At 36.9% G+C, this 121,441-nt stretch overlaps 1 protein-coding gene across 3 annotated transcripts; it reads left to right on the top strand.

Moving 5' to 3' along the window:
• The first annotated feature begins 55,075 nt into the window (after window positions 1–55,075).
• DYNC1I2 (dynein cytoplasmic 1 intermediate chain 2) lies at window positions 55,076–112,603 on the top strand. 3 transcript variants are annotated; one of them, XM_049887428.1, is made up of 18 exons: window positions 55,076–55,236; window positions 55,329–55,481; window positions 57,443–57,559; window positions 60,117–60,234; window positions 73,871–73,961; window positions 78,078–78,137; window positions 80,292–80,407; window positions 90,727–90,822; window positions 91,031–91,193; window positions 91,304–91,403; window positions 91,909–92,034; window positions 92,934–93,080; window positions 93,447–93,560; window positions 93,871–94,004; window positions 94,837–94,981; window positions 107,880–108,020; window positions 109,818–109,943; window positions 111,668–112,603. In XM_049887428.1, the coding sequence occupies exons 3-18, from the start codon at window positions 57,452–57,454 to the stop codon at window positions 111,779–111,781; spliced, it is 1,899 nt and encodes a 632-aa protein (XP_049743385.1). In that variant the 5' UTR covers window positions 55,076–55,236; window positions 55,329–55,481; window positions 57,443–57,451; the 3' UTR covers window positions 111,782–112,603. The 3 variants fall into 3 exon arrangements, with proteins under 3 accessions (XP_049743385.1, XP_049743386.1, XP_049743387.1); XM_049887429.1 differs by lacking the exon at window positions 55,329–55,481; XM_049887430.1 differs by lacking the exon at window positions 78,078–78,137 and having other exon boundaries at window positions 55,078–55,236.
• Window positions 112,604–121,441: the final 8,838 nt, after the last annotated feature.

Genomic DNA, 121,441 nt, shown 5'->3' on the forward strand with positions numbered 1-121,441 from the left:
ATCAAGTCAGTCTCTCACATATAAACTTATATACAACTTACTACATACTCCCATTTACTCTCCCCCTAATGAGTCAGCCCGCTCCCTCCTTCCAGTCTCTCCTTTCGTGACAATTTTGCCAGTTTCTAACCCTCTCTACCCTACCATCTCCCCTCCAGACAGGAGATGCCAACACAGTCTCAAGTGTCCACTGATACAAGCAGCTCACTCTTCGTCAGCATCTCTCTCCAACCCATTGACCAGTCCATTCCATGTTCTTTAAGAACTCTTGATACTGCTCTTTGCTCCCCACCTCTTGTCCCTGTTCCTCAGGTGACAGGTTAAACCTTTCTTCTAACTGTGACTCTAGGTCTTACTCATTTATGATTTTGATCTCTACCCATCCCCATGTCATATGGAGTGTGACATAGAGACTGAAATAAAATCTGAAAACAAGAACTGAAAGCTATATCTCATCCTTACAGAGGCAATAATGTCTTTAAGAACTACTCACTTTAAAAGTAAGGTCTGAGATAAATCTTTCTTTCCCCCAAAGCTGATACTGCTAAAACGAACTGGGGCTCAACTATCCCTTCCAAAAATTGTGGAATGAAGAATCAGGATGGCATCCACAGAGAATTTCAATTTAGATGTTTTTTCTAACACTTACTGGCTCTCTTGGCAAAGAGAAAAACATTATCCATGTTCTTCTAAAAATTGTTTTTGAAATTACATCTTTTTGTACTTGCTCTTGGTTGCCATTACCGACTAGGATGACCTATTTGCCAATCCCAACACATAGCAGCAGTTTCCTGGCCTGAGACTATTCTATAAGCTTATGAGGAGGAAGAAAAAAAAAAAAAAGCTAAAAGCAATTACATAGAGGAGCGCTTGTGAAATAACGAATTAAAAATCAGAAGGGAGCAGAGGATATAATAATTTCTCTGTCATGGCAGTTTCTCTTTGTTATAAATGTCCTTATTTTTAACATGAGTTTCCAGGGTGCTAAACCAATTAAACTGAGGCTGTGTTTAAATATTCTCTCTGAAGACCTAGTTTAAAATATAAAGTGAAACTTGACTTGAAATTAACCTTTCTGAAATAAATAGTTCTGACTTTTGCTGTGGAGTAGAAGAGTTAGCTACTGTCAAACAAACGTATTTTCTTACAGAATGTACAATTACCATTCTTTAAAAGCTGAACAGAAAGGCAACTTGGTTTTAAAATAATAAAAACTTGAGGTTTAAAGTGGTTTCAGGTTGATTTTTAAGGGGAATATAATATTTTCATCATCAGTCCCTTGAATGTATTTATTTATTTGATCTCAAATCTTTGTTGATTTGCTGTCATTAAATCTAGAATTCAACTACATGAGTCCAGGGGTAACCAGTCTGTGTCATGAGGGGCTTGTCTAATCTTAAATATACATTTTTTAAAAAATTTTTTGACACTGTGAATGAAAATATCCTTTGAAAGGCTTTAAAGACATTACAAGGCAGAGGCATATGAGGACACTGTATCTAATCCCAGCAATCCAAAAAGGTATTTTTATAGCAAATTTTATTTTGGAGGTGGGGAGGGCAGAAAGGAGAATGTGCAAGATGGGGCTTTATCAATGATATTGATACATTCTGACTTCTAACTTCAACCCAACCTTGCATTAATATTTTTATGCCAATTTAATGTGTGCGTGTGTGTGTATGCGCACGTACACTCACTTAAATATTGTCTTAATTGTAGTTGCTCTCTTTAAGTGTAGCAGTGCTGTTTGGAAAAAAAGAAAAGAAACAATGGTGACTGTTTACAATACAGAGCAGATAACAGTGACTGTGAATGGTCAGCAACTCCGTGTAACTTCTGGATTGGGTGTACAGGTCAGTTTAGAAAAGTGACCTGGAGTCAAGAGTGAGTCCTATGAGACATATCAGGAAGGAACTGGAGAACCCGCTAAGAAACTTCCTCTCCCTATCTCTTCTGTCCCCTATCCCCCACAAACTGCAGTTCTGCGAGGTACTTGAGTTGGTGCTTGTAAGAATTGCTAGGGTAGAAATATAAAGCAGTGCACACTGGCCAAAGTGATTCTGGCTCTTGGTGGTTCTTCGTGTTGGTTTGTTGGATTGTATTTGTACTGAACTTTTGCCTCAGCGGCCTTCATAATATACACATCTGGATTATAGTCTATGGTGTTTGAGAGTCTCAAAGCTGCCCAGGGCCTATGGTTTGTTCCCCTCATGTTCACTCCTGCTATTGTGAGTTAAGATCAGACCACATTGTGTGCCAGGCACCACAGGAAATGAGTACTGGGTACCACAGCTGAGGGCCCAGGTCACTGGCCCTTACTTTATAATTCCAGAATTACTCATCAACTGTTCAAAAGCGGCCCAAGTTTTTGCTAATGAAACATTTTCTGCCTTCAGGGTAAATCCGTGATACACATTACCAAAACAACAGTACCTCACAGGATTCTACATAGGTTTTGGGGTAGATGTTTATACTTGCCAAAATGCATTTAAGCATTAGATAATTTTATTGGGGACCCATGGTTAAAAAAGAAAAAAAGGGAAGACTTGTTTTGGCTTCTAATTATCTTCTATAATTAAAGTTGGGCTCATTTTTTTGTATTAATCACTTACCTACATTTCCAGATTTTATTTTCACCTAGTCTGAGGGCCCGAGTTTCTGAAAAATCAGAAAAGCACCCAAAAGTCACTTTGTAAAATTTATTCTAACATTAACAAACATTTAGACAAAAGCAAAGATGGGAAGACAAGGAGGTACAGGAAAACTGGATGGATAGAAATGGGGAAGGCAGGGTAGAAATGGTGAGAGTGCTGATACATTATGGGAATTGTAACCAACGTCGCAGAACAATTTGTGTATGAGTTATTGAATGGGAATCTAATATGCTACGTAAACTTTCACCTAAAACACTATAAAATATATTTTTAAAAAAGAACTCCTTAACAAATATTTTTTCTTGCAGCCTTCAAAATTATGTGTAAGACTGAATTAACTGAGAGCAGTCAAGTGGAAACCCAGATGCCCATTTTCCCCAAGTTCAAGTAGATTAAGTGGCTTGCCTAATCTTATATACATATCTTTTAAATTTTAGCTCAGGTAAAATAAGAATATTTCCTCTGTTATGGGTTTGTTAGTGGGTCAGTTGCTGGTCATTTACTAAAGTGCTTCAGAGGCAAAATGTACAGACCACTTTAGGATTGGCCCCCATATTATACAGTTTTCAGTGGTAGTCAGAAGGAGTTGGCTTCATGAATGAATCTTGAAAACATTACGTTGTGTTGCTACTGTTCAGTCAAGTCGATTCCAACTCATAGCAACCCTATGTACAACAGAACAAAACACTGCTTGGTCCTGCAACACCCTCATAATCATTGTTATGTTTGAGTCTGCTGTTGCAGCCATTGTGTCAATCCATCTTGTTGAGGCTCTTCTTTTTTGCTGACCCTCTATTTTACCAAGCATGATGTTCTTCTCCAGGGACTGGTCCCTCCTGATAACATGTCCAAAGTATGTGAGACGAAGTCTCTCCATCCTTGCTTCCAAGGAGCACTCTAGCTATTCTCCTAAGACAGATTTGTTCATTCTTTCAGCAGTTCATGGTATATTTAATATTCTTTGCCAACGCCATAATTCAAATTTATCAATCATTCTTCAGTCTTACCTATTCATTGTCCAGCGTTTGCATGCACATGAGGCGATTCAAAACACCACGGCTTGGGTCAGGTGTACCTTAGTCCTCAAAGTGTTATCTTTGCTCTTCAACACTTCAAAGAGGACTTTTGCAGCAGATTTGCCCAGTGCAACGTGTTGTTTGATTTCCTGACTGCTGTTTCCATTGGCATTGATTGTGGATAAAAGTAAAGTGAAAACCTTGGCACCTTCACTATGTTCTCCATTTATCACGATGCTGCTTCTTGGCCCAGTCGTGAGGATTTTTGTCTTCTTTATGTTGTTATGTCGAGGTGTAATCCATGCTTTGATCTTAGCTGGTGAAAACAGTGAAGCACTCGACTACCAACCAAAAGTCGATGCTTAGGTCCCCCCAGAGGCACTTCAGAGGAAAGTTCTGGTGATATACTTCCGGAAAATCAGCCACTGAAAACCCTGTGACGCGGAGGAAATAGGACTGTGGTTGGGGCGTGGAAGAGCTCTACTCCGACACACACAGGACCACCACGAGTCAGAATCAACTTGATGACAACTGGTTAGTATATGGACTGTGGAGATACTCAAAGCCAAGATTTGGGACCATCCACAAATTCCCAAAGTCATACCACGTATCAGCGTCCTATATGGGACTCATGTAACCCACCTTGAGTCAATAGTAGATTTCCGTAGTTTTCTATCACCATTTTATAACCAAATCCATAAATGGAAGATCACACTCAGTTAGTGGACTATTTATTGACAAAGTGATGATCTGTTCTCCCTTTACTTCATTTTTCAGCCTCAGGTTTTGTCTTGGACAAAACTATCCCCTCCCTAGGCTAGATGTTTTTTTTTTTTTTCCCCTAGGCTAGATTCCCAGGCACCCTCACCTCTGTTCTCTTATCCTACCTGTTACTTCCCCAGCCTAGAGTTTTAGTACCTTAGCATCCTGGGTCCCCTTCCTTCCCTGTTGTATCACGCCCCCAGTTTGAAACCAAACCAAACCGGTTGCCATCGAGTCAATTCTGACTTACAGAGACACTATAGGACAGAGTAGAACTTCCCCCTAGGGATTCCAAGGAGTGGCTGGTGGATTCAACTACTGACCTTTTGGTTAGCAACCCCAGTTTAGCTGACCCTAAATTTCATCCTCACCAGGTCTAAGGCCTCAACTAATGAATCCGGCCAACTAATCAGTGTTAAAATACACCAGTGGAAGAAGACTAAGGGCTCTTCCAGGTAACCGGTATTTTCTATCTAGAGCCCTCCAGAGACAAGATACCAGGCAGGCATTTACTGTCTGTAATAGAGACTGTGGATTGGTAATGTTTTTGAGTCAATTAATTTTTGGCACATAGGGTAAAGATGTGGTGACAAGAAAAACATGAAAAAAGATACCTAAACTAGTCCTACTTGGACATCTCTTTTTTCCTCTTGTCTTTCTGCCTGTTATACTACTTTCTAACTTCCTCTTTCTTCTGGTTTATTTCTTTTTCCTTAGACTATTTTTTTAATTAACACTTTACATCACATATTTAGGTTAATTTCATAAGCGCAACCAAGGGCCTCAATTGTTCCATATGTAAAATCAGAATTATTTTAGTTCTAGGATTATAGCTGAGGCAATGTTGGCTTCCTCTGTCTGAAATATTTTACAACTAAAAATATATGTATATATCGTCTAATTAAAGAATGAAATAAACTCCCATGCCCCTATAATCAATACAGACAAAATTTCTTGTTTGCTCCTCCCTAACCCCACATTCCATTCATAGATTACTATCCTGAATTTGTGTTTATTCTTCCCTTGTTTTTATTTACTATTTTATCACATACAGTTATATCCCTAAACAATAAATGGCTCAGTTGTACATTTTTGGGATTTTATATGATATACTTTATCTGTGCTTCTACAACTTGCTTTATCTCTCAATATCATGTTTGTTAAGATTCACCTCTTGATCTAGGTAGCTATAGTTCATTTATATTGTTCCACTGGAGTCAACAGTATGAACATATCACCATTTTGTCCCCCACAGGTCTGTCAGTTTGTCATATTGTGGGGACTTGCATGTTGCAGTGATGCTGGAAGCTATGCCAACAGTATTCAAACACCAGCAGGGTCACCCATGGTGGACAGGTTTCAGCTGAGTTTCCAGACTGAGACAGACTAGAAAGAAGCATCCATAAGTCTACTGAAAAGAATTAGCCAGTGAAAACCTTATCAATAGCAGTAGAACATTGTCTGATACAGGCTGGAAGATGAGGCCCTCAGGTTGGAAGGCACTCAAAATATGACTGGGGAAGAGCTGCCTCTTCAAAGTAGAGTCAACCTTGATGATATGGATGAAGTCAAGCTTCCAGGACCTTCATCTGCTGATGTGGCACAACTCAAAATGAGAAGAAACAGCTGCAAAAGTCCATTAATAATAGGAACGTGGAATGTACGAAGCATGAATCCAGGAAAATTGAAAATCATCAAAATGAAATGAAACACATAAACATTGATATCCTAGGCATTAGGGAGCTGAAATGGACTAGTACCTGCCATTTTGAATCGGACAATCATATTGTCTACTGTGCCAAGGAATGACGACTTGAAGAGGAATGGCATTGCATTCATCATCAAAAAGAACATTTCAAGATCTGTCCTAAAGCACGACGCTGTCAGTGATAGTATAATATCCATACGCCTACAAGGAAGACCAGTAAATGTGACTATTATTCAAATTTATGCATCAACCACTAAGGCCAAAGATGAAGAAATTGAAGATTTTTACCAACTTCTGCCATCTGAAATAGATGGACCATGCAATCAGGATACATCGATAATTACTGCTGATTGGAATGTGAAAGCTGGAAACGAAGAAGGATCAGTAGTTGGAAAATATGGCCTTGGTGACAGAAACGATGCCAGAGATATCATGATAGAATTTTGTAAGATGAAGAGCATCTTCATCGCAAATCCCTTTTTCACCAGCATAAACAGTGACTATACACATGGAACTCACCAGATGGAATGCGGAATGCATAGGAATCAAATCAACTACATCTGTGGAAAGATTCTAGAAATGTGTTGACTTTGGGAGTCTAGATTTCTAATAATTTATCTGTATTTCTCTTACATTTTGTATGTTGACGGTCACATCATCTTAAAAATATTGACAGCTTTATTTCTTTCTCTCCCCTCTTGCCCTTCTCCCCCCTTGTATCTCCAGTACAATGCTGAACTAGAAGTGGTTATAATAGTGGACATCTTGTCTTGTTCATGATTTTAAAGAGAATTATTTTAACATTTAACTTTTAATGTTTATGTAACTGGTAGACAGTTTTATCAGATTGAGAAGTTCCTATCTGTTCCTGGTTTGCTAAGCATTGTTCAAAATCATTAATTGATCTCTTCCTCTTCTCTGTCCTAATTTGTTCCCTCCTCCTATATTCCCTTTCTTTTTCCTTTTTATACCATCAATAAGAACACCTTTGACTTAAAAGAACCAGTGAAATTTGGCTGGAGCCTAGGTATCAGGGTATTTATTTTAACACGTTTTTAACATTTTGAAATACAACATTTGTGTTCAATATGGCCAATTAGTACTGTGTACCCAGAACCAAAACTATGTAGATATGGGGAAAAAAAAAAAATCTTGCAGTCATTTAAAGTAATATTGTTCAATGAGAATTTCAATCCTCTGTTCAGAACTACCTATTTTGAAATATTTTTGAAAGCAATTCAGTCACATTCATAACATGGTAATTCTAGACATCTCTGTCTTGTGACACTCAACAATGAAGGGAAAACAATTCGACTATGTAAGGAACACATCAAAATTTCATGGGGACAAGAGCCTTTTCACAATAAGCTATGATGATTTTCCAAATTTCCAATAAGCCTTCAGTTCTATTCTTTATATTTCATAGATATCCTCATCTCTCCTTTCAAATAGCACAAATGCAATTTTCTTGATGGAGCATTCCCCTACTTCTTCCTGTCTCTCTCACTGCCTGCTGTTCCCCTTCCTCCTGACCCATCTCCTGAGTCTGCTTCAGGGGGAACAAAACCAGAAACACTTAGATGGAAACCATTCATTCATTCACTGAATTAATTCATAACCATTCAGTGAACACCTACTGTGTGCCGGGTACTTTCTTTCATAATGTTGGCACAGTAAACATATTTTAGTCTTTCTTTGGTAAATGAAGATCTCTCAGTGCCTGAAGCTGACCATTCGGGCCTCATTCCTTAGTTGTAGATACTCAAAGGCTTAGTACAGGATTTCACAAATTGGCCTGGAAGTTTTCTTTTATCTTGAAAAAAATCCCAACCTGATATAAGTTTCTTTGTGATTTACAGTTTTCCCCTAAACAAAGGCATCCACAAAATTTATTGAGTGTTCTGATATATCAAGGTTGGCCTGGATTCTGGACTCTGCTCCAGACTTTCCGTGTCACATTAGGTCCACTCTTTGTTAAAATTCAGTATGGAGATAAGTAAAGAGGAAATAATGACAAAGTCATGGGGTTAGAAACATCATCAGATTACAGAAGGTTAGAGCACTGCTGGAACCAATTACTCAGCAGCCCAACCTACAGGTGGGAAAACAGAGAGACCATGCCACAATTACCTGCCGCATACAGTACATGTACATTTTACCTCATTGTTTTATGTAGGGGGATTTTGTCTCTCCATTTAATTTGTAAACTCATTTTGGGCAGACTCTCAATTTCCTACTTCCTCAATGCCTAGAAAAATAAGAGTTGAGGTTTTGAATAAATAACTGACTAAGCCATCTTCAGTCAGCAAACTACTTAAATCACATGGAGTTGGTCTTAGTATGTAACCACATTCAGAGAAAATTCAAAAACCTCCCTCACGACTTGAATTCTAGGCTTAACAATGACCACTGTGTAGGACTTCCTCCTAAAAAATAACATCATCTTGAAGAAAAGCCCCAAAATGTCATAAATACGCATAAAATTTACACACCTTGTTCTTTCATAAGAAGTTCACAGATAAGAAAGCAGGTTATAAATAAAATTAGCATTATTTTTAATGTAAGTATAAGTAGCTTCTCAGTAACTAGTATTTTTACTCCACTTCATTCCAGGAAGGATTTGAAGTTACTTATAATGAAACATACATTATAATAAATTTAAAAAATAAGGACATTAATTAGTGGTTACAAAGGGTGGGAGAAAGGGGGAAGGGGAGCTTTTGCTTAGGGGGCACCGAGTTTATGTTAATAGTGGTGGAACAATTGGGAAAAGGACAGCGATAATGGTTGCACAACATGAAAAATGCAATCAATGCACTGAATTACACATGCAGAAATTGTTGATTTGGCAAATGTTTTTTGTGTGTATATTTTCACCACAATTAAAAAAATGTATTAAAAAAACGAGGATAAGAAAAACCTGAGGTAAAATATAAGATGAAGCTCAGGATAATGTCAGTATCCAAAGTTTTTGACACTGTTAGCAGTAGGCCTGATATTTAGCTCTGAGTATTCCAAATAATTAGTTACTTTTGCAGAAGGCAAGTTCTTTACTCATCAGCATCTATTTCACTCCAGATAATTAATCTAAGCTAATATAAAAAAAAAAAATTTTTTTTTTTAAATCATGGTAATGCTATTTGTCTTGTCAGTAAGTACTTTAAGAATGTATATGACCAAATTCTGACAAAATGGACATGCAAGGAAGTCTTCAGGGTGGGTGCTTCCAAGAAAGCTCTCATTCTTAAAAGAGAGACAAAAGAGTACAAACCCCTTTCTTCCCCTGGTTGCTTTGTGTCTGGATATGATACCTGGAACTGACGAGCCATCTTACTACAGAGGATGACACTTCCAGAGGAAAAGGGAGTTGGGAAGACTGATTGAGAATTGTTCTGTGTATGGTGGGCACCTACATTGTCTAAAGAGACCTTGGGTGAGGGTGCAAGTTGGTGCCTGGAGACTGAACACTAAACCCCAGTGAAGGTCCCTGTGGCCATACTGAGCACAAGGTAAGTAGCCACCAGCAGAGCCAGCCACCTTCAGACAGACCATGCTACCTTGGCAAAGAAGATCAGATGCTTTAAGCAATTAACTCAAGACCAGAGGCCCTTCTCCAATTTCCTGGAAGTTCTTTTACAATCTTAAGAGAGAGGAGGGGGTTGGAAAATTACTGAGATTGGATTCCCTCAACTTAAGAGGATAATGGCAGAGTCAGATTTACTTCTAGTTACAATAATACATAGTATTTCTGGCACCATGGAACAATTCACTCCTGTTGTATTTTTAATTTTTAAATCACACAAATCAAAAGCAAACATAGAATAGAAATGAAAATAAAAATCACACATACCCTACAACTCAGAGATCACCATTGTTAATATTTTGGTGACTACTTTTCCTGATTGTTGTTAGGTGCTGTTTAGTGGATTCCAACTCATAGTGACCCTATATACAACAGAAAGAAACACTCCCTGGTCCTGCACCATCCTCACAATCGTTGTTATGTTTGAGCCCACAGTTGCAGCCACTGTGTCAATCCAACTCACTGAGGGTCTTTCTCTTTTTTCATGACCCTCTAATTTACCAGGCATGATGTCCTTCTTCAGGGACTTATCCCTCCTGATAACATGTCCAAAGTATGTGAGATGAGTCTCGCCATTCTTGCTTCTAACGAGCATTCTGGCACTTTTCCTGATGACACACATATTCATATAGGCGCAATCTTATGCAACATACTGTTATATAAGCTGGGCTTTCTTTTCTCAGCACAGCATTGCAAATATATTTCCATATCTCTAAATAGCACTTTTGCAATTATATTTGTGCAACATTGGTTTTAATAGCTACAGAATATTTCATTATATAGAATCTTTGTGTTCTATGTTATAAATAATATGTTCAACCAAACAGTTAAATGCTTAGTCTTTTGATATCAGCACAGCATGAAAAGCAACAGTTTTTATATTTTGGAAGCATACATTTACTACACACACACACACACACACACTCTCCCTGTATCATGGATATACTTTGGTGTTTACAGTTAAGGAATAAATTATTCAACTACCAGGCCAAGTATTTTTTTTTCTTCTCTAAATTTTATTTAGTTTGTTATTGTTGAGAATATACACAGCAAAACATACATCAATTCAACAGTTTCTACATGTACAATTTAGTGACATGGATTACATTCTTTGAGTTGTGCAACCATTCTTATCCTCCTTTTCTGAGTTGTTCCTCCCTTATTAACATAAACTCACTGCCCCCTAAGAGTCCCATCTAATCTTTCCATTTGCTGTTGTTAATTTGATCCCACATAGATAGTTCTTTAAGAGAGCACAGTGCGCAAAGCAGACATCCTTTACTAAATAAGGTATTGTTCGGTGTAAGGAAGACTTCAGGGGGATATTTTTGGTTTAAGGTTTAAAGATTATCTCAGGGAAATAGTTTCAGGGGTTCATGCAGCCTTCGTGGCTCTAGAAAGTCTAGGGTCCATGAGAATTTGAAATTCTGTTCTGCATTTTCCCTCTTTTGATCAGGGTTCTCCTATGGAATCTTTGATCAAAATGTTCAGTAATGGTAGCCGGGCACCATCTAGTTCTTCTGGTCATGGCAAAGGAGGCAGTTGTTCATGGAGGCAATTGGCCACACATTCCACATCCTCCTCCTATTCCTGACTCTCCCTCCTTTGTTGCTCCAGGTGAACAGAGATCAGTTGTTGAGATTCGGATGGCTGCTTGCAAGCTTTTAAGACCCCAAGCACTATGCACTGAACTGGGAAGTAGAACAGAAGCACTAAACATGTTTTCAGGTCAATTAACTGAGCTGTTCCATGAAACCATGACCCTAAACCTCCAAACCAAGGAACTAAATTCCATGAGGTGTTTGGTTATACATAAGGAGCCTCACCAGGCTACAAAACCCAAACCAAACCCATTGCCGTCAAGTCAATTCTGACTTATAGCGACCCTATAGGACAGAGTAGAACTGCCCCATAGAATTTCCAAGGAGTGTCTGGTGGATATGAACTGCTGACCTCTTGGGTAGCCGATCCAGCTCTTAACCACTACGCCAACAGGGTTTCCCTCACCAGGCTAAGTATTTGCAAATGGTGTTGCAAGTACCAGCCAGATGCTCCACTGCTATCTAACTGTAACAAACAAGAGTACAATTTAGCACCTTGCTTGATGATTAACTTTGGTCAAAGACTCAGAAAATGCTGATGGTTAGACAAGGGATTAAGTATTTTAGCTTAGAATTTTAGCCTAAATTCACAGCATGGACTACTCCTTCATTCACACAAAACTAAGAAAAATATAGGAAAATATGGCCCTGTTAGGGACAATGGTTAGGACATGCATGAGTTTCCCTAGGTAAATGTAACGGGAGTATAAAAGGTGCATCAAGAGACAGTATACTACTTCAATACACCTGGGAAACAGTTTGGACATAAGAACTGGCAAGTTGTTTTCTTTGGAAAATCTGATTTTTAAAAAACACAAATTCATCAGTGGTATTAATACTTTAATCATTTGAATGAAACGATGAGCTAATTATATATAACGACTCACTGCTGTATTTTCAACACCTTCCAGGATCAATTTCAGCCAGAAGTGAACCGAGCCAGTAGCACATGGTCTGCTCTAAAGCAATCACCTCTCTGACGCGAATGCGAAGTGCTATGGCAGACGAAATTCGCCGGGACAAAACGCTCAATAGAAAGATTGCATTTCCAGTGGGGCAGAAAGATATTTGCCAGTATCTCATTAAGGCTTTGATACAAATTCTTGGATTTCAATCAGCACCGAGATAGAATGGCAATAATCCAGTAGCAAGAATGTAGCTAGTGCTTTGTTTCCCATAGCATTATGCATTTTTTTCATCTGTAATAAAGTCTTGAAAAAATTTCCAAGAGAATAGATATGGAAAGAAATAACCTTGTAGTCCTTTTAATGTCAGCCACACAATGCGTTCTGTGAAGCCTCTGCAGTCTGATAACTTTGCCTCTCACTGGGGAGGAGAAGGTCACATCATTTACATTTAGCCCAACACAAGAAAAAGGCTAAAATTCTCTGCACCATAAATGTAGCATCAATTCTTCCACCTTTGCAGCCCCACCTCCCATCGTTAATACAGTCCAGTCATTCTATTGCCAGCATTTTCCTTCTTCACTTAGAAGTAATTTACCAACTTAATGGAAATGTGAGAGATTTGCTTTAACAGATTTTATGAATTTAAGCAAAAGGTCCCACTGAACATTTCCCTCTGGAGACGGGTTACTCTTTGACCAGGTGGCATTTGTAATAGTTCAGTAATCAAAAAAGATTTGCCTCGGACTTCCTAATTTGCTCAGTCTCTTAAATAACAAAGAGGTCTAAACTCTGCCTCTCATTTTAAAGTGAGCCCCATAAAAGCTTCCAGCTTAGCAAGAAATCTGAGAATCCACAATCCGAGCTTTTAACCCCATTTCAATTTGTGCAAGTGTAATATCATTAGGGACTGATTTCCATTACAGGGTAGCTGTGGCTTTTCACGGAATTTAGGTCTTTATCTGAGAGGTGATGGGATGGAGGGAACACTTGGAAGAGGGCAAACTACTGCAGAAATAAAGCTTCCTTCCCCTGAAGAATCAGAAGCTGGGAACACTGCAAATTTCATTAGAAAGCCTCTTTCCTATGAAATTTTGGTCAAATGCTGCCAGGTATGAACTCTAGACTGGATTTTGATTAAGAGATGGGATGTTCCACCGTACCCTTCTTAATTCGCACGGTTGGCTCTGAAGAGGAAACAATCAGGCAGAATTACGTCACTGTAAATCGCAGCTGTATCCCCAGCATCTAGAACAGTGCCAGGCACCAGGATGCTCAATAAATACTGGCTGAATGAATGAAATACAATAGAACAGAGTATTGTCATTGTTTGGTCAATGAGAGATACTGTTGTTTTGCCTCAGGTGGTGTCAACAGCCTGCCATTCTTTTGCTGGCTTCTTTTGGCTGGTTTTTCCAGCTCTTCATGCTTCCAAACACCTGTTCCTGGAACCAACTAATCAAACTGAACAACTTAATGGGAAAGTGTGTCATGAAGATCAAAAAATCAAAACCAAACCTGCTGCCGTCGACTCAATTCCAACTCACAGCGACCCTGCAGGGCAAAGGAGAATTGCTCCATAGAGTTTCCAAGACTGGCTGACGGATTCAAACTGAAAACCTTTCAGTTAGCAGCCATAGCTCTTAATCACTGAGCCACCAGGGCTCCATCATGAAAATTAGGGCCTCTTACTCCATAAAACAAATAGAAGAAAAGTTACCTGTGAATCTTTAATCTTGCCCCAAAACAATGGCACTTTAAAATTGTCCTGTGTTATCTTCATTGTTTCCTGGAGCCATTCTTTGAGAACCTTTACATTACTAGCTCGAGAATCAAACAACAAAAAAAAAAACAAGTGTAGTTAGCCCTGTTCTCATTGCTGTGAGAAATACAGAGAAAAGTGTAAGACATCCAAGGAGTTTTCAGTCTGGTTGTGCTGTGTGGTAGGCAGAAAAATGGCCTCCCAAAGAAGCCCACGTCCTAATCCCTAGAACCTGTGAGTATTCTATGCTATATGGCAAAGGGGAATTTAGGTTGCAGATAGAATTAAAATTGCTAATCAATTTCCTTTAAAATAGGGAGATTATCCTGACTTATTCAGTTGTTGACCCCATGTGTTTCAGAGTAGAACTGTGCTCCACAGGGTTTTCAATGGCTAATTTTTTTGGAAGTAGATCATCAGGCCTTTCTTCCCAGGCACCTCTGGGTGGACTCAAACTTCCAACCTTTTGGTTAGCAGCTGAGCGTGTTAACCATTTGCACCATGCAGGGACTCCAATGTAATCATAAAAAAAAGAAAAAAATTAAAAAAAAAATCATAAGCATCCTTAAATTTGGGAGAGGGTGGCAGAAGATCAGAGTGTCAGAGTGATGTTATGTGGAAAAAACTCAACTTGCTATTATTGCTGGCTTTGAAGATGGAAGGGGGCTAGGAGCCTGGGAATGTGGGCAGCTTCTAGAATCTGGAAAATGCAAGAAAATGGATTCTCCCCTAGAGCTTCCAAAAAGGAACACATCCCTGTTGACACCTTGATTTTGGTTCAGTGAGACTTATTTCAGGTATGTAAGATAATAAATTTGTGTTGTCTTAAACTGTGTGTGGCAACTTGTTCCGCAATAATACCAAACTAACGCAAAGAGATTCCGCCACGTGTCTGTCAGTTTGTCATACTGTGGGGGCTTGTGTGTTGCTGTGATGCTGGAAGCTATGCTACTGGTATTCAGATACCAGCAGGGTCACCCATGGTGGACAGGTTTCAGCTGAGCAAACAAAGAAGAATCGGTAGTTGGAAAATATGGCCTTGGTGATAGAAATGATGCCAGAAATCATATGATAGAATTTTGCAAGACCAATGACATCTTCATTGCAAAAACCTTTTTTCACCAACATAAACAGCGACTATACACATGGACCTCACCAGATAGAATACACAGGAATCAAATCGACTACATCTGTAGAAAGAGATGATGGAAAAGCTCAACATCATCACTCAGAACAAGGCCAGGGGCTGACTGTGAAACAGACCATCAATTGCTAATAAGCAAATTCAAGTTGAAACTGAAGAAAATTAGAACAAGGCCACAGGAGCCAAAGTACGATCTTCAGTATATCCCACCAGAGTTTAGAGACCATCTCAAAAATAGATTTGCTGTGTTGAACACTAATGATCAAAGACCAGATGAGTTGTAGAATGACATCAAGGACAACATACCTGAAGAAAGCAAGAGGTCATTAAAAAGACAGGAAAGAAAGAAAAGACCTAAATGGATGTCAGAAGAGACTCTGAAACTTGCTCCTGAACGATGAGCAGCTAAAGCAAAAGAAAGAAATGATGAAATAAAAGAGCTGAACAGATGATTTCAAAGGGGTGCTAGAGAAGACAAAGTAAAGTATTATAATGACATATGCAAAGAGCTGGAGATAGAAAACTAAAGGGCAAGAACATGCTCGGCATTTCTCAAGCTGAAAGAAGAAAAAATTCAAGCCTTGAGTTGCAATAATGAAGGGTTCTATGGGGAAAACATTAAACAACACAGGAAGCATCAAAAGAAAACAGAAGAAATACACAGAGTCATTATACCAAAAAGAATCAGTCGATCTTCAACCCTTTCAAGAGGTAGCATATGATCAGGAACTGATGGTACTGAAGGAAGAAATCCAAGCCGCACTGAATGCACTGGCGCAAAACAAGGCTTCAGGAATTAAAGGAACACCAACTCAGATGTTTCAACAAACAGATGCAGCGTTGGAAGTGCTCACTCGTCTATGCCAAGAAATTTGGAAGACAGCTACCTGGCCAATAGACTGGAAGAAATCCATATTTATGCCTATTCCCAAGAAAGGTGATCCAAACAAATGAGGAAATTATTGAACAATATCATTAACATAACACATAAGCAAAATTTTGCTGAAGATCATTCAAAAGTGACTGCAGCAGTTTATCGACAGGGAACTGCCAGAAATTCAGGCTGGATTAGAAGAGGATGTGGAACCAGGGATATCACTGTTGATGTCAGGTGGATCCTGGGTCAAAGCAGAGAATACCAGAAGGATGTTTACCTGTGTTTTATTGACTATGCAAAGGCATTTGACTGCGTGGATCATAACAAATTACAGATAGAACTGCAAAGAATGGGAATTCCAGAACACTTAATTGTGCTCATGAGGAATCTGTATATAGATCAAGAGGTAGTTGTTCAGACAGAACAAGGGTATAGTACATGATTTAAAGTCAGGAAAAGTGTGCGTCAGCATTGTATCCTTTCGCCATACTTATTCAATCTGTATGCTGAGCAAATAATCTGAGAAGCTGCAATATATGCAGAAGAAAAGGGCTTCAAGATTGGAGGAAGACTCATTAACAACCTGCAATATGCAGATGATACAACCTTGCTTGCTGAAAGTGAAAAGGACTTGAAGCACTTATTAATGAAGATCAAAGATCACAGCCTTTAGTATGGATTACATCTCAACATAAAGAAAACAAAGATCCTCACAACTGGACCAATGAGCAACATCATGATAAACAGAGAAAAGGTTGAAGTTGTCAAGGATTTCATTTTAGTTGGATCCACAATCAACACCCATGGAAGCAGCACTCATAAAATCAAGAGACATTGCACTGGACAAATCTGCTGCAAAGAAGCTCTTTAAAATGTTGAAAAGCAAAGATGTCACCTTGAAGACTAAGGTGTGCCTGACCCAAACCATGGTATTTTCAATCACGTTACATGCATGCAAAGGCTGGACAATGAATAAGGAAGGCCGAAGAAGAACTGACGCCTTTGAATTGTGGTGTTGGAGAAGAATGTTGAATATACCATGGACTGCCAAAAGAACGAACAAATCTGTCTTGGAAAAAGTACAACCAGAATGCTCCTTAGAAGCAAGGATGACGAGAGTGCATCTTACACACTTTGGACATGTCATCAGGAGGGATCAGTCCCTGGAGAAGGACATCATGCTTGGTAAGTACAAGGTCAGCAGAAAACAGGAAGCCTCTCAATGAGATGGACTGAGCAGTGGCTGCCACGATGGGCTCAAGCATAATAAGGATTGTGAGCACGGCACAGGACTGGGCAGTGTTTTGTTTTGTTCTGTGGCACACAGGGTTACTATGAGCTGGAACCGACTCAGCGGCACCTAACAACAATACAAAGAGATAAGATGAACAAACAAACACACAATTAACAGTTTCATCCAATAAGATTATATAATAATTACAAGCTTAAATTGTGTAGTTTGGATCAAAATTTTTAAAAGGCTAAATCCAGAGAAAGGCAAGGGTGGTAAACTAACATTTGCTGAACTCATACCTTTCCAGGCACTATGCAAGATTTGTCATCTCACTGGGTTGTTCCAGTGCTTTGATAATTGACTAGGAAAGATGGAAGATAAAGACATTTGCCTCTTCACAAGAGGCCTATCTACTCATCAGATGTGAATTTAAATGGAATTCAGGTCTCGATGTTCTATGTTTCAATTACTGTGCAGAATATTCCATTTATAATAGAAATCATTTTTTAAAGGATGGGCTAAGCAATGCACTTCAAATTTTTGAACTGAAGCCAAATTACTTAACCCCACCCATTCCCATTAAATACACACATACCTGCACTGAAATGACCAACCTACTGAATGCTAGAAGAATTTTGTGTACTGAGAGAATCTGCACAATATACATTAGCCTGGTTGAGTTTCAAGTATGTGAACAAATATGTTTAAATCTCTTGATGCTGGTAAGGTCTCTCTAAGCTGTTGATATATGCTTTCTAAAACCTATAGGTAACGAAGGACAGAATAATTGTTCTAGCCCCTTTCATTAGTCTGTTGAGTCAGCAATTGTATTTCTTCTCATCAACTAGAGTTTGGCCTTGAAGATTCGGAAATCAGTTTTTTATTTGATTTCCTCTTGGGTACAAAACCTGTAACAAAGAGCAGGATTATACATTCATTTCTCCGTATTTGCCAAGATTAACCCTCCACGAGGAGCAGATGCTTTCGAAGTCAAGTTGGTTAAATCGGCCTAAAACAATTACACTTCAAAACCAATACACAAAGAACACCCCAGTTGCTCACCTATGTATTCCTTTCACATGCTATGAATATATCTTGTAGTAGTTTTACTTTTCTTTGCAATAAGCACTTCCAGTTGTTGGGCCTGTGATCTTTGCAAGCATATAATCTTTTCCCTGAGAATCGGAACTGTTGTTACTGAGTAGAATTCCAAGCAAACATACCAGGAAATGACTACAAGGGTCTGATTATCCTGTAAGAATATTCCTTAGTAGTTAACTACTTGTCCCATTTGTGCTTTGAAACAACAGATGCTTCTCCCCTTCCTGCCAGGGGAAGTTGCAACGTTTTACTAGAGGCTCCAGTCACCAGGGCTACGTAGGAATTCTCAGTGCTACAAGTTTGCACTAGAGTGCCAAGAATACGTGAATTTTTTTAAAAAAGGATTGCAGGTTTTCAAAAATGCCATTAAAACCACCCTCTTATAAAGCAAGTCATCCTTTTTCTAGCCCCCTCACTGGCTGCAAGTCTTTGTGGTTTGCAGTAAGTAGTTACGGGAAGAAAAAAAGAATGCTTTGTGTCCTTTGCTGTTTGAAGGGAGACATCACACATTTACGGTGCAGCCTTTTTTTCTCTAAGCAGCCCCATCCATGAAAAAACTGGATCAAAATCTAAGGAAAGAGAAGGAAGAAATTAGAGGAAAATGGAGGTCAGGAAATGTACATTAAAAGATTGGTGGATCAAGGAAGAAAGAAAAGGTACTCAAAGACTCTCAGTTCATCAGATCAGATTAAGTTGCTTCAGTAAGTCAGTAAGCAAGGGGCTTGGGAAGCTCTAGCGTTTTTGTTTGTAATGTTTCTAAGTTTTAACTTAATAACTGAGTTACATATTTGGTCAGTTAATGACAATCATATAGGGTACGTATGATTTCAAGTTCTTAAAACGAAAAAGACTCAAGCCCAGGGAATACTGTATAAGGGGACATTTTGGTTAAGACAAGTACAACTTGAGTAATGTCTTCCTTTGCATTCTCAAGGTAATAAAATCTACCCTCTGTCTTGGACGCAACGTTTTGATTATACCACAGATCATTTCTCTAGGGAACGTCTGAAGGCAAACAATATTGACTTTCTTTTATTAACAATTTTGCAGGAGTGAACTGGTGCCTTACTGGTACTTTTACTGACTGCAGTATCTCAGCAAACAGATTTCTAATTCACCATCAATGATAGAGTAAAGCACCTAGCCAGTCTCTACTTCCAGCGAGTCTGGTTCTCTGCCCTGCGTCTATGGATTTTCAATGTAACTTAGTCTAGAACTTCTCTACCACAGGACTCTGAGACCCTAACAGCAATGGGTTTGTCTTATACAGATCTTTGCATTCTCCTAGTATTCAACAATGACCTGGGCACAGAGTATTACTCAGTGAAGGTTGGCTGCATGCAGCTAACGGCTATTTTAAAGTCTCTTTTCAATGTTTGTATGTCCTATCTCTGTTTAGCCTAGTGTTCTATGTTACTGATTATACAGTACCTGCGGCTGACTGACAGTGTCACTCACCGACTCCAGTCAACATAACCCTGTCCGACCACCCTGGGAAGTCTAGAGCTTACACTAAAAGGGTTTCAAAGAATCCTTACCTCACCCCCAAAACTGCATGCACTATTTTGGGTATAGGTGCATTTTTCTGAGGCGAAGTCATGTTTTTCATCAGCTTCTCTACTGAGTTAGAAAAGTTTAGGAATTTGCCACAGAGATTTTTAATCTCAAATTGTCTGGCATAAAGTATAGGTAAAGAAAGATTCTATCTACATGCACTTTCTCCCTCCCTGTATACCCTAGAAAAGTAGTAATAAAAATAAACAACATTTATTGAACACTTATTATGTGTTAGTCACTGTTCTAAACACCTTTTGTCTTAGTTATTTAGTGCTGCTATAACAGAAATGGAGCCTTGGTGGTGCAATGGTTAACAGCTATGGCTGCTAACCAAAAGGTCAGCAATTCGAGTCTACCAGCTGCTCCTTGGAAATCCTGTGGGGCGGTTCTACTCTGTCCTACAGGGTCGCTATGAGTTGGAATCAACTCGACAGCAATGGGTTTGTTTTGTTTTAAATAACAGAAATACCAGAAGTGGATGGCTTTAAGAAACAGAAATTTATTCTCTCATAGTCTTTTTTTAAAAGTCCAAATTCAGGGCACCAGCTCCAAGGGAAGGCTTTCTCTCTCTGTCAGCTCTGGGGGAAGGTCCTTGTCGTCAACCTTCCCTTGGTCTAGAAACTTCTCAGAGCAGAGACCCTGGGTTCAAAGGATGTACTCCACTCCTGGCATTTCTCCCTTGGTGGTAGGAGGTATCTCTCCTCTCTGCTTACTTCTCTCCTTTATATCTCAAAAGAGATTGACTCAAGACAACTTGTTAAAGATTGAATTGTGTCCCCCCAAAATGTGTGTCAACATGGCTAGGCCATGATTCCCAGTATTGTGTGGTTGTCCACCATTTTATAATCTGATGGATTTATTTTATGTGTTGTAAATCCTGACCTCTATGATGTTATTGAGGCAGGATTAGAGGCAGCTGTGTTAATGAGGCAGGATGCAAGCTACAGGATTAGGTTATATCTTGAATCAATCCTTTTTGAGATATAAAAGAGAGAAGCGAGCTCAGAGGAGAGGGATCTCTTACCATCGAGAAAGAAGAGCTGAGAGCGAAGCACACCGTTTTGGACCTGGAGTTCCTGCACTGAGAAGCTCCTAGACCAGGGGAAGGTTGATGACAAGGACCTTCCACCAGAGCCAACATAGAAAGCCTTCCCTTGGAGCTGGCACCCTGAATTGAGATGTCTACCCTCCTAAACTGTGAAAGAATAAATCTCTCTTTATTAAAGCCATCATGTGTGGTATTTTTGTAATAGCAGCACTAGATAACTAAGACACAACCTAACCTGTACATTAAGTACTGCCTCATTAACATAACTACCTCTAATCCTGCCTCAATAACATCACAGATGTTAGGATTTACAGCACATAGGAAAATTACATCAGATCACAAAATGGAGGACAACCACACAATACTGTGAATCATGTCCTAGCCAAGTTCACATAATTTTGGGGGGACACAATTTAATCCATAACACCTTTCATGTATATTCTCATTTAAACCTTGTATTTTCTTACTTAAATTCTGTGACTTAGGTAAGTCAATCAGAGAAAAACTGTGTGTGTACATACACATATATACTCACTCACACACACACACCAATGCAGACATAGATATGTTTGGGCATGGGCCTTGTTATTCTTTTAGGTCTGCCAATAGTCTCCAGAGTTTGAGCAGAGGCTAGGAAATTAAAGCATCCATCAAATTTTGAACAAATCCCCATCTTCCTAATTTCTATATTCCTTCCTCTACCACCACACTTTATAAACATACATAATAGAAATCCATGGACTTGAATTGAGCTCAGAAGCTCTTCTACCTGAATACCTTTACCTGTGTAAACTCATCTCAAACGAGTCATTGGTTCCCTCTTAAAACTAGTTCACTAAAGGTAAACTTGTCCAAGTTAAATGCAAACAGTATAGCCTAAAATGGTCTACAACTTTGAGTAGCCTCACTGAGCAGATAGTGGCTTCCTTCTCCTGGAATCTGTAGCTTACGTAACACCACTCTCTTGGCTTTTCTCTTATCTCTTTCTTCACTACCTTTTAAAAATCATCTTCCACCTGCTCCACAAATGCTGGTGTTCTCCAGGGTTCCATATAGAGTCCTCTTTCCTCTTTTTTGTGTATATTATCCCAGAGCAATTCTATACATATTCATCTTTGACTATCATTTATCCATATACATGACTCTCAAATCTACATTTCTAGTCCAACATCTCTCTTAAACACCAGATTCAGCAACTGCCTATTGTACATCCCCCATCTTGATGTTCACCGGCTCCTCAAATCAAACATCCCAAATTAAATCACTATTTTTCCTCTCCTCCCATATTCTCTAATAGCATCCGATTAGCCAAGATACTGGCTTCTACTGGAGAAGAGCCACCTTTCTCCTCACCTTATGTTTCCTTGTGGTGAGATCTCTTCCAGAGTTATACCCCTGCCTCTCTCCACCTCTCCCTCACTCTTCCTGCAGAAACAGTGAGTTATCTGATTGGTGAGTTTGGGAGAAAATAACTGGCCACGTGCAGCTTGTTCCTTCTTCTCCAGTTGCTCCTTTGGCGTCTGTGTGGCTGAAGAAAGCACACATGCATTCCTCTCTGTTTTTCTCTGCTCTGAGTTTTATAGAAGCAAGCCCCCAAGGAGATCTGCTGCTGTTCATGGCTAACAATGGCTGAATGGGTAAGGCTGCTTAACTCAGAAGTGAAATATCAGCACACCTCTTTATTCAACAGCTTTACCAATAATGTGATGTTTTGATCTCTATCTGTCTGACTTCTCTCTCTTTCTCTCAAGTGATCCTAAACTTAGGTGGAGAAAAAGGAGTATTATGTATTTACCCATCAAATACAATGCCTTTAAAGAATTCCAAAGTCCTCCACCTCCCTCACTCCCCTAGTCCAGTCAGTTTGACCATTTCTCAGGGTGCCCAATAAGGGGTCCTAATTATTATTTGGATTATAGAAATATGGTGCTAGTTAATTCAGCTTTCCACATGCAACTTCTTATGTAAGTGGCAAAATATACATCGGTCTCATTCCTGGAAAATATTATCCTTGGATAGTAAACACACAGGCATTATTCTAATCTCTGTTGAGTGCTTCTGTGAGATGTACCTAATCTGAGATGAAAGTCATTTAACTGAAGCCAGATGTTATTGTTAGCTGAAATCCAAAACATAATAATGCATGGGTGTCTATCAGACACAGGTGCTTTACTCTATTTTCTCAGTTAAAATCCCTTTAATATGACATCTGTTCAGATATCTTCCATTTGCCCCTCTAGATCCACTTTCTACCCTCCTTCACTCTGGTTTCTGCCTCAGGAGGCTGACCTATATAAACAGCCTCCTGTGCCCTCCGGCTTCCTCTTGGGTTTGGCCAATGGGAAGCCACAGCAGGAGATAACAGAAAGTGCTATCAGGGTACTTATTCCTCTGGTTCCCTCCTTGTGAGATTACTTTCAGCTGCCTAGGTTCCTAGGCAGAAGGTCATTGCTCCTCTCAAGACAGCTCACACTATAGGATTTTCTCTTTCTGGAGTTTCAATAACTCTTTCCCCTCTCCTTTAGGACTTGGGGTAAATGGTGACAGCTCCGAAGCTCTGAGCTCTGAGTTGGTTCTTGCAATAACACTATGGCTCTTCATACCCCTCCCACACCTGCGGAAGTTACAGTCCCTTTGGTAAATAAACCCCTCTGGAATTATCCTAATTGGAGTATGCCATCTCTTTTTAGCCTGCGGCTTTCAGTGCTTTAGTCAGTGAAAGTAAATTAGTATGTGGATTTCTATATTCAGTTTTTCTATATTCAAATTTTATTCATAGACTATTACTTTGTTCTAAACTCATTAAATAAATTTTGAACTGAATTACTATACTGCTCAGAACTCTCATGTGTCCTGTGCCCTAAATTAGTCACAGAATCCTATACTACCTTATAAATAGCTCTGAAATCTATTCTCAACTCTCCCACTGTCATCTTTCATTTCCTCATCATTTCTCACTTAAATTACTAACTGATCTCCCTCCCTTGCTCTTGCTTCCACACTCATCCATCTTCCATACAACTACTAGGGATATTTTTAAAAATATAAATTAGGTCATGTAACCCCTTTGCTTAAAAATGCATCAGTGGTTCTCTATTGCCACCGAGATAAAACCCAAACTCAGTGTTTGTAATGTGTACCCTGATTCAACTTCCACACTCTTGGCCCAATCCTGCTCTGGACCAGGAACACTCTCTCCCCTCTTGTTCACCTAATTCTTATATATCCTTTAGGATACAGCCCAAATGTCACTTACTTTTAGAAATCATTCCTGGCTACTCAACTCTCATAGCACTTAAAAAAACAAAAACCAAGCCCACTGCCATCGAGTTGATCCTGACTCATAGCAACTCCATAGGATTTCCAAGGCTGTAAATCACTATGGAAGCAGACTGCCACATCTTTCTCTCGCAGAGTCGCTGGTGGTTTCGAACCGCCGACCTTTCTTACCACCCTAAATTTTCAATGCCGTTCTGTTTAACACCTCTACTAGATTCTAAGCTCTTTGCTACATAGTACTGTGCCTAATATCTACCAAATGCTCAGTAGATGTTTTTGAAAAGCCCTTGGGTGGTGCAAACAATGTGCTCAGCTGTTAAGTGAAAGGTTGGAGTTTCAAGTCCACCCAGAGGCACCTCTGAAGAAAGGTGTGGCAATCTACTTCCAAAAAACCAGCAGTAACAACTCTATGGATCACAACAGTCCAATCTTCTTGTGCATGAGATCACCATTAGTCAGGGACTGGCTTGACGTGATGTAAGTAAGACTGTGACTCAAGATACACCCCACACTCATTCTGCCTTATTAACATATGGAGGTTAGGATTTACAACACATCACAAAATGGAGGATAATTACATCAGATCACAAAATGGAAGAAAAGCACACACTACTGGGTATCACAGCCTAGATAAGTTGACACATATTTTTGGGGGACACAACTCAATCCATGACAAATGGTAATCGCAATCTTAACAGCAATTTAAACACTGAAGAAATTTGAAACAGAGGCTTCCCAACTTTCTAAATTACTTACATAGAATTTTGGAGTTCTATCGAATATAGTTTAACAAACTAGCAAGCTCTTCCCACAAAGGCAGGTCTTTCTTAGCCTTAATGGCCAAAGGCTGCTAAATGTGCCAAATTTTCTGTGGCTACATTCTCTGTTTAGGTTATATAGGTGATATCACACTTTTTGAAAAGGCTTGGATCTTCCCTGAGGGGCATTTATGTTCCCACCTACATAATGAAAATTTTTCCCAGCAGTTCTCCTTTGTTAACTTCTCCTCTTCTGGGTTCTGGCTTCTCACCGCCCAGAGGTACTCTCTTTGTCAATTTGGTGAATTTGACTTTGGTTTTTTCTCTGTATAACTGTTTACTTACATTGTTATTTTTTTCACTTACCATTATAACAGAGAATTTTCTCACATCATCAAAACTCTTCAGAAACATAATATTTTTGTAGTGGTAAAAGTTTTCACCATATTGCCTGTACATAACTGACTTGGTTATCGTCTATAGCTAGACATTGTTCCTAACTGTTTACCAATGTCACAATAAATCTTTGTAAATACTGCTTTAATAATATTTTCATAGGGGAGACCATAGATGTTGAACAAATTAATGATGTGAATATCTTTTAAGCACTGCAAATTATTTTCCTAAAGATGGCAACAATGTACACACTACTAACAGTATCTAAGAGTACCTGTTTCTCTCTACCTACTGAGGCTTAGAAGTCTCAAATTGTTTCTAACTTGATACTTAGGAAAGTATATTTCCTTGCTCAAATTTGCACATTTTTATTACTAGGAGATTGAACATTTTTTCACAGGTAAGTAATCTGTAGTGGTTCTATTGTACATTTTTTCTTTGTCTATTTATTTCCTAGTATATTAGTATTGTTCTATGATTTCTATGCTTTTTTTCTGAGTTCTCTGAATGTAAATAGCACATCCATGTATTTTAATCCAAATGTTTTGCCAAAGAGCTACTTGAAAACAATATGTTGCGGGGGGGAGGCGCCTACTCTTCCTTGTTTACTTTGTTACAATGTGAAAAGCAAGATTACAGTCTGCAATGTCTGAACTATTAGAATTCTAAATCTGTATGGTCCAAATTAATGAGTACCACAATAATTACACAGTCATTCATCCAAAATTCAGTGACTATTTCTTGAGCGCCCATCATGGGCTGGGCCCTGTTGTCAGGGATGGGGATGCAGTGGCAGCCAAGCCAGATGGAGCCCTGCCTCTTGCAATTCACTGTCTTTACCCAGGTACCTTGACAGTCCAGAATACAGCTGAGAACAGCCAAGTAGATGGCACAAATACCATTCTTTTGAGTCTGTATAGTTATTCAGAGAAAAACATGTCAGGTGGTAAATTAAAATGATGAGTGGGCTGTTAGTGACAGATTTGCTGATGACATCCAGTACTAGCCAATGTGTTGACTTCTCCACCCAAAGCACAAAAAGCTGACAGTTGGAAACATCTAACTTCCATCCACTCCTGTTCTAATCTCTGAGGTTAATTTGGCCCTAAGGCCAATGAAATTTAAAGACTATAGGATCCACCTCTCTATGGCTCTGCACAGAGTCACACTCACTACTGGCCTAGTTCTAAGCTTAAAATTTACTTCCAGAAACTGACTTTTTCTTTAGTTTGTGTGTGACCAAGCCCCTATCTGCCAGCTCAGTTCCACGTATCCCCCATCTTATGTCTCCATCTCTGACTTCCCGTTACTGATACCTAATTTTCCACCTAAAATCTGTTCTCTGAGCCTGAAGCTATCTTGGTTGAAGCTCAACACCCCTAGTCCCTGTACCTGGATTCTCACTTCCTGTTACCACACTTCTCTCGTGAAGACCATTTGCTTAGATCTGATGTTAGATTCATGCTTGCTGCAAACATCTGCACAGATGTCTTCCTGTTGCATCCAGAAAATATTTAGGAAATAGAATCAACAGTGATAGATGTGGAGGACATGAAACCCAAAATAGGATGATTTTGCAGGACTGAGGCTTGGATGACTGAAGAAATGAGGGTTTCACTCTGAGAATGGGAACAGGGAAAGAACAGGCTCACTGGGAAAGATGACAAGTTCAGTTTTGAACATGTTGAGTTTGAGATACCTGTAGCACTTCCAGGAGGTATCCAGTAGAGAGCTGGATGTATGGTTTAGGAGCTCAGGAGAGAGTGTTATATTTGTATAAATAGTTCTCTCTCTCTATACATACACACACAGACAACATTTTAAAAGTTTAGCATCTGCTAGAGATCAAGATTTCTATATTCATCTATAGCTAGAAAGAGCACTGAGTAAACTACAGTTCTTTTTCCATTATGCAAATCTGTATATGTTGTTAATCAACAAATCAAAAAACCAAACCCACTGCCGTCAAGTCGATTCCGACTCATAGAACCCTATAGAACAGAGTAGAGCTGCCCCATAGAGTTTCCAAGGAGCACCTGGTGGATTTGAACTGCCAACCTCTTGGTTAGCAGCTGCAGCACTTAACCACTACGCCACCAGGGTTTCTGTTAATCAACAGTTCTGTATAATTAGGAGCTCATTTCTATGTTAATATAGAAAGTCTTAACCACCCTGAAATCTGCCTAAAGTCAGTAAGGTCAAATGTTGAATAAATATTTGTTCAAAGGGGAACAATACAGGTCAATGCTTCTAACTTGAAAAACTGAATCAATCTGGGTCTGATTCAGGCTTTACGTAGGGTTTGCTGTTGTTATTGTTTACCTGCCAATTTTTTACCAGTCAATTAGTCATTGTTGTTTTATACCATTATATCTGAAAAACTATGCACTGAATACCCAAGAGTAACTTTCGAAAACAAGACAAAATTTTATTCTACCACAAGAAACTAAGTCAATAGTGGAAATTCTGGGGGAGAAAGACTATATCCCTACCACATTTGGGCCGTAGATACTCCATTAATGGGGCACTCATAATTCCCATTACAGTTAATGGAAATTGTGTGTGTGTGTGTGTGTGTGTATCAGGAGGAGCACAAGCCTCACTGTCTCTATCAGAAAATGATTCCTTTTGTGTTGATCTCCTAGCTGTGTTTTCATTCTACCTTTTAAAACCATTACGCCTAACAGAGTTTTGAGTGCATTACAGATAACTTTAAGAAGCTGTCATTATCTCCTCTCTCTTAACCACATAATAGGGGGTAGAAAAGTGAGAGTACAGTATATACACCATGCTGAGTAGAAGGAACTTGCCTTGAATTTTTGAAACCGTCAGCCTATTTTCTGTAATGCTGAGTGGTGAATCACTCTTAAGTGCTCCATCATTCACTAGGATATGTGCTTCATGCCAAAGGTTACTAGATTACAAAAGTACTCTCAGCTCAGAAGGGACTCATAATTCACCATCACCTTATTTTGACACTAAGAGAGAAAATATGTGCATCAAGACAAGTACAGGAAATAATGAAAAAGAAAAAAAAAAACCCACCTATATTAAGTTAACAATGCATCAAACACTCCAAAGGGAAAAATACAGACTAGAACAATAATAAGGATAATAGAAAAGTAATGCTGTTAAATTATGAGGAGAGACTTGCTGGTCATTCATGAACACTCCCAAGTGAAGATAGTTCCTTAAAGGCTTGTTCTTCGGTATGAGAGAAAATGGGCAAAGTTCAGGTAGTTCCCAAAGTTGGAAGGAAATATTTAGTTGTTCCAATGTTTATAAAAGACAGGGGCAAACTCATTTCCTGAAGGTGAAATGAAAATACCTGAGAAAAAAATTAAAACCACAAATGGCTTGTAAGGAGTTGTTAGCACACAAAAGATGAGTAAACGGAGATCCCAGAGGAATTGTGGCAGAAACCTCAAGACGAAGGAAAACTTAAGTGAAATCTCAGAGGACCTCTGATAAATACATGGAAAGGATAATACAGATACAAATAGTAGGTAAGAAAATGTCTTGGGAAATATGTTCTATATCTGGTAAGATGGTCAGAGGATCTTAAATTTTCGCACCATACATTTCATTTTAGCAAAGTTATAACTATCCAAGTGACATCAACAAAAGAATCTAAAAGTATAGTTACCAGAAAGCTTCATACATCACTAATGGGGCTACAATTTTCTTTTTTACAAACAACATAATTTAATTATAAATTTATACAAATTATAAATTGTATATGATGAAGGTGCGTTTGTCAACAAATAATTACAAACACTATAGCTGACTACTTGAAAAACTCACTGGAGTCCCTTTAACATTTTGAGGTGACTGGATCACTGGGGGAGCCCTGGTGGCGCACTGCCTAAGAGCTTGGCTGCTAACCAGCAGGTCGACAGTTCAAAGCTACCAGGTACTCCTTGGAAACCCTAACTTGGCTATGAGTTGGGATTGGCTTGATGGCAATGGACTTGGTTTTGGAAACCCTGGTGGCATAGTGGTTAAGGGCTACAGCTGCTAACCCAAGGGTAGGCAGTTTGAATCCGCCAGGTGCTCCTTGGAAACTCTACGGGGCAGTTCTTCTTTGTCCTATTGGGTCGCTATGAGTCGGAATCGACTTGACGGCACTGGGTTTGGTTTTTGGTTTTGGTTTGGATCACTGGGTACACTGAATGCACTTCTAACCCTTTCCAATTCCTTCCTCCTTGGATTTGGGAGTGTGCTACATCTTTTGATGGTTTGAATTTTTGTTTGTTTGTTTAAGTGCTACTGTTTAATTATGCTACTTTTTTCTTAACATTTTTATTGAATATATCATATATGGACCTATCTTAGGGGTAGTTCAATGACTTTTTTACAGACATATAAACCTGTATAATCACCACCCAGATCAAGATACAGAACGTTACCAGGAACCCAGAAACATCCCCTATACACCTCCCAGTCAATACCCCTAGACCTCAATAACTACTATTCTGACTTCAATCATTAGTTTTGCCTGCTAGTGAAATCATGCAATATGTTCAACATGCTACTTTTATAAAACTTTTCATAAATTGGCATATTGAATTTGAGTGTAATTCTACATATGAATTTGCTCAATTAGTACAACTGTATCTATTTCTAACCTCTCCTACAAACCATTCTCAGAAGTTTTAGAATGCAAAAACAAAAATAAACAAAACCCTTTCAGCACTAATACTATGACTCTTCCTCAGCCCTGCCAGTTTAAGAAGTAGGAAAGACACAATAGTCTGAACATGTTAAAATCTGAGGTACTGACATTTTCTCAGCCATTACAGCCTTCCTAACCAATGTTTATAAGTGGTTTGTTTTTAAATGCTAAAAATGAAATAAGGGTATCTATGCAAAACCAACAACCAACATCATTCTTAACGGAGAGATGCTGAAAACATTCCCCTTGAGAACAGGAACAAGGATGTCCTTTATCGTTACTTCTATACAACACTGTGCTGGAAGTTATAGCTAGAGCAATAAGGCAAGAAAAAGAAATAAAGGGCATCCAAATTGGTACTGAAAAAGTTAAACGGTCCCTATTTGCAGATGATATACTATACATAGAAAACCCAAAATATCCCATAAGAAAACTACTGGAACGAATAGAAAGATTCAGTAGAGTAGCAGGATACACATAAACATTTAAAAATCGGTTGGATTCTTATACACCAATAAAGAGAACGATGAAAAGGAAATCACAAAAACAATACCATTTATAACAGCCCCTAAAAACATAAAATACTTAGGAATAAATCTAACCAGTGACATAAAGGACCTATACAAAGAAAACTATAAAACACTACTGCAAGAAACCAAAAGAGATCTACATAAATGGAAAAACATACCACGCTCATGGATAGGTAGACTCAACATTGTGAAAATGACAATTCTACCCAAAGCGATTTACAAATACAATGCAATACCGATCCAAATACCAACAACATTCTTTAAAGGATGGAAAAACTTATTAACTTTACATGGAAAGCAAAGAAGCCCCAGATAAGTAAAGCACTATTGAAGAAGAAGAATGAAGTAAGAGGACTCACACTGCCCGACCTCAGAACCTACTATACAGGTATGGTAGTCAGAACAGCCTGGTACTGGTACAACAACATATACATTGAGCAATGGAACAGAATTGAGAACCCAGATGTAAATTCATCTACCTATGGTCACCTGATCTTCGACAAGGGCCCAAGTCCATCAAATGGGGAAAGGACAGTCTTTTTAACAAATGGCACTGGCAAAACTGGATGTCCATCTGCAAAAAAATGAAACAGGACCCATGCCTCACACTATATACAAAAACTGACTCAAAATGGATCAGAGGTCTAAATATAAAGGCGAAAACTATGAAGTTCATAGAAGAAAATGTAGGATCAATGCTAGAGGCCCTAACACACAGCATTAACAAGATACAAACCACAATCAACAACACACAAACTCCAGAAGATAAGCAAGATAACTGGGATTGTCTAAAAATTATACACTTATGCTCACCAAAAGACTTCACCAAAACAGTAAAAAGGGAACCGACAGATTAGGAAAAAATATTTGGCTATTACAATAAGACAAAGGTCTAATCTCTAAAATCTGTAAGAAAATCCAACACCTCTACAACAAAAAGACAAATAATCCAATTAAAAAATGGGCAAAGGAAATGAACAGACACTTCACCAAAGAAGACATTCAAGCAGCCAACAGACACGTGATGAAATGCTCTATCACTAGCCATTAGAGAAATGCAAATCAAAACCACAATGAGATACCATCTCACCCCGGCATTACTGGCAAGAATTAAAAAAAAAAACAGGAAATAACAAATGTTGGAGAGGCTGCAGGGAGATTGGAACTCTTATCCATTGCTGGTGGGAATGCAAAATGACACAACCATTTTGGAAAACAATATGGTACTTCCTTAAAAAGCTAGAAATAGAAATACCACATGATCCAGCAATCCTACTCCTAGGAATATATCCTAGAGAAAGAAGGGTCATCCCACAAATAGACATATGTAAACCCATGTTCATTGCAGCATTGTTTACAATAGCAAAAAGTTGGAAACAACCTAGATTTCCATCAACAGATGAAAGGATAATCAAACTGTGGTATATACACACAATGGAGTATTACACAATGTGAAAGAACAATGATGAATCTGTGAAGCATCTATAACATGGATGAATCTGGAGGACATCATGCTGAGTGAAATAAATCATTACTGTAAAAACTCATGAGAAGGTTTACACACAAAAAGAAACAATCTCTGATGGTTATGAGGGAAGGGAGGACTGGGGATAAAAAACAAAAACAAAAAAAACCCCACTAAATAGACAATAGATAAGTGGTACTTTGGTGAAGGGTAAGACAGTACACAACACTGGGGAAGCCAGTACAACTTGTACAAGACAAGGTTGTGGAAGCTCCACAGACATATCCAAACTCCTTGAGGGACCAAACTGCTGGGCTGAGGGCTGTGGGGACCATGGTCTCAGGGAACATCTAGCTCAACTGGCATAACACAGTTTATAAAGAAAATGTTCTACATTCTACTTTGGTGAGTAGCATCTGGGGTCTTAAAAGCCTGTGAGTGGCCATCTAGGATACTTCACTGGTCTCACCCCTTCGGGAGCAATGAAGAATGAAGAAAACTAAAGACACAAGGGAAAGATTAGCCCAAAAGGACTAATGGACCACATCTACCAACTGAGTCCAGTACAACTAGATAGTGCTTGGCTACCACCACTGACTGCTCTGACATGGATCACAACAGAGGGTCTGAGACAGAGCTGGAGAAAAATGTAGAACAGAATTCTACCTCAAAAAGAAAGACCAGACTTGCTGGCCTGACAGAGAGACTAGAGAATCCCTGAAAGGATGGCCCCCGAACACCCCTTTCAGCTCAGTAATGAAGTCAGTCCTGAGGTTCAGCCTTCAGCCAAAGATTGGACAGGCCCATAAAACAAAATTACTAAAGGGGCACACCAGCCCAAAGGCAGGGACTAGGAGGCAGGAGGGAACAGGAAAGCTGGTAATGGGGACCCCAAGGTTGAGGAGGGAGAGTTTTGACATATCGTGGGGTTGTTCTCCAAAGTCACAGAACAGTGTGTGTACTATTTAATGAGAAACTAGTTTGTTCTGTAAACCTTCATCTAAAGTACAATAAAAAAATTTTTTTTTTAATGAAATAAAACAAATATATGGTTCTTTATGACTGCCCTGACAGGGAACACAACAAAGAATCCCTCAAGGAGCAGGAGAGGAGTGGGATGAGGACCTCAAATTCTTGTAAAAAGACCAGACGGAATGGTCTGACTGAGATCAGAGGGACCCCAGGGGTCATGGTCCCCAGACCTTTTGTTAGCCCAAGACAGAAACCATTCCCAAAGCCAACTGTTCAGAAAGGGATTGGACTGGACTATAAGATAGAAAATGATGCTAGTTAGGAGAGAGCTTCTTGGATCAAGTAGACACATGAGAATATGTGGGCAGCTTCCATCTGGAAGGGAGATGAGAAGGCAGACAGGGACAGAAGCTGGCTGAATAGACCCGGAAATACAGGGTGGAGACAAGGAGTGTGCTACCTCATCACGGGGACAGCACCTACAAGTATATAGCAAGATGTATATAAATTTTTGTATGAGACACATGAGACTATGTGGGCAGCTCCTGTCTGAAGCGGAGATGAGAAGGCAGATGGGGACAGAAGCTGGCTCAATAGACAAGGAAATACAGGCTGGAGAGAAGGAGTGTGCTATCTCATTGGGGGAGAGCAACTAGGAGTATATAGCAAAGTGTATATAAATTTTTGTAGGAGAGACTGCCTTGATTTGTAAACTTTCACTTAAAGCACAATAAAAATTTCAAAAAAAAATGGTTTTTCTTTTTAGGGTTACACATATACAGATTTTAAAAGAAGTTCAAACAGGGCACAGAAGAAAGTGTTCCTCTTGCCCTAGATCCCAAGACATCTAACCCTCATCTCCAGAGACACTCGTTATTACTGACTTCTTATATATCCTTGCAAAAATATTATACACTAATATATATTTCTTCTTTTTTTTTACTCAAAGGACTCATCTATACAAATTGTTCTTCACCTTACTTTTTTCAACGATCAATAAAGTCATCTGCGATCAGCACACAGGAACTACCTCGCTAATTTTAATGCCTTCATCACAGTACCTTGTATGGCTGCACCTCAATTTATTTAATCAAATTTTAGACTTTGAAAAACAAGTGACCCCTCCCCTGTCTGGCAAGTGATTTTTTTTTTTAATGATTTTTATTGTGCTTTAAGTGAAAGTTTACAGACCAAGTCAGTCTCTCACACAAAAACCCATATAGACCTTGCTACACATTTCCAATTACTCTCCCCCTAATGAGACAGCCCGCTCTCTCCCTCCACTCTCTCTTTTCGTGTCCATTTCACCAGCTTCTAAATCCCTCCACCCTCTCGTCTCCCTCCAGGCAGGAGATGCCAACATAGTCTCAGGTGTCCCCCTGATCCAAGAAGCTCACTCCTCACCAGCATCCCTCTCCAACCCATTGTCCAGTCCAATCCATGTCTGAAGAGTTGGCTTCGGGAATGGTTCCTGTCCTGAGCCAACAGAAGGTCTGGGGACCATGATCACCAGGATCCTTCCAGTCTCAGTCATACGATCAAGTCTAGTCTTATGAGAATTTGGGGTCTGCATCCCACTGCTCTCCTGCTCCCTCAGGGGTTCTCTGTTGTGTTACCTGTCAGGGCAGTCATCCGTTGTAGCTGGGCACCATCTAGTTCCTCTGGTCTCAGGATGATGTAGTCTCTGGTTCATGTGGCTCTTTCTGTCTCTTGGGCTTGTAATTGCCTTGTGCCCTTGGTGTTCTTCATACTCCTTTGATCCAGGTGGGTTGAGACCAATTGATGCATCTTAAATGACTGCTTGCTAGCATTTAAGACCCCAGATGCCACTCTTCAAAGTGGAATGCAGAATGTTTTGTTAATAGATTTTATTATGCCAATTGACTTAGATGTCCCCTGAAACCATGGTCCCCAGACCCCTGCCTCTGCTACACTGGCCTTCAAAGCATTCAGTTTATTCAGGAAACTTCTTTGCTTTTGGTTTAGTCCAATTGTGCTGACCTCCCCTGTACTGTGTGCTGTCTTTCCCTTCACCTAAAGTAGTTCTTATCTACTATCTAATTATTGAATACTCCTCTCCCACCCTCCCTCCCCCCTCCTCTTCCCTCCCCCCCCCCATAACCACAAAAGAATGTTTTCTTCTCAGTTTAAACAATTTCTCAAGTTCTTATAATCGTGGTCTTATACAATATTTGTCCTTTTCCAAATGACTAATTTCACTCAGCATAATGCCTTCCAGGTTCCTCCATGTCATGAAATGTTTCACAGATTCCTCCCTGTTCTTTATCAATGCGTAGTATTCCACTGTGTGAATATACCATAATTTATTTATCCATTCATCCGCTGATGGGCACCTTGGTTGTTACCATCTTTTTGCTATTGTAAAGCGTGCTACAATAAACATGGGTGTGAATATATCTGTTCATGTAAAGGCTCTTATTTCTCTAGGATATATTCCAAGGAGTGGGATTGCTGGATCGTATGGTAGTTCTATTTCTAGCTTTTTAAGGAAGTGCCAAATCGATTTCCAAAGTGGTTGTACCATTTGACATTCCCACCAGCGGTGTATAAGTGTTCAACTCTCTCCACAGCCTCTCCAACATTTATTATTTTGCATTTTTTGGATTAATGCCAGCCCTGTTGGAGTGAGATGAAATCTCATTGTAGTTTTCATCTGCATTTCTCTACTGGCTAATGATTGTGAACATTTCCTCATATATCTGTTAGCTACCTGAATGTCTTCTTTAGTGAAGTGTCTATTCATATCTTTTGCCCATTTTTTAATTGGGTTATTTGTCTTTTTGTATTTGAGTTTTTGCAGTATCATGTAGATTTTAGAGTTCAGGCGCTGATCAGGAATGTCATAGCTAAAAACTTTTTCCCAGTCTGTAGGTAGTCTTTTTACTCTTTTGGCGAAGTCTTTGGATGAGCATAGGTGTTTGATTTTTAGGAGCTCCCAGTTATCTAGTTTTTCTTCTGCATTCTTAATAATGTTTTGTATACTGTTTATGCCATGTATTAGGACTCCTAATGTTGTCCCTATTTTTTCTTCCATGATCTTTATCATTTTAGATTTTGTATTTAGGTCTTTGATCCATTTTGAGTTAGTTTTTGTGCATGGAGTGAGGTATGGGTCTTGTTTCATTTTTTTGCAGATGGATATCCACAGTTATGCCAGCAACATTTGTTAACAAGGCTGTCTTTTCCCTATTTAACTGTTTTGGGGCCTTTGTCAAATATCATCTGCTCATATGTGGATGGATTTATGTCTGGATTCTCAGTTCTATTCCATTGGTCCATGTATCTGTTGTTGTACCAGCACCAGGCTGTTTTGGCTACTGTGGCGGTATAGTAAGTTCTAAAATCAGGTAAAGTAAGGCCTCTGACTTAGTTCTTCTTTTTCAGTAATGCCTTATTTATCCAGGGCCTCTTTCCCTTCCGTATGAAGTTGGTGATTTGTTTCTCCAACTCATTAAAGAATGTCATTGGGATTTGAATCAGAATTGCATTAAATGTATAGGTCGCTTTTGGTAGAATAGACATTTTTATAATGTTAAGTCTTCCTATCCACGAGCAAGGTATGTTTTTCCATTTATGTAAGTCTCTCTTGGTTTCTTGCAGAAGTGTACTGTAGTTTTCTTTGTATAAGTCTTCTACATCTCTGGTAAGACTTATTCCTAAGTATTTTATCTTCTTGGGGGCTACTGTTAATGGGATTGATTTGGTGATTTCCTCTTCAATGTTCTTTTTGTTGGTGTAGAGGAATCCAACTGATTTTTTGTATGTTTATCTTGTATCCCGATACTCTGCTGAACTATTAGTTTCAGTAGTTTCCTTGAGGATTCCTTAGGGTTTTCTGTGTATAAGATCCTGTCATCTGCAAATAGAGATACTTTTACTTCTTCCTTGTCAAATGGATGCCCTTTCTTTCTTTATCTAGTCTAATTGCTCTGGCTAGGACCTCCAGCACAATGTTGAATAAGAGTGGTGATAAAGGGCATCCTTGTCTGATTCCCGATCTCAGTGGGAATGCTTTCAGGCTCTCTCCATTTGGGGTTACGTCGGCTGTTGGCTGTGTATAAATGCCCTTTATTATGCTGAGGAATTTTCCTTCTATTCCTATTTTGCTGAGAGTTTTTATCATGAATGAGTGTTGAACTTTGTCAAATGCCTTTTCTACATCAATGGATAAAATCATGTGATTCTTGTCTTTTGTTATATTTATGTGGTTGATTACATTAATTGTTTTTCTAATGTTGAACCATCCCCGCAAAAAAATACCAGGTATGAATTCCACTTAGTCATGGTGAATTATTTTTTTGATATGTTGTTGAATTCTACTGGCCAGAATTTTGTTGAGGATTTTTGCATCTACGTTCATGACGGATATAGGTCTATAATTTTCTTTTCTTGTGGTGTCTTTACCTCGTTTTGGTATCATGGATATGGTGGCTTCATAGAATGAGTTTTGTTGTATTCCGTCCTTTCCTATGCTCTGAAATACCTTTAGTAGTAGTGGTGTTAACTCTTCTCTGAAAGTTTGGTAGAACTCTGCAGTGAAGCCATCCGGACAAACGGTTTTTTTTTTTTGTTGGGAGTTTCTGATTACCTTTTCAATCTCTAGTTATGGGTCTATTTAGTTGTTCTACCTCTGTTTGTGTTAATTTAGGTAGGCAGTGTGTTTCTAAGAATTCATCCATTTCTCCTAGGTTTTCAAATTTGTTGGAGTACAGTTTTTCATTGTAATCTGATATGATTCTTTTTAATTTCAGTTGGGTCTGTTGTAATATCACCCATCTCATTTCTTATTGGGGTTATTTGCTTCCTCTCCTGTTTTTCTTTTGTCAGTTTGGCCAGTGGTTTATCGATTTTGTTGATTTTTTCAAAAAAACCAGCTTTTGGTCTCGTTAATTCTTTCAATTGTTTTTCTGTTTTCTATTTCATTTAGTTCAGCTCTAATTTTTATTATTTGTTTTCTTCTGGTGCCTGTGGGTTTCTTTTGTTGCTCTCTTTCTATCTGTTCAAGTTGTAGGGATAATTCTTTGATTTTGGCCCTTTCTTCTTTTTGGATGTGTGCATTTATTGATAGAAATTGGCCTCTGAGCACCGCTTTTGCTGTGTCCCAAAGATTCTGATAGGAAGTGTTTTCATTCTCATTGTATTCTCTGAATTTTATTCCACCCTTAATGTCTTCTATAATCCAGTCTTTTCTGAGCAGGGTATTGTTCAGTTTCCAAGTGTTTGATTTCTTTTCCCTGTTTTTCCTGTTATTGATTTCCACTTTTATGGCCTTATGGTCAGAGAAGATGCTTTGTAATATTTCAGTGTTTTGGATTCTGCTAAGGCTTGCTTTATGACCTAATATGTGGTCTATTCTAGAGAATGTTCCATGTGCACTAGAAAAGAAAGTATACTTGGTTGCTGTTGGGTGGAGTGTACTGTATATGTCTACAAGGTCAAGTTGGTTGATTGTGGCATTAAGGTCTTCCATGCCTTTATTGAGCTTCTTTCTGGATGTCCTGTCCTTCATCCAAAGTGGTGTGCTGAAGTCTCCTACTATTATTGTGGAGCTGTCTATCTCACTTTTCAACGCTGATAAAGTTTGTTTTATGTATCTTGCAGCCCTGTCATTGGGTGCATAAATATTTAATATGGTTATATCTTCTTGGTGTTTTGTCCCTTTAATCATTATATAGTGTCCTTCCTTATCCTTTCTGATGGATTTAACTTAAAAGTCTATTTTGTCAGAAATTAATATTGCCACTCCTGCTTTTTTTTGATTGTTGTTTGCTTGATATATTTTTTCCATCCTTTGAGTTTTAGTTTGTTTGTGTCTCTACGTCTAAGGTGTCTCTTGTAGGCAGCGTATAGATGGATCTTGTTTTTTAATCCATTCTGCCACTCTCTTGTCTCTTTATTGGTGCATTTAGTCCATTTACATTCAGGGTAATTATGGACAGGTATGAATTTAGTGCTACCATTTTGACGTCTTTGTGTGTTGTTGACAGTTTCTTTTTCCCACTTAATTTTATGTGCTGAGTAGATTTTTCTTTATATATTGTCCTTTCCTCATATTTGTTGTTGTTGATATTGTTTCTGCTGAGTCTCTATTTTTCCCTTGTATTTTATTTTGATGAATAGGATAGTTAGTCTCCTTTGTGGTTACCTTATTATTTACCCCTATTTTTCTAAATTTAAACCTAACTTTTATTTCTTCATATCACCATATCTTCCTCTCCATACGGAAGGTATATGATTACATTACTTAGTCTCTCTTTATTATTTTAGTATTGTCTTATATAATAACATCACTGTTACCCTGTTTGGAGCTTTTTTTTTTTTTTTTTAAATATTCTTGCTTTGTTTTTTTGGATTTCCTTGTCTGGGTTGACTTCTGGTTGTTCTGCCCAGTGTTCTAGTCTTGGGTTGATACCTGATATTATTGATTTTCTAACCAAGGAACTCCCTTTAGTATTTCTCGTAGTTTTGGTTTGGTTTTTACAAATCCCCTAAACTTGTGTTTATCTGGAAATGTCTTAATTTCACCTTCATATTTAAGAGACAGTTTTGCTGGATATATGATTCTTGGTAGGCAATTTTTTTCCTTCAATTTTTTAAACATGTCATCCCATTGTCTTCTTGCCTGCATGGTTTCTGCCGAGTAGTCTGAGCTTATTCTTATTGGCTCTCCTTTGTAGGTGACTTTTCTTTTATCCCTCGCTGCTCTTATAATTCTCCCTTTATCTTTGGTTTTGGCAAGTTTGATTATAATATGTCTTGGTGACTTTCTTTTCAGATCTACCTAATGTGGAGCTCAATGAGCACCTTGGATAGATATCTTCTCATCTTTCACAGTATCAGGGAAGTTTTCTGCCAACAAATCTTCAACAATTCTCTCTGTATTTTCTGTTATTCCTCCCTGTTCTGGTACTCCAGTCACTCGTAGGTTAGTTCTCTTGATAGAGTCCCATGTGGTTCTTAAGGTTTCTTCATTTTTTTAAATTCTTTTATCTGATTTTTCTTCAAATATATTAGTGCCAAGTGATTTATCTTCGAGTTCAGAAATTCTAGCTTCTATCTGCTCAATTCTGCTCCTCTGACTTTCTATTGAGTTGTCTAATTCTGTAACTTTATTGTTAATCTTCTGAATTTCTGATTGCTGTCTATCTATGGATTTTTCCAGCTTATTAAACTTTTCATTATGTTCCTGAATAATCTAATTTCTTCAATTGCTTTATCTTTGTGTTCCTTGGCTTGTTCTGTGTATTGCCCCATTTCCTTCCTGATGTCTTGAAGGGTTCTGTATATTAAGCTTTTGTATTCTGCATCTGGTAATTCCAGGAATGCACTTTCACCTAGGAGATCCCTGGATTCTTTGTTTTGAAAGCCTGTTGAGGAGATCATGGTCTGTTTCTTTATGTGACTTGATATTGACTGTTGTCTCCGAGCCATCTATAAGTTATTGTGTTGGTTTATGCTTGCTTACTGTATAATAGCTGCTTGCTTTGTTTTGTTTTAGTACACCCCATGGGTTGCTTGAGTGAGCTAGCTTGATTATTTTCACCTTTGGAGCTCTGGTGTCCTGTCCCCAGCTGGCTAGAGCTGTTATCAGGTGTATCAGTCTAGTAGTCCATTCAGTTTTCTTGTATGAATTCAGCTTGGGTTTCCAGGCAGCTGATCATCAAGTGTGTGGTACAGGGTCTGTCCTACAGTCTTAGAGGGGCAGGGTTGATTGGCGTATATACCGGTATCTGATTGCCGCACGGCATCACGCTCTGGATAAGGCGGGGTCTGAGAGCAGACCCCCGAGTGTGTCTGAGGGAAACTTATCCCTGTTCCCTACAGCGTGCTGGTGGATGGGTTCTCCAGATGGACCATGGGCACCCAAAGTATTTGGTTGTAAGGACTGGGAGGTACCAGTTATCTTTAGACCCCTGTCGCAGGTGGCTGGGTGACCTGAGGGGAGCTACCGGTCCTTAGGTCCCTGATGTGGGTAGGTTAGGACCTTGTTTAATAGGCAATGTCAAACATCGAACACCCACCTCGCCCTCACACAGCTGAAACGGTTGGAGTTTGCCAACGAGGGCCTATTCTGCCGAAATAGGCCCACACAGGTCCGTGCAGAAGGGAAACGTGCTCAAGGTCCGTGGACAGTTTATGCCTGGACAGGAGCCGCTTCTGTCCTGAGCTCCCCCGGTTAATGGAGCTAGCAAATTATCTTTTCCCCCAATTACAAGTTTTTCTTTTTCCGAGGCCGGGAGGATGGCTCTAGGTGCTCAACAGGGCCTATTTCAGGCCCAGGGATTCAGCCACTGAAGGTGGCTTGGGGATTGCGGGGTGCGGTAAAATATACGCAAGTACTTAGCTTTTGCCAAGAGCGCCATTTTTCTCAGGTTCCGGAGGTGGGAGTAGGCTGTGTGGCTGGCTGCATCTCCCTGAGGAAACTGCGGCTGAACGCTAGTACCAGTCTGCTGCCGCCTCCGCCGCTCCAGAAATGATACCTGAGGGCTCCCCACAATTCAGGTCCCGTAACTCCTCTCCACTACTGAACGGTCTCTTCCTCCCGAGGCCCCTCAGTTCGCTGTCTAAGTTTGCCTTTAATGCTCATGGCTCTCAGCTTGTCAAAAATATACTCATTTCACTTGTTTTTTTGGGTGTTTGTTGTAAAGAGGGCTCGCTGGACATGTCTGTTTATTCAGCCATCTTGGCTCCACCTCACAGTTTTTTCTGGCAAGTGATTTTTTAATCACAATGAGATACGAATTTCAGGACACTGAAGGAACAGGTCCAAGCTGCACTGAAGACATTGGGGAAGAACATGGCTCCAGGAATTGACGGAATACTGACTGAGATGTTTCAACAAACAGACGCAGCACTGGAAGTGTTCACTCGTCTATGCCAAGAAATTTGTAAGACAGCTACTTGACTGACTGGAAGAGATTCATATTTATGCCTATTCCAAAGGAAGGGAATCAAATGCAGAAATTATTGAACAACATCATTAATATCACAACCAAGTAAAATTTTGCTGAAGGTCATTCAAAAATGATTGCAGCAGTAATCGACAGAGAACTGCCAGAAATTCAAGCCAGATTCAGAAGAGGATGTGGAATGAGGGATATCATTGCTGATGTCAGATGGATCCCGCCTGAAAGCGCAGAATACCAGAAAGATGCTTACCTGTGTTTTATTGAGTATACAAAGGCATTTGACTGTGTGGATCATAACAAATTACGGATAACGTTTTGAAGAACGGGAATTCCAGAACACTTAATTGTGCTCATGAGGAATCTGTACTTAGATCAAGAGGTAGCCGTTCGAACAGAACAGGAGGACACTGTGTGGTTTAAAATGAGGAAAGGCAAGCATCAGGGTTGTATCTTTCACCATACCTATCCAATCTGTACGCTGAGAAAACAATCCGAGAAGTTGGACTATATGAAGAAGGGGGCATCAGGGCTGGAGGAAGACTCATTAACAACCTGTGTTATGCAGATGACACAACCTTGACTGCTGAAAGTGAAGAGGGCTTGAAACACTTACTGTGATGAAGATCAAAGACCACAGCCTTCAGTATGGGTTACATGTCAACATGATGAAAACAAAAATCCTCACAACTGGACTGATAAGCAACATCATGATAAATGGAGAAAATATGGACATTGTCAAGGATTTCATTTTACCTAGATCTACAATTAACACCACGGAAGTAGTAGTCAAGACATCAAAAGACACGTTGCATTGGGTAAATCTGCTGCAAAAAAACCTCTTTTTTTTTTTTATTGTACTTTAGATGAAGGTTTACAGAACTAGTTTCTCATTAACCAGTTAGTACACACACTGTTTTATGAGAGTGGTTAACAACCCCATGACATGTCGGTGCTCTCCTTTCTCAACCTTCGATTCCCAATGACCAGCTTTCCTGTCTCCTCCTGCATTCCAGTCCTTGTTCCTCGGTTGGTGTGCCCCTTTAGTCTCGTTTTGTTTTATGGGCCTGAAAAGACCTCTTTAAAGTGCTCAAAAGCAAATATGTCACCTTGAAGGCTACAGTGTGCCTGACCCAAGCCATGGTGTTTTCAATCGCCTCAAATGCATGAGAAAGCTGGGCAATGAATAAGGAAGACCAAAGAAGTGACACCTTTGAATTATGGTGTTGGTGAAGCATGTTGAATACGCCACGGACTGTCGAAAGAACGAACAATCTGTCTTGGAAGAAGTACAGCCAGAATGCTCCTTGGAAGCAAGGCTGGCAAAACTATGTCTCACATACTTTGGACATGTTATCAGGAGGGACCAGTCCCTGGAGAAGGACATCATGCTTGGTGAAGTAGAGGGTCATCGAAAAAGAGGAAGACCCTCAAGGATATGGATGGATACAGTGGCTGGAACAATGGGCTCAAGTATAAGGATTGTGAGGATGGTGCAGGACTGGGCAGTGTTTCATTCTACTGTACACAGGGTCACTATGAGTTGGAACCGGCTCGATGGCACCTAACAACAACAACAACACAAGACAGAGACAAGTCAAAGAGTTTTATATGCCCTTTATTCCCTAACGAGTGGACGTAAAGTCCAAACAATATGCAGATTTTGCCTACACCATTTTCAGCTCCCTGCCTGAAAGTGGTGGTCTTTAGTCCCTGGAACTCAGAGCTCCCACTGATCCCTGGGTGACTAAAAAAAAAAAAAAATTTTTTTTTTTTTTTTTTTTAGGGTCACATAATGGCAAAGGAATTGCCCATGGCCTTAGAGAGCCTAGACTATATAAAACAAACGAGGCTATTCTCCCAATGAAAGGAGGAAATATCCCGGAAAGGCAGAAATTAAAAGTTCAGTTTCAAATCTACAGAAAATTTACAAGAATACAAAAACTTTTGCATCCACCTCACCCAGGTTCCTCAGTTAACATTTTACCACATTTCCTCCATCACCCTCTCAGTCTCTCTCTCTTTTTCTTTCTATAAATGTATGATAACTCATCACTGTAAATACTCTAGTAGGTAACTCCCCAATAGGCTACCCTCCTACACTACTAGTATACAACCCTTCTCAATCACGAAATCAACATTGATACAATACAACCATAAAATCTACATCTCCCATTCAAATTTTGCCCTATCCCAACAGTGTCTTTTTCTTTTTCAGATCCCAGATCCAACCCAAGATTATGCATTGCACTTCTCTGTCATGTCTCTTCACTCTCCTCTGATCTCGAGCAGTTCCTCAGTCTCATCCTATCCTGTATGACTTTGACAGTTTTAGGGTACAAGTCTTTCATATTGTCAGATGACCCTCAACCTGAATCCATCTAATGTTTCTTCATAGCCAGACTCAGACCATGCATTTTTGGTAAAATACCATGGAAATGGTGCTGTGTTCTTCTCAAGTGCATCATATCAGAAGGCACAAGATGTCAACCCATCTCATTGCTGATGATGTTACTCTTGATCACCAGATCAAGTTGGTGTCTGCCAGGTTTCCCAACATAAAGTCACCAATTTTCCCCACTGTATCTGATTGGTATTTTGTGGGGAGATATACTAATACTACACCTTCTTGGAAGCAGCCACTACATAAAGAACTTCTAGCTAGACTACCAAATGATGAAAGACAATAAGGAGGAAAACCAAGGTGCACACCCAACAGCCAGTACTAGAGCTCTCTAGATACATGAATGAGGCTATCTTGAATCCTCTAGTGCCAGTCAAGCCACTCTATCTGACACCATGTGCAGAACTACTCAGCTGAGCCCTACTCAAATACCTACCCACAAAATTTTAAGCAATAAAATGGTTGTTGTTTTAAGCCACTGAGTTTGGGGTAGTTTATTTGCAGCAACAAATAACTGATACATTATCAGTATAATTTCTTCTTTCACCCTTTAGTGATTTAGAAGTATGTTTCTTATTTGTCCTAAATATGGAGAGTTTTCTAGTTAATATTTTTTGGGTTCATATTTTGTCATTGTTTTTTCAACTTAATTGCCCTATGATCAGAGAACACAGTCTACAAGGTACTGATCTCAGAAACCTGTTCAGCTTTTCTTTAAGCCCCCGTTAAGTGATCAATTTTTTAAAATGTTCTGTTTGTGTTTGAAAAGAATATGTATTCTGAGGTTTAGGGATAGGAGTAAGAATCCCTGGTGGCTCAACAATTAAGTCCTCAGCTGCTAATCGAACAGTTGGCGGTCCAAACCCACCCAGCTGCTCTGCTCCCGTAAAGATTACAGCCTAGAAAACCCGGGAGTGTTCTACAGAGGCCCATTAAGACAAGCTTACCAATCTTGTGTCATTTACCTCTCTTTTTTGTTTTTTTTTCTTTTTGTCTGTTTAGTTATTTACTGACAGGTGTCTTAGCATTTCTCACTGATTGTGGATTTGGCTATTTCTCTTTGTAGTCTGCCAATTAAATTTTTTTTGTTTTAAATCTTTTGTGGTTATTTTATTAGGACCTACAAGTTTAGAAATGGTGCAACTTCTAACTGAATTGAAGCTTCTGTAGTGATCCTCTTTGGATTTAGAAATGCTGTATTTTTTCTTACATTAATATAATACATAAGCTTTTTTTAGTATTTGCTTGGTGTATCTTTTTTCATCCTTTAACACTCAGGCTTTTTTTATACTTATGTTTATGAATAGCCTCTCGTAATACCAATAGTTCTTTTTTTTAATCTGATTTGATAATGTCCTTTAACTAGAGCATTTAGTCCATTTATTTATTTGTTTGTTTTTGTAATTTCTGACATATTCTGCTTTATCTATATAATTTTGTTGCGGGCTATCATACTTTTTGTCCATATCTTTCTCTTTCCTTTCTTGACTATTTCTGTATTAATATGAAATTTGTTCTCATTCCATTTTTCCTTCTACTGGTTTGGAAGTCCACATGCTTTTCAGTGGTTACCCTGAAAATTTTAACATGCAAACTTTACTTATCAAAGTCTAATTTCTACCTTCCTCCCCGCCCCCGCAAAAAAAAAAATCAAATTACCCTATTCAGACTTACACTGCATTGTTGCCATGCATTTATTTTCATTTTATCCCCTAAATGCTGTTGTTAGGTGCCATCGAGTCAGTTTCAACTCATAGCGACCCTACGTACAACAGAATGAAACACTGCCCACTCCTACACCATCCTCACAATCATTGTTACACTTGAGCTCACAGTTACAGCCACTGCGTCTACCTATATCCTTGTGGGTCTTCCTCTTTTTCGATAACCCTCTACTTCAGCAAGCATGATGTCCTTCTCCAGGGACCGGTCCCTCCTGATAACATGTCCAAAGTAGGTGAGACATAGTCTTGCCATCCTTGCTTCTAAGAGCATTCTGGCTGTACTTCTTCCAAGGATAGGTTTGTTCGTTCTTTTGGCAGTTCATGGTATATTCAATATTCTTTGCCAATGCCATTAATTCAAAGGCATCAATTCTTCTTTGGTCTTCCTTATTCATTGCCCAGCTTTCACACACATATGAGGCGATTGAAAACACCATGGCTTGGGTCAGGCATACCTTAGTCTTCAAGGTGACATCTTTGCTTTTCAACACTTTAAGAGTAAAGGGTCTTTTGCTGCAGAATTGCCCAAAGCAATGAGTCTTCTGATTTCTTGACTGCTGCTTCCTTAGGTGTTGATTGTAGATCCAAGTAAAATTAAATCCTTGACAACTTCGATCTTTTTTCCCATTTATCATGATATTGCTTATTATTACGTATGGCCAAAAAAAATTTATCCACATATTTGCCACCTTCTTTGTTCACCATTCCTTCTTGCATCTCAGAACTTCACCTAGGATTTTTTGCCTAAAGTTTATTCTTTTGAATTTTCTTTATTTCATGTTTGTTGGTGGTAAACTCTCTCAGTTCTTATAAAGTTGTCTTTATTTTAATATATTGAAGCATAATTTATACATAATAATATGTAGTCATTTTAAGTGTTTAGTTAGGTTTTGGCAAACATATAGAGTTATACAACTACCATCACACTCCAGATACAGAACATGTCCATCACTCCAAAAAGTTCCTTCCCTCTATTCCTAACACCAAGCAGCCATGACCTGCTTTTTGTCACTACAGTTGTGTCTTATGCAGGATTTCACGGAAATGCAAACAGACAGTATATAATCCTTTATGTCTGTCTTCTTTCACTTAACATGTTTTTGACACTTATCATGTTGTTGCATATATGAATAGTTCCTCTCTGTTGTTGAATAGTATTCCATTGTAATATCCATTATATGAATGTATTACAACTCTTGTATAGATACATTACGAATGTCTAGTTGATGGACAGTTATTTATTTCTAGGGTTTGTTTATTTGTTTTTGGCACTTGTGAAATACATTTTCACAGGGCATAATATCCTAGGTCGGCAATTAAATTATTTTCTTGGCACACTGAAGATATAATTTCACTATTTTTTGGTTTCTGTTTTTACTATTAAGTAAACTGTCAGTGTAAATGTTACCTCTTTGAAGATGTCTTTCTATTCTAGTTGTTTTTAAGATTTCTTGTTCTTTGATGATCTACAGTTTTATTCTGTGCTATCGAGGTGACTGCTTGTGACTGACTGGAAGTCTCGATTCTGTGGATTGGTGATTTTCATCAGTTGTGGAAAACTGTCTTTTCAGATACTGCCTATCTTCCATTCTCTCTCCCTTTCTCTTCCAGAACTTCATTAGACCTTGTTAGACCTTCATCTTCCAACCTCCATGTGTCTAAATTTTTCTTTCTTATTATCTTTTTGGAAACCCTGGTGGTGTAGTGGTTAAGTGCGACAGCTACTAACCAGGAGTCAGGCAGTGTGAATCCACTAGGTGCTCCTTGGAAACTCTATGAGGCAGTTCTACTCTGTCCTATAGGGTTGCTATGAGTCGGAATCAACTCGAAGGCAGCGGGTTTGTTTTTTTTTTGTTGTTGTTTTTATTATCTTTTTATCTCTCTGTACTTCCAGTAGGGCCTGGAGGTGCAGTAATTAAGCACTTGGCTGTTAACCAAAAGGTTGGCAGCTCAAATATACTAGCCACTCTTTGGAAACCCTACGGGGCAATTCTACATTGACCTATAGGGTCGCTATGAGTTGGAATCGACTCAACAGCAATGGGTTTGGCTGGTTTTTTATCTTCCAATACACTAATTTTCTTTTCCAGGCCTGCTCCTAATATTTCTAGGGCCCTAGGCAAGAGTATAAATGGAAACTCACATCGTACAATCATACAGCTATATATTGTACAGATATATTTAAAAGTTAAAAACTAGTCTAACGATTAATTAAATAAAATACATTTGAATTTAAAGTTCTTGGATACCTAGAGTTCTTGCCTATAATAGAGTGGCACAGAGAGAGCTCACTTCTAACCACTTGCCAACACCTCTCTCTTTTCACCTTCATCACTGTATCACACTGTAAGGGACATCAGGTAAACACATGTAGACACCTCAACTTACAAATCTAAATACTATGCACAGCACTCTGAGGTGCCATTTCTTGGCCATACCCTCAGGGTGCTGTCTAGTCTCAGGATGATGGATCTGGGGAAGAGATCTGCATAAGGCCCTGGAAACAGACTTCAGATAATCTGAGCTGGAAATTTCAGGGTCCCTGGTACCAGGAAAATGGAGCCCTGGTGGTACAGTGGTTAAGCACTCGGCTGTTAACAGAAAGGTCGGCAGTTTGAACCCACCAGCAGGACAAAGATGTGGCAGTATACCTCCATAAAGATTACACCCTTGGAAACACTATGGGGCAGTTCTACTCTGTGCTATGGGGTCGGACTGATTCTGTGGCAACAGAAGGGCTCCCAACAGTGGGGTATAGAAGGGAGGGGATAAAGATTCCAAGTGACTGACCATACCCTTAGCCATGCAGACTCCTGTGACTAGATGAAGGCCACAGCAGACTCCAAACTATAGAGCCCAAGTCAGGGGACCCTCTTGCCTGGGTATAAAGATGATATTACACTCATAACTGCTATGCTAAACGTATCCATCGAGTTTTTAATTTCAACTATTATAATACTAATTTCTAGAAGTTCTGTTTTGTTCTTTTCACATCTGCTGGAATATTTTCATTCATATTTTTAGTTCCTTTTATTTTTTCAACATGTTAATCATTTATTTTATATTCTGTGTCTAATGATTCTAATATCTAAAGTCTTTGTGGTCCTTATTATGCTGTTATTTTGGTTTGGCTCTTGTTTTTGATGCCTTCTTTCCTTGTGTATTCTTTGATTTTTAAGCTTAAATTTCTTGTAATTTATCTATGAGAATTCTTCAAAGACTGGAATAAGGATTGGTTCCTTCAGAAAAGATACATGTTTTCTTCTCCCAGGCACCTAAGGGGATTATAAGTCTGGGACAACTTTAAACCAAATATTCAGTCTGTGTTTCTTTGAACCACTCAGGTACTGAAATTTCAGGTTGGAGACCCACGTAAGGGCCCATTTGTGATTGCAAATCCTCAGAGGATATTTGCCTTCCCATCCCTATCCCACTCAGAGCCAAAGCGTTTGGGTAATTTGCCCAAGAAGTGGATGGGTTAATTTGATCTCCAATTAGATTGTAATGTCAGGTACTAGTTTACTTGATCTGTGTTCCCCATGTGTTCCAACATAATTCTGTCCCTTCTTTGATAGAAGAAATACTTACTATTTATTGATTAATTGATTGTCAATTCAACAAAAAATTAGTGACCCTGTGCCAATAAATTGGACCTAAAAGAACTGAAGCATCTTTACTCCTCCCAGGCCTGAGTGGCGCAAAACTTTGTACTCAAGTACTAACCTAAAGGTTGGTGGTTCAAATTCACCCAGTGGTGCCATGAAAGAAAGGCCTGGCAATCTGCTTCCATAAAATTATTGATGTTGTTGTTAGGTGCTGTCGAGTCAGTTCCAACATATAGCAACCCTGTGTACAACAGAATGAAACAATGCTCAATTCTGCACCATCCTCAACGAGCCCATTGTTGTAGCCACTGTGTCAATCCACCTAGCTGAGGGGCTTCCTCTTTTTTGCTGACCCTCTACTTTACCAAGCATGATGTCCTTCTCCTGGGACTGGACTTCCAGGTAACATGCCCAAAGTATGTGAAATGAAATCTCGCTATTCTCACTTCTAAGGAGCTTTCTGGCTGTACTTGTTCCAAGACAGATTTGGCCATTCTTCTAGCAGTCCGTGGTATATTTAGTATTCTTCACCCATCACCATAATTCAAAGGCATCAATTCTTCTTTGGTCTTCCTCATTCATTGTCCAGCTTTCACATGCATACAAGGCAACTGAAAATACCGTGACTCAGGTCAGGTGCACCTTAGTCCTCAAGGTGACATCTTTGCTTTTTAACACTTTAAAGAGGTCTTCTGCAGATCTGCTCAATGTAATACGTCCTTTGATCTCTTGACTGCTACTTTAATGGGCACTGACTGTAGATTCAAGTAAAACGAAGTCCTTGACAGCTTCAATATTTTCTCCATTTATCATGATGTTGCTAGATGTGAGGATTTTTGTTTTCTTTATGTTGAGGTGTAATCCATACTGAAGGCCGTGGTCTTTGATTTTCATCAGTAAGTGCTTCAAGCCTTCTTTTCTTTCAGCAAGGTTATGTCATCTGCATATCGCAGGTTGTTAATGAGTCTTCCTCCAGTCCTGATGCCGCATTCTTCTTCAGATAGTGCAGCTTCTCGGATTATTTGCTTAGCATACAGATTGAATAAGCACTCCTTTCCTGATTTTAAACCATACAATATCCCTTTGTTCTGTTTGAGTGACCATCTCTTGGCCTATGTACAGGTTCCACATGAGTACAATTAAGTGTTCTGGAATTCCCATTCTTTGAACTGTTATTCATAATTTGTTATGATCCACACAGTTGAATGCCTCTGCATAGTCAAAAAAACACAGGTAAACATTTTTCCGGCATTCTCTACTTTCAACCAGGATCCATCTGACATCAGCAATGACATCCCTCATTCTACATCCTCTTCTGAATCTGGCTTGAATTTCTGGCAGTTCTCTGTCAATGTGCTGCTCCAACCATTTTTGAATGATCTTCAGCAAAATTTTACTTGCATGTGATATTAATGATATTGTTTGATAATTTCTGCATTCTGTTGGATCACCTTTTTGAAGAATGGGCACAAATATGGATCTTTCCCAGTCAGTTGGCCAGGTAGCTGCCTTCCAAATTTCTCTGCATAGACAAGTAAGTGCTTCCAGCATTGCATCCATTTGTTGTAACATCTCAGCTGGTATTCCATCAATTCCTGGAGCCTTGTTTTTTACCAGTGCCTTGATGGCAGTGGGTTTGGTTTTTTGGTTTAGTGCAGCTTGGACTTCTTCCTTCAACACCATTGGTTCTTAATCATATGCTACCTCCTGAAATGGATGAATGTTGACCAATTCTTTTTGGTACAGTGACTCTGTGTATTACTTCCATCTTCTTCTGATGCTTCCTTCGTCTTTCAGTATTTTACCAATAGAATCCTCCAATATTGCAACTTGGGGCTCGAATTTTTTCTTCAGTTCTTTCAGCTTCAGAAATGCTGAGAATGTTTTTTGCTTTTCTAACTCTAAGTCTTTGCACATTTCATTATAATACTTTACTTTGTCTTCCTGAGTCATTCCTTTGAAATGTTCTGTTCAGCTCTTTTACTTCAACATTTCTTCCATGCGTTTTAGCTACTGAATGTTCAAGCGTAAGTTTCAAGGTTTCTTCTGACATCCATTTTGGTGTTTTCTTTTTTTCCTGTCTTTTTAGTGACCTTTTGTTTTCTTTATGTATGATATCCTTTATGTCATCCCACAACTCCTCTGGTCTTCAGGTATTAGTGCTCAATGCACCAAATCTATTCTTGAGATGGTCTCTAAATTCAGGTGGGATATACTCAAGGTCATACTTTGGGTCTTGTGGACTTGTTTTAATTTTCTTCAGCTTCAGTTTGAACTTGCACATGAGCAATTGATGGTCTGTTCCGCAGTTGGTCACTGGCCTTGCTCTGACTGATGATATTGAGCTTCTCTATCATCTCTTTCCACAGATGTGGTCGATCTGATCCCTGTGCATTCCATCTGGTGAGGTCTACTTACATAGTTGAACCAAAATGAGAAGAAACTGCTGCAAACATCCACTAATATGGGAACATGGAGTGTACGAAGTATGAACCCCAGGAGAATTGGAAGTTGTCAAAAAAGAAATGGAATGCTTGAAGATAGATATCCTACACAGATGAAAACACTCCTTGATGGTTCCAAGGGTGGGAAGGGAAGGAGGGGGTATTCACTAACTAGAGTATAGATAAGAATTATCTTAGGCAAAGGGAAAGACAACACACTATACAGGGGAAGTCAGCACAACTGGACTAAATCAAAAACTAAGAAGTTTCCTGAATACAGCCGAACACTTCAAGGTACAGAGTAGCAGGGGCGGGGGGCCTGGGAGCCATGGTTTCAGGGGACATCTACGTCAATTGGCATAACAAAGTTTATCAAGAAAATGTTCTGCACTCCACTTTGGTGGGTGGCATCTGGGGTCCTAAAAGCTAGCAAGGGGCATCTAAAATGCATCAATTGGTCTCAACCCACCTGGACCAAAGGAGAATGAAGAACACCAAAGATACAAGGAAAAATATGAGCCCAAGAGACAAAAAGGGCCATATAGACCAGAGACTCCATGACCTTGAGACCAGAAGAAATAGATGGTGCCTGGCTACCACCAATGACTGCCCTGACAGGGAACACAACAGAGAGACCCTGACGGAGCCAGGTGAAAAGCGGGGTGCAGAACTCAAATTCTAGTAAAAAGACCAGACTTAATGGCCTGACTGAGACTGTAGGGACCCCAGAGGACATGGCCCCTGGACTCTCTGTTAGCCCAAAACTAAAACCATTCCTGAAGCCAACTCTTCAGACAAAGATTAGACTGGACTATAAGGCACAAAATGATACTCATGAGAGTGTGCTTCTTAGCTCAGGTAGATACATGAGACTAAATGGGCAACTCCTGTCTGGAGGCGAGATGGGAAGGCCCAAAAGGACAGGAGCTGGTTGAATGGACATGGGAAATCCGGGGTGGAAAGGAGGAGTGCGCTGTCACATTACAGGGAGAGCAACTAGGGTCACATAACAATGTGTGTATAAATCTTTGTATGAGAAACTAACTTGAACTGTAAACTTTCACTTAAAGCACAATAAAAGAAAAAAAAAGAAATTAAAAGATGTATTGCATTGGCAAATCAGCTACAAAATATCTCTTTAAAAAATTTTTTAAAAAGATTATATCATCATCCACTGAAAGCTTATTAAATCTAATCTATATACAAGATATGTAGATTATATAAGTTAACTCTTTAAAATGTTAATCTACATAAAACAAAGAAAATTTGTAGGTGCATTTTAAGTGCCTTGGAACATTTTTAAAAAAGGTAGATATCCTAGACATTAGTGATCAGAAACGGACTGGTATCGGTCATTTTGAATTGGACAAACATATGGTCTACTATGCTGGGAATAACAAATTGAAGAGGAACAGCATCACACGCATTGTTAACAAGAACATTTCAATATCTATCCTGAAATACAATGCTGTCAGTAATAGGATAATGTCCATACATCTACAAGGAAGACCAGTTAATACAACTATTATTTAAGTTTATGCACCAATCACTAATGCCAAAGATGAAGAAACTGAAGATTTTTACCAACTTCTGCAGTCTGAAACTGGTCAAACATGCAATCAAGTTGTATTGATAACTGCTGGTGATTGGAATGCAAAAGCTGGAAACAAATAAGCATCAGTAGTTGGATAATATGAACTTGGTGATAGAAACGACACTGGAGAGCACGTGATAAAAGACTTTTGCAAGACCAGCAATCTATTTACTGGAAATATCTTTTTTCAATGACATTCATTCAACAATCAATAACAAATTTTCAAATTAATAAATAAAAACTAATTATGAAAGCATGAAAATATTACAGTTAAAAAGCTCTCTGGAATTTTAGGTTATGCGATAAAGTCTCGGAATTTAAGAGGTTTTCTTTCTCTTAAATTCGAGATAGTTATTTTATATGTAAGCGGAGCAAGACAAGGAAAAGATGGAACACGGACTTAGAATTTGAATCGTTAAGGCTAATCCCAGACTTGGGCTATATGCTTTCTCTCAGTTTTCTAGAACATAGAAAAGATGTTGCTGTGGTGTTAGTTTTAAATCGTGAGAAATAATACATTAAATTATTCAAATAAACTTTAAAAAAAAATGTGTATTGACCCAAATATTTCTGGTAAATTCATATTCCAATAACTTTTACTTTGTATACTAAAAAATCTAGCTGTGGAACTCATTTCTTGCTTTGGTTAGATTTTAACAGTATAAATGCTTTCTTTCTAAAAATTGAGAGAAAACCAAAATGATGCCCCACTGCAAGAAAATACTAGAGGAGCATTCCTTACACATACTTTCATTTATATTTTGCCTAAGATGCCGCGTGAAATCTCTTACCAGTTGCTCACCAGTGATTCCGACTTCTAAAACTCCTATGTTGTTTTAGTTACTGTCTGGCTGATTCCAACTCACGGTGACGCCATGTGTTTCAGAGTAGAACTGTGTGCCACAGGGTTTTCATGGCTGTGACCTTTCAGAAGCTGATATCCAGACAGAGGGGCCTCGGGATGGGTTCCAACAGCCAACCTTGTGGCCATTACTATGCGCCAAAAATTCCTTCGTAAAAAAAATAAATAAATAAAATAAAAATAAAATTTTTTTATTTTTTTAATGTGTAGTGTAATACAGAGGTTCATCATTGGAAAATTACTCTTTTTAAAATTCTGCCAACATTCGGTCAAAGATCTTAAGACAACTCCTACTAACGGACTTGACCGCATATAAGAGACGTACTTTAAAGTTTCTCAATAGAATCTTGAAGGAGGAAGGTCTCGAAGTTGGACAAGGCATGCGTAACACACACTGCATGTTCCAGCATACCTTGCGACTACCGGAGACCACGACTCCCAGAACGCATTGCCCCTTGCAGGCTGATTTCCCTTTTAGCTGGGGCTTGTAGTTCTCCTGGGTCGTGTTAATCTTTACGGTGAGGGCGGTGGTTGCTTATTCAGTCCGAGGTGTTAGACATAGTCTTCCAGCTTTGTAAAAGCTGAAATACCTAGTCCCCTGGTCCGGCTCTATTCGTTGTTTCATTTATCGGCTTCTGCTTTACAACAGGTAAGTTACAGAGGGGCTACAATTCTCCGCAGCAGACCCTACCTTTTTCGTCCGAGAGCGACCTCATTCTGGTGAATCCATTTGTCCCTAAGCTCTCGCCGTAGCAGCCGCCGCCCATCCTTCTTTGTGTGGATCGGGAAGCCACCGAGCTGGTAGCGGCGACAGTTGGCGTTAGGGGCGAAGGCGAACGACGTTACCGGGAAGTTGCAAGCGGACGAACTCTTCCCCATCCCGCCACCTGACAGGTGGGTTGGCTGTTCTTCCCTGAAGACCTCCTGCCTGCTGTGTCCCACGTCGGGACTGAAAGGGCGGGTTGGCCGTTCCTGCTGACAGCGCTGCTTGGCCGGGTTTCGAAGAAGAGAGGCAGGGAGAGCCGGGTGCGGTGACTCAGGGCGGCCGGGGGAGGGGAGCCCACTCCCTTTCTTGCCTGACCCTCAAGAGACGGCCTGGGGAGCCTCGAGGCTTATTTGGCGCCACTGGCACCCTCCCCTAGGTGCCCTAGCCTGGACCGCGCCTTCTTGTCCTGGACCCCAGGGGAGAAAGTGCAGCTCCTCTTCGTCTTGCTCTGTTTTACAAATAAAGTCATTATAATCAGCGTTGGCAGCGTTTTTCTTCACCTTGTTTGTGTTGGAAAGCCCTGTAACGCGGAGATTGTTGCACAAAACTCCAGAGACTTTTTCCTGGAGTTTTAAGAAAGTGGACATGTCAATCATGGAGGCTTCTGTGTCTCGGATGATGATAAGGCCAGTCGGCTATACTTCAGCAGGTTAAATTTTGTTCTTGGGTTTTGACAAAAAAATACTTTAAAATCAGTTGGTATTGGTATATCTGTTTTGCAGTGGACACTGAAACAAAAAATGTTCTTAAGCCAGCATATGGATTTAGATACGGAAGTTTCTCTTTGAGAGCCGTTAATGTAAAGCTGCTTGCTTTAGGGATGTAGAAAAGGCAGAGTATAAACACGTTCTCTTGTTTTCTTTTTTGGTTTGTTCTACCAGATAAATCTTGGTAGATATTATGCATATATGTAAAGAGCCTGCATGTCAGCTTTTCACATTTTTTGTTTATTTGAAAATTATCAACTTGTACATCAGTCTGTATGGAGTATTGCAACTGAAATTTCTTGTAAGCATTTATTAGTACATGGATTTTTCCCTCTTGACTAACTTAATTTTATTCACATTTTGTAATTGTGATTGTTAAGAGATTCCCCTCTAGCTACAATTTTCCAGAAGTTATTTTCCTATTTTTCTTGGTAAAAGGGATTAATACTTCAGTTTTATGGAGCAGACGTTAAGAGAGTTTAATTATTCTGTAATAAATCAGTAATGTGGAGAAGGTAACAGTTTCCAGGCTTCTTACTTATGCTCAGCCCCTGGACTATTTTTAATTGATTGTGTCTTCTTAAAACTGAGGATGAAGTAGTGTTTATGTTAATTGTTTTTTGAAGGTCTGTTTGTGATTGTCTTTCTTAACCATTCATTGTTCACTTAGTTATTTTCACTGACTTAGGGCGCTGGGTGCTATGAAGGCAACCAGAATAACTAAAACATGGTTCCTGCTTTCAACTAGATTACTGCCGTGTAGGACATTTCATGTGTGTTCACAAATAGTTTGTACTACAAGTGCCATAAAAGGTGTAGGTGTGATGTCATTGCGGAAAAAGAAAAAGTCATTTGATTTCAGTTATTAATAGTGCATTTTGTGTTTTGCTTGTCCTTAATATTATTACTTACTTGTCAGTTTACAGGAATTTTTTGTTCGACTTCGTTGTTCTTTTCAAAATTTTTAGGAATGAGCACAAAACTCTGGCAATAGCTTTGATCTGTGTCATATAGCTTAAGTTCTTAATGTCAACCCAAGTCTTCTGTTTTAAAGAGCTAGTTTTGACCTTTACCTCCAGTGTCCTCATATACTGTCATAAAAAAAAACGTGGAGGCATTGTATTAAATTTGGGCATATGAACACTAAAGAGCTTAATATGTGGTAGGCTGTGCTCAGTTCTGGGTATTGTTTATTTCTTATATACATTTGTTTATAATTTTTTTCAAGTTCATTATTTTAAAAACAGTTCATATGCTCTCTTTAAATAGGCCTCTTAAGCTTAAATGTCCCTTGAGACAGTTTTGTTTTTGAAGCATTACTTTTTGTGTGTGCTGCTTTTACCATTGTAAAGATTATTGTAAATGATTGTGTGTTTCTTAAGGTTCCAAAAATGTCTGACAAAAGTGAATTAAAAGCTGAGTTGGAGCGTAAGAAGCAGCGTTTGGCCCAAATCAGAGAGGAAAAGAAGAGAAAAGAAGAAGAAAGGAAAAAAAAGGAAGTATGTTTGATTAAAAAAAAAAAAAAGAATAGTTGGGTTTTATTTCAAGTACTTATACCTTTATGCGATGATTTCAGAATAATAAAAAATCCAGCAGTTATGACTGTAAATATAGCACTGTAGTTGTATCTTGAAAAAAACCAGATGTGTGGAAATTATAAAACTGCTAAATTAGAAGGTATTTTTTTTAACTGAATAAAATGATCTTATATAGGTAGATGTGTGTCTAGGATTTCATTTATAAAAATTCAATTTACATATTTAGTCTCCTAGGAATATACTTATTGTATAAGTATGGGGCATCTGCATTGTAATAGCTCTTAAGACATGGTATATAAATCATAACTTAGTTTGGACTTTGAACTTTTGTCTCAATATTTTACTAGTCTAAACGGCTAGTAATTTGTCAGAATAGATAATGGCAATTAGAAATATATATAATAAACCAAACTAAACCTGTTACCATCAAGCCATTTGCAACTCATAGCAACCCTATGGGACAGAGTAGAACTGCCCCTTAGGTTTTCCATTGAGCAGCTGGTGAATTTGAACTGCCGATATTTTGGTTCACAGCCATAGCTCTTAACCACTGCACCACCAGGGCTCAAACATATAATCCAAAACCAAACCCATTGCCATCAAGTTGATTCCCACTCAAAGCGACCCAAGAGGACAGAGTAGAACTGCCCCATGGTTTTTTCAAGGAGCACCTGGTAGATTCGATTTGCTGACCTTTTGGTTAGCAGCCGAAGTTCTTAACCACTACGCCACCAGGGTTTCCCCAATATATGATAGGTGATTTAATTGATTAGGGGGTTTGTTCTTGTCTCTGTTATCATGAATTAGTCACCGAAATATTTTTAACTAAGTAGTAGGTTTGATAGTACTATGAAGGTGGACCAGGTATGCCTATCTTCTAATTTTTAGCATCACCATTTCTTCATATACAGCAAGTATTTGTTGAGCCTGAGCTGAGGTTGGAGATATTTTACTTGCTTCTGTGTTGAAGTGAACATTTATTTCTATGGAGACTTTTTAGATAGATTTGTATACTTTTATCACAAATATGTTTAAATGGCCATTGTAAAATAGTTTGTGCTAAGATAGTATGTCCTAACTGACTTTAGTACTGAGCTTTTGTATGTGATAGCCTGAACAACAGCCAACAATTCTAGAAATCTGTTAGAGAAGAGAAAAATAAGTAGCAGAAAAATCAAATGTATGATATATGTGCAACATTGCTATGATACCATAAAGCCCTAAAATTGAAGAATTTTCTTGTTTCTTCTGAACTCTTTGTGTTATATTATTATAAGAGGGTTGGAGCTTTAAACTAGCTATGTAATTAAAAGCTAACTGATTAAAGTATGATTCAGACTGGCATAGCGATTCCAAAACAGCGTCTATAGCCTTAAACCGTTCAATGCTGAGAACAAATTTGATTTTTATTTTTTAAAGATGGTCTCGGTATAAATAGCCTCTAAGGGATATCTGTTACGTGATTACATAATTTAAAGTGTATAAAAACATTTTTAGAGATAATTTAATAATATTGAACAGTGAGTCTATTAGCATACTGTTACATACAAGTCAACTTGATAATGTAGCCTGTTTGGCTATTCTGATGAATGTTTTTCTGATGACTTCTTTTAAATTAAAATGGTGTCATAAAATATTATGATTTACAAGTTTATCCCAGACAATTGTGTGAGTAATAATTGTCTAGTGGAAATAAGCATTTGAGGTGTGTGTGTATATAAAACTTGTCCTTTGAAGCCTAAATTTTATTTGAGATGTTTTGGATGATCTGAGAGCATTGAGATTTTTCTAGTTTAACTGGAAAATTTTGCTAAAACTGTAAATGACTGGGATAAAAATTTTGATAAAATGTTTTGTGCTATGCAAAAGCAAATTTTAATTTTATTCAACCTAACCATGCGTTTTTATTACCATAAAAATAAGACCTGTAGTTTAAAAAATAAAAACCTTTCTCCAGATGAATTTTTGACAAACATCCTCTACATTAAAGTCACATAAATGCAGTTACATCTTCAAACTGAAGTTTAAGGTTCCCATACTGTTTCAGCAAATCAAAGTTTCCGTTTAAAATTTATTACCGCTTAGGTAATTCCACCTAATTTTTTCATATGTTGTGATATTTCTATCTCAGTTTTTTTGCCATTTAGAGGAGATTTCCACAATTCTTGAACAACAAATAGCAATTCCGTACCATAAATAATTAGAACTTGACTATACTTTTTCAATTTATCTTTCAGGAAAAGCTTTGTGGAAACTCCTTGATTACATATAAAAATGGTGAATTTAGTACATATCATTTAGAAATTATTTACTGGAACTCTTGAGAATGATTTTCATTGCACAACTGTAGATCACTAGTACCCAAACTAAGGTCACCCTATAGAAGTATACAATGTTAGTACGTTGTTTAAAATAAGTTTTATTGAAGAGAGTGTAAGCATATTATTTAAAGTAATTTTTTGTAAATAAAATGTTTCATATCATATGTAAATTTAAGTTTTTAACTTAAAAATTTTAGACTGATCAGAAGAAGGAAGCAGTTGCTCCTGTGCAAGAAGAATCAGATCTTGAAAAAAAAAGAAGAGAAGCTGAAGCATTGCTTCAAAGCATGGGGCTAACTCCAGAATCCCCCATTGGTGAGGATAACAATATATCCACTTATAAGAGGAGAACTTAGATTTTACTCAGTTCATCAGTAGCTGAGATGAGTGAGCTGACTTGATATATTTTGCATCGTTATTTGTGTCTCTTAAACTCATTAATCTTATAATTTATTTGGAATTTTTTTTTTCCAGATGTGCTAATACATCATTATTTGACTTGTTGAAAAGAGCTGCAGGATTAAATTTGTTAACATATACCAAACCACTATCTGACTTTTCTTGTTAAGTCAGTAAATTATTTCAGCAAACATTTGTTGAGTAAGTTCTGTGTGCCATACTCTGTTAAGTTCAAAGATGACTATGATTCCTGAATTTAACTCTCTTCCTTTCTGTAGGTTAGAAAGAGGTAAAATTGGTAGAAGTTCTTAAAGTATATTAGTAATCAAAGGTATAGGAATGAAAAGTGAAGCTTATAGCTTTCTGCTATGGCAGTGTATTTTGGCAGTGATTTTACTTAATCTTGTTCTATTTCTGGGTTATTTCTTGTGGTAGCTACTAAACCATAAAGCTAGAATACAGGTAGCGGTACTGAGGACAATGTAGTTGGCTATCAGAAAGCATTAGGTGTTTAATTAAAATAATTCTGTGCTGGGTGCCGTTAGGTAATAGTTTGACATGGCCTTTCCCTTAAGGGGCCTAAAATTTCAGGTCTAGTTTGTGAGCTAATTTCATCTAGTCCATTGGACAAATACCAGAGTTGGTAACTGCTGATACCTGTTTTGAAACTACAATATCACTGTCCTTAGAGCTGGTATTTTTTAGAGCTGATATTTCCAAAAGGTTCAACATGAAAAAGCTGTTCCTCTCATGGTCAGCTTCATCGTTATTTCTTTCAGCTTGTTTTCATTTTCTTTATTGGTAGAATTTGAAAACTTAAATACATTAATTTTTATATCTTTAGTTAATCTTGTGTTGCATATTGTAATTTAAAAAGTAAATAAACCAGAACACTTTTTTCTCATTAAAAAAAAAAAAATACCCTAGTAACAACTAAACCAGGTTCCCTGTTGTATATAGCCTTTGCGTGATTAGTTTTTCTGGGCCTTTGGCTTTTTTCTATTGTAGGATTTTTTTTTTTTTTTTTTTTAGGACTTCGGTTTCGCTGAATTCACTTGCCCTTATTAGCCATTCACTTACTAACCATTCAGGTTTTCTCTTCCGTGAATTGCATATTCGTGTTCTCTGCCCATTTACTATTGGGATTCTTTATCTTTATCTTTTTGATTTGTCTGAGTTCCATTTATATGTTAGGGAGAACTTCTTTGTTTTAGTCTTCAAAATACTTCTCTTAGTCTGCTACCTGTTAACCTCTGTCTGCCATATTCTTTTTTTTTTTTTTTTTTAATATTGAAGAATTCTTTTTCTTTGCCTGTCATATTCTTTGAACAGAACGAAGATTTTGATGTGGTCAGATCTACTAATTATAACCCTTTTCTTGTGCTTTTTGGTCTTAAGTTTTTTTAAAAAAAAAAAAAAGAAATCTGTTTCTACCTTGAAAACAAATATATCCTCCTAAATTTTATTCTATTTTATAGTTTTACCCTTCACATTTAGGTGTTTAGGGTATATTTTTTTAATATAGTGTGAGGTAGGGATCCAGCTTTATTTGGCCAAACCCAGCTGGTCTGTAGACCACCTCCTGGATTTGACTGATGATGGGTTCTTCACGTTTAGCTTGTGTCTTTATCCCTTGCATTTCTTCTTCACTGAAAATTAGCTTTAACTTGAATAGCTTCAGATTGAACATCTTTGGCAAGAATATCTCATAGTTGATACTGTGTATCACATCAGTAGGCATATTGTTTGGTTGTCAAGCTGTTAGTGATGCTGGGTTATGATTATAAAAGATCTCTCCATCGTAGTCACGTTTTTTTTTATCCTTGTGTCTAACAAGTAATTCTTTGGCACCATGTGACTATCCATTTCTTCACTAAGTATCATCTAAGAGTTTACTATACATTGATGATTCTTATCTAAACAGTTTGTCAAATTAGGAATAGCAAAATTGTTTTTATAATTCCATCATTCTTTCTACATTTATTGTTGAAATTCCCTTGTACAGAGAAGCTTTCCCTCAATAACTGAGGCTATTCGGTTACTCTAAATGCATTTCCTATTAGAAAAGCAGGAAAAATGCTTAATGTTTTTTACTTTAATTACAAATATCACCTCCAGTGGTGGCATAAGTGAAATTTGCATGTAATTTTCTTGTACTGTCTATGTTCAGTTTGGCCATCATGGTTATGGTCTTAAAATAAATTGGAGAGCTCTCCCTTTTCCTATTTTTTTAGGACAACCTGTAAAAGATAGGTGTTGCCTCATCCTTAAAAATTTGGTAGAATTCAACTGTAAAACTGCCTAGGGTTAGGACTTTTTTCCCTAGGGAGTATCAGAGAGGAGGAAATGGTCACCATTTTAATTTTTTAAAGATTTCAGTCTATTCAATTTTGCTGTTTCTTCTTGTATCACTTTTTAAAACAACAGCAGCAAAATAAACATTCTCTCTCACAGTTTTTGCAGGTCAAGACTTTGGGAGCAGATTACCTGAGTGGTTCTGGCTCAGGGTCTGCCATGGGATTGAATTTAAAATGTCAGCGCTGTAGCCATTTACAGGCTTGACTGGCTAAAGGATTTGCATTCAAGGAGGCTCACGCACGCTGGTGCCAAGTTGGTGTTAGTTAGTGGGAGGGCTGAGTTCCTATTTAAGTGGGCCACTCTACAGATCTAGTTCAGAATCCTTGCAGCATATCAGCTGGGATCTTCAAGAGTGAACAATCCAAGAAAGAGCCAGAAGGAAGCTATACTTTTTAAGCATCGCTTTGCCATATTCCATCCATTGGAAGGGAGTCACTAACTCCAGCCTGTATTCACAAAAAATTCTCAAACTTTTTTAAAACCACCAAAATATTTTGCAGCAAACTTACAGTTCTCTTCATATTTTGAGATGAGTACATTTTTTAATATATTTTTTTTTTATATGATGACTTACACTGATAGGTTTTCCCATGTAAAAAGCAAGCTTACATTCTGGGATAATCCCAGCTTGGTTATGAGATACTATATTTCTTATACGGTGCTGGATTCGTTTGCTATTATTTAGGAATTTTTCATCTATGCTCATAATAGATGTAGAGCTGTAATTTTTTTTATTTTACTGTATCTTGTCTGGTTTTGTAAAATGAGTTGTAGAGTTCTCTGCCTTCTGTTCTTTGGAAAGGTATAATTTTGGAGGTATTTATTTCTTGAACATTTGTTAGAATTTTCATTTAAAATCATTTGGGCTCTGGTATCATTTTTGGCATTTTATTTCTTCTAGAAATATATCCATCTCAACTCTTTTCAATTTATTGGCATATACAAGAAAACTCAACCCATTGCCATTGAGTTGATTCCAACTCCTGGCGACCCTATAGGACACAGTAGAACTGCCCCATACCGTTTCCAAAGAGCCGCTGGTGGATTCGAACTGCTGACCTTTTGGTTAGCAGCCAAACACTTAACCACTGTGCCACCAGGGCTCTAAAGGAAGTATAATTGGTCCTTTGCCTATTCTCTTATCTGTCTGCATTTCTTTAATTTTTATCAGAATAAAATATGTACTTCCTATACCTGAGAGTGTGTTGTTCAGACATATGAAGAATTGTGGATTAAAAAACTACAGTAAAACAAAACCAAAATGATATTGAAATTTAGTTAAAACATTTCCTCAAAACTATGATTTACTGGTAAATGCTACTTGTGATATTTACGAAAGTGCTTTTTTGGTGCCCCATGATGTGTAGGATTTTGATGTACATAGATGGAAAAGGAAAGAACTTTTGAGGCAGAAGAAAAGTGAACAAACATGTGATAGTTGAAAAGATTAAGGTGTGCTCAAAGTAATAGCAAGTGATCCACTTTGACTGGAGCACACAAGGTGTAGCCGACAGAATGAGAGGAGAGAGGAGAGGCCGGATCTTGGAATAACTACTAGGAGCTCACTTAAAGGTTTTTCACCCAAGAAAGTGATATGATCAGAGCTGTTCTTATCAGTCATAACCTTTTTTTCTATGAGCTTTAAAATTTTTTTTTTCTCTTGACCATAATCTGATTATAAAACTAATATAGAATAAATATGTAATCTAGATTCAAGTAAATTGAAATATGCCATAAATTTGACTCTCCTTTGAGCCATTTAGAACAGTCCGATGTGTCTGCTTTCTGAAACTCAGGTCTCTAATATTTAGTTATTCTAAATGTCTTTAGTTTATCCATTCATTGATTTAACAAATATTCATTGAACACCTTGTATAAGCCAAGCTTGGGGTTGGATTACTGAATAATGCAAGGGTCTTGCTCTTTTGGTACCTACATTCTAGTAGGGAAGATAGATATTTGTGATAACATGATAGAGTGACTACTAGGGACAACATTAGTCAGGGTGTTTCTGGAAGACTTCTTTGAGAAGGAGGCTTGTGAAGTGAGACCAGAATGGCCAGAAGGAGCTAGCAGTGCAGAGTTGAGGGAAAGAGCATTTCAGGTAGAGGGAACGGTGAATACAAAGTCCCTGAGAAGTAAATCTTGGCGTTTTAGTTAGGCCAGTTTGGCTATATCATAACAAGCAAGGGAGAGGAGAAGAGCAGAAATGTGAGATGTAGGCAGAGGCCAGGTTATGTAGGTCATTGTATGTAAGGAACCCTGGTAGCACAGTGGTTAAGTGCTCGGCTACTAACCAAAAGGTCAGGAGTTCGAACCCACCAGCCACTCCACGGGAGAAAGATGTGGCACTCTGCTTCTGTAAAGATTTACAGCCTTGGAAACTCTGTGGGGCAGTTTTGCTCTGTCCTGTGGGTCACGATGAGTCGAAATCAACTCAATGGCAGTGGGTTGGGTTTTTTTGGTTTGGTTTGTATGTGATGGAGGGAGTTTTAATAGGAGCATTTTAAGCAGGAGAGTGTCTTAGATAGGTCATTAAACCAATTTTCCATAGAAACTAAAGACTGACATTGTTTAATCAAAGGAAGCAGCATCTCCTATTTATAACTGTAACCAGCTTTCAATTATCACAGTTTTATAGTCTATCTTAGGTATCTCTGATTTTTGAGAGTTGCCTCTGGGAAGAGTTGAATTAAGGTAAAAATATCTCCGATAAACCATTCCTATTCCTAGCCAATGACAAACTGGTATTATTTTAATGTAGTAGAACTAGGAAATAAAAGTGTTTTTATCTAAAATAAATATTGTAGTGTCAGTATTGTGTTTCTGTATTTATGTAGCATGTTTAGACTCTAAGCTTTAGAGAGACATACAGAGATATTCCCTTTTCTTTATACAAGTTTTTGTTGTTTTGTCTGTAAGTGTAGATGTGAGAGAGAAAGGGAGAAAGAAGGAAGAGATTTCTAAACTTCAAAGTATTAGTTTAATCATATTTCTAAATTAAACTGTGCAGAGATAATTTAAGAAATTAAGTAGCTACTTTTTAAAAATAAAAATGTCTTTAGTAATTTTTGATTGGCTAATTAAAGATTTTAAAGAACATTTTATAAGTGTTTAAATTTTTTTATAAATCTGGATTAATAACTAAAGAGAGAGGGAAAGCGTATTTTATCTTATCATCCTAAAAATAGAATAGATTATCAATAATGAAATAGACTTTTACAGAATACATTGTTTGACATTATTTGCAGCAAAGGTTTTTTGGTCAAATATCAATTTATACATTGTCAACTATTTTACTTGAGAGTTTTTAGTTGTCAGTAATTAAAGAGTAGAGGGTTCAATTCTGGTGAGGCTAGAAATAGGGGGCAATAAAAAAGTATGCTTTGAAAAAGAAGCCAGATGTCCTTGCTTTAATTTATTTTAATTCATGATATTTAATTGAAAATATAAATTGTTTAAAGGCATGTGAGATTTATTATATGTTTATCAATGCCGCCTGATCTGAGTTAACGTTGAGTTAAGAATCTCTTCAAATAGCTAGGGAAATGAACAGTGCCTTCTTCGGTGAGGTTTACATTGTGCTTAAGATTTTAGCGTGTAAGTTTCCAAGTCAGATCTAGACACCTTTTCTTTCTTTGAGGTTCTTATTTCTAAACCACTTTCCATCTATTATTGGCAGATTTACCATTATAATGGAACCTGTGAAGGGTTAAAGGCTTTATGAAGATCTCACTACCTTTAGAGAATTAGGCTAAGTGCATTTCATAATCCTTAAAATGTATGCCTAAAGATCCAGTACTCATGCTGGGCATTTATCTAAAATTAGGACTGAAGTATGTATTATTCAGATTGAAGATAGTGGCTGTCAAACTTTTTTGACAGTAGCCAACAGTAAAATAATACATGATGATTCAGGATGGATGCTTCCCCCCCCCCCCGCCCACTATGGAATATATTGTTTGGGTATTTTTTAAATATTTTTATATTATAGAAGTATGAAAATACTGCTAGAATACTCAACAGGATTCTTTTAATCCATCTTTTTTTTTTCTTTTTTATAAAATGGACTTTTCTTCCTTTTTTTTTAATTCTTCGTAAGATAATATGTTTAATAAAAAAAGATACCGCTGATAAGATTCTCTTAATTTATCTTTGCTAGTAGCATTGGTGGCGGAGTAGTTAAGAGTTTAGCTGCTAACCAAAAGGTCAGCAGTTTGAGTCCACCAGGTGCTCCTTGAAAACCTTATGGGACAGTTCTACTCTGTCCTGTCGGGTCACTATGAGTTGGAATCTACTCAACAGCAGTGTGTTTGGTTTTGGTTTTTAGTAGCATCTTATTTATTTGGTCATTTGGCTGCTTTTTGTCAGAGCTTCCTGAGTTCAAGGATAATATATTACTTCCGTTTGTATCCCTAGTGTCCAGCACAGGCTACACACTTAAATGTTTGTTCAGTTATTATTAGGCCATACATCTTTTTACCTGGTAAAGCCAAATAAAAGCTGTCTTGCTTTAATAAAACAACAACAAAATCTTCTTGTTTAAACTTTAGAAAAATGCATGGCTGAAACTGAAATTTGAATGTTTCATTAAAGGTATGGCTGAATTTTTTTGTTTACTAAGTTTAACTGGCCGATTTTAAGGAAGTTTATTTTAGGCACAACTTTCAAAAGAAGTTTCTAGTCAAAATGTGTATTTTTTTTTTCCTTTCCTAGCAATTTGCAACTTTTTAGATATTTTTAAATCTGTTTTTAGATAGAATGCATTCCGTATGGCCAAGTTAGAAAACCCTATGGGGCAGTTCTGTTCTGTCCTGTAGGTTCACTACGAGTTGGAATCAACTCAACGGTAGTGGGTTTGGTTTGGTGGGTAGCATAATATTAATGAGTTGTTCCATGAAAGGGAATATTGGTTCTTTATAGTACTTTAATACCATAAAATTATTTACATATAAGTTTAATTTCTGTTTTTTCAAATGTTTAAAGCCAGTTTTTTTTTTTTTTACTTATTCTGCTAGGCTAATTTTATGAATTGTTTTATGTACTTGTTCTGTCAGGTTATAAGTAGGGTAGATCATAATTATATTCCTTTTTTGTCAAAACAAGCAGATCACTACAAAATATATCTCTACTAATTCAGAAAACTTACACTTGTAATTTACATTAATATCTTAAAAATGAAATAAGGAAAATCATAAATTCTATTTGCTGTCAAACTCAGAAATTTGCAAATACTTGCTAAAATAACTTATTTTGAAAAATTGTGACCCATCAATAGGATAATATTTCTTTGACATCAGTTGCTAATTTGGAGCATTTATTTCAAGGGAATGAGATTTTGTCTCTGCCTATAAGAAATAAAAGTCTAATGGAAAAACATACCTATGTACATGTAAATTTAGGTAGTAGGAATGTAATAAATGTTAAATAACTTCTTCCAGCTATAGAGAAAGGTATATAAATACTTCATGGGAAAGAGCAAGGATGTGAATTTATGAATACCAGTATCTGATACAGCTAATCTAGTGTGGTTTCATGATGTTAGGTGCTAGAGAATTATTTTGAAGAAAAATCATGGTTTAGTGGAATGGTGATCTAATTGGGAGGGACTAATACATAAAGGCTTGAAGAAAGGAAAATAAGCATTTCAGGGGATGGCAAAGAAAATAGTTCCTCATCTATCTTATGCTCTGAATTACATTGAAAAAGAATGAAAGAAAGGAAACACTAAAGGAACATTAGTGGAGACCGTTTAAGCTTCATTATTAGGAGAAGAGTCTATATGAGAGGGACAAAATGTTTCAGAGAGTTAAAGTTTAAAGGAACATCTTTCAAAAGGCCAAAATAATAAGGTATGAAAAAGTTATTTAAACATTAATATTCCAGGCTAGGAGCACTTACATCCACAAGGGGGCATTATTGTACCATGGGCTGTGTTTGAGTACTTAAGTATCAAATTGAGCTGCTAGAAGAGAGATCACAACTTTGGGTTATTGCTGAAACTCATTCCTTCCATTTCATTGTGTTCTACCAGCACGTCCATTCCGAACATTAATTTTCCTTGACCGTCCACTTTTTCTAAGTCCTTCTTCCTGGCAGAAACCGCTGACATTCTTGCTAGAACCTTCTTCTACTTAAAAAATGATTGGGCTGTTCCCCATCCCTCGTCCCTGAAACGTCCGTGTAGGTTCTGAGTGGTTAATTAGACTCAATTCTACTTGTAAATCCCAGTACATTCTCAGGTTTAAAAATATTGTAGTTGTTTCTCCAAAAGGCAGCAATGTTCATTTTATATCCTTGGAAACCTAAGGTCTAAGCAGGCAGGAAAGACCGTTTTGGTTGACTTTTTGTCCTAGAGAATTAGTGAGCCACGATCCTTCAGTATTTCTTACATGATCTGTGAATGCCATTGTGTCGATTTGTTTTTCAGTTTACTTCACATTTCCCCCTTAGTTCTCGTAGAAAATAGGTATCTTCGCTCTAAACTTTTAAGAAGCTTAGGTTCATTAATATGTTCACATATGCTAATTTTAATTCCTTTATCTTGTACCATTTAAAGCCTGGTTTTGGGCAATTTTATATACAGAACTGTGGAATGATGGTGATTCTGATGAAATCACTATTCCTTCTAACCAAATCACATCTCAAATACTTGGCGAAAGCTAATTTTTAGTTAGCTTTGAAGGATTCTTTGGGGAAAATGTTAACGCAGGAAGCATCAAAAGAAGATAAAAGGAATACACAGAGTCATTGTACCACAAAGAATTGACATTCAGCCATTTCAGGAGGTAATACATGACCAAGAATCGATAATACTGAAGGGAGAGGTCCAAGCTGCGCTAAAGGCGTTGGTGAGAAACATTGCTCCAGGGATTGATGGAATACCAATTGAGATGTTTCAGCCAACAGATGCAGCGCTGGAAGTACTCACTCATCTATGCCAAGAAATTTGGAAGACAGCTACCTGGCCAGCTGACTGGAAGAGATTTGTATTTGTACCCATCCCAAAGAAAGGAGAGCCGACAGAATGTGGAAATTATAGAACAATATCATTAATAGCACACACAGGTGACATTTTGATGAAGATCATTCAAAAATGGTTACAACAGTACTTGACAGGGAACTGCCAGAAATTCAAGCTGGATTCAGAATAGGGTGTGGAACAAGGGATACCATTGCTAATATCAGATGGATCATGGATGGATCCTGGCTGAAAGCAGAGAATACCAGAAGGATATTTACCTGTGTTTTATTGACTATGCAAAGACATTTGACTATGTGGATTGTAACAAATTATGGATAACATTGGGAAGGAATAGGAATTCCAGAACACTTAATTGTGCTTATGAAGAACCTGTGCTTAGACCAAGAGGCAGTCGTTTGAACAGAACAAGGGGATACTGTGTGGCTTAAAGTCAGGAAAGGTATGTGTCAGGGTTGTATCTTTTCACTGTACTCATTCAGCCTGTATGGTGAACAGATAATCTGAGAAGCTGGACTATATGAAGAATGCAGCATCAAGATTGGAGGAAGACTCATTAACAACCTGTGGTAGGCAGATGACACAACCTTGCTTGCTGAAAGCAAGGAGGACTTGAAACACTGATGAACATCAAAGATCACAACCTTCAGTATGGATTGTACCTCAACATAATGAAAACAAAAATACTCACAATTGGACCAATAAGCAATATCAAGATAAATGGATAAAAGATTGAAGTTGTAAAGGATTTCATACTGCTTGGATCCACAATCAATGCCCATGGAAGCAGCATTCAGGAAATCAGATGTTGCATTGCATTGGGCAAATCTGCTGCAAAAGACCTCTTCAAAGTGTCAAAAAGCAAAGATGTCACTTTGAGGACAAAGGTGCACCTGACCCAAGCCATGGTGTTTTCAGTCAGCTCATATGTATGTGAAAGCTGGACAATGAATAAGGAAGACTGAAGAAGAATTGATGCCTTTGGATAATGGTGTTGATGAAGAATATTCAATATACCATGGACTTCTAGAAGAATGACCAAATCTGTCTTGGAAGAAGTACAACCAGAATGCTCCTTGAAGCAAGGATGGGAAGACTTTTGTCGTGTTATCAGGTGGGATCAGTCGCTGGAGAAGAACATCATGGTTTGTAAAATGGAGGATCAGTGAAAAAGAGGAAGACCCTTAACAAGATGGATTGACGTGGCAGTTGTAACAATGGACTCAAACACAGCAACGAATTTAAGGATGGTGCAGGACCAGGCAGTGTTTTGTTTTGTTGTACATAGGGTTGCTGTGAGTCAGAATGAAATTGACGGAACCTAACAACAACAATGGATTATGCTGTTTTCATAGCCAACTGATTGTATTCTTAAGCCATCCTTAAACATGAATTCCACAATTGAGTCTTCTCTGAGATTTGAGAGGCTATTAATTGGCCAGGTTTTTTACCTCCCTGAATGCATGTTTTCATTTTTTTTTCCAGAGGTCATTTATTGAAGTCTGGGACTATAGTGATACTGCCTTATTGTGCAATTACTGTATTCTTTGATTTTTCTAGACTAATTGGGTTAATGTGGTAGTCACCAAATAACAACTACCATTCCTTTTTTTTTAAGTTAACATTCCCCCTTTTTCAGTGACAGTAATTTTCTTTGTCCAGGTTTGTCCCTTCTGTGGTACACATTACTTATTATTGCAAGGTGAAGTTGGTGGGCCAGATGATAACTAAGTGTCCTTGATGAGTTCTCTCTATCAGCTAGCTTGAGAACTATGTTTTGGCAGAAAGAATAGAGTTCTGAGATGGAGACTTTTATCTAACTACAATCTATTTCTGAAATTTTTATTTCAGAGCTGGCTATTGTGTGCAGTGGAGTTGATTCTAACTCATAGTGGCCCTATACGCCAGAATAGAACTGACCTAGGATTTCCTAAGCTGTAATTTCTGCGGGATCAGATTGCCAGGTTTTTTCTCCCATGGAATAGCCGTTAGTTTTGAAGCACCAACCTTTTGGTTAGCAGCCGAGTGCTTAGCCATTGTGCCACGAGGGCTCTTTTCAGAACTGGCTAGGGTAGTGTATTTATGCATGCATTATTACTGTTGAGCCTGTTTCCTTAAGGAATTTGAGATGACATGTATTTAAAAAAAAATACAGCCTTAACCAAGTAATATACTATTGAACTTGTTGAGTACAGTCATTGGTACTTGAAGTCTCCAGAAAGAGGGAAAAAAAGATAATGAACTGGAAAAGAGTTGCATAGTTCATCACAAATAATTAGAGTCGTAGGAATATTCTGTTGTTTCCCTGCAATCTTTGTGGTATATATACTTAGAAAAGTTATTTTTCTAAACATGAAGTTAAAGAGGTAATTAAAAGAATACAAAATTTCTTCTTTGAAAATCTTTAGTATGAAAAGATGGTGCCTCATAATAAACACATAATCATGGTTACAGTACAGTAGGCAAACAAGTGTTAGATGTTACTGTTTTATTCCTCTATCAGTCAGAACTTAGACTAGGGGAAGCCTCACTGAGAGGTGGACAAAAAGCTTAGGAAATGCACCCTAAGAGAAGGTAGGGAACATTATTTTTTTATTTTAAATCCAAGTCATTTTTAGCGACTTTGAGTTATATGTACAGTATATGAAGTGATCTGGTCTTCTAATTGTTTTTGAGGGATTTAACCACAAAATTAGAAACAGTTGATTATGTTTTTATAGTCCATTGAAATTTAAGCAAAAATTAACCACTGTATCTCAGAAAACAAACATTCTAGCTATGATTTTTTCCCTGATTTTATTACTGATTACCAGTAGAATTTATCATTGAAAAAACAAGGAAAATCAGTTTTGTACTTCTGTTCAAGATGTAATTCATCATATTATATTTGTACATTTGATTAGATTATCAAACCCACTGTTTCTTGCAGCATGTGTAAACGTTTAAACATAATTTTAAGGGTTTAGTGACTGAGTCTTCCAAAAACACAGACTTTATTTAAATGCATATTTCCTTAGATTAGTTCTTATATAACTAGAACTTACCATCTTTTGGGTAGACTATGAAAAGAGGATTTGCCGCTCAACACAAAATACATTAGTGGCTTAGTATTGTACGTTGAAAAATTATTTTAAAAAGATACATGGGATTGGGGACATTTATGGTAAAATTTAACCAGAAGATGGCAGTGATGATCCTCCTATACTTCCTGCAATGGTAGTCAGAAAGTTTTACAAATGTAAAAGCATGAAATATGCATGTTCAACTGTTGTATAATGTTTAAAAGTTGACAATTTAGGGGAAAACATTTGCTCTGTTTGTTTTATATACTGTGAAAAATACATATTTTTCTATAAGAAAGGATTAAGAATATTTTGGGTGTCTGTATCTTTGTCTGTACACTCCAGTTTTTTCTGAATACTGGGGTAAGGAAGTTACCATAAGTCTTGCCTTGTTTAAGTTGCATGCATCACTTCATGTTATGCATCGTGTCGAGAAGGCATGTTGTTTTATGGCCTGTTTGCATTTTTCACCCAAATTGCTGGAAACTAATGAATATTTAGAGGAGCCATTCCTTTAGCCGTGGTCATTTCTCTAAATTGGCTTTTTTTTTTTTTTTTTTTTTGGTGGAGGAGGAGGGAATAAAATCACTTTAAACATTAATTTTTTTGGTTAACAGCTGAGCTCTTAACCACCAGTGCCCCTTAATTTTTGAAAGAAGAATTATTAGGTAAAAATTAATATTTTACAATCTCAGAAAACCAGCGATTAAATGACTTAATGCAGCATATTTCAGAGTTTTAATTTTGGCAGCGGTTATACATATTCCTTATCATCTGGTGATCTTAAAAATGAGAAGTTAGGAAGAGGAGAAGGAATGCCCTCCTTTGAAAATTAGGGCCCAATTTGGTGATGGCTGAGATAAAGACGTATCCTTCCATAATCCTGCCTTGTTTTGTTTTTGTTTTTTGTTTTAAACGTAAAGCCCAAATGCATTTTGCCAGAGAAACTGCATGAATCTTCAGCATGCATTGTTAACTTTGTCTTTTTCCTCTTCTTTCTACTGTTCATTTTCATTCATGTATTTTTGTTTTTTGGTTTGCCATTATTTTTTTCCTTTTGTTAATTCATGTCAAATTACTTTTGAAACGTCATAAGCTGAGCAACCTCTCCGTGTAGTAACAGCGGATACCTGTCTATTTCACTATTTAGTCCCTCCTCCTATGTCTCCATCCTCCAAATCTGTGAGCACACCAAGCGAAGCTGGAAGCCAGGACTCTGGAGATGGTGCCGTGGGATCTAGGTACAGTAGTTTTCTTTTAATATTTTGATGATGGAATGCATTTAGTGCCCATGCTGTTGATGCTTTAGAGGGACTCTTAAGAAGTTGTGTCGGGTTAGCCCCAGCATTTTAAAATCTAATTGACACAGAAATTATCTGTTGTAAGTTGGGAAAAAAATATTTTTACAATAATTTAACCATCACACTTGAGTAACTTAGTACTGAATAGTTAACAGATTTATGCTGATTATTTTACAATAAAAATAGAGGTGTTAATGTATTTGAAATTTTTTGTTTAAATAAATTCCATATTGGTTAGTGAATGTTTAGCTGTAAATAGTGTAAAGCCTCTCTGCTGTGCTTAATTCCCCATTCAGTAATTGAAATTCTAAACAATTCAGTTAAGCAAAGTCTGTTCTGTTAAATCACTAGTTCTGCTAATTAAGACAAAATAATAATGCATAAAATACCAAGAATAAGGCATAATTGCTAAAGAAACACCGACTGTTTACTGCCAGGTTTTCCTGAACTTGCATCTTCCTTGTAAAACTGTATTTCAGGGTTGTTTTAGGAGCCTGCACACACGCAGACACTTGCTTTTCAAAAGTTCTGCAAGATTTCCACTTCCGTCTGAAGATTGTATTAGGGAAAGTGTTATTACTTTTTGTTGTACATATTTGCATGATAATAGTGTTTCTTTAATAGCATCATACTTTTTGAATTCTTGTGACAGTTGAAATGAGATTAAACGTAGCTAGTCAAAACCCACAGCTGATTCAGAGTTCTTATTTTGGGCCAGTAAGTTAAATGTTCTCCTCAACAAAATCTCCAAACACACCTTTTAAAAACTTATAAACCAAACTGATAGAAGTTTTCTCTTTTTTGTGCTGAGACCTCTGATTAAAGTTAAAAACAATGAAAAAAAAAGTAACAAGTGTGCAGAGGAAAAGGCAAGAAAAAAGAAACAACGGGAGAGGCTAGATGGATACTTCATAAGCTCAGTACTTTAATCAGTCTCTGAATAATCAGGTTATGATTAACAATTGGAAGGCACACAAAGCTCACCAGTTTGAATTTGATCTGTGCTTTCCAGAATTGTTCTGTATACGGAACCAGAATTGCACATATTGTAAATCTAAAGAAATACAGTTGTTGAAGGTAAACAATGTAACTCTTTTGTTTAAAAAACTCAAAACTTTTCTTTTTAGAAATAATGTTATCACTTTATAAAATAATATGTATTATGGACTAAAGACTCTTTAGTCTAAATTTACTTTTAGGGCTGAATTTATTTGTGTCATGCTTTTGTGTTTTTATATAAACATGTTAGTGTTTCTTTTCCAATAATAAGTGGTATTTTCAAGTGAAGAATTTTTTTTTCCTTTTGCAACATTATAATAAAAATATTTCCCAAAATAAAAAACTATTAAATTTCTTGATTTGCTTTGTATATAATTTTTATGTGGATACTATACTTTGTTCATTTCTGAACTCATTGTTTCTGATTTTTAATAAGTGTAGGGAGATTATTTTAAGTTATTGCCAGCAGGCTTACTTTCAAAAAAGTGCTATGTCACATATACCTGATTTGCAAAATTAATGTGTTCTCCTGAATTTCAGGGACAGCACAGAAAGTAGTAGAGAACCTTTGAATATTGTAAATTGGAACAGGGAGTAAATATTGTTAAGAAAAGTATTTATTCATGTATAGAACAAAAGCTCATCGAATTGCCAACTTTGTGTTAGATACTGTAGGTTACCACAAAACAATAAGATGTTCATGGCCCTTGCCTTTGTAGAAATTAATTCTAATGATTATATCATTAAAGATATTATACATTTTGTTGAAAAATTATAAGTGTAGTATGTCGGTTTAATGATAAATTGTGAAACAATGAAACAGGTGGTTTAATATCTTTTGGAGTAACTATTCTTATTAGAGAATGAATACAAAATTAAAGTTTCTTCTACATTTAACAGAAGAGAAAAAAATCCTCATCTTGAAAGAGGTGACCTTGTATCTTTTCAGTTGTAATACATGCATGGTTTGTCTCCTTTGAGAGCAGAGACTCATTTGAAACACTAATTTTCAAGAGGGCTGAGTGTATTCATTGTGTGTGCACGTCTGTGTGTAGAAGACTATGAATTGCACTAAATCATTTCCAGATTCCATAGTGGAGAGAGAATTAATATTGTTGATGGTGATAAGGCAGTAAAATAATAGTATTTCAAAATATGTGGCATTGTAAAAGACTGCTAAGAGTGTGAGAGTGAAGAAGAATGAACTTGAATTGAGCAGGCATGACAACAGTGAAAGAATAAAGAGAAGAAGTATTACCACAGGAAAATGCACGTGAAATGTATGAACCCGTACGCTTAACTTCGTTAGTTGGCCAAGACGGTCTAGGATTAGTACACTCAGTAAGAAAAGATAGATTAGACATTACCAAATACGTTATCTAAATATGTCTGAATCATTATTTCTGAGTGCCAAGAGTTTCTTTTGGGCCTGGTGATAATGTATGAGTAAATATAAAAGACCATGAAATGTGGTATTTCTCTAACTTAACAAATTAGAAAGCTGCATTTCATTAAGTTTCCAGTTCATTTTCTGAATCACCTCTGTCATCTCTAAAGTTTGGGTGACGGTTATTCAATTGGCTATTCCATGCCCCCTGTTCCTTTTTTGTAGATCAGCTTATTTCTCAGGCTTTAGGATTACATTGGAATTTTATATTATATGTCTGCAGATGCCTGTAATACCTATAATCACGTATGTTCTTCAGTGTATTGCCAGTATTTTGAGGTCTTACCTGCTTTTAAATTAAAATAACATCTTCAACAAGGAGCCTTAAGTCATTGATAACAGCAATGGCTGTCATATGATGTAAAGGCTGTGGACAGAACATTCCTTGAAGAGCATCTCATAGAATCCCTTCTGGTTTAACAAAGCCTAAGTTTGTTGCTGTTCATTACTTAGTGCAAAGTAGATTTAAGTTTGTTGCTGTTCATTACTTTGGCTTCTTTCATTGCATGCACACAATCCTATAGAAATTCTAAGGTCTTTATATTTTTAAATGAAGGGTTTATCTAGTTTAATTCATCCAATTGTTTATTGATAAATTGTATACACAGGTAAAATAGAGAAATCACTTGTTTGTATTAAAATATTGTGGAAGTTTTAGTTGTGTATTAAAATTTATATCTTATATAAGTGAGAAATATATTTGACAGAAATAGTAGCACTAAATGTGTTGTGCTTAACTTTCTTATAGGGCTATAAGCATCATGTAGTACTGTATGTAGTTATTTTTCATGTTTCTAGCTTATAAGAATGCCAGTGTAAAAAAGTGCGTTTTATTCTACTAATTATTAGATTTGGCTTAAGTGGAGAAGACCCCATGTAAGTTGTTTACCCAGTAGGCAAGGCTAAAACACAACTGATCATTTATTTAAGATAGATATTCTCTAAAAGACTTAAAGTAAATCCTTTAAACATAAAATATTTTTCCAGGAAAAAATCTGTTTTATCCTAGAGACAGAAATCTTTAGTTGCTATCTAAAGCAGATGACATGTAAGCCCAAGGCAGTGCTTAACCCATAAATTACAGAAGGGTCACATTTTGGAAACTTTAGCCATTTTGTATCCCAGTGGAATAGTCTTTGGTTTTCTTACCGAAAGGCTTATGTGTTGACTCATTTCCTTTACCAATATGACAATTTCCTGCACATATTTAATGCTTTGGGCAAGATTACAATATGTTAACCAAGATTTTTTACTAATGCTTTTTTCATTAGAAAACTTAAATAAAATTGTAATTATTTTATATTGTAGCTTGTTATGGTCTATAAATAATGTATTATTTGGGTTGTTAGCTAATTTAGTTTCCTATAATCTGAAAATTCTAAGTCTTTTTACTATTCTGGGTTGTATGCTTGTGTCTTTAACCATATTATACCTAGTGCATGCACTAAACCATTGAGTGATACCTGTTTTGTTTTGTTGTCTTACTAACCAGAACATGTGGTTTTTAATTGTGAACAGTACTTTAGCTTTAGCTATTTATAGAATGTATTTGCTTGACTAACCTATGGCCTTTTTTGCTAATACTTCATGGTTGTCCTACAACCATTTAGGACGCTGCATTGGGATACAGACCCGTCAGTTCTTCAGCTTCACTCAGATTCCGATTTGGGGTATCGAATAGATTTATTACTTCCCTCTTTTATAGTTAATTTGATTCTTTGTGAAACTGTCCTAATTTTATTTTGCATAAGTTTCTAATATTGCTGTATATAGTTAGGAAAAAAGCTATATTTTACTGTGACACCTCATTTATCGTGTGTCATTAGTGGAAGAAGTATTCTGTATGTGTGATTTTCTAGGTGTCCTAAGTCGACTCATTTAAATGCCCAAATTCCTTTTCTTATTTCTGTATTTTCAATGGAAGTTTTTCTAAAAAGTATTACAAACTTCCCAGATTATTTCTAATGTATATTCTACATATAATTGAACCTTTTCTTGGTTATTCATATGAATATGAATTTATTTTCAATGTTAAAATTCACCAATGGGCTTACAAGGTTTTGAAAGTACAGAGCTATTGAGCTCTACACTATGGCCCGTGATTACTATTTATTCATTCATTAATTCATTCTTTCATATATGCAATGCAAATGATAAATTCTTGTTGCTGCCATTGTGCCTGACTCAGCTCATTTCCCCTGGTAATTTGCAGCTCCTGAAGTATATGGCCACGCCTATTGGAATTATCTCTAAATCTAGAGTAATAAGTCGAATTAGGACATATAAGAAAAGTATATGAGCTCCTAATATATTACCTGGAAGGCCTGTCTTGGCTGCCCTGATTCTTTTCTCCCCCGTTGCTTCTTTATTCTTAGTAAAGATGGCTTTTGAATAAAGAAGATATTTTCTCCCTACTCTCCCACTCCTAAATCTTGGAATATTTTGTTTGATTATTTGTTTTAATATTGTGATTTTTGTCTGTTAGACCCTAAATGCAGTCAAGTTAGTGACTGGGCCTAATGTTGTTGGCTTGACCATTTTTTTCCAGATATGTGAGTGATCCGCTTTTCCTATAGTTTACATCTTAAGAATCAGAATATAAAGCTTTATTTAAATTTCATTCTTAGATTACTAGATTATTTCAGATGTGCTTAAATTGTCCCGTTTAATTCTTTGATTATGCTTTTCATTTTTCTTTAAGGCTAATATATTTCTAAAGTAGAAAACACATTGGAAATTTTTTATGGCCCACATTTAGGACTTTAATTTTAAAATGTGCTGATTTTATTATATTTTTTGGTTCAGGATTTTGGAATTAGTTACAAACAGAATTGAAAAGGATTCTTATATACAAAAAAAGATACTATATTACCACTGATACATTTATTTCAGATATCCTACTTGGTATTTTAGAATTTAAAGAGCAGTATCTTTATTGTATATCCTTTACAACAGCTATTTATTTGAGAACTTCTGTGGGAGTTTGAAAGAGTATTTGGTTTAGAATTTAGACATCTAATATAATCACCCAGATATCTCATAATTTTTTTTGTTTGTTTTGGTCCGTTTTCCTCAGCTATAATCCTCCTCTTCCTACTATTTGTCAAAAAAGAATTTATTCCCTCTCTTTAACTAAAACAGAAATGACTTTAGTAGCTTTATGGTATTCAAAGCATCTGTTGCTTTAGTCTAGCTGTAAATATATCTGCACCTTAGTTTTTCCTTATGTGAATCAAGGACAATATTGACCATGCAGAGATTAGAGATTTAGATATTTCACTGTAAAGTCTAAATTGACAGTACAGCTCTCAATTTCTGCCAGATATAAGTAGTAGAAGGAAAGATTTTCAACAGAAATCTGCTTTTTAATCTTAAAGCTGAAGTCTGCTAATGGTGAAGAGAATAAAACTTGGTCATAATGAGATCCATATTTCTGACTCTTCAAAAGAGTCCAGAGTCATATTCCTCCTAAAAATAGTTATCGTGACCAACCATAGTCAACAATCTACTCTGAAATTCCTCTTGCTCTAGTATCACCCACACATTTACTCTAAGAAACTAAATTATTTGCCTTTTTAAAGTGTGAAGTAAGCACCCTGAATGATTCAGAAATGCCTTTTGTTTTTTTCTGTCTTCTAATTCTTGTGTTAAAATAAAGTCAATTCATTGTTCATTAAAAAATTTCTTGAATAAAACAAGAATTTAAATTACAATGTTGGATGCACATGAATGTTTAATTCTTAATTTTCCAAAATAACATGGTTTGACGTAGTTAAAACGTATCATTTGTTATATTTAAAAACATTTGTATTCCCTTTATTTAGACGAGGACCTATTAAACTCGGAATGGCTAAAATTACACAAGTTGACTTTCCTCCTCGAGAAATCGTCACGTATACAAAGGAAACTCAGACTCCAGTTATGGCTCAGCCCAAAGAAGGTGAATATCTGTCTTTAATGTGATTGTCATTATGCCCTCATGTTAAATGAGTAGATTCATTCATTCTTTCCTTCTTTCTTCTTGCCGTTGTTTTATTTTTATTTTTGCCATATTTTCTTAGGGAAACGTTATAAAACTAATGCTTTGGGATTTCTGTATGTCTTTATTTTTTGGAGTTTTTAAACTTTTTTTAAGAAGTTAATAGTATAAACTATATTATGGTTTTCAATTTTGTTGACATAAATTTAAGTCATTGATTCTTCATGTCATTTACAGGGGCTGCTTTTAGAAGCTGGAAAGCTTAACGGTGTTCTTTTTCTGTGTCATTGACCATAATTCCTCCCCCAAAAAGCTGAATCACTCAGTAAAATTATGTAAATTACTATTCTTTAGAGCATACTGTATTCTGATATGCTGTCATTGTTATCCATACTAATGAACAAATCTAGACTGAATTCTTAAACCTTCTTTTATGCTCTTAGGGCTGTACTGTGTAGATTCTGTAGTAGTCTGTAATCCGTGTATAATGGTGAGAAGTATGCACAGACATTATATTGAATGTGGAGTCCTTTCATTCTTAAATAAACCAGAAAGACTTACCATTTTTAAATTGGGGATTAATTTTTTAAATCTCATCAGATAGCTAATGATTCAGCACAAAATAATATAGTTTTTGTTTTACCTGTAAGGCTAATGTGTTTATGTTATACATAGAAGAAATTTACATGAGACCCTAATATAAGTCTGCAGTCTCTTCACCTGAAACATCTGGGGCTATATATATATAAAACTTAGAATTTTTCAGATTTTAGAAAAATAATAAAGTATAAATACCATACGTAAGCACACCAACAGGGTCTTGGGCCTTAATATTTTGGCAGCAAAAAATATGAGTATTCACGCTAATTAAGATAAATAATGATTATAGCTTTACCTCCTGTTATGTCAGGGTTTACCTCCAGATGAGCTTCATCGTGTAAACCAAACCAGTACTTAATTTTAGAGTCATTGATATTTTGGAATCGTGGCTAAAATATTGTGGGCCCATAATAAATGATTCGTTACCCTTTTAGCAGTTTGTACATAAGGAACATTTTTTTCTCTTTAGCCAGGAAAAATGTATTCCTAATTAATTACAGAAAATCAAGCATAAAACCTTTCTTTATCAGATGTTTAAATTAATTTATTTTTAAAATTTTGGTTATATTACCATATTTCACCACTAAGGAGAAACAAAGGTAATATTTATTGCAAAAAGCCCAGAAAACACAGGTAAGCGAAAGGGGGCACAAATCCTTGAAATCCATATTACCAAAAAGAATTTACATTATTATGTTTGTTTATACCTCAAGATAAAATCAGAATTGTAACTATTTACAACTTTGTTTGACTTAGTAGATCATCACATGCACTTTCAACAACTCTCCCGTTTCTGCTCACTAAGGATGGAAATGAAATAAATACCTTGAACTTTTCCTTTCACTTTCATCTTGTTTTCAAAAGGAGTTGACATTATCATAGATACAGTTATACTTTGATAATTTTGAGGAAATTGAGGTAACACTTTGATCCAAGTATTTTTTTACTTGACTATGTTCATTTCATTCCTACTGCTTCATTAGTTGGTAAGATAGCTTTCATAGGTGTGAAATCCTTATCCTACCAGAAAAAAAAAGCCATCAATGGTAAAATCTTTAAGAAAGGGAGGAAGTAAAAAAAGTGTTGAACTGGCAGTATGAAGAGTATTAAAACTGCAGGATTCCATAATTTCTAAAAAAATATTGTTACTAATATATTAATTTGATAAGTATTAGTGTCTTTTTGGAACTACATTATTAGATGTGTTAACTCAGAAAGTGAGCAAAATATCCAAAATGAGAGCATAGTGATTCATTTAAAAAATACTTTAGCTTTTATTTTTCATCTGCTAATTTAGACATTGTATTTTTAGTTACACTATCATACTTTTGAAATGCATTTTGGACTATTTGAAATGAAAAGTGTTCTGAAGCTATTTTGGGTAATACCTATTATAATATACCTATAATTATGTGCAGTGTAAGTGAAAACTTTCATTTTTGTAAAACAATTTTTCATAATTATTATAGCAGCACATCATAGAAATTTAGAAAATACAGAAAGGATATAAAGAGGAAATGTCTGTGATAGCACTGTGCAATAGCCATTGTTAACATTTTGTTTCCAGTCAGTTTTCTATGAGTATTTTTTTTTTCAAAAATTATACGCACACATATGATTTCATATCCTGCTTGAAATCTGCATTTTTAATTGCTAATTTTTGACATGCATATAAATTTTAAAACATGAACATGTAACTTAATATCTTTGGACTAGTTTGGATATATAGCTGGCATAATCTAAGACTGGCATTTTCCATAAAAAAGTTCCCATTTTTATTTTGCAAGTAATTAAAAAAATTAAAAGATCACAATTTTAATGACCAGAAGTAGAAGATAATCTGTGTGCTTTTCAGCTTGAAGCTATTCAGGGCAAGGCATTTAATCTCATCATACTTCAGCTTCTTTGCCAAATTTTTCATGAGCACAGAGAAAATTCTCGAGCCCTGTTTCTTCTTACTGTATGTAATACCAGGCCTGAACAGTGCCTGGAATGTGGTAAGTATTCAGTACATATTTGGTGAAGGAATTGCTTTTACCTACTCAGGAGAATGATTTTGCCTACCTGGGATGTTATTTTCACGCTCTCACTCTGAAAGAACTACTGGGAAAGTAGGTTATTTTTCAAGTGTTAATATTTCAGTGCAGTTGATGAAATTGGGTTAAAAAATGGGATTAGCCTTAGTTCCTCGTTTTAATACAATTGTAACATGTTCTAAACATTATTTGCCCTAGTTCCAGAAATGAAACCATTATAGATTTTTTATAGTCATTCCAGGAGGACGTACTGTGTAGATATAAACACGTTCTGTTATTTTGTGTTCTTTATATCTCTCTGAATGCTATTAGCAAAATTGAACCTGTCAACATTTTTAAATATATTATTTTAACTATTTGTGTCAGTTGTTTTCCAAACTTCACGTTTTAAATTGATGACTGAAAATTATAACAGCAAAGAGTGCCTACTATGTATCAGGCATAGTGTGAGGCACTTTACGTTTTCTCTAATTCTCTCACCAAAATGCTGAAATTTAAGTATTAGTTCCATTTACACATGATGAAGCTGAATTTGAAAAAGATAGTTTATCAAAGACCACGTAACTAGTAGCAATGATTCTAAAACAAGTCTTAGTGATTCCAAGGTGTGCTTTCTCTCTCACATTGCCTCTAAAGTAGTGACTTTTACGTTTTTTATAATAGCAACTTATAATAAGAAATCCGGTTTATATTACAATCCGGTACAAACATAGATATATATGTATAACTGAAAAGTTTTATTGAACAGTACCTTCCCTTCCTTGTTATATGCAGGGCCCTCTGATGTTTTCTATCTAGTTCTATTTCATTTTCTTTAAAATGCTGACCATGACACACTAAATTTATGGGTTTAAACCCATAGTTTGAAAAACTCTTCATTAGAGGGTAAGATGGTTGGCTTATTTATAAATGGGTGTATCTGCATCAGAACAATATTTTATAGTGATTGTCCCAGAGTGTATGAGTAAGTGGCTTTTACCTTCTGTGACGTTAAGTAGACTTTTTCTTATCTTCACTGATAGGTGAAAGTGATAAGATGAGCCTAGTTTCTAATGGGTTTATCCTCATCAGCGCCAATAATTACTAACCTTTCCTGTGTAAGCTAGACTTAGATGTTAATTTTATAAAGGCCCATGCTTATCCATTCGCAAGTTAGCAACATGTTCATTGATTCTATAAGTTTATTGAGTATATGCTATTTATGAAGGCACTGTATTATCCTTTTCTTCAGTTTTGTGGTCCTTTTAGTTACAGGTTGAGATATGTAAGCGAAAGAAAATGAAAAATGTATCCTGATACCATGGGGCCATACTTAGCCTTTGGAGCTGTTTTTTTTTTTTTTTAAGGAGATAATTTCCTTTCTATATCATTAAAATTATTTTCATGTCTGAGGTTCTTACATTGTTTCATTTCCCAATTTGTGAAAGTTTTAGAAAGAAGAAAGAAAAATACTGAAATGAAGGCTTTGTAATGAAAACACTTTGTGCTTGACTATACTTATGCTCATCCATTGCTTTAATACAACAGTTTTTAAACTTAGCCTGGTTGGTTTCCACTGAAGAATTATGTAACAAATTGCAAAACTCACCATGAGACAAAATTTCTGAAATCACAATTTGAGTGTAACAGATAGTAAATTAAAGTTGGGTAGGCTGTATAATCAGTGCAGAAGTAATGTGAGTTCCTGAATTGAACATAGAAATTGGTTTTATCTTTGTTCTTTTTTTTTTTTAATGGCTTTGTTTTTTGGTTTTTTTTTAAGCAATAGTTTTTGTTCTGTCTTAATTTTCTTTTTCTGCTTTCTAGCTATCTTCTTGCTTTCAAGTTTACTCTGTAAGTTGGTAGTACTATTTCCAAACTCAGCTCCTTTGCTGTATTAAAACACCTACCGTGAATGACATTGACTAGGACCACGTGACCTCAGTCAGTTTCACTCTCGGCAGGTAAAAAGCTTCTCGTGGCAGGAGCATGGTGCCCATAAGCCACGCTACTGGAAAAGTTACTTTTTTCCAAGTTTTTAACTCTTTTGAAAGTGGCATTATTTTTTCTTATGCAGCTGTTCAGTATGATTTTTTTTTTGAAAATTTTATTCTTTTTGGAAACAAGGGATTTTTAAAGGAGTAAGAAATCCTTACCCGTTGCCATCGAGTCGATTCCGACTCATAGCGACCCTATAGGACAGAGTAGAACTGCCCCGTTGGGTTTCCAAGGAGCACCTGATGAATTTGGACTGCTGACCTTCTGGTTAGCAGCCATAGCTCTTATTCAGTTATGTAATCTAATTAGCTCCTTACACCTGAGGAAATGGAGACCCACCCAGGAAGTTAATGATCCTAAGCATGAATGTGAGTAAACGTCAGGGCTACAACTAGAACTTGGCTCTTGATTTCCAGAGAAGAGCTGTTTTCATACCATTCTACTTTCTTACCTGTATAGAGTTTTATAATTATTGCTGGTATTGGTTTAGTAGCCAGATATTTTCATCAGATACACACTGATTAGTATTTCTAATGTTGATTAGCATTTATAATGTATAGAAAATTCTTAGGCATGAACAACCCTTAATCCTTTTTTGTATGATCTTAACATCTGGAATCCACACTTTCCAAATAGAGTAAATTTGTGGGCCTTCTGGTTAGTATTACCCTTGTCTAAAATGGATTTTTTTAAATTCTCGAATAAATTAGTAACATATTTACTAAATTAGTTTTAATCCTTAGAGAGTCCATGAGAATATAAATATAATTGAAAATTGAAGCATTCGTTCTTACTCTTGACTGAAAGTCTTTAGTCCGCATATCTGAAACTGTGGCCTCAGAAAAATACAATATTTGGTAAGAGATCACAGGTAACAGATTCTAAGTGATACTAATACTGCCAAAATAAAATTTGAATTATGTCTTAAAAAAATACTGTATGAACAAACAAATTCTGGTTTAAAATCAAGTAAATGTTATAATTTATTGTGCTTTTCAAATTCCCTCCCCCCCCAAATTAGCAATAGATCTGTATTCAGAATATTTCTAATTTAAAAGTCAGCTTTTTCCTTGTTGAAGATTCAAATTATTAAGGAAATCCAAGTGGCTTTGCATCTTTTTCTAATTGTTTAAAAGAAGGAAAGGAATGGATTTCACTGATACATTCATGAAGCTTTGTCCCAATGTAACTCTCAATACGTGTTTGATTTTAAAGGATAAGGTATAAGAGGATTAAATTATGGACAAAGAGATTGAATGGAGTGATTCAAAATGATACTGATACAGAAAAGAATTATTTTGAGAATATTAAGGGAAAATCATTCATATCCAACCTGTATCTTTAAGCTAATGATGGAAGCATTTCCCTCTAATATTCTCATTTTATGCAAGATGTTTGTGAGATTATTCATAAATTGAATTTTTATAAATCAAATCATTCTCATATGTAACAGCAGACAGATAACCAGATTTTTAGAACTCATTGGCAGCTTTCTTTGTGCTGTGAATAATCAAACTACTTTGTAAGTTAGGAATTCTTCATAGGATATTAAATTATCTTAGAGTATACCAGTATAATGAAGCTACATAATGAATTGATAAGACAGTAAATGTATTTCCTAAACAACATTAATGCACTAATAATGGAATTTGTTATTGAGAATTGGCTTAATCATGATGTGATAGATACCTAAGGATCAGTTTGTTTTTTAAAGATAAAATTATTGTTTAGGTGAAAGTTTATAGACCAAATTAGTTTTCCATTTAACAGTTTATACACAGCTTGTTTCATGACATTGGTTGCAAACCCCTGAATGTGTCAGCACTCTCCCCACTTCCTCCCTGGGTTCCCCATGTCCATTTGCCCAGCTTTTCTGCCTCTACCATCCTTCTAAATTTTGCTTTTGGGAAAATGCTGCCTGTTAGGTCTTGTATAGTTGATTGTTCTGAGGTGTACATTCCTCACTGGTGTTATTGTTCATTTTATAGGCCTATTATATGGTTATAATGTGATCTCCAGGAGTGATTTCAATTCCAAGTTTGAAGGGTGTCTAGGGCCATGTTTGTTTAGTAAGGATTTTCTAGGATCTTGCATGTTACCTTTCAAATGTATTGTAATATCTTAAAATAATTCAAAGTGTACTTTTGTGGTTTATTCTTAATTTTAATGTATCTTATGTGTCTGAAATGTAATATGACATACAGATGAGAAAACTTGGTTTGAAGACTCCTTCCTTTAGCTTAACAAAAGCCACCCATTTCACAGATGATTTAACTTTGATTAACCGACTCCCATTGTAACAGATTATTCCGACAACTGGAATTTCATTCTTTGATGTTATTTCTAGGTGCAGCTTAATTTACAGCACAACTTTTCTTTCCAACTCCCCAAAATACATCACAATTTTGATGTTAACTCAAAGTAAAAATTCAGTGGTTCGTTAAACCTAGTTTTAGAATTCATTGACAAGAGACTTGTCATTTTAAAAATGTAACTGCTACGTTTATGCATTCTTCACTGCTCAGTTTATAACCTTAGATTCCCTGTCAGAGAAAGCATAGAGTTAACCACTTAGCATATTGTAATGAATATTCATCAATAAATTGATGTGACATGGCAGTCCCATTTTTCAGTCTTCCTGCTCTGTTGCACTCTTTCCAGCTTTAAATATATTATAGTTTATCATGTAATAAGGACTATCTTTTAAAATCTTTAGAATTATAATACCGTATTTTTGGTCATGCTAATTATACTTTAATAGCTATCATGTTAGTTTATAATAAGAGAAGTCTACTTGTTTCTGAGGAACATTTTCTAATCTGCTGTTACTGATATTTGGCATTTTTGCCAAATATTTAGTGACATAGAATTGTTTAAGAAATGAATTTTGTTTTTATGTCCCTTGAAATTTATTTAACTTAATTGCTTTTATAAAATTTTGGTTTAAATACCTATTATAGTTTTAAATCCATGTAGAAATGGAGGTATGTATAATTGTTTTAAAATAAAATCCTGAGAACATGTATTTAAATAGTTGATATCAACTACAACAGATAATTTATGTGGACAAATAGGCATGGAAAATGCCATATAGTAGATGAATAAAGATCATGTCTAACATACTTCATCTGCATTTTAAATTTTAAAAGGAAAAGAGAATTTATAAACAAGATCTTTTCTGTTAAATATGTAGATTGTGAGGTCATTTAGCACTAAAGTACTGACCATATGCATTATGACAGGAATTTGACACCTGTCATTGGAAATGGCACTTAGAAGCCATATAATGCAACAAAGTTGAGAGAGGAGAATAATATGTGGATAGTAGGCTGTAATTTATAATTCACATTGCTTAAGAATGACCTCTCCGGGGTGACTGAAAATCCCTATCTTTGATTTTAGAATTTGCATACAGTGAACCCTACTAGTAAAGAGAATTGATTAGAATAACTAATAGTATTAGCAAAAAAATGGAAAAATGCATATATATTTGCATAGTGAATTTTTAATTGAAGTAAATATCCTATTAATCCACAAGTCAACTTTAAGTTAAGTATAATTAAATTATTTTATTACATTACACCCATAGGTCACTTTGTGGCAGAATTTTATCCTAATGTTTGAGCAGTACAGTATAGAATTGCTACCAGTTATACTGTTTTCAGATTAATAATCCATTGTATATGAGAATTCATCTATAAAGGAGTGCTGTCTTTCTGTTTCTGTCTGTGATTATTTTGCCCAAAAAAGCTTTCATTTTTTTAAGTAGTACAAAAGCTGTAATTGGCATGCTTTGTAAGGAAGTGTCAATGTGCAAGAGAGTGGCGAGCACTAAGAATTCTTTTACGTGTTCTTTCCCCTTTGCACTACCGCCTCCTCAGCAGGGTCACTGAGATCACTAGCTTTTCTTGAAATGGCCATTTTCACTGGCAGGTGCATTATACCCTGTATTTTCAGATTGTTTTTCCATTCCGAATGTTTGGCAGGTTGATTGCTCTGGCTGCATTGACAGAGAAAGGGCTGACAAATGCAGTTGGGCTGGCTGAAAAGACAGTGATTACTGTTTTCCTTTGTGGCTGATTGAGGCCCTTGAAAGGAAAAATTTTAACCTTCACCATTTGGTTCAAAAGTATGAGCATATATTGAAATCATTTGTGCCATTTATCCTAGTTCTGTAAACTTGTCAGTACGTAAAAATCGCTCAATTTCAAGTAATGTAGGATTGGCATACGTCATTATCATTTTGATTAAGTTGGAGGTTGTATCATTGTGTGCATTATACAGTGTCATTTAAAGCTTTCTTTCCTACAGGTACAGTTATATTTGTATTGCGTATACTGTAGAGTTAGAAAGATTTTCATCACTCTCTAAACCTAACACTGTGTGTGGTTTGGCAGCTGGTGTGGCCTACAAGCAGCATTTTGTTTGCAGGGTAAAGGCTTGTCTGTAGGCCTCCTGGAGTGCTGGTAATTGCACAGACTCACCATTGGGGAGAGACAGGATTGGAAGCAGTCAAGCGGAAGAATGTTATGCCATCCCATTGCCACCTTGTACAGAAAGACACAGTCCCAGCAGTGCCATCTGGTTGTTGCTATCTAGTCAGCTGGCCTGGCTGCTGGGACCATGACTTGGCAGCTGGTTCCCATCCTTGACCATTCTTTTGTGAACGTTGTATATGTGTGTTTTAGATAATTTTGGACATGGATCGAGGAAATGACTATAACTGTGTAACAAGTAAAGTTCCCTTATTGAATAGACTGTCATTACTTGAGATGTACTCCGCTGCACGCGCCTGCTGCCATTCCCTTATAGACAAATGACACATCTGTTTAGGCAATAAAAATAAACATTTCCTTCATAAAAGTCTATTTCAGGGTGTAGAGAAAGAGAAGGTAGGCAAGATTGTATGTTTTATAACATTTTAAAATAAATGGTTTTAAGTTACTTCCTGGTTGGGGATATAAGGGAAGATTTTGTAATGAAAATAAAGTCTTATAAACATTGTATGTTATATCAATACATACTTTTATTCAAATTAAGAAAACATTAAGTGCTTATTGTCACATCATATAACGTAGATAATGAGACTTGCATTTAAAATGACAGAATAGAAAATGTGGTCTCACAGCTATTATCTTTAAAATCTGCCTCTCAAATAGCAACCTGAGAGTTAATGTAAGCCATCTTTATGCCATATGAAGACCCATTAGACACTGATGGTTTCAGATCACAAGTAAGCAGCCAGCTCTGTAGGCTATTTTAGGCATTTGATTTTCTTCATTCTACCGCATTAATGTGTCAGCATGCTACATAAAACTATGCTGGAGTTGCAATGTTGTTCTGTCCTGAGTGATAAATGCTTGCAAGCTTTCAGAGATTTCCATGAGAAATTCATCCCAGTTGCTTATATATCTTATTTCAGTTTATGTAGCTACAGAATTTGGTATGACTGTTGATGAAGGTATACAGATACATAGGTACGTATAAAAATTTAACCAAGAGGCTCTGCTTAATTCTTTTTTTTTTAATTCATATTTTTTGTACTTTTTCTGTCTTATTGATGGCTTCCTTTTGCACTTATCTAGGACGTTGTGATACATTCTGAAATATTACCTCAAAAATTATCAGCTATTTTCATAAAAATAATTTGTCTTATTGTTTTTTCAGATGAAGAGGAAGAAGATGATGTTGTGACTCCTAAGCCTCCTGTTGAACCTGAAGAAGAGAAAACTTTAAAGAAAGATGAAGAAAATGATATTAAAGGTATCTTAAAGAATTTAACTTCAAAAAATTCTGGTGATTCTTGTTGATATTTATTTTATTATGTACGTATTAAGATAAAATACTGTAAGTCAAAGAGGTGAATCTGATTGAGAAAGAATGTGTGGCATTCGTTGATCCAAACTGTGATAGTAAGTTGACATGATTTGTCTGACATAACTCAGACTTCAGAAAAATATTTGTTTTCCAGCTCCCCCTCATGAGCTCACTGAAGAAGAAAAGCAACAAATTTTGCACTCTGAGGAATTTTTAAGTTTCTTTGACCATTCTACAAGAATTGTAGAAAGAGCTCTTTCTGAACAGATTAACATCTTCTTTGACTACAGTGGGAGAGATTTGGAAGACAAAGAAGGGTAATGTGTAATTGCTAAGATTATGGCTTCCGCTGTGTTAAATTGCTTTAAGATTAAGAGTGATATAAGTTATAACATCATGTTTGTTTTGGATTTGGTCTTTTCTGTAGAGAGATTCAAGCAGGTGCTAAACTGTCACTAAATCGACAATTTTTTGACGAACGTTGGTCAAAGCATCGTGTTGTTAGTTGTTTGGATTGGTCATCTCAGGTAAAGGATAGCAAGAGTGGTTGCTATTAGCTCATTTTTTAATTATAATTAACCTGTAGTTTTAATTATGGGAACTGTTTGTAGCTAAACCAATATGTATAATTAAAGTAACAGTGGGTGATGGTTCCAGTGTTACCGTGTTCGTTTTATCTTCTATATTGTGGAAGATAGAATTGGAAACATTATTTGTATTTAAAATTCAAGATTTCAGTTAAGCCACAGCCCAGTTTTACTAATTTCAATTGCTCACCAAATTCTTTGGACAAAATTTAAGTACACATTTTAATAAAATATTTTAATGTAAAAACATTTTAGGTAATTAACTGTACTAATTTAAAATTGTACTAAGTTCCCAATGAGTGAAACTCTAGAGATGTCTTTCAAGATAAAGTATCAGGTATTTGTATTTTCAGAATAATTTGATGAAAACATTTGAGTAACTAGGAACATACAATAGTTCTTATCTGCGTATGGAATTTCTTTTCTATTTGACCCTTGTGAACAGTACCCAGAGTTGCTTGTGGCTTCCTATAACAACAATGAAGATGCTCCTCATGAGCCTGATGGTGTGGCCCTCGTGTGGAATATGAAGTACAAAAAAACTACGCCAGAGTATGTGTTTCACTGCCAGGTGAGATGGTTTTAACAGTCTTCCCCAAGTTTAAAAATTCATTAATGAATTTGGACAAATGCCTTTTTTTTGTCAACATAATGATTTCATTGGATTGGCATTTGCTAAACCACTCCATATTTGCAAACAGATGTTAACAGAAACTGAGGGCTTCTCAGTTCAACATAATGATCTGCCTTTTGTAGCTTTTCTGGCATCTCTTATAATGTTTAATCACACCTAAAGTCCTTTACAGTTGTGATTTTCTGTTATTGTGATTGATTGTACAAAACGAATCTTTTATAAAATGTCTTTTCTACAGGGAGTTTCTCAGGAACTTATTTGCTGAATATACAATTAGACCGTTGGCCCACTGAGTTACTTATACATGGCCTGAGGAGTTGGAACTAGATAGTTTTAAGTAGAAACATATGCTTGAAGTAGAAAACAGATGCAGATTTTTAAAGTGGATTTAGCGGAAGGTTAGACTTTGCAAGACTTTTCTGTTGGCAAAGTTATAATCTTTTAATAATGTCATAATTCTGGGGGGAAAAACACTTAACTGGATCAAAACTAGCTTACATTTTGCTGTCAAATTACTGTCAGAGGCTGACACAAGGCCAGTTATGTTTTGATTTAATACTGTCATCAAACAGAATAATATTTGCTTTCTTTGAAACATTGCTTAAACATATTTATGTAAAAAGTCGTTATGGATCATTTTTAGCCAAAAAATTCGAAAGGTACATTTTTATACTCCTGAAAAAAATTAAAATTGTTAATGAATTAATTTCATTATTTTTATAACCTCTAATACCTTACAATAAAGAAAGAAATGTTTTGGGTAGTAGATTTAATTTTATAACTTTTCAGACTTCTTGCTTGTGAACCTTAAGTGTAATAATCTTACTTACTTGCAGTCAGCTGTGATGTCTGCTACATTTGCAAAGTTTCATCCAAATCTGGTTGTTGGTGGTACATATTCAGGCCAAATTGTGCTTTGGGATAACCGTAGCAATAAAAGAACTCCAGTGCAAAGAACTCCGTTGTCAGCTGCTGCACACACAGTAAGTAAATAAGGGTATTTCCATTACACTTCTGTGCCCTGTCTCCATTAACTACTTAGTAGTATCCGTTCAGAGTACCGTAGCCTCAGATGGTGCTTCCTTTGATGTATGAATTTCTCATCATTTAGCAACCAAGAATGAAAGACTTTTTCTGTATTTTTGGAGTTCTGTTTTATCAGAAACTTATCTCTCTTCAGAGACTGAATCTTTTGCTAATCTAAAGACTCACAGTAAAAGTGATATTAAAAATACCATCAAGTTATTTGAGACTTATTTTCATATGAAACATAATACCTGTGAAAAGACAGTAAAAAAATCTTTTTTGTAAAATAATTACTGAAATTTTCTTAATTTTCATCTTTTTAGCACCCTGTATATTGTGTAAATGTAGTTGGAACACAAAATGCTCACAATCTGATTAGCATCTCTACTGATGGAAAAATTTGTTCATGGAGTTTGGACATGCTTTCCCATCCACAGGTAGGTTAAACTTGGAAAACTGAAATTTTGAGGCAAATATTATTATTGTTTATATACCCCAGCTTATGTTTTTTATAAACTGTTTTGTAATAGTATTATTATAACAGTTTATAAACCTAAACATGTCTGGTGTGTTTGTTGTGTATGCATTTTATTTTTCAAACCTACTTCATTTAATCATCAAAGTAGATTTATGTAAATAGTATAATAAAAGAGTTATTTACAGGTCAACTAAAACTAGACAATGTTTTTGTAAAAATTAAAAGTTGCAAGTTTACAAAATGATTTCCTCAATTTTTTTTCTATGTAGGATAGCATGGAGTTGGTTCATAAACAGTCAAAGGCAGTGGCTGTGACATCTATGTCCTTCCCTGTTGGAGATGTCAACAACTTTGTTGTTGGGAGTGAAGAGGGCTCTGTGTACACAGCATGCCGCCATGGCAGGTAAACCTAAACTGGAATTTGCCATTATTTAATATTCTCCCTTGAATAATCCGTTGAAACAAATTGCCCCTCATTTACATAGAAATCTGCCCTAGAGCCACTCATTATATGTGACAGGTTATTTGTGTTCAGGCATATAAAATTAAAACTTAACTTTAAAAAAAAAAAGTCATTTTGGATTCATGATGTGTCTTGGATTTTGTGGGTTGTGGTATATTGTGTTTATGTGTGTGCATGCACACGTAGATGTTAGTGGTAGAGAGCAAGATTCAGCAATTCTACTAAATATGATATATCACATTTAAAGTTGTAAATAAGATTATCAGCTGTCTTCTCATTGTGATTTATTTGGACTCTAGCGTTAGTTCAGTCCTCCTAATAGTTGTACAGTAATGTCATATACACATGTTATATTGACTGGTGTTTCTCCTGTTTCATCTGTTTTGAAACTGTCTGTCTGTACCTTATCAGTTGCTTCCTTAAGTAAAATTGAGCGTCCAGATTTCATCGCAAATACAGATTTCACTTCAAAGCTTTTGATTTAAAGGTAACCCAGATTATGTCTCTTATGTTAGGATCACTTTGTCTCTATTCCACCACCTCAGATATTGGACTTTTAAGTTCTTTTGTCAACAGCATGATGTTTACAGTTGTGAAACGTACTTACTGCTTTAGTAGTATTGCCAAATTTTAATAGAATAACAATAAATTTATAAGAGTTGAAGTTTGGCGAAATTATGTCAAGGTATGAAATTTAAACCCATAATAAAATGTATTTGTAAGTGGTCTACTTATAAGAGATTTCCTAAACATTTTCACTTTTATGAAATAGCAAAGCTGGAATCAGTGAGATGTTTGAGGGGCATCAAGGACCAATCACTGGCATCCATTGTCATGCAGCTGTTGGAGCAGTAGACTTCTCACATCTTTTCGTCACTTCATCGTTTGACTGGACAGTAAAACTTTGGACAACTAAGGTATCTAAAATGCAGACATCTGCTCATTTGCTCAAGTTTCTGACACAAGGTGGTGCTCTAATACTATATAGGAAAGATGAAAAGCTTTCAAATAGCTTAGAATTATTTATTAATGGATCAAACCTGATAAAAAGTTACACAGGACATGAGTGAGCTATTGGATGTTATAGTTTTCATAAAAGTGTCCTGGCAGATATGGAAACCGCACACATACCAGCCTCCCCACCACTTCAGGCTTTTCAAGCACAGAGCTCCTTACCCTAAACTGAGTTGGGGAGATAGCTCCTGAGTATCTCACATAGCACCTCCCATAACTGTGATACAGCCTATCACAAAAGCCATGCATTGCTCCATGGAGAGCTTTAGAGGGTTATGCAGAACCATAGTGACTCACAGAACTGATGGAGAAATGGAGAAAAGACACATAAAAACTGACTTACATTAAGGTCGTATACAATAAGGTCATACGTAAAAAACTTGAATCATTAGGAAAGATTTGTGTAAAGGCATGGTACTTTTTTTTTTTTTTTTTTTTTTTTCCTTATTTTGTATAATAAATGAATAGTTTTGGTTTTAATAAGTTTTAGTTATTTGAAAAGCCCACTTATGTGATAAAGTGCTTCCTGATCCTCCAGCGATTTCAGATAAATGCGACATGGCAAGAAAATGGTTGTATGGATTTCAGTTGAGTTTTTCTGCGTATCATCGTTTGGGCTAAAGACTGGCAGGAACTTGGCCAGTTGAAAGTCTCAAGGCAAATCCAAGTAGGGAGGGAACATTTACCTGCTATGACTGACCTCCTGGTCTTATTCCATCTGTTTTAAAATTAAAGTGCTTTGACTTTGCTGTTTTGTTGCGGTGTTACATTGTTGCTGGTGAAACTGCATACTGTATATCAGATTCTATTTAAATTAAATTTCGAGCTTTTTTTTTTTTCTCTTTCCTCGTGCCTTACACTGAATGAGACAAAGTTTAGAGAGCTTATTTGGTTCTTCCATTTCTTTGAGAAAACCTGGTGGTCTTAGGAGATGTTCCCCACTATTCCAGTGAACTTACATTTATTTATTGAGTGCTGGCCTTAGAAATCTGGGATAAACTCACCGTTCACTCTTATCCTTCCTTGATATTTCAGTGTAATTGAAGTGAGTTAAACTACTCCAAAAACTTGCCTTTTAAAATTGAATGTTTTCAGGTTTGGCATTAGAGAAATAAAAATAGCTCTTACCTTACGTCTAATGAAGGGAACATATTAAAAAGTGCGTAAAACAGAATCCAGCATGTAATAGGCACTTACCAGTTGTTTAGTACCTCATTTTCCTCTAAATGAGGATCAGACAGAGCCTGAATGCATTTAATAAATCATCTGGTTTCTTTCTTGGATTGTTCTTGAATATTATGTTCTTTTAATGAGACTTATGCACAGGAAAAGGTAAAGGGAGAAGGAGATTCTCACAACTGCAGGCAAAGAAATGCATAATGTAGTTAGTATAACCAAACCAAGATGGAGCATTTTGGAAAGATGAACGAAACCAGCTACTTCTCAATAGGCTGCAGGCAGCCTGTAGGTTGCTAGATTTCTGGATGTGCTTTTCCTTTAGTAGTCCTTTATATAGACACAGGACTCATTGCGTATTTGTTAGGTTGTTAGCAAGCTCGCTTTTTTAGTAATTAAAAAGAATCTTAGATCTGTATGTAGACTTTTTTTTTTTTTTGGTATAGCAGGGCTTCAGTTTGCCAGCCTTCTTTTGGCTCTAAATTAACAGGATCGGGAAATGAAGAGTTCATCTTACCTAAACAAGAGCAGAACTAACCTGTGATAGCAGACTGATTGATGCTTGCCTTTGTGGTACTACATAGCTGGTTGATTGGTGGTTGATATTTTTTTGTTCTTGTGTTTTGCTGTTTCCACATAGAACTGTTCCAAATAAGAATGACAGGCAAGCATATCTCTTTTCTTGCTAATTAAGCTAGACATGACTTCCTTCCTTGAGCTTCATATAGAAGACTCATTTGTTCATTCATCCATGATGCATGCCTCTCCCCTCCTCCACACACAGTCATACCTCCCTCCAATGTTAATGGCCAAAGGATGGGCCAGCATAGAGTAGGGTACTTTCATACATGCTCAAGTTCCCTCTAAAACTTTATTAGAAGAATTACCCTTTATTCTAACCTTTCTGTACACAAATAGCTCTACTCTATAAAGAGTAGAGCAGCAACAGTCAACTGAATAAATATTTTTATATTTGGCCATACCATGACTTCCAATATCATTGTTTTACTTAGGTTCACAATTTTTTTTTTTTTTATGTTGCTGGTATTTATTTCTGCCCTGCTTAAAGACTTGTTAGAACCTCTGTGCTCTCCAGTACAAGGCTAGTGAATAAAGGCAGTGTTTTAAAATAATCTGTTTTTAAACAATTCCATTTTAAGCTTTTTAAACCAGTGTCTTCACATTCATGGATTTAACAGACTTTAAATGTTGTGCTTGTTTGCCTCCATATGCCTTCTGACTTTGGGAATTGATTGATCCCTTATAAACTGGAAGCATGAATTGTTAGATATTGCTATATCTTGTGTCATTTAAAATCTGGCACTGCCCCAATAGCAAAACAAGATTCATTCTATATTTTCCTTTCTTGAAGTCCTTTAAAAATCCCTGGAAAGCTCAGTTCAGCACTGCCTCTAATTTAAAGTTATCTGTTTCTGTAGCCAGCCTCTAATCATTGCCAACTCAGAAATTCATAACACAGTCACAGACAGAATTCTAGTTCATCAAACTGTTTTCATTAAGTTTTTTAACTGAGGCATTTTTAATACAGAACATAAACAAAATAATTTTCTACATATTGGTGAAGTTTAAATCAGTCAAGACATTTTGTCTAATGTATGTGGAGGACATTGTTACCTTCTCAGAATGTTAAATTTGAAAAATCTTAACAGAAGCACTTTGGCAGGCCTAAATGTTAAGGAAAATATGTGAGTGAAAGCTTCATCAGAGTAACCTGCGGATTCTATAAAAGCTTGATTTGGAGTAGACCTGGTTAACTTCCTTAATGTACCACTACATTTAACCATGCTTATAAATTACTCCTTTTTTAAATTATTCTAAGTATATATGAGACACAACATTTGCTAGTTCAACATATAAATTACTCTTAAAATGTAAGTATTTATATGGGGGACAAAATATTTTAATGTATGCACAATATATTCTAGTTTCCAAACAAAAGCTTATCAGAACCATATTTTACCATAAAGTGACAAACTTAAGGTTGTTAATATGGTAATTCCTTAGAACAGGTAGTTTTTAGGCTTTTGTAGCCCGTAAACACTTTAAAATTTTTCACAGTCTCTGATGTCTCAAATCCCCGCCTTATTTTAACAGCTTACCTGTCTAATTCTCAGGGAGTTACCAGCATTAAAGTAAGGCTAAAGAGATCCTACCAGTGCTTGGGATAACAACTATGTACAGATTATACATGTTAAAATGAAACAATGCTTTAAAGTTGAAATGTTTCTTGGGGAAGGCGAACTTGCTACTAACCGGTGTCCAGCTTCTCCTTTGCATTTTCAGAAACTGAATTTTGTCAATCTACTAGAGTGATTAGAGTAGGGAATGCTGACTGGAACTAACAAGCTCCTGAGGCACTGATACATTGGAGAATGTCAGTTCGTTAACTTACAATGAGAAACATAGCTGCCAGAAGGCCCAGATACTCATATTAGCATGACCAGCTCATTGTTTTCATATAGACAACCTACATGGGAAGCCAAATTATAATCAGAAGGTTGCTTGCTGAGCAAGGATTTGGAACAAAAGAAGTTTTATAATTTGAATGTTTAAATGGCATCAAGCTAAGATAGCCTGATTCATTCATCTTCTAATAGAGTTCGCCTTGCCATGGGGTAGCAATTCTCAAATTCCATCGACAGAGACTCCCTCTCTCTTGGACAGTGCTTGAATGGTTACTGTCTTCATTTTCCTTGTAAGACTGCTGCTTAATATTTCTGTTTACTTCTAATTGACACAGTCTTCCTCAAGAAATTAATGTCTTCAGTCAGGTTATATGAGAAGGTAAAGGGAGCCCTGGTGGTACAGTGGTGAGGTTGGTGCTTCGAACTCATCTAGCAGCTCCTGAGGAGGAAGAGCTGGTGATCTGCTTCCATAAAGATCACAGCCCAGGAAACCCTGTGGGTCAGCTCTACTCTGTCACATGGCATTGCTGTGAGTGGAAAATGACTCAGTGGTACCTAACAACATTTCTGACCTTGGGATTATTTTTGTAAGGACATCTGTTTGTCTCTGTTCTGATCCAGTTTGAGGATATACTTATTTCCAGTGAGAGAGCATCTCACTGTTATCCTCATGTATTTACTGCGGGGACTCTCTTTATTATTAATCCAGAACTCCCCAGTTACTCCAGCTTTGAGAAATAACCTTAAAGAACTTAGAGAAAATATGGTTTCTCTCTTGACCATACAGTGTTGATGCTCACCATGTAACAGGATGAGGTACCTTTGCTTATTCAAATGCTATTGACGTTCAAAGAAACCTTTCTTTTTTTTATTCTTTTAGCTAATATGTTTTGAAAACCTCTTATGTATAAGTATTTTAGAGCTGCAGAGACCTTCAGAAATGATCTATTTCAGTGGTCTCAGTCGTGGCTGCACATTAGAATCACCTGGACAATTTTTAAAACTCTCAAAGCTCACCTGATGCCTCAGACCGATTAAATCAGAATCTCTAACAGGGAGACCCAGGTAACAACATAGTTCTTAAAATTCCCCAGGTGATTACAAAAAACAGTCAAGGTTCAAAACCACTGATACAAACTCTTTGTTTTATAAGTAAGGAAATAGGGGCCTAGAAAGGTGAAGTGACTTTTCTAAAGCCTTAGTCATTGTCCATAATCACATTGTGAAAATTTGGGGAAATGTTGCTGTTTTGTTGTATTTTTCTTTTTAGTGTAATCTTTTACCCAGCTATGTATCTTGCTTCTTTGGTTGCATGGAGTAGGTGAAACATTTTATCTAACCATTTCCTGAGACATTCATTTTTTATTATAAATAAGTTTAATTTATATATAGCTTTTTCATATTATATACTTTATAAAAATGGAGTCATACAGTATGTACTCTTTTGTGTCTGCCTTCTTTTGCTCAATATCATGTTTTTGAGATTTTGTATTGTTTTATGTAGTTGTGTGTAGATTGTTCATTCTCTCTGTTGTATATTATTCCATTCTTTGAATGTACCATAATCTATCCATTCCACCTCCGATGGTATTTGGATTGATTCTGGTTTGGGCCTGTTACAAATAATGCTGTTATGAACATACTTGTAGATACCCTTTGATCTACATAAGCACTCATTTCTCTTGGGCATATACGTAGAAGTAGAATTACTTGGTCTTTGGATGTGCATGTGTTCAGCTTTAGCAGATACAGCCAAGCGTTTTTACTGAAGTGGTTTTGCCAGTTTACAGTCCACCTGTAGCGTATCAGAGCTCTTGTTGCTCTACATCCTGGCCAGCACTTTTTTCTGTCTTTTTCATTTTAACCAGTCTGATGGATGTAGTTGCATTGTATTGTGGTTGTAATTTGTACTAATCTGAGGCTAATGACTTTAAACACTTTTCCATGTGTTTACTGGCTATTTTGTGAAGTGACTGTTATTTTGCCCATTTTTTGTTGGCAAACCCTTTTTTAAAAGATTATGCAGACTATTATGTATTAGAGAGTTGAGCATGTGAACAAGAATGTGAAGAACTTTTGTTTTAAGATAAGACTACAAAAATTACCTGAAAATGAGGTGTTCTTGAAGAAGTATACCTCAAGAGTCATAGACCTTAACACAATGGTGCTTAGCCCCAAGTGTGCCTCAGAATCACTCAGTGGGGCAACACCGGAAATACTAATGAAGTGCAACTCCTGCATCTGTATTTTAAAAAGCTTTGCGGATGATGGCGATACCCCTCCTAAACTGAAAACCACTGGCAAAGAACCAGACTTCATTTAGCATTGTTGCCAGGGAGAAAACCAACTCAGAGCAACCCCATATGTTACAGAGTAGGACTATTCCCTAGAGTTTTCTTGGCCATAAGCTTTAGGGAAACAGTTTGCCAGGCCTTTCTTTCATAGTGCTGCTGGGTGGATTCGAACCACCAGCCTCTAAGGTTAGTAGCTGAGGGCAAACCGTTTGTGCCACCCAGGACCTACTTGCCAGGGAGAGTTACAATGATCTTAGTAGAGGAAAAAGAAATCTCTTCATTTCTGTTTTCAGTTTAAGTTTTGTTTTATAAATTTTTTTTAATTAAAACAAACTGTTTTTGCTATAAAGATTGTCATGCCATTGACCTTTACTGTTATCTGAAAAATTCAAAAACATGTTTTAAAATTTTTTGTTATGGAAAATTACAGATATATACAAAAGCAGAGCGAACAGTATAGTGAAACTAATATACCCGTCACCCAGCTTCTACAATTCTCAACACGTGACCAGTCGTGTGTGTGTGTGTGTGTGTATGTGCGTGCGTGCGCTTTAGGTAAAAGTTTACAGTACAAATTCGTTGTCATTCAAAAATGTATACACAAATTGTTTTGTGACATTGGCTGCAATCCCTACAATGTGTCAACACTATCCTGCTTTCCATCTTAGGCTCCCCATGTCCATTCATCCAGGTTTCCTGTCCCTTCCTGCCTTCTCCTCTTTGCTTTTCAGCAGGTGTTGCCCATTGGGCTCTTATACTTGATGGAATTAAGAAGCACATTCCTCACGTGTGTTAGTGTTTCTTTTATAGGCCTGTCCAATCTTTGGCTGAAAGATGGACTTCGGGAGGGGTGGCTTCAGTTCTGAGTAAGCAGGGTGTCCAGAGGTCATAGTCTCAGGGATTACTCCAGTTTCTGTCAGACTAATAACTCTGTTTTTTTTTTAATTTGAATTTTGCTCTGGATTTTTCTCCTGCTCTGTCCCGGCATTGGTGGTGGTAGCCGGGCACCATTTAGTTCTGGGCTCAGGCTGCTGGAGGCTGGACACGTGACTAGTCTTGTTTTATGTATACCCACGCATACTCCTTCTGTCCCTCTTTACCCCTGGATTATTTTAAAGCAAACCTAAGACATTATTATTTCATCTATAATAACATTCAGTATATATTTCTAAAATATAAAGCCTTTAAACAGAAAAAAACATAACCACAGTACCACCGTGTTATTATTACACCTAAAAAAATAAACATTGATACCTTAATTTCATCAAATAGCCAATCAGTGTTCATAGTTTTTTTTTTTACGATTGATTTCTTTGAAGCAGAATCCAAATGAGGTCCATGCATTTGTGATTCATTGACATCTTTTAAAGTCCCTGTCATGATAGGGTTTTCCTCTTTTTTTTCTAGCTTTGTCATCGTTGAAGATGAAGAAAAAATGTTGGTTGTCCTGTAGGGTTTCTCACAGTCTGGATTTTGTATTCCTTGGTATCATTTATTATGTTCCTCTGCCCCTGTGTTTCCGGTAAATTCATACTTAGATCTAAAAGCATGACTAGATTCAGGTTCAGTCAGCTGCTTCCTAGGTGGTGGTCTTTACTTCCACTGGGATATGTATAATGACTGGTTGCTGTATTTTTGTGATACTAACAGCCATTGATGATGCTGCCTGGATCCGTTAGGGGTTGCAAAATAGTTATATTCTAATACTTTACCTGCTAGCTAAAATACTTCTAAAAGGGACATTTACCCTTATGAATCATTTGATTACCCATACCAGTCCTTGCGATGATGTCTCATGATCCTTTTTGGTCATCTGAAGCACATTCTGTAGTATATTCCTCAGGAGGTGCCCCTGGGCACGTTATTCCCATATTCACAACAGTATACCTGGATGTGAAGGTTAGTTTGGTCTTGTATAAAATCCATGACTTACATTTTCTTCCTTTGAGTGCATATTACCCTATTGTCTTCTAACCAAGAGCATTGTTGTCAAAAAAAAAGTCTGATGGCAGCCTGAGTTTCTTTTCCTAGTGTATGACTTGGTCTTTTTACCTCGGTGTCTGCAGGATTTTTTTCTTTTTCTTTGTTGTTGTTATGTGCCGTCGAGCCAGTTACAAAACATAGTGACCCTATGTACAACAGGGTCTTTTAAGGGGTCAGTTTTCCTAGATACACAGGACAGCTTTTCAATATGTAATTTCAAGCTGCCTTTTAATTTTAGGAGCATTCTCTTGAATTATTATTTTTAGTATTCGTTCTGTATCATTGCTTTGGTTTTCTTCTTCAGGGCTGCTGATCAGTTTATCTTTGCTAGTTTTCTTTGTGTATTTCTCTTTTTTTAAATTCTCTTTATTTCCTTTGTCCTTTTTTTAATAACAGCTTTAAAAAAAACTGAGATATAATTCATATACCATAAAATTCACTCCTTTAAAGTATACAATTTAGTGGTTTTTTGTATGTTCACAGAATTGTACAGCTATCACCACTATCTAACTTTTGAACATTTTCAAACCTCAAAAAGAAACACCATACCCATCATCATTTCTAACCTCCGCAGCACCTGGAAACCACTTCTCTAGTTTGTATCTCTATGGATTTGCCTACTCTGAACAGTACATGGAATCATACAGTATGTGACTGGCTTCTTTCACTTCGTGTGTTTTCAAGGTTCACCTGTGTTGTGTCTGTGTCAGTATTTCATTCCTTTTTATCGTTGAATAATATTTCAATATACGGTATACCACTTTTTGTTTATACATGTATCACTCAATGGACGTTTGAGTTTCCACTTTTTGACTGTTGTGAATAATGCTGCGAACATTCACGTACAAGTTTTGTGTGAACCTTTGTTTTCATTTTTCTTAGGTATATATGTTTTCATTTCTCTTAGGTATATACCTAAGAGTCACTTTTGAGGAACTGCCAAACTTTTCCAAAGCAGCTGTACCATTTTACATTCCCACCAGGTTCCAGTTTCACACATTTCCACCAACACTTGTTATTATCTTTTAGATGGGTATGAAGGAGCCCTCGTGGTGCAGTCGCTAAGCAATCGGCTGCTAACTGAAAGGTTGGCATGCCAAACACATCTAGTGGCTCTGTGGGAGAAGAGACCTGGTAATCTATTCCTGTAAGGATTACAGCCTAGGAAACCCTATGGGGCAGTTCTACTCTGTCATGTTGTGGTCGCTATGAGTCGGAATAGACTTGAGGGCACACAACAACAATGGGTGTGAAGTGATATCTCATGGTTTTAATTTGCATTTCTCTGATGACTGATGATGTTGAGAACATTTCATGTGCTTATTGGTCATTCGTATATCTTCTCTGGAGAAATGTTTACATTCAGATCCTTTGCCTGTCTTTTAATTGGGTTATTTGTCTTTTTATTATTGAGTTGTAAGAGTGTTTAAGGGTCACTATGTATTGGAATCGACTAGATGGCAAAGGGTTTTGTTTTGGTTTTGTATCCTGGATACAAGCCACTTATCCGATACATGATTTGCAGATATTTTCATCCATTGTATAGGCGTGTTTTCACTTTCTTGATGGTATTGTTTGAAGCACAAAAGTTTTTCATTAAACTTACATGTGACAGACTGATTGGAATGGTAAATGTTCACTTGAAGCTTAATAAAAATTAATTAAAAAAAAAAAAGTTCTTCATTTTGGTATAGTCCAATTTATGTTTTTTTCTTTTGTGGCTTGTGTTTTTGGTTTTGTATCTAAAAGGCCATTGCCTAATCCAAGGTCACGAAGATTTCTTTACTCCTGTGTTTTCCTAAGAGTTTTGTGGTTTTAGCATTTACATTAGGTCTATGATACATTTTGATTTAGTTTTTGTATATGTTGTGAGGTAAGCGGGGTATTGGGGGGGTCCAACTTTGTTCTTTGCCTGTGGAGGTAGCTATCTCAGCACCAATTTTTGAAAACTACCCTTTCCCCCATTGAGTTGTCTTGATACCTTTATTGAAGCTTAGATGACTATAAATTTGAAGGTTTATTTTTGTACTCTCATTACTATCTCATTGATCTGTATGTCTTTCCTTATGCCATTATCACATTGTCTTGATTACTGTAGCTTTGTAACAAGTTTTGAAATAAGGAAGTGTGAGTCCTCCAATTTCGTTCTTTTTGTTGTTTGTTTTTTAAATTTTCCTCATTTCCATCTTCTCTTTCTCTTAAGGCTTTTGTGTTTCTTCTAGTTGTAATATTTCATTTTTTATTTTTTTCTTTTAATTCTGAGTCTTTCCTGACTTCTTTTACCTCTTCTTAGGATTCCTTTTATCTGATCACCTCATTTTAGAATTTTTTAATATGATTCATGTTATTTCATAGTTTTTATCATTTTCTTATTTCTTTTAATTTGTTTTGAAATATTAAGTTACAGTTTTCACCATTTTGTGGGCGTTTCCGGTGTCTTTTCATTTTCAGAAGGTATTTTGTTCTCATTTTCTTTTTTTCTTATAATAACTGTTGTAATACTATGGCTATGTAGTAGACATTCCAAAACTTAGTGACTTAACGCAGTAACAGCATTTGTTCTGTTCATGAATATATTGTCTGGGTAGGGCTCAGGAGGGACATCTCACTTCTGCATCACTCGGTGTTAGCTAGAGGCTAGAATCATCTGAAAGCTCTCATATGTCTGGTGCCCAAGCTGGGAAGACTCAAATAACTGGGGCTTCTCAGGCATCTTTCTTAGCATGATGTGGTCTCTTCGCATGGTCTCCTCAGCATGGCAGCTTCAGGATACCCAGACATCTAACATGGCACCAAAGGTGTATGTCCCAAAAGAAAGCAGCCAGGCAGAAGCCCTAGCACCTTTTGTAACCCAGCCTCAGGAGTCACACTGCATCACTTCCACTGCATTCTGTTGGTTGAGGCAGATTATAAAACTCTGTTCAGATTTGGAGGAGGACACAGAGACCATTTTCTCTAAATGGAGAAGTGTCAGTATCATATAAGAAGAGCATGTCAATGGGATATATATTGGTGTGTCCCTCTTTGAAAAATACAGTCTGCCACAGTAACTTTGTATGGGTTTTGACTGAGATCCTTTTCTGTTGTTCATTGTCTATAAGTGACATGAGTTTTTCCTGTACTTCCAGGAGGGAGGGATAGGTAAAGGATACCTTTTCTAGTTTCATAGCCTAGCCTAGAGCACCCTCTCCTGTGGATTTTGCAAAGTGACTTTATTTATATGTGTGTGTGTACGTGTGGAACCCTGGTGGCATGTGGTTAAAAGCAGTGGACTACTAACCAAAAGGTCGGTGATTTGAAACCACCAGTGGCTCCTTGGGGGAAAGATGTGGCAGTCTGCTTCTGTAGATATTTACAGCCTTGGAAACCCTGTGGGGTTGCTATGAGTTGGAATCAACCCAACAGCGGTAGGCTTTTATATATATGTGGAAGGCCTGGCAACCTACTCCAAAAAATCAGCCCTTGAAAACACTTTGGAGCTCCGTTCTGCCCTTCCACACAGGGCTGCCATGAGTTGACTCAACGGCAACAGATATATGTATGCATGTGTTAGTAGAGATATGTATATAGATAGAGATAGATACCTTATAGTTTCTGAGTTGTGCTTTTCCTCTTCCTTTCTACCACTTTGATCTGAATCTTTTCTTTCCCTTGTCCCTGATGTCTCTGTCTTCCACATTTTGGATTCTAGTCCCAGCAGTTTCTTTTCAGCAAGACTTTACATTTGTAGAAGAATTCTGATCAAAAGGGGGAAAATGTAGAACAGAATTCCAAATTCTTGTGGACTCCAGACTTCCTGAAGCCATGAAAGCTGGATGAACCTCTGTAACTATTGCCCTGAGATAATCTTTAACCTTAAACCAAAAATATCCACTGAAATCTTCTTAAAACCAAAGTGTAGATTAGCTTAGCTAGTAAACAGTGTCCGCTTTGAGCATTATGCTCTTTTAAGATCTATCTGTATGGGATCAGATTGACAGCAGCAACTCTGAAGATTAGATAGGAACCTTAGGGTGCAGTGAGTTTATTTAATGGGGGAGGAACAACTCAGAAAAGGAGGGTGAGAATGGCTGCACAACTTGAAGAATGTAATCAGTAATCAGTGTCGCTGAATTGTACATGTAGAAATTGATGAATGTTCTATGTTCTGCTGTGTATATTCTCAACAACAACAACTAAAATAAATTTAAAATAAAAACAGAAGACTGTACCTTGGAAAGGAGCTTTGGTTTGTTAAGTTTGAGAGTTTATAGGGCCCAGACTGCACCATCAGACTTCACTTATATGGCATTGCCGTCTGCTTGCACAGATTTGTAAATGGAATTCTGCAAAATGCCATCCCAGTTTCCGCTCCTGTTCTCACACTGCCCCACTATACTGTCCAGTGAGTATCCACTGGCGACTGCGAAGTGCTTCTGTTCTCAGGGTGTCAGAATCCTTCGTGCCTTTCTTCCACATCTTCCCGCACGGATCTTGCCAGTCTTGTAGTTTTCAAAGGTTTGTTTCCACCCACTTCTATTTGGAAGTTCGTGAGAATACCTTGTCTCCTGATTTTGTTGTACATGTTGCCTGCGAGTCTTTGGTTTTGCTGTCCTCATTGCTGTGTCTGGTTTTATGGGAAGATTCAGAGAAAATTCAGAAAGCACACTGCCACTGCTGTTATCTTCCCAGAATCCTCTCACTGGGGAATGTTTTTAAAGCACATTCTGTTCCTTTTTTTAAACAGTATGGCAGTATGGCATCTACAAGTTTTTTTAAAAAATGCAGCCCAATAGCTTATTCTTAATTCGAAACTCCAGGTAATACTGTAGTGAAGCAAATTATAGGAACTTTTTCTAGGCTGGGTTAAATATAATGAAATGTTTTCATACCTGTTGAATGTCAGATTTTGACTGTGCTAAGAATCAACTTTTCCCTTTCAGAATAACAAGCCTTTGTACTCATTCGAAGATAATTCAGACTACGTTTATGATGTTATGTGGTCGCCCACCCACCCAGCCCTATTTGCCTGTGTGGATGGCATGGGGAGACTGGATTTGTGGAATCTCAATAATGACACAGAGGTGAGCAGGGAAATAACAAAAATTGCACTGAAAAATAGAAAATTGGAGATTTATTGAATAATTTGTGAAATTCCTTTTATCCTAAGGAATGTAAAAGGGCTCAGTGACTGTAGTAGCTTCATCACAAAGGAGCTAAATAAGCTTTGTACCCTAAATAATAAACAGCTTGCTGTGCAGAACTGAAGGAAGAAATAATGTTGCTAAGAGCACTGGGGCATTTCCTTTTACTTCTGAAAAGCACTATCGTGTCTCTAATGTCCTGGCAAACTCTCATGCATAAGGCAACTGGGATATTTTCATTTATAAGAAAGCAGGTAGTTTCAGACTGTTGAAGTATGTTAACCGTAATCTTGAATTTCTAAATTATCTCTTAGCCTTGATAGAATTGTGTATCATCCATAAACATTAGTCTAAGCCTGACTTCTTTGATTGAAGTAAAAAAGGTATTTTGATGACTTGTTTCCATGGAGGACTGAATACAGAGTGTTACTGTTACTATAAAATGAATATAGAAACCAACAGATTTCATAATTGCTATACTAAAATCACTTATTAGCAATAAAATTTAACTGTAATTATAATTTATATTTAGCCGTGTGTATTTTTACCAGCTTAGAGAGGCTCAAAATGTTCTTAGAATTCTATATTGCTGTGTGGTATCAGACATAATGTTAATAGTTCTGTCAATAAGGAGAAAGTTGTCTGGTGCCTTCTCCCACATCCCGCTCTTCCATGTCTTTTCATATTCTGGTGGCTTCTCTCTCTAGAGCTGTTAAAGAAGTTGGTTGTAGAGGGCAAAGAAGTTATATATTGGAAATGTAAGAATTTTAACACTGTATTAACTATTGGTCCCATAGTTTGGGGAGAAACGTTCAAGTACTGCTAACAAAGGGTGTTGAACCCTAGCTTAGTAATTGGATTTGATTGTATGTTTTCTGGTTACTGAGAATGGTACTAGCTTTATTTTCTTAGTTTGGATTTTGGTGTCAGAGATTTGTGGCCACAATTAAATGTGAATCTTTCCTATAATAGTTAAAGAATATATTTAAATATAATTTTAATGTGTAAAAATTTTAGGGTTTTGGGGGTTAAATCAATCATTTGGGGATGGCTGGTTTCAATTAGGATTATTTTTAATCAGATTTCAAAATTTAAGGGTTTTTATTGTGCTGCTTAGTCAGAATCAAGCAAATCTCTTTTTCTTCAGCAAAGGAGAGGCAGAGTCAGATTAGAAGGGCCTGGTGCCATCATCCTGCCTCCTTCTAGTCAGTTTATGGGAACAAGAGGAATGCCCATATTGCATCTTCAGTATGAACTGTTTCTGGGAACTGGGAACTCTGAATCAAATCACAGGCTTCAGCTGACAAAAATGCAAGCTACCGTAGTGATACCTGTCCTCTAAAATTGAACTGTAATTTGTTTATGAGGGCTTTTGAATTTTTTTTTTTTTAAATGGGGTTTTGGCCATATGTTTTCAAATAGCTTGACTTCTTAAAGGAGTTAAAACAGCAACAAAGAATACTTTATTAAAGAGGAGCTCTTCAAGATGATGTGCCTAGTCTGGTGAGAATTTTCTATATAAGGACTTAAATCATTTTCCCAAACCATTTTCAAGGATTGGCTATAATGTCATTCATAATATATCGCTGAATAGGAAGAAAGTTGGGAAAATTCTTTATTTTTATCTTTGTTTTAAAAAATGTAGCCAGATTGGAAGAAAGAAGAATTACTGTTTTACATGTTTATAGAAATCTTGATGAAACTTTTAACACTGCACTCTATTTTAAATGACTTTAGGTGCCAACTGCCAGCATTTCCGTGGAGGGTAATCCTGCTCTTAATCGTGTAAGATGGACCCATTCTGGAAGAGAGATTGCCGTGGGTGATTCTGAAGGACAGATTGTTATATATGATGTGGGAGAGGTATGGGACTTGCTGCCTATTGTCTTGACACATCTATTTAGCTTTCACAGCATCGCGGTGAAAGTATCTTTGTGACTAAACCTAGTCTTGAGGTTCATGCATTGTATAAACCACATGGTTGTAAAAACTTCCTACCACAGAAGGCAATCTTGAGATTAATTTTCCCTCTAAACTGGTTGTCACGTATTGCCATGTAACAGATTTTGAGAGTAACATGATATGTTGAAAGTACCCTGTTTTTTGAAGCATGTTTGCTAAAAAATTAGAAATTTTTCAGATAGGAGAAGATATTTAGAGTTATAATTGGACTTTGGGATTTTATGAAATGCTGAGGTTAAATTTTATTTTTGTGTGTTCATAGATTTGTTGGGCAAGGCAGTAGAAACCATAAGTAATATCTTCTGAGACTGATGACTATATCAAATGTGAATCTTGAATCTTGAGCCTTGTTGCAGACCCATTATAATCCAGTCCGACATGCTGAGCTGCAGCTTTCTCTCCTTCAGCACTCTTGGCTTGACACAATGTCTGGGATTGATTTCCTCCTTCTTAGGCTGGCTAGTGCCTTAGTACTTTTATTTTTGCTGGGCCTCATGATTCCTCGCTTTCTCTGGACACCCCATGGTGTCTAGCAATTGGATCTGGAGGGAGGTGGATTGAATTGCTTAGAATGGCACTGTCCAATTGAACTATCTGTGCTGATGGAAATGTTCTGTGTCCATATTCTCCGGTATGGTAGCCACTAACCGCATATGGCTGTTGAGCACTTAAAATGCGGCCAGTACAACTAAGGAACTGAATTTTTAGTTTTATTTAGTTTAATTAATTTCAATTTAAAAAGTCACATGTGGCTAGTAGCTACTGTATTAGACACTGTAGGCTTAGAAGTAGGTACATCCTTTTGCCCCACTGATTGGTTTGTGCTCTAATACAGCATTGTCAAACTCCTGCAATATTATAATGGCAATTATCAAACAATTTTGGTCAATGAACTGCTTTAGTGAGGCAAAAACATCACACACCTCTTACTTCTCCCCTTTTACTATTGGTACAAAACTTAAAGTGTTAAGGAGTGGCATAGCATCTGATGAAGTGATTGAGATACTAGAAAAGGTTATCTTAGGCCCCAAACAAAAATAATACTTACAAAAAACCAGCTCGTAAAAAACCAGCTCTCACAAATCATGCTTCAAAAACTACTTAGTAGGAAATGGACACAAAAAGAGAGAGTGGAGGGAGAAAGCGGGCTGTCTCATTAGGGGGAGAGTAATTGGGAGCAAGGTGTACATAAGTTTTTATGTGAGAGACTGACTTGATTTGTAAACTTTCACTTAAAGTACAATAAAAATTATTTTTAAAAACCTACTTAGTAGGGATAGTACAAGAATAAAGTAAAAAATTTTTAAGAAATTCCTCTCCACCAGCAAAATCCATGAGCTGGTGCACAAGAGTTATATTTACAAAGCATCATTATTATTCTTTCTTGCACGTATGGTAATAATAGCGAAGTCATTTCTGAGGCTGTCACAACACACTTCACAGACACCGACTTTTGTTTCAAAATGTTGTAAGCCATTGTTTAGTAGTCCCTCTAATTATGGAAAGGTCATTCAGGCCAATTACTACTTTTTAATGGGAAAACTATTCGAAAACAAACTGAATAAATAGTGGGTAAGATGATCTTTTATTTCTGTGTACATAAAACGTTGTCTTTCTTTTAACAGCAGATTGCTGTTCCCCGCAATGATGAATGGGCACGGTTTGGCCGAACTCTCGCGGAAATCAATGCAAACCGAGCTGATGCAGAGGAGGAAGCAGCTACTCGGATACCTGCTTAGTTCTTGAAATGGGATGGGTAGCCTTAGTGGATTTGGGGAAGACTCTAAGTAGATCCTAAGACTCTTTGCATGCTTCTACCTAAGTTATAATCAAAAGGAAATTTCATGGATTAAACTGTGGATTTAATGCCACAAGCAAGTCTTACAATGTCCTTTTTTATATAACATGCACCTTGTTTTGGATTTGTGTCATTTTTAATACAGCTGACTAACATTACAAAATGCAGCCTTTTCTGAATTCTTATATACAGTTGTCTATTTCACATTAGTTACTCTTTGGAATTCTTTTCAATTTATAACATTATATGCAGTAGTTTCTAAAGCAAGGTTATGTAAGTTCTGCGTATTTTTAAATAATCACAATTCCTTGTTATACTGATAATGTTCTCACTAACCATAAAGTATAGGAACATTGTTTATTCTTTGCTGTAGCATGCGTATGTCTATCCAAGTTCCATTCTGCTCTCCTTTATCTTGTTTATAATTCATGTGGTAGCTATCTAAATAAAAACAAATCTGCATAAACTTTTCATTTTGATTTACTCCCTGCAATTTGAATTTTTCCGTCTCTTTTCTAAAGTGGCTCTTTTTTTGATATCATTTAAGCTCTTGTTGTGAGCAGCCACCTCAGGTCCTGTAAATTTCTGTGCCTTAAATACACTATACAGAGTATACTGTCGATTCCCTGATAGGGTATGAACTGATTCTTAGATAATCTGTCAGTGAAAAAACATTCCGTAGGTTAACTTCTGCTTTGCTATCTTATTTTCTTTCCATCTAACATGTATTTATTTTAAAGAATAAATGGAAAGCTGCCTGTTATTTTCACTGATTGAGATTACTATGTATGTGAGCCCTCTGAGAGTAAAACCTCCCCTGAGAGAAATTGATTTCATGGTTGCAGTAGCCATGATGGGAAAGTGCTCAAATGAACCCACACTTTACCATTGAATCAGCTCCACATCTTGAGATCTGAACCTTGCTACCACAACTTTGTCTACAAGTCTGAAAGGTAGGTGACAAGAACCTAAGAATTAGTATTGAAATCAACCGATTTTAGCATCAGAGGAAAGAACTATGATCAGATCTTGATTTTATCCACTGAAAGTTGTCCATTTCCTTTACCCCAACCTTTATCCTTCTAAAGTTTAACTTCCTCTTTATTAAACAAAACATCAATTAGCAAAGAAGATTAGAAATCAGAATTTGAACATTTTTGTTTTGTTTTTGTTATTAATCCTAACAGATTTGATGGGAAAGAAGTCTCTAAGTAATATCCACACTTCTTAACTATGATTGTTATATAGCATAAAGAATAATTGACCTGGAATACTAGACCCAAGCTCTAATTCCAGCTCTGGCCATCCTGAGATGTGTGATTCTAGCCACATCTTTATGCCTCGTTCTCCTTACCCAGGAATTAAGTTTGGATTAGATGATTTCTAAATTTTCTTATAGGTCTAAAATAATTCATTCTAATTACTTCAGGCAGCTCTCCACTTTTGTATATTTTTCATAAATTGACACCCCATAATTGTCTATTATCTACCAAAGATGAACTTTTAATGTTAGCTGGTAAACATATGAATTTATCTCATGTTAGCAGTGTCTGTGAATCAAAAGTTCAATTTTGCAGGGTCACACTGTATAGAAAAATTCATGTAATCATTGTAATGTTTTTTTGTATTTTCCCTTAGTTTGTAAAAATCACTAGAAAAAGGAAAACTGTGTTAAAACATAGTTGTGACTAAGGTTGGAAATCAAGAGAGATGGCTCCCTGGATGCTCATTGACTCAAGCCGATCAGTTTAGCTGTGAAAGAAAATAATAAAATTGATAAGTATTTACAAAATACTTACTACCAAAGGAGTTTTTGCTTTTTGCAAATCACTCCAATCCCTCCTCCCCTCAAAAAATAGTGATTTGGACCCTTGCCCATTCACCATTAGTCTGCATTTTTAGGAACAGATGAATATAATTGCCTTTAAAGGTTGACTGAAATAGCAAAAGACGAGAAGTATTGAGACTGTTGTTACAGGTATAAAATCTCCTGACAAGATTAAGCTGAGTAGAAGAGTGTATCACAGTTCTTTACACTTTTAGAAATGAAAACCTTATAATTCTGGAAAATATTCAACTACAGAAACTGTACCTTATTTGTTATTATCAGTTACACGTCTTTTCTGAGTGGAAAACAAGCTGTAGCTTTCTGGCTAATTCTTCATTTTTTGTTGTTTGGTTTTTCTCTTTTTGAATGAGAGGTGAAAGGTTATTTGTTACCCTGTTAGTGTTGAGGAAGAATACTCAGTTTTGCAGGTAATAGTTAACTTGTAATAAGTCTTTGAAATAATCATTTTGACATAATTATGGACTCTTGCCTATTAAGATTGTGGTATCTATACCATTTAGACCAAAAATTCATTGGTAGAAGCTGTGTTCCTGTTTACAGATTGAGTTCCCTAGAAGGTTTAGAAACTCATATAAAATGCTGTTGCAATAATACTGAGATTCCGCATCTTGGAGGAAAAGGATGACTTAGAACTTTGGGGGAGGAACTAAATGAAAGTAGCGTCGGAGATGGTCCTGGTCTTGCAGTGTTGTGAGCATATTGATTCATTCTGCTTTACGCTAGTACTAATACGCTGTAACCTCTACCACTTTAACCACGTGGAGGAGGACAGACTTGAATGAAAATCTGTTATGAAGCATAAGATTTTTCCTCTTTCTATTGGATAATGCATTTTGGTATATACCTTTTCCACTGTTGAACCCCAGTATTTCAACCTATTGGCATTGCGATTTTTCTAAATGTAAAAAGCTGTAATAATTAGGCGTGTGCTGCTGAACAGAATGAAACACTAAAATACAGCTTTAAAATGTATTTTTAAAATGGCTTTGAAAGGTGACATGGCATCCAGTTGGTGCGTGTGCCTGAATTTTACATCTGTTGATGATTTAGTGATAGAGTTCTGTTTTTTTTTTTCTTTCATCCAAGAGGAAAGAAGTTTTTGCTTTCCTGCTACCATCTTGCTAATTGCTAGGCATTCAGGATGTTACAGGTTTGGGAAAAATATACCCAAGCAGAACCTTATTTTTGACTCATTAAAAAGTGCCAGGAAATTATTAGAGACCTGGGTTACAGATTTTGGGGGCTTCCTACCAAAGTATTGGAAAGTTAGTTTCACAGGGCAAGACTAAAACAATATCTATGTTCAATATTTTCTTTTGAAGTGGCGGGTTATGATAAAAAACAGTGTTTTAACCAATTTCTTCAGTCTTACACTGCTCCAGAAAGGTAATAACTTTCTTGTACTGAGTGTATTATATTTTTCAAGTCCTTTTCACATATAAGAAACACCTTATGGAGTCCATTTTGGAAAAAGATCCTACAATCCTAACCAGAGTGCCAACTGGAAGGCTTTGGATAATTGTCACATTATAATGATTTCCACAGTAGGCCAATCCTCTCAGGCTTCTTGTTGGGCTTCAGTCGTATAGACTCTCTGTCTGCCATGTTCACAATCCCCCAACTTCTGAAAGTTTGAATGGATTTCAGGTATTTAAGTTTTCAGTATGTAGCTTCTAGTGACTGATAATTTCAACATAGCCAATCAGCAACCTTTTACAAACTTTTATAAAATTACAGTATTTTGTGTTGTTAGTTTCATAGCAGGAATCTCCGTTTTGGCTTCTTAATATTCCATTACCAGTTTCCAGTCAGAGGATGGAACAGCTTGCACTCCGGTAGGCTTTTGGAAAGGTCTGTTTCACTTTGTGAGGTCACTTATTCAGGTCTCTGGTAATGTATTATCCTGCTTCTCTTATAATGTACTTGATTTGGTCAGAAGGCTGTGGGGCAGTGATTGTATGGGGTGTAGAACACACCTATGTTGCATTGAACATGCAGAGTCCTGACACTGTGACTCCAGAAATCAGGTATACCACCAGTAAGTCTTTGATGGCAAGTAATTTTATCTTTCGTGGATTTTTTGTACTAGGCATAAAGGACAAAAAAAACTTTTTCTGAACAAAGTAATGGAAATGCCTTGGAACAAAATTTCTTACACTTAAGGACAGTCTGGTATATGGGAGAGAACACTGGGCTCAAAAGACCCAAGTTCTATTCCTGATTTCTCCCCCCTTCTCCCCCATTACCAGTAAGGTATCCTGGGACAAGCATCAGTTTTCTCATCTGTGAAGTGAGGAAAGTATCTGCTTTCTGTGAATGTTACATGAAATAATGTGTGTGTGAAGACCTTTCTAAATTATAGAGTTCTACACAAATAAGGGATCATAAGGGATTTCTCTTTGTATTTTTGTTTTTGTGGTTGTTTCTTGTTTTTAAGAGTATGAGAATGGAGAGAGACTATTCTATGTAACTACCTGCAATGTAACAAGAGCTCGTCTTCTAAGGATTAAGTAGCTTGGTGTGCAAGAAACTATGTTTTTAATTCTAAGAACCAAACAAACCAAACCCTTTGCCATCTAGTCGATTCTGACTCATGGCAACCCTTAATGGGCTGCATAGAACTGCCCCCCAGTTTCTGAGGCTGTAAATCTTTACAGAAGAGGAATGCCACATCTTTCTCTTGTGGAGCAGCTGGTGGTTTTGAACCACCAACCTTTAAAGTTAGCAGCCAAGTGCTTAACCACTGCACCACCGGGGTGCCTCGTAATTCTGAGAAATCACATGACAAACCCTCAGATGTTTAGAAGTAGCAGTGAACTGAAGGAAAAATGTTCATTGCCCTAATCAATGATACTTTTTCTAAAGAAGTTTTATTACAATATATAGTAAAATTACAAATTACATTCAGTGGAAAAAAATGACCCACTCTGAATTTCCAACCTATATGCAGCTGTTGCTCTTATCTATTACTTATAAAACATGGACTGTGATATCTGCAACCTTTTTTTGAATCAAAGACAAAACAAACTTGGTTCAAGATTACACAGCTATATAGTAGCAGAACCAGAATTAGTCACTTTCATAAAATCTGGTGAATAACAACTGTTCAACTGTTATAACTATGCAGTACTTCTCCTTCTTTCCTAGAGTACCCCCGTAAATAACATGTCTCATTGTGGGAAGATGTTCAATAGAAGGAGGAGTTTTGGTGCGTGGGGACCTGTGTGTACCAGTTAGAGGAAGGTGTGAGATCAGTCCTGCAGAAAACAGCTTTTGTCTAGCTCAGATCTGGATTGAGATCCCTGCTTTTTCACTCTCTCTCAAATACTTATTCCAGAAACAAGTCAAAACATGAAAATAATGACTTCCAATTAAGAAACTTGGTAAAATGACTAGGCCCTTACTAATGGGCATCATTTCCAATAATGTCTGATGCAATCATGAGTTTGTTGTATATCGAGGTTCATTAGATGGATTTGGAGGACTCTCATCTTCCAATAGCAAAATAATTGGCCTTACTCCTCCTGAAATTCAGGTCTACTAAAGTAGTAGTTGTATCAGATGAGAAAAAGGACTTTTGTATTCTGAGCTGAAAGTCAGGTAAGGAGTATAGTGTGATACAAAGACGACTGCCTCTGGGTTTTTCTGCCCTCGTCTTGGATGATGCCTTCTTCTCACTAGACCTTTCTTCCCTTTGCTGTAAAATGAATGGTGGAATTATCAGTGTTTCAGAAGCTTAACTGGAACCATACAGCCACATAGATCAAAAGCCATAAAAGGCTAAGCAGATGTTCAGAGTTTGTACTTCAGTATAAATTATATCAACTGACTACTAAATGTTAATTAATGTTGGGTTCGTGGATAACACTTTAAAAACATCATAGTCCTGTGATATTCTAGCTCTATAAGAGTGTTGGGCTTAAAGTTAACTTCTGTGGAAACCCAGTTAACTGTGTCTTTGGGCGAATGGCTTTACCTCTCTAAGACCTTCCCCATCTACCACTTACCAGGACATTTACAAGAGTTAAACCAAGATACCTGTGAAAATACTTGTTAAACTATAAAGCCCCACACAAATGAGGCATTGCTGTTACGAGAGGTGCTGAGTAAATAACCTTCAGGTAAATGAAAAATCTACAAGTTTATAGGCTCTATGTTCTGGCTGTGACAGGTTAAAAATTCAGAGATCTCTGCTGACACCCCTGCTTTGCCACGCAGGGCTTTCTGGCTTGACCAGTTAGAATTCCCTTAGAATCCTTATTTTAGCTTTTTTATTCTGCTGCTACTGAGACAGACCAGAAAACGAGTATGAAATAAATTTCAAAGAAATAGAATTAGGAATGATGTGAGAACCTACACAGAGGTCTTGCACCAACACCTTAAAACTCTACTTAATGAAAACATCTGTTTCTATTTCCAAAGTCATGATTTCCTCTGCCACATAAAGAACTGGCCTTATACATTCTGAGCATGTAGTGTGAGTACACACACACACACACGTTCTCATTTAATCTCCTAGAACCCCTAATGGTGGGGGAACTATTGCGATTACTAATCCTGTTTACAAAAGAGGAAAGTGATTTGAACCAGTTTCTGTGGACCTGATTTGTAGCCAATTGCCATGGTATAAATACTCCTGTCATGACCAATTGCAAGCTACCAATGTGATGTAACTGACTCTGGAGTTGTGTGCTCGATGAGAGCACATAGTAAGCTTCATTGAGCTAGTGCAAGCCTGATCTAGCATACCACTGGGCTTGGGGATATGAAGTGACTCACAATCTAGGAACTAAACCCAGGTAGTCTGATTTCAGAGCTGTGTTCTTGACCACTGTCTCCTACACTGCCTTTATGATCTTAGTCAGCCAACAGGTCAGTTTTTTAATCAGATGAGCCTACACACTGTGCCATATGCTTAAAAGACCACAGAGCAACTCCGTAAGACAGGGTGGAGTTAGAATTAGTCTTATGGCTTCTAGGAACCTACAAAGTGATTTTAGAACTTTTTATTGCTTTTCTGCTTTTTTCTACTGCTTTTGACCCAGACTGCTGGAAGAACAGGTTAGATATGGAAATACACATTTCCATTGACTGGAGATGGCAGTAGCCTTATCTACAAACTGAGCAGGACTCCCTTATGCCATCTCTCTTAGCCATCACATTGCCTGAACCCACTTAGGATTTATCACTACCTTTCTCCTTCCTAGGCTATCCCCTAACATTTGCAGGCCCTGAGGCAGTAAGTCTAATATTTGGATGTTATAAATCAAGCTACTAAATGATGTTCTAGCTGCCTACCTTCACAACAACATACAAGTCCAGCTTGGAATTTAGAATTCTCAGAATTCTGTACCAAAAGGTGGCAGCCAAGGGAGAAGCAGTCCAGAACCCCTTTCCTCCCTTCTCTTCCACCAGCTCCTTCTGCACTATAACAGGTATCACAGGAATACTTGGGCCTACGTGCCTGAATTTTGTCTACAACCCTTGCAATTAGCTGCCCCTTGGCCACCCTTTGGAGCCCTGGTGGCACCGTGGTTATGAATTTGGCTGCTAACAGAAAGGTCACCAGTTGGAATCCACCAGCTGCTCCTTGGAAACCCCTATGGGGCAGTTCCTACTCTGTCTTACAGGGTCGCTGTGAGTCAGAATTGAATCAATACCAATGGGTTTGGTTTTTTTTTTTTTTTTTTTGGCCACCGTTTAGATCTAGGGGTGTTCCTTCAGGAAGATAGATCCAGGAAAGAGGTCTGCACAGCCGAGCTGTTTGGGCAGGAAATTTCAGGATCTAAGGGACCTGGAACATGGTTCTATAAGGGAATATACCCCTGTGGGTATATTCCTTTTGGTTCCATAGACACCGTGCCCCTTGAGGAGGAGCCCAGCTAGATGGGAACTCGGATTAGAATTTTTGGTTCAAGGGCCTCTGAGGTGGCTAAGGGCAGTACTGGACCCTCCTTTTCTTCTAAAGTCAATTAAATCATTTTTTCAGATAGTCCTATTGTCACTAAAAAAAAAAAAAAAGTGTTTTTTTTTTTAGTGACACTATTATTTTTCAATTCAAATAAAATTGGTTATCACTGAATAGCACTACTTCATGGCTTCAATTCCACAGCTAGGAATTGCTTTTTAATATTGATAGGTTTATCACAAAATTTTCCAGATTAAGAAGCAGAGAAAAGATCTGATATGATGATAAAACCTTGTATACTTTTCTGTAAATGGCAGTAGTACAATGCATTTTGCAACTACATGACCAAACCAGGAGCCACTCCAACACTAGTCCTTTTAAAGAGAATTAAAGGGAACAGAAGAATGACTGCGAAAGAGTTTTTGTTTGCTTGCTTAAAGTGGTATTAGTGAGATTGGATCAAGATGGAAGAAAAAAACAGAAACGTCTACGAGCCCTCCCAAGTCTAAAACAAAGTGCTAAAGCAGAAGAATAAGAAAATCTGTAACAGCAGTGAAAAGCAAGAAGGCTAGCAATGGAATAGAAGTTTTGAGGAATGCCAGAAAGAAAACAGATGGGATCAGAGTTATAACCAAATAAGGGAATATCACAACCCGAAACAGGTAAAAGACCACTGCAAAGGTAGGAATGGGTTTGAATCCAGAGTCAACACATACAAAGAGCAGGAGGGTGTCACTGGGGTCCTGGGCAGATGATTCATTAGCGAGTTGATTCAGAACCAGAGAATAAAAAAAATCCCATCCCCCAAACATGGGCCAAATGGCAGGCAGAGGGATGGCTATGTCCAACCTAAAACAATAGTGAGTAAAGCCGCAATTGCTGTAGAAGTAGGGAATGTTCCCCGCTATTTGCTTAACCTCAAGAGGAGAAAGGAGGCCTGTATCCAGGGCAAAATACAGGCATATCCAAACCTGACTCAAACAAATTCTTTGCGCGCGTGCGTGCATGCGTGCGTGCGTCAACTGAGGAAATAGTGTGGCTATGCTTTTCAGAAAAAGACCCCCTACCACTTAGAGATACATATGGGAATGTTTCTGGGTAATATGACATCTTACGTTTGTCTCAAAATAATCTGGCGAGGGTGGGAGAGAAGTGGGTGAAGTATAGTTGAAACAGGATTGGCCATGAGCCACTGAAGCTGAGCAATGGATGAATGGTTGTTTATTATACTATTCTACTTTTTATGTTTGAATTTTCCAGAAGTAGTTTTTTAAAAAAAAGTCAGTAGAGTATGTACCTTTGTCGAAAACAGTGGTGAGAAGAATCAATGAAACCCAAAGTCAGTTCTTCGAAAAGATCATTTTATGAGACTGCAAACTTTAGCTAGACTAATAGAGAAGATGCAAATTACCAAAATCAGGAATAAAAGAGGGGATGTCACTACCAACCTTAGAAAAATTAAAAGAATCATAAGGAAATACTATGAACTTTATGAGACAACTTAGATGAGGTGAACAAATTCCTAAAAACACAAATTACCAAAACTGAGTACCAAAATTACCAAATTACCCAAAAAATCAAAAGTCCAAATAGACTTCTAACAAGTAATTTAATTAGTAATTAAAAATCTTATCACAAATAAAAATCCAGGCCTAGATGGCTTCACTGGTGAGTTCTATAAAATATTCAAAGAAAAAATTACTAATCCTTTACAAACTCTTCCACAAACAGGAGAGGAGGGAGACTTTCCACTCTTTCTACAAGGACAGTATTAGCCTTATATCAAAGCCAGACAAAGATATCACAAGAAAAAAAAAAAATTACAGACCACTACTCCTTGTGAA

The sequence above is a fragment of the Elephas maximus genome, chromosome 6 (assembly GCF_024166365.1).
Source record: "Elephas maximus indicus isolate mEleMax1 chromosome 6, mEleMax1 primary haplotype, whole genome shotgun sequence".
Taxonomy (NCBI): domain Eukaryota; kingdom Metazoa; phylum Chordata; class Mammalia; order Proboscidea; family Elephantidae; genus Elephas; species Elephas maximus.

What these genes read in the sequence shown, in the direction of transcription:
- DYNC1I2 (XM_049887428.1), top strand. Translation starts at nt 57,452, where the DNA reads ATGTCTGACAAAAGTGAATTAAAAGCTGAGTTGGAGCGTAAGAAGCAG. An exon ending in GTTTGGATTGGTCATCTCAG is followed by an intron (nt 91,404 to 91,908) that starts GTAAAGGATAGC and finishes CCTTGTGAACAG; the next exon opens with TACCCAGAGTTGCTTGTGGC. An exon ending in ATCTCAATAATGACACAGAG is followed by an intron (nt 108,021 to 109,817) that starts GTGAGCAGGGAA and finishes AAATGACTTTAG; the next exon opens with GTGCCAACTGCCAGCATTTC.